The sequence below is a fragment of the Bombina bombina genome, chromosome 1 (assembly GCF_027579735.1).
Source record: "Bombina bombina isolate aBomBom1 chromosome 1, aBomBom1.pri, whole genome shotgun sequence".
Lineage (NCBI taxonomy): Eukaryota > Metazoa > Chordata > Amphibia > Anura > Bombinatoridae > Bombina > Bombina bombina.
This window is the reverse complement of record NC_069499.1, coordinates 461658569-461802747: the sequence shown is the minus strand read 5'-3', so window position 1 is coordinate 461802747 and position 144179 is coordinate 461658569. Positions and strand designations below refer to the sequence as shown.

The following is a 144179-nucleotide window of genomic DNA, read 5'->3' as shown; positions in this document are numbered from 1 at the left end:
CCCCCACTGCGGGAGTATGGCAGAGTGGCATCAGGAGGACATACTGGAACACAGAGAGCTGAGGCTGAACCTTACAGAAGTACCCAGACTGAGACATGATCTTTATTACCTAGCTGCCCACGAGTGGGAGCTAGAAAAGGCATATAAAAGGCTCTTAGATGTCGTTCAGCAGCATGCCTCAGAGCCTGAAGAGGGCTATGGTGCAGCAATCAGGGATTTATTGGACCTTTCCTCAGAGGAGTTGCAACAGGTAATGAGCTACCATGAGCTTCTAGACCACGATCAGCAGCCTGGCCCTGAGCTTGCCACACCAGTAGAAGCATTGGCAACAGGGCGGGGCACCAATGGCTTCTGTCCAGCACCTTTGAGTATCTCTGGAGTCCCAGGGAGAGGAGGTAGTCGATTTCTCTACACAGCCACATGATCCAGAGATTGATAATTTAATACACTTTTCCTCTGAGGAGGGATAGACAGGTGAGCCTCCAGCAGAAGAGATGGCCACAGGGCAGAGCACCCCTGGCCTCTGCCCAGCACCTGTAGCAGCTCCGGGAAGCCAGGGAGAAGAGGTAGCTGACCTCTCTCCACAGCAGCAGAGTCAGTTCCAGGGAGAGAAGGTAGCTGACCTATCTCCCCAGCAGCAGAGCGGTTTCCAGGGAGAGGAGGTAGCCGACCTCTCTCCACAGTGGCAGAGCGGTTTTCAGGGAGAGGAGGTAGCCGACCTCTCTCCCCAGTGGCAGAACCAGTTCCAGGGAGAGGAGGTAGCCAACCTCTCTCCACAGCAGCAGAGTCAGTTCCAGGGAGAGGAGGTAGCCGACCTCTCTCCACAGCAGCAGAGTCAGTTCCAGGGAGAGGAGGTAGCTGACCTATCTCCCCAGCAGCAGAGTCAGTTCCAGGGAGAGGAGGTAGCCGACCTCTCTTCACAGTGGCAGAGTGATTTTCAGGGAGAGAATGTAGCTGACCTCTCTCCACAGCAGCAGAGTCGGTTCTAGGAAGAGGAGGTAGCTGACCTATCTCCCCAGTGGCAGAGCGGTTTCCAGGGAGAGGAGGTAGCCGACCTCTCTCCACAGTGGCAGAGCGGTTTTCAGGGAGAGGAGGTAGCCAACCTCTCTCCCCAGTGGCAGAACCCGTTCCAAGGAGAGGAGGTAGTCGACCTCTTGCCCCAGCGGCAGAGTGGTTTCCAGGGAGATAAGGTTGCTGACCTCTTTCCCCAGCAACAGAGCAGTTTCCAGGGAGAGGAGGTAGTCAACCTCTCTCCCCATTGGCAGAAACAGTTCCAGGGAGAGGAGGTAGCCGACCTCTCTCCCCAGTGGCAGAGTGGTTTCCAGGGAGAAGAGGTAGCCTTCCTTTCTCCCCAGAGGCAGAGCAGTCTCCAGGGAGAGGAGGTAGCCAGCCTCTCTACCCAGCAACAAAGCAGGTCTCAGGGAAAGGAGGTAGCTGACCTCTCTCCCCAGCAGCTTAGCATGTTCCAGGAAGAGGAGGTCAGCATTCTCACTCCCCAGTGGCAGTGGCCAAAAACAAAAATGGAAGAAAGTTTTGGGCTGGGCCATCCAACTAACTCAGGTCCAAACCAGTGGGAGGTCTGGTACCTGGTTAGTCTATCCCAGGGGGGAAGGGAGAAAAGTAACGGAAGCTTCTGTTACTTTTGTACTTGGAGAGGACTGCAGGCCAGCCTCCTCCCCACCGACTATGGACCCAGGAACTTGAGGGGATTCTATGATTTGGGAGGTGGTTTCCCAGGGTACATTTGGAGTACTTTTACCCTGGATTCAGATTTACACAGTTTCCATGAATTCCCAGAGACTATGAGGACTGGAGGGAACTGATACAGAGTTGGTATTCCTGTGTTTTGTTGGAGTATACGGTGACAGTCCAACTCAGTATTGCCTGCTCCAACCCCCCCCCCAGACTCAGAATGTTTGAGCTTATTGCAACCTCCTGATGTTATGTTTCTGCATATCTAGTCTTGGTGTAAAGTATCTGTTATTGTGTGAATCATCTATTGTCCTTTTGTAAGTCAGGATGTGATTAGAATCTTGTTTAACTAACCATTGTCTGAGTGTCTCATTGTATAATATTTGTTTCTATTGATTATGTGGTGACTACCCCCTTTTGTTGGAAATGTATAAAAGCTGTGTTTTCTGTGCAATAAAGCAGTTCCTATTTTGACCCTCAAGCATTCAGTCTTGGCTAATGTTATTGGGGATAGCTATAACAACTTGCAGCAGCCTTTATTCTAATAGCGGCAGGTATCCAGTGGAGGTTCATGGGTTGGCGATTGGTGGGAGGAAGCTGACTTTAGTGGGTATACCCAGTCTGGGGTACCAAGACCCGCTACAATTGGCTGGCAGTGGTGGGATCTGCTTTCTCCTTACGGAGCAGTTCCAAACTACCAGTGGGACCTTGATGGAAATGGAGGCTGAATTCCAGTGGAGATTGCATGCAGTGCTGGCCCAGTTTGATGGCCCTGTCTTGGCAGAGGGCAAACTGGCTTGGAAGAATATAGTTTAATGGAAACTCTGGCACAAGGCTCTCCAGTTCAAACAAGACTACCAGGGGAAGTCCCTTCCTACTCCAGAGCAGCAATACTGGCTCCAGATGGATTTACGAATGCCGTTCCTGGGAAAGCAGCCCCGGGAGGAATGGATGGCCAAATTGGACAGATTGGTCCAGACAGAGATGGAGGTGGATGAAGGGTACCGGGTACTGCGGTGGTATGTGGCCCAGGTGTGTTCGGAGATGGAGACGGATGATCCTACAGAGGTCTATAACTACGGCAGCCCAGGATTGCTATTTGAAAGTCTCACACAGGACCCCCACTGCGGGAGTATGGCAGAGTGGCATCAGGAGGACATACTGGAACACAGAGAGCTGAGGCTGAACCTTACAGAAGTACCCAGACTGAGACATGATCTTTATTACCTAGCTGCCCACGAGTGGGAGCTAGAAAAGGCATATAAAAGGCTCTTAGATGTCGTTCAGCAGCATGCCTCAGAGCCTGAAGAGGGCTATGGTGCAGCAATCAGGGATTTATTGGACTTTTCCTCAGAGGAGTTGCAACAGGTAATGAGCTACCATGAGCTTCTAGACCACAATCAGCAGCCTGGCCCTGAGCTTGCCACACCAGTAGAAGCACTGGCAACAGGGCGGGGCACCAATGGCTTCTGTCCAGCACCTTTGAGTATCTCTGGAGTCCCAGGGAGAGGAGGTAGTCGATTTCTCTACACAGCCACAGGCTCCAGAGATTGATAATTTAATACACTTTTCCTCTGAGGAGGGATAGACAGGTGAGCCTCCAGCAGAAGAGATGGCCACAGGGCAGAGCACCCCTGGCCTCTGCCCAGCACCTGCAGCAGCTCCGGGAAGCCAGGGAGAAGAGGTAGCTGACCTCTCTCCACAGCAGCAGAGTCAGTTCCAGGGAGAGAAGGTAGCTGACCTATCTTCCCAGCAGCAGAGCGGTTTCCAGGGAGAGGAGGTAGCCGACCTCTCTCCCCAGTGGCAGAACCAGTTCCAGGGAGAGGAGGTAGCCAACCTCTCTCCACAGCAGCAGAGTCAGTTCCAGGGAGAGGAGGTAGCCGACCTCTCTCTACAGCAGCAGAGTCAGTTCCAGGGAGAGGAGGTAGCTGACCTATCTCCCCAGCAGCAGAGCGATTTCCAGGGAGAGGAGGTAGCCGACCTCTCTTCACAGTGGCAGAGTGGTTTTCAGGGAGAGAATGTAGCTGACCTCTCTCCACAGCAGCAGAGTCGGTTCTAGGAAGAGGAGGTAGCTGACCTATCTCCCCAGTGGCAGAGCGGTTTCCAGGGAGAGGAGGTAGCCAACCTCTCTCCACAGTGGCAGAGCGGTTTTCAGGGAGAGGAGTTAGCCAACCTCTCTCCCCAGTGGCAGAACCCGTTCCAAGGAGAGGAGGTAGTCGACCTCTTGCCCCAGCGGCAGAGTGGTTTCCAGGGAGATAACAACGCCTGATGTGCATTTCGCCGCTAGCACGGCTTTCTCAGAGGCTCTGAGAAAGCCGTGCTTGTGGCAAAATGCTTATCAGGCGTTGTCTATGCGTGTGAGACCGTTAATTTGCATTTCCCTGGGATAGTATAATTGGAAACTTTTTTAGGCACTTGCCTGTCAATATTTGAGCACTTTAGGCATCCAGCTCAGTTCTAACTTACATTGCCAGTATTGCATAGCACAGTTAATGTTGTTGGGGTCAATCCCCTTTTCTAGATAGTTTCAATGCAATCCATGCATCTTTGTTGGTTTTGAGCTGGACTGTATGTGCAATATTTATCCCGGGATATAATTGAACCCCCGAGTCTCACACAATAAGTGCATATCTTTTTTACTCTAAGTTTTAAATGTTTGCCCTAACAAATTCTTTATGTAGTACATTTCTTGGTACATTCCTACATTTTTATCTGTGAAAAGTAAAAGTTACGTTTTAATCATACAATCAGTCTCAGGCATCAACCCGGTCCCTGATATTGTGGTTGTCGTATGGTAACTATGTGAGTGCTGGGTATTGTCAACTTTTCTCTTGCTTATGCTTATATAAATAAAGTTGGTGAAAAGCCGAATAGACGCGAGACTGCTAGTAACAACAAATATGGAGATCGTATTGAGATCCGTGGTCGTGATGTTAGCCGATGTTAGGCAAGCGTATTGGTGCCGGCAAATACAGCATAGTTGAGGCTTTTATAAATATCCCCCATTGTGTAAATATACCTGCTTCTTTATCTTATATCTGTCCATAAACGAATCACCAATACTTGGAGAGAACAATGGAAAATTAACATTGTATTACCTTATCTCTTCCATAACCCACTGGGAGTGCAATTTCTTCTACTGGCTGTGTTAACACAGCTTGGCCTCAAGGCCAAAAACTTTCAGGATGGTTGGGGATACCACAGGCTAAATTAACTATTTCAAATGCCAATATAAGGCTAATGGAAATACTTGTAAACAATTTAATACACTCCAGCAGGTAAAGTGTATCATTGGGAACAAATTAAAGGAGAGAAAAATTTTGAGTAAACTGTTCCTTTAAGCTGATAGCTCAAAAGGATAGCCCACCTAACATTAAACTGTCATGATTCAGATACAGCAGAAATTAAAATCACCTCTTTACTGTCATGATATTTTCAGTGTTTTTCTTCCTTCTCTTGAATTTATTTTTCATTCATAAATGTCATCTTATATGCCAGCTCATTTTATAACACCTGTGTAGGGGTGGTTTTTGAAACTAGATTGCAATCAGGAGGGGTTACACAGGTACAGAGAGAAAACTGGCCCAGCTCTTAAAATATCCATTGATTGCAAATAAATACATATGATAAAATGTTATGTTCGCAATTATTCCTGCTCAGAATAATAATAAATTTACACTATATACATATAGTGGTATAAATAAACACAGAGATATGACAGACAACATTGTTTAGAACAAAAAAAAGGAATTTAGGGACATATGTTTGCAAAAGATTTCTAACATAACACACACACACACATATATATATGTGCAAAGATATATGTACAAATTCTAGCATTAATAATCATTTATAAAAAAAAACATGAGATAAAATCATATCATGACTTCTAGAAATACAAAGACACATTAATTTATGTGAAAGTATCATATAACAGATTTTTTTGCATAACAAATAAATATAAACATATATACAAATAAATATAAAAATAACTTTCTATGAGATATTGTTTGTTGAGGTATAAATCTAGCTATTTCTTGGACATTAACAGATGAAAAATAAAAGATTAGCTTTAGAGAAATGTGCTTGTTCATGGACATTAATGAAATGGCATAAAGTTGGGAAAAACCCGAACATCCACGGCATCAATGACTGTTAGTTAACAACAGTCTGATGCTCATCGCGCCATACTTGACGCAAGTGTTTTTGGAGTTTTTTTAATAATTAAGGGCATCATATGTCGATCCGCGGTAGCGATCTGGTGAGCGTATTGACGCCGGCGAATGCACTGAGATTGACGCTTTGATAAATATCCCCCATAATATGAGTAGTAAACTCGGTGAGCGCAAACAACCACTATAAACCCGTTATCGCTCGGACGCCACTCATAATCTGGCAGAATATGTTTTATAAACATAAACATTTATGTTTACTGTCCCTTAATGTTTACTGTCTTCTTTTGAAGAAATGTACTTTATGGGAAGCATTTTAATTTGAGAGTGAGTGCAAGAAGTGATGTCACTGATTGTCTGGGCATCTTCCACAAATATAAAATATACTAATTTGTTGTTTTAATGTGGAAAATAAGGGCCCATGGTGACCTCTGGGTTCACCACTGTCACAGTAATGGTAAAAGAAGGGTTGTAGGTATTTCTCTGTCAGTGGTGGTACTAGTAACTTAAATATTTGGGGAGGGCTAACAAAGGTGGTGCCACAGTGTGGGTATTGGAGTGAGCGCCAAAGGCAGAGGAGAATCTAAACACTTATCTTAAAATATATATATATAAAAATATTTTGCTAAAAATATTTAAAACAAAGTCTATTAGACAAAATATCATGGATCCATGAATACATTAAACATAACAATAAAAACAGTAATATATATTAAAAAAATGGATAGATAAGAACAAGACATATGTAGTGTCAAATAAAATGAATAGTCGTATCTGATAGAGCTGTATAAACAGTATAAACAAAGTAAATGTTGACAAAAAATAAAAAATAAAAATAAACGTCCAAATGTGAAACAGTCCAGTGAAAATATCCAAAACAATGTGTATAATTTAAGAATCCAATAAAAAAGTCAATTGTGTAAAATGATGTATCCTAAGTGGTTATAAGTTCAGTGTGCTCTAAACAATCCTTGTGGTGTAGAACAAGGAAAGTAATAAATATTTTTATCACTCAATAGGTTAAACAGTCTTGAAAAAGGCCTGTTATCAGGCCGAAACGCGTCGACATATAAATGGTGAGATAATTTCTGATACTCTAAGCAAGTATTCTTCATATTGTTCTTAGTATTGTTTTTGTTTTTTTCCACAGGTTTTTTATTGTATCTTTATGGGATTTTAAGTGAGGTATCACTCAGGAATCCCTTCCTGTTTAAACACCCTACATTTCCACTGTATTTGATCAAGGGATATATTTTTTTTCACATATTTTTTCATTTTTTCCCTTTTTTCCCTTTTTTTCAAATTTTCCAATTTTTTATATTTTGCACATTTTTGCAACACTTTTGGATTCACATTGGATTTGTTTTTTATTTGGAATCTACACCACAAGGATTGTTTAGAGCACACTGAACTTATAACCACTCAGGACACATCATTTTACACAATTGACTTTTTTATTGGATTCTTAAATTATACACATTGTTTTGGATATTTTCACTGGACTGTTTCACATTTGGACGTTTATTTTTTTTTTTATTTTTTTTGTCAACATTTACTTTGTTTATACTGTTTATACAGCCGTATCAGATACGACTATTCATTTTATTTGACACTACATATGTCTTGTTCTTATCTATCCAGTTTTTAACATATATTACTGTGTTTATTGTTATGTTTAATGTATTCATGGATCCATGATATTTTGTCTAATAGACTTTGTTTTAAATATTAAAAATATTTTTAGCAAAATATATATTTTTTATATATATATATATATATATATATATATATATATATATATATATATATATATATATATATATATATATTAAGATAAGTGTTTAGATTCACCTCTGCCTTTGGCGCTCACTCCAATACCCACACTGTGTTACTATTCCAAGGTTGACTAGGCACCCTTTCTGGAGAGAGCTGTAGGTGCATATACTAGCGCCAGACCCACGCACTTCTTTTCCTACACTGTTTTCTCCTAGTAGGTAGGTCCGGCAGAAGTATCCCTATATTTCATTTTCATTTTTATTTTCACTTCATTGTATTTCATTCACATGTCCTACATTTCCTTTCTTATATGATTTTAATTTCAGATATACATTAGAAATTTTTTATTCTCACTCCAGATATTTTTATCCTCACTCCATATATTGTACATCGCATTAATCATGGAAGATCTACTATCATTGAGGAGAGACATTACCTTAGATATCTTCACAAGTATGACAAACTCTCATCAAGACGACCCAGACAGTCTAGATATTATGTCTATTTTTAAAAGTTTAGAAAGATCACTTGTTTCTAAGGTCAAATATAAAGCTGAAATTTCTTTTTTTACGTAAATGTCTAGACCTAGACCTAATTCCAAAGAGACTTAGAATTAATAAAGACTGTGCATTTCAAACAGATGACTCGACCTTTACAGATAAATGGATAAGCATTCTCTTAGAGACCTCTAGGCAACTCATTAAATTGATTATTGAATACAGAACATCAATTATCAACAAATTAGACCTAGAGATCAAGGATGATGAAACAATGTTGAACAACATTGATTTGACAGAAGTAGAACATAAAGAAATGTTAGAAAGAAAAGAAAATATGATCAGAAGGGTCACAAGGGTTAGGGAAGATATCATCCAGAAAAAAACTAAGAAGCTAAATAGAGAATTGGAAAACCGCAAGAATACGGCCCAAGAGGCACAACAAGAAAACCAATTACCCACTACAAGTCCTTCAGGACCAGATACCCAGGTCTCGCATGTTGCGAGTCCTCGGAACACTAAGGGAGGAGATAACTGGACAGAGGTACGCCATAATAGGAGATATACTAATCAACATAAAAATATGAAACGGAATCAATATGGAGGCCATTACCACTACAATCAACCACAAAGAAGAGTCCCATTCCAACGAGGCCCATATAGAGGAAACAACTCTAGAAACAATAGCGAATGGAACAACACATATGTGAGAACTCCAAGGAATTATGGCAAAGACAATTATGGATACCATAACCAAAGGAGAGACAATGATGGTTTCTACCAAAACTACGAGGTTAGGCCATACGACTCCGACAGAGACCATAGACCATATAGGAGCTACAATTCTGAATCCCATTATGATAATCATAATTACTCAGGATATGCTTACGACCAACCGAGGACTCCTAATAGAAGACAGACATATGGGAGGAAAATATCCTTCTCTGATGATGTGGAAGATATGCCGAGACATGGGGGCAGAGACCATAATCACAGGATACCACCACAACAAGAAAATGTCTACATAGACTCCTATCATAGATCCACTTGGAGAGAGAAACATCGTACTAATGCTAATAGATCGTCTCATAACCAACACGACTACCAACAAACCCATGAAAGGAAACATCATCCGACTTCTACATCACAGTAAATCTCCAAAAATCACAAGGAGACTGATGCAGCCCCTTTGTCTGACCCTTCCTCTCCTTCTTCCTCTTTTTTAGGGGTGAATCCCCTACCTTTCAGGGAGAAATGCAAAGAGAGAACAGCAGCAAAAAGAAAGAACACAGATTTAGAAGAACCACTAAGTCCATTCCTAAAAAGAAGACCCATAGAGGGAAAAGAGGAGGTGTCAGAGTAAATGGATGCAAGAAACACCAACACGACAAGAATATCTCTAACCCAATCCAACAAGCATCAAGCTCATACACATCAGAACATAAAGGTCATGAACAGGGCATATATATCCTTAGTTCAACACAATTATCCAAGAAGGAAATATCCGTATTAACATATGGTTTAAGCTTTGCACCCACAAAATGTCTGGATAAATTCTAGACATTTATCAGTATAAAAGAGTTTGTCAGAAAATTAACGCTCAAACGGCACTTTCTGAAGTCACCTATTGAACGAAATTACAGCTCTTTGGGGACTGATACCAACAATGAGTTTGCACACACAAACCTAAAACCACGGTCCTCTTTTTATCCCGTTTATAGCAAAGGTAGTGCCATTGAGACCTTTGAGATGAATGTATGCCAAGACCTAAAAAAAAAACCTCAGTCAAAACTCTCTAAAGAAGGTTAAATAGAGGCGGAGCTAGCCTGAGAGGAGTACAGACGTGGAGTGAATGAGCTCCTGCATACTTTTGATAATTTTACATTAAAAAGGGGACTATAGTTGGATTATTGATGCTGGTTATCTAAACTGAGACACTGGTTCTTCGGTGGCACTAAAGGATTGGGGACTATATACTCTGTTCTACTTATTTGGAGAACTAGCACAGACGAATCAGTAACCGCTCATCTGCAGCAGCGGAACCCGGAGTTCAAACAGACAGACCGACTCCTGCCGACTACAGAAGAGGGGACCGCCTGAAAGTACCGGTGAGTCGGAAGATCACTGAGGGATAAATACCCTAATAGTAGTCACTGCTGGCGATACGGGGCAAAAGAGCGCGAAACAGCGCCATTGCTCTGTGACGTCACAGCAGCATACCCGGAAGAGACGGAGAGAGCTGGCTCCAACAAGAGACACAGAAAGTAAAAACACACAGCTCAGCTGCTCTCTTAGAGACTGAGAAACTCCCGGTGCACACATAATATAAATAACCTGCTGACACTGAGTAAGAGCAAGAGAGTGGGAACATTATAACCGCAAGTTACAAATTATAACACAGGATCTGATCGCTACGACAGCCTTAAGACCAATCTGAACACTGTATCATACTGTATTGCCTTAGACTAACAGCAGCAATCAATTTTTGAACAAACTCCTATAAAGTAACATCGTACTGTCTGACAAACAAAGGAGATTAATAATTAGAGTTGGGAGAGGGAAAGTCTCTGTGTGCTGTTGTGGCGGTTTGACCTATACTGAAAAAAGAAAACAAACACTGCAGGTGATCCACAATCTGACTGATTCCCAAACAACAGTGTGTTATATAATATAGACAGACTACCCTACTGAACTGCAGGCTGATATTTGCGTAGCCCAGGTGATCTGGACCCCAGCTGATAACCGGGATATATTACAATATAGGTTCCGGCTAGCGAAGGGGGAATCCCCAAATCCTTACTCTCTAACCTCTGCAGTGACTTTATACACCTTAGCACTCTAAACACAAGACAGAGGTATACATTCAACTGCCACTACAAAAGAGTCCTCAAAGTAACGTTCTACAGGCACATCAGAATCACCTTATCCACTCCTTATCCACATTCTAACGTCTGCTCCTATCACTAAGTGGACATTTAAAAGCTCCCTCCAACAATCAGCTATAGCATAGCAGCAGTGCTATAGGAGGACTTCCTGTCACCTTCCTCTCCTCCCCCCTTTCCTGCCAGCCCAAAGTGGTGGCAGGTCATACCCCTTGAACCTTTTCCCGAGATCATCCTGTGAGGATACCTACCCTGAGGAGAGGGAGATCACTAATTTATAATATTCTATAACTAACCTTGAAGTCACCCTACAACTGAGAAAAGTAACCTACAGCAGACACATCGGGTGCTGAAACACATACTTCTCAGCACTCCCCAGAGTCCGACTACCCTTAACCTACCTCCTGATATACTCCTGGGATAATATAACATAGGAGTACAAGTGTAATAAAATGTAAACTACATCCTAAGAAGAAAAAATTTCTAATGGGGGAACCGAAGGAGATCTAAAATAATAAACATAACACTGATATGAGTCATACCATGTTTTAAAGATTGATAAACATACCTCTTGTTATCCTAAATGAGCTGCCTCCCCGAGACAAACAATTAAAACTGAATCTGGGTTACCACAATCAAAATACAAGTACATACACTGTAAGGCTTTTGAACTGGCAAAAAACAGCTACTCCAGAAGATAGCAGATTCATCCCTAGCAGTAAACAATACCACTCTTTTGGCTATATCTGTGATACGACAAGATGTCCACTAAAAGACTCACTAAGGGAGACAAAACAACCAAAACAACAGCTGTGTCCACATTCTTCAAGCCATCTCAGACAGCTAAACACTTGACAGACACAGAAGCAGAGGAGGAGCTGGATGCTGACCATCAACAATCACCACAAGACAAAAGCCCTTTAACAAAAGCTGACCTCAGAAATTTAGTATCTAAACAGGACATTGCAGAGAATTTTGACAGGCTATGGGAGAAAATTGACACTATTCACTCATCTGTGACCAGCAGCCTATCCGAAATCAAATCCGACCTACAAGAGATGGGCAATAGAATTGAAACACTAGAAGATCAAAAAGACTCCATGGTGGAACAAATGGACGAAATGTCCCAAACCATGTCCTCACAACAACAACTATTGGAGGAATTCCAGGATAAAATGGAATATCTGGAGAACAGGAGCAGGAGGAATAACATTCGACTTAAAGGAGTTCCTGAGGAGGTGGGCCCCACAGAAATCCCACGCTATCTTGCCCAACTCTTCACCCAAATCACAAACTCCCCAGCTGACTATGTTTTCTACTTAGAAAGAGCACACAGGGCACTAAAAGCCAAACCCAAACCAGGCCTGCCCCCAAGGGACATAATAATTAAACTAACTTTCTTCCCAGACAAAGAAAAAATCCTACAAGCAGCAAGAAAAAACCCAACTTATAAACACCAGGGCAACGTCATACAATTTTATCAAGACCTCAGTGTCAGAACACTGCAGAGAAGAGGATCCCTGCGCCCTCTTACTACAATACTCAGAAAACACCAGATACCATATAGATGGGGGTTCCCGTTTGCCCTACAGATTATTAAAGACTCCAAAACAATCACACTAAAAGACCCTGAGGATATTCCTGAGATCTGCAACATCCTATCACTGGAGACACCCAGTATCCCAAACACAACACCAAATCAAGAGAAAAACAAAGGCCAAGACAAACACCCAGATTCTCTAAAATGGCAGAATATCATTTATAAAAAACAAAAAATAAATGAAACAAGAGGGAAAATCTCCTAGATAGTATCCTGTTTGTGGCATGGATACAGGAACTCAAACTATACTTCTTTAGGAGCCTGAGAGTCAGAAAGATTGACTGAGGGAAAAATATCCAGAGATAGCCTTCGTTCACCTTGAAAGCATCTGCAACTACAAATCTTTGGACCTTTCCCACCTATCACTCAGAGACTCCTGTTAAGTTTTACTACTAGAAAAGTTATCAGTTGTTATGGAAATTTAATTTCCCCCAGGACAATTTAGTATCATACTAGTTTATGTTTACTCTTAGAATGCATAATAGTTTTACTCCTAGGAATCCTTCTGTTGAGGATTCCACAGCACTGTTTGCTATGTTATTAACATTGTATTTCTTTCCTAGCTTCCCTCCCATCCCCAGTGACGACACAACACTTCCTATCAATTACATTTCAGATCGACTACAACCGGTAATGTCAGGTTTACAGCCCGGAGATCCTCAGGTAATAAAAATCTCACTACACCAATCCAAAACAAACACACTAACATGATCCCCAAAATAAAACTAATATCCCATAATGTTAGGGGACTAAATACTAATATAAAAAGACGGATGGCGATGACACAGTACACCTCTTTACATGCCAACAATTTATTTATCCAGGAGACCCACCTACTTAAAGATAATATCCCAAAGTATTGGGCAAAAAATTTTAATACCCATTTTCACTCAACCGCCACATCTAAAAAGCGGGGCACATCCATCCTCATTCATTCTTCACTCAATTTCAAACAGGAAGACACTATCGCAGATACTGAAGGGAGGTACATAATAGTGAAAGGTAGAATTTCAGATACCGAAATTACCCTATGCAATGTTTATGCTCCAAATGAGAATCAGCACAGCTTCTTCCAACAAATTTCAAACTTACTAACACAATGGTCCCACACCAAAATATTTATAGCAGGGGATTTTAACATTACCATGAGACCTATTAACCCGACCGAATCCAAACCCTTAACCAACAAACAAAACAGACAAAATCGCATTGTCAAATCAATCCAGGAACACCTACTACCTCATTCCCTCATAGAAACTTGGACAACACTATATGGCTCGACCAACGACACTACATTTTACTCCACTGCACATAAATCCTACATCAGATTAGATTACATTTATGTAAGTCAGATATTACAACCCTTATTACACAACTCCCAGATACACACTTGCGTATGGTCGGACCACTCGATCCTCACTCTTCAGGTAGAGGGTTTGTGTGACCCAAACAGAAGTAAAACTTGGACCTTTGACAAATCATACATTAGAGACCCCCAAACACATGACAAGGTACTGAGATTACTAACTGAATACTGGCATATAAATATAGATACAGCAACTGATCCAGGGATCACGTGGGCGGCTCATAAAGCGGTCCTAAGGGGGATACTTATTATGGAAAAAGCGCAGCAGATTAGAAAATATAGACAACAACTAGAACAGTTCTACTCAGAAATTGAGGAATTGGAAAAACGACATAAGCTCACTAAGACAAAAGCCAATGCAAATGCTCTCCACTTAAAAAAAACAGCATTAGCTACACTGCTTCATTCGCAAGCCACCAGAACAATACAACGCCAACAATCACAATATTTTATATTTGCTAATAAGCCTGACAGATTCATGGCACATAAAATCCAGAAACGCTGTAGAGCCTCAGTAATCTCCGCGATTGAAACACCTCATAACACAGTAACCTCACACCCACAAGAAATTGTAGACACCTTCGCAACATATTACAGTGCCCTATACGATGGGGAAAAAGTCCTACACAACACAGACACTGAAAAACTTACCTCAACCTTCTTCAACCACGACTTACTACGGACTATATCTAAGGAACAGTTAGAATCCCTGAATTCCCCCATATCCACTGTAGAAGTACTAGGGGCTATCAAAGATCTCAAACCGGGAAAAGCGGCGGGCCCAGATGGCTTCCCAGGCGACTATTATAAATTGTTTAAAGTAACACTGATTCCACACCTTGTCAAACTATGTAATCATCTCATGGAAGGGGGGGCCATCCCACCTGAGCTCCTGGCAGCAAAAATAGTTGTAATTCCCAAACCGGGGAGAGATCACAAGAAATGCCAAAATTACCGCCCAATATCCCTGATTAACCAAGATCTTAAAATATTTACAAAGATATTGGCAAACAGATTAAAACATGTTATACCACACCTAGTCCACCCAGATCAGGTGGGCTTTGTCAAAGGTAGGGAAGCTCCAGACAATATCCGCAAAGTCACCAACTTAATTCAGACCTTAAATGAAACACAAACGCCTTCTCTGCTCTTATCATTAGACGCGGAGAAGGCGTTTCATAGAATTGACTGGAATTATATGTTTGTAGTAATGCATAAAATGGGGTTTGATGGGGCATTCATTAAGGCATTAAAAGCTATCTATTCCATGCCGGGAGCTCAGGTTTCATCTGCAGGATACAAATCACAACCCTTCCCAATTCGTAATGGGACTAGACAAGGTTGCCCTTTGTCTCTATTACTTTTCGCTCTTTGCATTGAACCTCTGGCCGCCAAAATCCGCTCTCAAGTAGACATCTCGGGAGTTAAGTTAGCTAAGGTGGAACATAAATTGGCTTTGTTTGCGGACGATATTTTATTGACTGTGACTAACCCCTTAGTATCATTACCCAACCTTTACCAAACATTAGCAACCTTCTCTGCCATATCGGGATTCAAAATAAACACAGAAAAATGTGAAGCCCTACCCATTGCACTACCACAAATGACTCAGACGCTTTTAGAAACTAATTTCAACTTTAAATGGATGAAACATTCATTAAAGTACCTTGGAGTTCACCTTCCTTCCTGCCCTTCACATCTATACAAAGTAAATTATATCCCATTGTTCAAACAAATTAAAAAAGATTTATCAAAGTGGAAAACCTATAAATTTTCATGGCTAGGCAGAGTGGCCGCGGTTAAGATGACAATCTTGCCAAGGATCTTGTATCTCTTTAGAACACTCCCTATCCAAATTGTCAAAACAGATATAGACTCATTGCAAAAAGAGATACTAATTTATATAAGAGGAGACAAAACGAACAGGATTGCTAAATCAATCCTGACTAGACACAGGACTCTGGGAGGTATTGGGGTCCCCAATTTAATGGAATATTACCACGCCGCCAGATTAGCACAAGATAGTCTATTACTAAAAAGAAATAAAGAAATTATCTGGCCTACTCTAGAAACAACGCTGGGTGGTTGGGGGGAAATGGATACCATTATTTGGGATCCTGAGAAAACACAATCCAAACAAGAATCACATAGACCTTACACTTCAAACACCACAATAACTACCTGGAAGAAAGCAAAAACCAAATACAATCTTATTCCACAATATTCCTTATATATCCCGATAAAATATATTTTGCCCAGAGAACTCTGGGATCAACTGCAGAAATGGGAAAATAAGGGTCTCTATAGAGTAGCAGACTTTATAGAGGGAGGAACTACACTTACATTTAACCAACTTCAAGAAAAATTATCCCCCTTGAAATTGAGATGGTATTTATACCTACAGATTCATTCAGCCACCCAGATATATCTGAAACACCCAAGAGAAAGGTACACTGCGCCACTAGAACATCTTTGTAAATCGCAAGAACGAGATAAACATACTATTTCTATCCTCTATACAAATATTCAAATATCACAGAATAAAATCAAAACCCCTACTATGATAGCTTGGGAAAGGGATCTCCACATTTCTAAAGAAACTAAAGAATGGGAAACGATATTTCTAAAGGCTGAGAAGGGACTTATAAGTGTAGATCTTAAGGAGAACATAATCAAGACTATACACCGATGGTATCTAACACCCATTAGAACGGCTCATATGCACACACAGGGAAGTCCCTTATGTTACAGAGGGTGCGGAGAGGCAGGAACATACAAACATATGTGGTGGGACTGCAAAGAAATTACAGGGATATGGCAACAGCTATCCTCCTTCCTTAGTCACATACTAAACGAAAATATAGATCTTACCATCCAACAGGCCCTTCTACACATAAATATTAGTACACTTAATAAACATATCAACACATTTATTAGGATATTGTGTACAATCACAAGGACATGCATAGCCAGATATTGGAAGACAGGCAGCCCAACCTGGACAGAAATTTATAATAAAATCCAATACACATATACTATGTATGAGCTGGCATCTCACACCCTAGACAATAGAGAAACTTTCCTAGCGATATGGTATTACTGGATAGCTAAATAAAACACTGAAACACAAAAATAGCGAGTGATCTTACCTACTGCGAAATCACTCCCCAATAATCACATCAGGTTGTGTCGTCACTCCCCTCCCCCCCCTTCCCCTTTTTATACCCTATTTATATAATTTTACCTCCTAAGGAGGATATACCTCTTTAAAGTTAATTTATGTAGAGTTAATTCAGGTGACCTCAGATACTGTGAAACTGCTATCGTAACTCAACAACAGGTTAATATGGAAGTTAAATTAGATATTTGTTCTACCCCTTAAGAGAGATTCCCTAACACCACGGAAGATACTCAAATAAATCATCACGTGAAAAAGATGACCTACGAATATTACCACCTATCTTTCATCCTAGAATCCAAAAGGACATTCAAATATCATTGGGAATGAGTAGAGCACGGTAAACCTTACCACATTAGCTATATTGTTTGCTACATAAATGATGTTATACTGATTGTCTTCTTCCTAACCTTCATGTAGAGGGAATTACATGGAGGGGAAGGTATGTCTGTAATTGTTTTCAAAGTTTCAAAATAATGACAATAAAAAATATTTAAACATAAAGAAGGTTAAATATCACAATTTGAGACCATCAGGAAACTTGAAGACAACAAAAGTCTGACGATAAAGCCGGCAGACAAGGGAGGAGGCATAGTTGTCATGAATAGCAGTGACTATGATGAGGAATGTAGAAGGATTTTAAAAGATATTAAGACATACCAAAAGTTACCAAATAATCCAGTGACGAAATATAACAAAGAGTTGGAAGACCTGATCATGGAAGCAAAAACACGGGGAATCTTAAATGATAAGGAATATAATTACCTATCAGTAACACATCCTATCACCCCAGTGTTTTACCAGCTCCTGAAAATACATAAATCACTGCTCAAACCCCCTGGAAGACCCATAATTTTGGGAATAGGGTCCATATCGAGTAATCTTTTGGAGTACATCGACATAAACCTTCAGAAATACATCACCAGCCTCCCATCGTATCTAAGAGATTCTACTCAACTCTTGAACAAACTGGATGAGATACAGTGGGAGGATCATTTTATTATGACGACATGCGATGTATCATCGTTATATACAAGTATCCCCCACGAAGGAGGGATTGAGGCAGTGGATTTTTTCCTCAGAAAAGACACAAACTTAAGAGAAGCACAACGCACTTTTATCCTTGATGGTATAAATTATATTTTATCACATAATTATTTTAACTACGGAAACTAATTTTATAAACAATTATGTGGTACGGCCATGGGGACCAGGTTCGCGCCGAGCTATTTGAATCTCTACATGGGCAAGTGGGAACAAGTATTTTGGGACTCTTGCCCAGCCAGCGCGGACCTGGTCCTATATGTCAGATATATTGATGACATTTTTATAATCTGGAGAGGAACTGCTGACGATCTCCTTCATATGATTAATGTAATGAACATGAACATTATGAACTTACTCTTCACTCATGAACTCAGCAGAAATAAGATCAACTTTCTAGATCTGAAAATAGAGATCCACAATGGGCGTATTGAGACATCAACCTTCTTTAAGGAGGTTGATTGCAACAATTATATACATAATTTAAGCTGTCAACACACATTGTGGAAATTGAACATTCCTAAAGGCCAACTACTTTGAATAAGGAAAAACTGCTCGAATCATGACAAGTGGGAGGAACAAGCTAAAGTTCTGAAGCAACGTTTCCTGGATAGAGGATATGAAGAAGATACCTTAGATGGTAAGATTGAAGAAGTTAGGAAAGTGGACCACAAAGACCTTATGAAATACAAAACTAAACACATCAGAAGAAACTCAGATGACATCATAGACGTCCCAATGATCCCTGAGTATTGTGAAAATAAGTATATTATAGAGAAAATAATTAAACGGCATTGGTCACTACTAAAAGAGGATGACACAATTGGTGAAAAACTAATTTCCTATCCAAAATTCATATAAAGGAAGACAAAGAATCTGAAGAATATGATAGCCCCCAGTATCCCGGGTCAAAAAAGGCACAACATGACAGATGTATTTGGCAAAGACATCAGAGGTTTCTTTCCGTGTCTAAGTTGCAAGGCCTGTAAGAATGGTCTGAAAACTAACCACTTCTTTTCAAGTTCAAAAAAAGAGAAACACAACATCCACAACCTAATTAGATGTGGAGATAGAGGTGTCATCTATATAATTCAATGCCCCTGCAGCCTACAGTATATAGGGCAGACCTCTAGAATGCTAAGGGATAGAGTTAGAGAACACATACTGTGCATAGAAAAAAGAATATGGACACTGCACTCTATAGGCACTTTACACAGAAACACGGTGGGAATGTTAAAGATTTTAATTTTTTTGGGATACAAAAAGTCAATAAAAATTGGAGAGGTGGAAACTACGAGCAAAAGCTACTCTATTCAGAATCAAAATGGATATTCACGTTAGACAGCCTGTACCCTAAAGGGCTTAACAACAAAGAAGACTTATCACATCTCTTACAACTTAGAAGATAATTTAAGAGGATATATACTTTTAATTGATATTTTTAATGATACTTTTAATTGACACTTGGTTTTAGATAAATTTTGAGTTATCCATAGGTTTTTAGATTTTTAGACATCTTTTAAATACATTATAGTTATATCTGTAGATACACCCCTTGATGAGGTCACACAGATACTCCAAACTGACAGCATCATAACACTGCTGTCACAAGCACATGCACTGATAGAATTTTTACCCTTTTTATCCATTTTATAGTGAGTTTTATTATGTATATATATCACCCCTATGGTGTACAGTCTTAAAACTACAAAGCACCTTTTTATGTATGTATTATTTTTTATTTCTATTTTTTTAATACAATGATGAATTTTAAGATATTGGGTACCAACCTCTCTTCATTTTTATCCCGGAAGTAAGTCCATATCTTATCACACTATTATTTCTTTTAAGGAAGTGCTACGGTTTTAGGGACCGCTCTAGGTCCTTTTTATCCTTCCTTCTATATGTTTACTCTACTTTTCAGATATGCCTCCACATTATTTCATACTTTTACAGTACAATATGTACTTTATGTATTTCATATTTTTATACATCTTTTATATATTTGATACATTTGTTCGACATGAGTGCCTTTTATATATATCTGCGTCTCTTGCATGTACATGTTTTTATAATGTTTTTTTTATATGGATTTTCTATACAGATTTTTTAGATAGATTTTTTATAATTTTTACTATTTTTACTTTTATGTATCAATTCTGAGTTTTGTATACAGTTAATTGCCTGTATTCCATCCGTTTATAAGTTTTCTATGCTTTGATCAGCTCACTCCCAAAACCTTCTGAAAACCTCCATTATATACCATATAACTTGTATAGTGACTAATATATAATGTTCTTAGAGGATATCAACTTAAACTCTGTTACCACCTATTGTGGAATTATACATGAATATCATTAGACCATGTAACAAAAATGTATCATTCCTCTAGTTCAAATTACGACACAACAAGAAGTTTTTTATCACAACAAGATCGACCGTTTTATTGCATACAATATAGCCATTTATTTCTATTCACATAAACCCACTAGTACGCATTATATGTATATACATCATTTGGTCCCCATACACAATCATAAATCTTGTACCAGTCCTGCTATTCTGATCGCTACAGGACTATTATAATCATCCGGCGAAACCGAAACCGGAAGCCGGAAATTACGTCACTAAGCCGAAACCGGAAGTGACATTTGTTTAGAAAATCCGGCGGCGATAAAACTCCCAACGAACACATATGGATTATGACACAACAGTAACATATATCAGTTAGGCGAGCAGATTATTATTAGTAGAAGTTTGAAAGCCAATTTATCAACCACAATAGGGTTTACTAACCAAGAAATACGGTGTATCAATTCAAAGGTTGCCCATACACATAATGCATTAGCATAGGGGCTGTCCCCACAAATGAGGGAATTTTTGGCGCCCAAACAGGCAATTGATTGGAGGAATACCCCTATAAATATTTTTATCACTCACCAGTTTATACAGTCTTGAAAAAGGCCTGTTATCAGGCCGAAACGCGTCAACATATAAATGGTGAGATAACTTCTGATACTCTAAGCAAGTATTCTTCATATTGTTCTTAGTATTGTTTTTGTTTTTTTCCACAGGTTTTTTATTGTATCTTTATGGGATTTTAAGTGAGATATCACTCAGGAATCCCTTCCTGTTTAAACACCCTACATTTCCACTGTATTTGATCACAGGATATATTTTTTTCACATATTTTTTCATTTTTTCCATTTTTTCATATTTTCCAATTTTTTATTTTTTATATTTTGCACATTTTTGCAACACTTTTGGATTCACATTGGATTTGTTTTTTATTTGGAATCTACACCACAAGGATTGTTTAGAGCACACTGAACTTATAACACTCAGGACACATCATTTTACATAATTTACTTTTTTATTGGATTCTTAAATTATACACATTGTTTTGGATATTTTCAATGGACTGTTACGACTATTCATTTTATTTGACACTATATATGTCTTGCTCTTATATATCCAGTTTTTAATGTATATTACTGTGTTTATTGTTATGTTTAATGTATTCATGGATCCATGATATTTTGTCTAATAGACTTTGTTTTAAATATTAAATATTTTTAGCAAAATATTTATATATATATATTTTAAGATAAGTGTTTAGATTCACCTCTGCCTTTGGCGCTCACTCCAATACCCACACTGTGTTACTATTCCAAGGTTGACTAGGCACCCTTTCTGGAGAGAGCTGTAGGTGCATATACTAGCGCCAGACCCACGCACTTATTTTCCTAACAAAGGGGTGAAAAGGTTGAAAGCCAGAGCACACATAATATATGTGTTTTGAGTATCCACAGGGACAGCACTATTCATATTCCTCCCTGCACACCCTGCAGCATGTGTAACTTATAAGTGTTCTGTATTTTAAGGGACGGGTGGCAACCCTAGGTAAGGTGCTGGCGTGGAGGCTATTTCAAGCCCTGTAAGATATCCTGTGATCCGTTTCACTGCTTGGTACTTCTTCACAGTATTGCAGTGCTATTCCAAAAGCAAAACTTCTTTACATCTGTCTTGTTAGCCTGTTTTTAACTCCTTAATCCCACAGAATTGATATGAAAAAGGCGGATGGGTAGGGGTCACTCACTGGAAATCCAGGGATCAGCTCTGGTAACCAGGCCAGGGCCAATGATTAACTCCAACCTCTATATTTTATGTGTGATATATATATAGATAGATATATACAGTATGTATATATATATATATATATATATATATATATATATATACACACACACAGTTACTGATTGCACTTTGATAAATCTAGAGTTTACTTTTAATGCTCAGTCAAGACAGAGTTAGCGTGACCATAGCAGGAATCTAAAAAAAAAACTCTCACATTGTTTCTAAGCCAATATTTTAACTCTAAATTTCCAACGTCTTATTCTTTTTTACTCTTTCCTATGGTAATTCTGTTCTTTGATGGATATAAGCATATATAAACAAACTGAGCATAACATATTCTTTACATATTTAGTTCTGTTTTTAGTTCAGTTTTTACTAGATATCGAGGCCTCACAGAGAGACATGTTATCAGATGAGGCATTATTTCTTGTAAATGTCAATGACACAAATTCTAGTAACTGCGATTAAATGTTTAGGTCATCTGCATTCAAATTATAATGTTTAACCAGATTATTTTCACCTGTGACATTTGGAATATTATTTCACTTCTTCATCAACCTTTCATTAAAATCACATTATCTTACAATACTTCTAAGCTTTTTAAATTGCTCTATAAATTCAAAGAACTTTCACCATTATGTTCTCAGGTTTCTCCTTCTTTGAAATGTGCTTGTTTCTTGTATTTTGCCTAATCTCTAGGACCAGAGTACAAGTGGTGTGCTGACTGTTTTGTGCAAGCGATATTGGGATTATTGCGACTGTTCACGTGCGTCGGAAGGAGAACGTGTATTACAAGTTGAAAGTAAATGCGAATGTGTGAGCTCAATTGCGATTTATGGTTGTTGGGTCAGCGCATCTTTAGAGCTCTGGTTACACAAGACAAAAAAGTGGAGAAAAAAATACTTCGAAGATACATTTAAAAGTACAGTTACAATCATAATAACACTGTCTGATAAAAAGTATTATTAAAAAATATTGCACAAAAAAGTTATATGGGCTCAAAGATATGAAGGCCCCTATTTATCAAAGGTCTTGCGGACCTGATCCGACAGTGTGGTTCAGGTCCGCAAGACCTCGCTAAATGCGGAGAGCAATATGCTCTCTGCATTTAACATTGCACCAGCAGCTCACAAGAGCTGCTGGTGCAACGCCGCCCCCTGCTGACTCGCGGCCAATCGACCGCCAGCAGGGGGCTGTCAATCAACCCGATCATACTCGATCAGGTTGATTTCCGGCAATTCCTGTCCGCCTGCCATAGCACTAAGTGCAGCTCGCTCCTGTCACAGGAGCGAGCTGCACTTAGTCTTATGGCGCGGCCGGGCTGTGACTATACAGCTGGCCCGATGCGCTGACTAAAAATAACAGACCCGCTCAGCAGAGAGCAGAGAGCGGGTCTGTAAAAGCGCCATATTTGTAGCAAATTAAAAGGTAAAAAAGGCGTTTATGGCTATAGCACCTAAATAATGTTATATAATTCTGCACTATGTGCAGAATTATATAACATTATTTTTAAGGTTTACTGACCCTTTAAGCTCCAGGGACCAGCTGTAATGTATAAGTATTCCTGTACCTTTAATTCTGGCATAATCACCTTTCTTGACTCTGGCTGGGTATATAAGTCTGACACTCCCCTAAGTAAGTGCTTGGATATTGTCTTGCCACCATACAGACTAAGCTAAGCTGTGTACAGTTACCTCTCTGATTGCTGCAAGACTGATTGTATTTCTCCTGTGTTCTGTGCCTCTCAGTGTGTGGGGAAATTCCATGTCCTTTCAAGTACCATTTCTGCTGTTAAATTGTTTCCCTAAGGTAAAATCAGCACTACCTATTTGGTACACTGGCCGGATCTACTTCCTCAAGGTGATCTATATATACTCCTCAGCTGTTCCTCCAGTCTCAAACACAGACCTTAACAGACTCAAACAGCTGGAAGATGCTCTGCAGTAGTTTGTAAGCTTCAGCTGTTATTCCTCTTTCTGCTGTTCAACTGCTCATGTTGTATAGACTTAAACTAACCTTAATATTCTTTAGGAAAATAGGAACATCTATATTAATTGTAAGATTAGTTTGGAGTAATATACCTTATATGCTATATCCATTAATCCTACATACACTCTAAACTTAAAGGGACATTAAATCCAAACATTTTCTTTCATGATTCAGACAGATAATACAATTTCAAACAACATTCCAATTTACTTCTATTATCTAATTTGCTTTATTGCTTTTAATATCATTTGTTAAAGAAATAGCAATGCACATGGGTTAGCCAATCACATGAGGCATCTATGTGCAGCCACCAATCAGAAGCTACTGAGCCTATAGGCGTTTCAGGAAAGAATATCAAGAGAATATAGCAAATTAGATAATAGAAGTAAATTAGAAAGTTATTTAAAATGGTATTCTCTATTTGACTATGAAAGAAAAAATGTGGGTTTAATTTCCCTTTAATTAGATAGCTAGGTTTATACAGATAACTGATAAGTGTAACACCAGCCTAGCGTGATCACAACTCTGATCTTTGGTTTTAGAACATATTAAGGGCAAGATTTATCAAAGTGAGAATAAGAAAATTCTCACATTTGTCATAAAAAAAAACCCTCACAAATGATATCACCATATTTATGAAAGGTTATGCGCCAATAAAGTCGCAACTTTTCATATGTGCGAACAAATTGACTCATAACCATTCGCAAGTCTTAAGTATATGCGAATAAGTTGTCTGGAAATGCCTAATTCTTGTATTAATCTCTATTGGCATTTTAAAATGCCTGTATATATTCGCAGTTCTCATATATTTATGAAAAGGGGTGCATGCAATATTCACTGCTTTTAATCTCGCCAATTTGTAGGTTGCGAGGAGTGAAAAATAAAGAGCGATATTGTTTGTCTGGAGGGAAAATAGAAATATGTCTTTTTCTTGCTGTATCTAGGGTTAGAAATTGCCCACAACAAGGCGCAGAACCTGAATAATAATATATAATATATTATAAAAAAGTAAAATAATTTAAGTGCAATTGAAATACGTGTATTAAAAAGAACGAAGATGAGCTCCAAAAAACGGGCAACCTTCCCTAATGAAATAGAGTCAAAGAAGGGGCAAAATAAAAATAACTTTAATATATAAGAAATAGCATTCTTTTAAACAATCACTTGATTAAAACAATAAACCATTTACCGGTGTCTAAAATTAAGATTGATAAATAAAGTGAAAATGACATTTTCGCAAGAAAACTAGGATCAGCCATTCGCTTGACATCGCAAAAAAGTTTTACATTTAGTAACCAATCAGCAAGAGCTACCTAGGTGCTGAAATAAAAATGGGCCGGCTCTTAAGCTTACATTCTTGCGTGTTCAAATAAAAATAGCATGAGAATAAAGAAAAATTAACAATAGGCGTAAATTAGAAAGTTGTTTAAAATTGCATGCTCTATCTGAATCATGAAAGAAAAAAATTGGGTTTAGTATCCCTTTAAGTAACATTTCATCAAATTTGAGACTCGAGTCCAAGTCATGTAACTCGAGACCACAACCCTGGGTATTCTTTCATGGAAAGAAGATGTTTCAACAAAGCATATTAAGAGAAAAAATAATAAAAATGAAATTAGCTTGTTTTTTTTTTTTATAAATTAACATAAAAAATTAAATTTAAATATTGGATATTGGAAATAATGCAAGCATCAATTATATAGTCATATATATAATTTTACATTATGGATTTGTTTATCATTATAAAGTTTCAGATCAAGGTTGATTTTTACGTGCACTGCTTACTCTCATCATTTTAACAATGCACCTTTATAATCTTGGTATTCCAATAGCAACAGATGCAGGAAAAGATCCAGTACTGCAAATATTCCAAACATAATGCCACAAAATCCCTAATGCAATAATAGCAATATTACATGCATTAAAATAGTATCTGTATTTATTCTATTTAATTTTCACCTGAAACAGATTTTTTTAGCAGATCTTTTAAAAAGTGGGTAGGCAGAATACTTGGAGGCGGAGATAATACTTTTATAAAGAGGCATGACATAGCTAGATAGCACTTCAGATCATACAAGGAAGGAAAATACTTTAGCCAGCTTGGAAATAGGTAAGTAGATTTTGTGATTTTCATAAAGGAAGTTATTTCAGCTGCTTAAAGGGACAGTCAACCATAGAATTGTTATTGTTTTAAAAGATAGATAATCCCTTTATTACCCATTCCCCAGTTTTGCATAACCAACACAGTTATATTAATACACTTTTTACCTCTGTGATTACCTTGTATCTAGGAACCTTCTTATCACATGACTGTGACTGTTTATTATCTATTGTCTTGCATTTAGCATTGTGTTGTGCTAGATCTTAAATAACTTTCTGTGCCTGAGCACAGTGTTATCTATATAGCCCATGTGTACTTTCTGTCTCTTTGTGTTGAAAAGAGATTTAAAAAGAATGTGATAAGAGGCAGCCCTCAAAGGCTTAGAAATTAGCATATGAGCCTACCTATGTTTAGTTTAAACTAAGAATACCAAGAGAAAAAAGCAAATTTGATGATAAAAGTAAATTGGAAAGTCAATCAAAATTGAAAGTCCTATCTGAATAATGAAAGTTTAATTTATACTTGACTGTCCCTTTAACATTTTGTGCACATGTGCTTCAGTGGGATGGAAAATATTAATTCCAGAGGTATAAGATCTAGATTGTACTCTAGCCTTAAAAAAATGGAAGAACCCAAAAGAAGAAAATAATTGAACTGATTAATTATACACAGAATCAATTAAAAGAAAAGATAACATAAGATCCTAGCATGTTAATGAACATTACTTTATATTACTTTGTACATTGCATTTTAATTCACAATATATCCATGTTGTGAATATCCTTTTGTATTTAAATGAGATCACTGTAAAACCTCAGTATAATGTAGACTTTTTCTGCAGATCTGAAGATTCTGAAGATGTATGTTCTATACAGTTTTATGCTGCTGGCGCTGCTTTCCCACAGAGGCTGTGAATCACAAAGTGAGTCATTCATTTGAGCAAATATGAATAACATCAACATGTAATATGTTATGTTCTGAAGACTAATACTGGACTTCTGGTCAATTAAATGTGAGCAAGATATTAGCTTAGCTGCACAAGTAAGTCAGCTTTAAAATTAGAGAAAGCAATAGGGATTCATATTTTGCTACTGCAGAGGTGACCTTACACCTCATAGAGGGTTAGTCTGGGTATTTTTTTTTTTAGATCAGAGAAAGGGGTGGAGAAAAAAAAAAAAGGAGGGGGGGATAAGGAGAGAACAAAGGGGAAGATGTGGGAAAGGTGTATATGGGGGCTGGGAACTGAGTAGTTGGAGTGTAGGTCACCTGCTGCAAAGAAAAGAAAAATTAACGAACTGTTATTACAATGGTTGCATTCACAAATAATTGGTTGCGGTATACACAAGAAAAAGCGCTTAGGTAGACCCCCTTCAGAGGGGGGTATTTTATACAGATGAAAGTAACAGTAGCGGGGGGGGGGAGGGAGATGTGGGGTGTAAGCCAAAGTATTAAGTATTTCAGAGGGAGTTGCAATATGAAGGTTATAACACCAACAACAGCAACAGGGAGTTGGAGCTAGCTTTGGTCAAATTTGGGGCTTGCTATGGGTGGGAAGGCCTAGTCGCCTGCCAGGAATTGTAGACTGTAGGAGCACGGGCATTTGGTCAGTGTATCAAAAGGTGGTAAATTTAAAGTAATATGGGGATGGAGTGAAACTGCTTCAGGAGGGAAGGGAGAAGTCGAGAGGAAGGTGGGCAGGAGTGATAAGAGGAACTCAGAGATAACATAACAGTAAAACATATTTCAAGAGATAGTCAGCATAACAGTATTTCAACAAGAACTTCAAACAGTGTATGAATTGCGTACATTGCCCACCCTGGTTCTAAATTTGCTGGTCTATTGAAGTATGTTTGCTTACCTAGGGGGATAGTGGCGAGTGTGGTACGACGTTACTCATGAGATAGTGGGAATGGTAGTGTAGATTAGTAGTAGTAACTAGGATGATGAGGTGTAGGAGTATGTGTGTGTGTCAGGGATCTGCGGGCCAATATCACTTAGTGAGGGACTGTTTGGGTGTTGTGGTTAGACAGACGTATCTGTCTACTTTGTCAAACTGCATATGAATGAACCAGGACCCGGGTTACCTGGTCTTGTTCAAGTAGTTTAAGGTGATAATAGTGGTTGATGGCCTAAGTGGGAAAACGCTGTATTAGGCTATATGAATAGACGTTATGGGATAACATCAGTGGAGTGTACTGAGCTCTGTGAAAGCCTAACCTATGTGTCCTAACAGGCATCATCATCACCCCCGATCAACCAATAAGAGTAGCAATTACATGAGAAGCCCTTTTTTTTTTTTTCCCTTTTTTACACCAACAGCATAATTGACAATACATATAGTCCAAGAGAAAAAGTCCAGAATATTGGTCTGCTGGCTACAAGGAGAGAAACATGGGTTATATAAGGTGTGTGGCCCTTATAGGGGACACCTCATTAGAGTTATAAACAATACAGTACTAGCCATGTAGGTGTCCTGACAGTTGTAGTATAACCAGGGATAGCCGGCCATATTGAACAGGTGGAGCCTGTGTTTAGATAGCCTGATAAGAGTAAGGAGGAAGTCCAAGGTCCAAATATGGTGTTAATATGGTGTTAAAATGGATATAAGGGGGTTAGTCTATATTGACTAAATTATGTGACCAAAATTATAGGGTGATTTGGTTATAAAAGATAGAGGGCCATAGTTAAACCTGTAGGGGGACACAACATAACAGCAATACACTCGGCAGATAAAAACAATATGAGAAGAAAAACAGTTAGCATATACTTATCGGCACAGGAATGAGGTCAAACAGTAACAGGTAGTTGAAGTTCTCTGAAACAGGAGGTCAAATTTGTTTGTGTCAGCTGACAATCTTTAGGTGAATTGGCCATCTTAAGAGGAGGAGGAGCCAGATCTGTGTCTCTGTGGAAGGGCTGACCATTGTTTGGGTTCTAATTGAGTACGGTGAGAAGAATTTTGAAGTACTTCAGCCGCCCACTCTGGGTCGGTGGCTCTGTTGGCTCTTGGGGAAGATTGACGGTGCTGTGAGTTAGTTGGAGCCGTCCATTCTTCTGCAGAGGCTCGTAGATGACTGTGTTGTGGTTTTGGATTGCCTTTGCTAGTCGGGAGTAAATTCCACTGTTGAAGGTATTCATAGCCTCTAGTTGGTTGTAGGATGGTGAATACTTGATTGTCCTTAAAGACCAGAAGCTTGATGGGGTACCCCCATCTATATCTGATATTGTTCCTCCTAAGTGTAGTTGTGATATCAGTAAAAGTTTTTCTCTTCTGGAGGGTTCGCACGGACAAGTCGGGAAATATTTGCAAATTTTTGAACTTGTCCGGCAACACCGGCTTTTGGAAGTGGGCTCTTTGTATACGCTCCTTGTAGGTGAAGAAATGGAGGCGTACTATTACGTCCCTAGGTTGATCATCTGGTAAACCTTTGGGTTTAAGGGAGCGGTGTGCTCGGTCTATTTGATCTTCTGACCTTGAAGCTGGAGGGGCCAGAGCGTGGAACAGCTCTAGTAGAAATGGCTGTAAGTCAGTGGTGGAGACAGTCTCGGGCACACCTCGGATCCTGAGATTATTGCGCCGAGATCTGTCTTCTAAGTCCGCAATTTTGTCTTCCACAACATCAAAGTGATCTGACAAGCGCTGAGCAAAGCTGAGGAGGTTAGATTGCTCCGTGGATAGATCCTCTTGCCTCCTTTCCAAGGAGTCCATTCGCTCGTTTGTTGAGGAGATTTCCTTTTTTAATTCAGCAGTAGAAGCTGCCAATTTGGCAGTGAATGAGGCGTGATGTTGGTCCAGTAGGGTTTTAAGAGAGTCCATGATAAAAGTGGGAGTAACCTCCTCAGATGAAGATTGCTGAATATTTTGCATGGCAGCAGAGGTTAACTCAGAAATATCAGACCTAGGTGAGTCAGGTGGTTCAAACATGTTCATAGGTGTTGTATTTGTGACCCCAAAGTGATCAATTACTGTCTTTTTAAGTGGGAGTGTATGTTTATTTTTCTTTCTGGCAGATTGTGACATTGTAAATGTGGAGTAGGGGGACTGGAGGATAGGTTGGTCTTAGTAGGCAAAACAATGTCCAGGGTGAATGATTGAAGCAGATGTGTTGGTAGATTGGCTCTTGACACCGAGTGGTAGGCAGGCGGGGATGGCCTAAGAGGGCTTACTCCATGCTCAGTAGTGGTGACAGTCCAAAAAGAAGGGAAAGCAAAGTAGTAGAGGGTTTAATATATTAGATTGCCAGCAAGGTCTCCCTTGGCGATCAGGTATGTAACTTCAGAAGTTGCTGGTGTAAGGGGATCAGTTCCCTGGATGAACCCCTAAAACAGGTATGTGAGTCGGGTGCTTCAGAGGAGATTAGCACAGATGTCGCACAGTATGGGGTACCACAGCAGGTGATATATGAGGGAGCCTCAAAGTTACTTAGTATCGTGGTTTACTGTGTAATTTCTTTTTTATTGAGTTTGCAGGAAGTATATACAGATAACCACAGGGGTAGTGCTGCAAGACAATAATAATGGCAGAAGGGCAGAATCAAATTGCAGGCTCCTATAAATGTATGGCTCAAGCTGAGATGCAAAAAGGGGCAGCCTACAGATGTTGGGCTTTATATTAATGAGAACAAAAGCGCACCAGTCCAGCCTCAGTGAGTTTTATTGGTCCTGCTGTCTTATTTATAAGTGTGAGGGAGACTGTAATCTCTTTGCAGGCCTTGTTAGTGTATCGTGAGTTAACCCTTCTTCACAAGTGTGCCCTGTAGTTTGCACAGCTGATATGGGCCAATGTTCATAAAATTACGAGCTTCTGGAAGCTCCCACAAGTGTGCTCTAAATATAGGAGCACCCTGCAATGTGGTAGGGCTATCTCGTGCACGGAGCAGTCTCCACGTGGGGAGAACAATCAAAAGCTAAGTCCAGGCTAGCGGTAATGTGTGCTGCTGAGGACAATGGATAATTCCTTAGTGTGCCCCTGTTAGTGCTGCTGCCGTGGAGTATAACTGCTCTGGGCTGTGAGGGATTAGCTGTTGCAGAGAGCGGGGTAAACATGCAAAATGGCGCTTCCAGCCTTAACCGGGACCTAGTGAAACTGTGGTGGTCAGCTTGGGTCAGGTTTTGATCTGTCCTGGACTGTGGGAGCTCTGTGTGCGTTGTGCGGCAGTGACAGTAAGTGGCTATTTAGTAAGTGGCTATTCAGAATGTACTCACTGTTGCTTTCTAGCCATTCCGGTATGCGAACACTCTGATCCCCTGAAGTTCAGTATTGGAACAGGTCCTGTTAGGCTCCGGAGCGGATCCCCGACCCTCCGGAGCTGAATAGCAATCTTAGTTGAACTTTGCTTAGTTTGTAGAGGCAGGACCGCTATCGCGGGTTAGAGAGGTTGCGCCTGATAGAGTAAGATGTCCGGATCTCCCGTAAGAGAGGCGATTCTTTATGTCAGTGAGAGGAGTAGTCCCCAAGTAGCTGGGTATCAGAGGGAGTGAAAATGGGTGTAAAAAAATCCCCAAATTGTACTTTAATAATCCAAAAGTACACTGTATGTGGAGGAGCTCTTTGATATGGCTTCTGATCAGTGCGGTAGTTGGCTCCGCTCCCCGTTAGTCTGGGTATTAACCAGATGATGGCCTTACTTTGGGTGTTGGCCTTACTTTGGGTGTTCAGTTGCATTTTAGGATGAATAAAAGTTTATGGATCCAGGGTGCTAAAGATAAATTAGTTAACAGTGCAATGGAAAAATAACATTTGCAAATCTTACTGTAATGTATGTTTGGTGTCTATTAGTCAGCTATTTTTATTATATTTTGTGTCTTTGTTTTGGTCACAATGAACCTTAATTGACAGTGACAGAATTAGTTATTAAAGGGACAGTTTACTCAAAAATGTTCTCCCCTTTAATTTGTTCCCAATGATCCACTTTACCTGCTGGAGTGTATTAAATTGTTTAGAAGTATTTCCATTGCCCTTATATTGGCATTTGAAATAGTTTATGTAGTCTGTGGTATCCACACCTATCCTTAAAGTTTTTGGCCTCAAGGCCAAGCTGTGTTAACACAGCCAGTAGAAGAAATTACACTCCCAGTGGGTTATAGAAGAGAAAAGGTAATAAAATGTTAATTTTCCCCAAGTATTGGTGATTGGTTTACGGACAGATATAAGATAAAGAAGCAGGTATATGTACACAATGTGATAAAGTAATGAGATCTGATTATACCTAGAAGCTCAACCCATTTTATTAGGTTGTGGCTTCAAAACACAAAATCAGCTTTTAATATACACAAATAAGCCTTAAAAAAGCAAATCTCGTAAATTTTATACTCTGCAGCTGGTAAAAAAAGTAATTGGAAACACATTAAGGGAAAACTATTTTGTAGTGTACTGTCCCTTTAAGTGTCCATATCACTAAAAGTTGCTGATTGATTAGGACTCTTGTCTTCCTAAATGCATGGGGGGATATGGCAAGAAGTGACCACCTCTAGAATTTCAGTCCCTGCAGCTAAGCATAGGCAACCACTTGAGGCATTGCTTGATGCCATTTAGCAAAACACATTTAAAGTGATGTGCAGGTCATGAGTATAACAAGCAACTGTGTCTGTCCCTACACATTTTGCCTGTTGCACTGCTATTACTATATTTGGAACACTTAATTCCCCCTAAAAAAAAAGTCCTGTGGATGACCTGGCTAATATGTTGTGCATTTTTATCTTTAGTCATCACAACAGAACTAAAGTGCATTAATGTACAGTATTTTTAAGTATTTATGATACTTTAAAGAATTTGCTACAAATCTAAAGTTTATGATTTAAACCAGATAATCAATAGCTTTTGTGGCAGTTTGGTGTCATTATCCCTAACTATGGTGACCATATTGCCGCTTTAAATAGGTACACATATGAAAAATACATATGTCAAGGTTTTTTTTAGTGCTATTTAAACAACTGTTTGAATAAGAACCCTGACATATGTATTTTTCATATGTGTCCCTTTTTAAAGCGGCAATATGGTCACCCTATCCCTAACTCAAACAAGGACCTACAATATTTACAAAAGTGTGGGAAAGCCAACCCCCCCACCCCATTCTAACAGAATTCTTTGAACAGATAAGATGAAACAATAATTGCCTGTTCTCCTGGAAGAAATTAATATTACCAGAGTTTAGACCCCTTTAGTGTATAATGATAGTACGTGTAGTTCATCCTCTTTGTTGCACGTGCATTTCCTGCATTTCCTGAGTTTCCACTTCCACTGCCCTTTTTCACCTTTTTATTCCCTTCATCAATTTCTTTCACCCTTTTTTTTTAACATTTTATTATATATTTTTTTATTATTTCTGAAAATTCAGCAACTCTTTTTCTTCTGTCCATCCATACTCTAATCTGTCTAATCTTTAGCGGTGGATATGCACCATCTGTATTATATAAATAAAACTAAGAAAGAAAATAAGAAGGCCAGCAGCAAGAATAAAGCAAAATTAAATACACTATCTACACTAGCGATAGCGATTACTTAAATCGTAATAGGAGCGGTAAGCGCGACAAGTGCAAACCCCCACGATAAACCCCTTATCGCTTGTGCCCAAATGTTTGCTTTCTACTCGTAATCTGGTCCTTTAGTATGATAATGTCTACTGTTGAGTTGAATTGCAGTGAGCACCAGGTTTGCTTCAGGAAATCCAGTTTTCAGGGAGAATTTCTATGTATTTGCAGATCATGAATAAACACAAAACTTCATTGCAAGTTTATAGATGACCTGTTCTTTTTAAAAGGACATGAAAGACAAAATTTAGCTTCATGGTTAGGACAGAGTATGTAGTTTTAATATAATTTTTCAGTTTACTTTAATTATCAGATTTAATTTATTCTCTTGGTATCCTTTTTTGAAAACCACCATTACACTATTGGGAGCTAGCCTGTGATTGGTGGCTATACACATGTGGCTCTTGTCACTGGCTCACCAGATGTGCTCAGCTAGGTCCCAGTAATACATTGTTGTTCTGGAACTAAAGTTGGAAGCAATAGGTGCAATAATGAAATGCTGTAACATATTAAAGCATTTTTCTTAATGTCCCTTTAAGGGCAGGAAATAAAGATGACTTTTTAGACTAAACAGTGAGTTTCATGACTTAATTAGAGGTAACTTTATTGGGCAAATCTATAAAAAAAATATTATGGAGGATTCAAAGAGCCCCAAGTTAAAAAAAAAGTTTCAGTCATTTTACACGACATAATCAACTTGTTAGAGAATTTGGGTTTTCTGAATTAAAATAATTGGAACATCCAACTAAAATGTATATTGAAAATAAAGATATCAAAACAAAACTTCTTGTGAAGAAAGTGGATATTTACTTTGGAACTCACAAAGACTGGTATCTTTGAAGCATGCTTCTGGAACACACAGGGACATATATCTCAGGAGCAGGCCTCAGGAACTTACTGAGACTGGAATCACCGAAACAGGCCTCTGGAACAGACTGAGACTGGTACCTCTGGAGGAGGCAGGTCAGACAGCCAGGGGTCAGAACCAAACAACCAGGAAGTGCCAATTCAAGAGGCAAAAGAGTGGTTAGAAGTAAAGGCAAATGGTGACACCAGGCTGACATCAAAGGTACAAGACAGCAAAAATAAAGAGCCCAAGTCAGACGAAAGAAAATCAGGAGCACCAGGCTCAGCCAGAGCTAACACACAATGTCCAAGCAAAGATTAATAGCTGGGCTTGGTAGTGAAAGGTGGTTAATTAGTAACAAGAAACACCAGTGACTATATGGGATTGAAAGAGGCAATACAGATCTGGGAAGGATCTAAGTAAGACTAGTTAGAACCCAACCAAAGCTAACATATAGCACAGCAAGTGAGAAACAGGTCTGGGAATCAGCAGATCTGAGATTGATTTCTAATAGGAGCATAACAATGTTTCTGCCTAAGATAAACAATATCCAAGAAAAATCCTTGGCATCTGCAATCCTCAGAGTTTCATATAAGCATGCAGCACTGATCATGTTCTATAACAGAATGATATTTATTGAAAATACTCTGTAGAAAGCATAACAAATGTGTATAAAACAGTGGTACCCAGTAACCCTATGCATATGCATTTTGTGTGGATCACTGTACATAATAACAATCAAGTGATAATAATAGCATAATCACATAATAATGTACATAATCACAATCAAGTGGGGTGATCCACACAAATGTGTATGCACCTCCATCTTCTTAGTTGACTTCCCTAAGCAGGTGCTTCATTCTTAGTTCAATGTGTAAAGTGGACAGAACTAAGGATTCTCCATTTTGGTTTCTCACAGATGGCTCATTAACAGGGGATTGTTGGCCAAATTTACTGGCATTCTTTAATTGAATGGTTTGTGGACTGTCACTGGGGATTGATTATATACTTCTGATTGTCCTTTATTTGTGTACAGGAAGTGATAAGACTGATGTGCATAAATAATTTAGCAGGTTCTAAAAAAAAAGTCCAGGTTTCCTAAGGGGCCTATCTATCAAGCTCCATTCGGAGCTTGATAGATAGGCCCCTTAGACACATGTTTATGACCTCATTGTGCGAGAGCATACATGCTTATCAGATAGGCCTCACAACAGAGAACACAGAACGTGCATGCACTCTGCGTTACACAGTATAGGAAGGAAGAAGGAAGATACCTGGTGACCAGTCTTGGATCTCAGGTCTTCACACAAACCTCTGCATATAAGAAAGTCATCTTTTGGATATGGCAAGTCATCCCTTTATAAGGGCTAGATGATGTGTGGAGCGGTATTTAGTGCTCTCGCTTGTGAGTTAACTGTGCTAGAAGTAAGCTTTTTGTATGCGTCGGGTAGCGCGTGTGTTACAAGTTATACGTAAAAAGTTTTCACTAGAGCAGTAACCCCACATGCAAAAAAGCAAAAACATCTAGATCACATTAATGTATTCCCCCATAGAAATCAATGGAGCAAGAAAAGTGGAAAAAAACACCCTACTCGCACGCAAACCCATTTTCTCATGTGCGCTAACCGGACCTGAAAATATTAATATTTCACATTCTAATGTTCTTAGCATTGTAGAATATGTTCTAATTATTCATAAATACATATTTCTATATATATGATGTTTTTTTGGTTAAAAAAATAAAAAATTATATATATATATATATATATATATATATATATACAGATATATATAGGAATATCTATGCTTTTTTTTCTAACACCTGAGACCTCATATCTTTGAGCCCTTATAACTTTTTTGTGCAATATTTTTTTTAATATTTTTTATCAGATAGTGTTATTATGAGTGTAAGTGTACTTTTAAATGTATTTTTTAAGTGTTCTGTGACATTTTTTGTCTCAAGTAACAGTTAACTAGAGCTATGAGGTAATAATTCTAGGGTAAATCGCAATTGCGCTGAAACCTTCGTATTTACTTTCAACATGTAATACAAGTGCTCCTTCCGATGCCCACAAACAGCTGCAATAAACCCGATATCAGCCGTTTGTTTATATATGCGCAGAAAGAAAGTTTACCATGTCTTGGTTCTGTTTGGTGGTTCTTCTAATCAGCATGAAACAATTGTCCTTGACCTTTCCTTGCGGCAGTTTCAGATCCGCAATATATATATTGAATTTATAATATCGGCTTCACCAGCACAAAAGGTTACACTACTTTTCACAGCTCAATGTTTTATTTACGTGTAGGAGACATAGAAAAGTCATCCAACATGTTTCCCACTGGTGCTTGCTGAGAGACTAAAAACCTTGTGATACAAGACATGTTTAAAATTATTGACCAATCAATAAACTCCAACAATTTCATAATTTATATCAAATCAGTAATCAAATTGTCATATTTCACTTATGTGTTTATACAGGGAGTGCAGAATTATTAGGCAAGTTGTATTTTTGAGGATTAATTTTATTATTGAACAACAACCATGTTCTCAATGAACCCAAAAAACTCATTAATATCAAAGCTGAATAGTTTTGGAAGTAGTTTTTAGTTTGTTTTTAGTTATAGCTATTTTAGGGGGATATCTGTGTGTGCAGGTGACTATTACTGTGCATAATTATTAGGCAACTTAACAAAAAACAAATATATACCCATTTCAATTATTTATTTTTACCAGTGAAACCAATATAACATCTCAACATTCACAAATATACATTTCTGACATTCAAAAACAAAACAAAAACAAATCAGTGACCAATATAGCCACCTTTCTTTGCAAGGACACTCAAAAGCCTGCCATCCATGGATTCTGTCAGTGTTTTGATCTGTTCACCATCAACATTGCGTGCAGCAGCAACCACAGCCTCCCAGACACTGTTCAGAGAGGTGTACTGTTTTCCCTCCTTGTAAATCTCACATTTGATGATGGACCACAGGTTCTCAATGGGGTTCAGATCAGGTGAACAAGGAGGCCATGTCATTAGATTTTCTTCTTTTATACCCTTTCTTGCCAGCCACGCTGTGGAGTACTTGGACGCGTGTGATGGAGCATTGTCCTGCATGAAAATCATGTTTTTCTTGAAGGATGCAGACTTCTTCCTGTACCACTGCTTGAAGAAGGTGTCTTCCAGAAACTGGCAGTAGGACTGGGAGTTGAGCTTGACTCCATCCTCAACCCAAAAAGGCCCCACAAGCTCATCTTTGATGATACCAGCCCAAACCAGTACTCCACCTCCACCTTGCTGGCGTCTGAGTCAGACTGGAGCTCTCTGCCCTTTACCAATCCAGCCACGGGCCCATCCATCTGGCCCATCAAGACTCACTCTCATTTCATCAGTCCATAAAACCTTAGAAAAATCAGTCTTGAGATATTTCTTGGCCCAGTCTTGACGTTTCAGCTTGTGTGTCTTGTTCAGTGGTGGTCGTCTTTCAGCCTTTCTTACCTTGGCCATGTCTCTGAGTATTGCACACCTTGTGCTTTTGGGCACTCCAGTGATGTTGCAGCTCTGAAATATGGCCAAACTGGTGGCAAGTGGCATCTTGGCAGCTGCACGCTTGACTTTTCTCAGTTCATGGGCAGTTATTTTGCGCCTTGGTTCTTACACACGCTTCTTGCGACCCTGTTGACTATTTTGAATGAAACGCTTGATTGTTCGATGATCACGCTTCAGAAGCTTTGCAATTTTAAGAGTGCTGCATCCCTCTGCAAGATATCTCACTATTTTTGACTTTTCTGAGCCTGTCAAGTCCTTCTTTTGACCCATTTTGCCAAAGGAAAGAAAGTTGCCTAATAATTATGCACACCTGATATAGGGTGTTGATGTCATTAGACCACACCCCTTCTCATTACAGAGATGCACATCACCTAATATGCTTAATTGGTAGTAGGCTTTCGAGCCTATACAGCTTGGAGTAAGACAACATGCATAAAGAGGATGATGTGGTCAAAATACTCATTTGCCTAATAATTCTGCACTCACTGTACATAGTCAAGGTTTATATCATTTATATACATTACCACAACTGAGATTTGTACAGTCACTGTTTTTATTTAGGAGCATTGTACACATTTTCTTTCTTCAAGATATATGATGGCTTTTTAACAATCAATCAGCTAGATTACGAGTTTTGCGTTATGAGGGAAAAAGCATTGTTATGCTTCATAACGATGCTTTTTCACTAACGCCGCTATTACAAGTCTTGTCAGAATAGGTGTACCGCACACCTTTTTAGGCCATCATGCGACGTCAGTACCGCACTTGAAGAAAAGTCCTTTTTCAATATGACTCCCATAGCGCCGGTATTACAAGTTTTGCTGTGAGGTCAAAAAAGTGAGCGATACAGCCTAAAATGACAAGATCCATACCGCCATCTAAAGTCAGTAGTTATGAGTTTTATGCTACAAAGCTGTAGCATAAAACTCATAACTAAACTGTCACAAAGTACACTAACACCCATAAACTACCTATTAACCCCTAAACCGAGGCCCTCCCGCATCGCAAACACTAAAATAAAATGATTAACCCCCTAATCACCGCCACTTCAAAAATGTATTAACCCCTATTCCGCCGCTTCCCGACATCATCACCACTATAATAAAATTATTAACCCCTAAACTGTCGCCCTCCCATTTTGCAAACACTATTTAAATATTATTAACCCCTAATCTGCCGTCCGCCCACACCGCCGCTATAATAAACCTATTAACCCCTAACCCTAATGTAACCCTAACCCTAAGCATAACCCTAACCCTAACGTAACCCTAACACCCCCTAACTTAAATATAATTAAAATAAATCTAAATACAACTTACCATTATTACCTAAATAATTCCTATTTAAAACTAAATACTTACTTGTAAAATAAAACCTAAGATAGCTACAATATAACTAATAGTTATATTGTGGCTATCTTAGGTTTTATTTTTATTTCACAGGTAAGTTTGTATTTATTTCAACTAGGTAGACTAGTTAGTAAATAGTTATTAACTATTTACTAGCTACCTAGTTCAAATAAATACAAGCTAACCTGTGAAATAAAACCTAACCTGCCTTACGCTGAAAAATAACATTACAATAAAGTAAAATAAATTAATAAATAAAAACAAATTACTCCTTATCTAATAGCCCTATCAAAATAAAAAAGCCCCCCCAAAATAAAAAAAACAAAACTAGCCTACACTAAACTGCCGATGTCGGCATAGGGGTTAATAGTTGGAACTTTCAGTGGGTATGTGGTGGTTTAGAGGTTAATAGTTAGCGGTTTAGATGTTTATTAGTTTATTAGATGTTTATTAGTTTAGTGTTAGTGTTCGACCAATAGCGTGTATAGTAAACGCCTCTCATCGATGCAGATATTTTGAGAGCTTGGAATATTCGGACAAGCTCGATCAACATAGTGGCGAATCGCTTGGAATATTGCGCTGCCTTGTAGCACTTTCGAACATCGAGACCTTAGTGAGAATAAATATTGCATTTTTCAATGAAGTTCTGGTTTGTGGAGTCAATATGATCCAGAATGGAATTTCTGCTACCCATGAGGCATCAGGGATAGTCATAAATGCCTGGAAGAAAGTGTGGCAGACTTGGCGTTTGGGTCAGGATGGTTTAGGAGTGTGGCTCGGCAGTACCTACATTCACTTTGTGAAACTGGGGCATTTATAAGGAAGGAAAAGAACAGACTGAGCTATTGAACTTTGATTACTGGATGCAACAGGCTACCTACAAATTTCTACTTAAAGGAACATAAGAGTGGAAAATCCTTTAATGTTTTACAGGATTTTATTATTGTACTGTTGCATATAACGGCATGTTTAACCCATGCAAAGAAATTAAACATATAGTTAAAGTCAGCTCCAAAGCAGTGATGCACTACTGGTGCCTAGCTGAACACATCATGTGAACCAATGACAAGAGGAATAAGTGAACAACCACCAATCACCAGCTTGTTCCCAGTAGTGCACTCCTGCGTCTACCTGGTTATGTTTTTTCAACAAATTATACTAACAGAATGAAGAAAATTTGATAATAGAAGTTAATTGTAAAGTCTCAATTGCATGCTCTGGATGAATCTTGAACATTTAACGCTGCCTTTTATGTCCCTTTAAATTTAAACCAGTTTATCATAAGCTTTTCATATAAAAATATGGTGGTAAAACAATCCATCTAGGTGGATTCTTTCACCACCCCTTTTGCTCCCTCTTCCCCTTCTCTTTTGCTCTCTTTCCCCCCTCTCATTTGCTCTCTCTCCCCCCTCTCTTTTGCTCTCTCCCCCCTCTCTTTTGCTCTCTCTCCCCCTCTCTTACTCTCTCTCTCCCCCCTCTTTTTTGCTCTCCCTTTCCCCCTCTCTTTTGCTCTCTCTCTTCCCTCTCTTTTGCTCTCTCTCACCTCTATTTTGCTCTCTCTCCCCCCTCTCTTTTGCTCTCTCTCCTTCTCTCTTTTGCTCTCTCTCCCCCCTCTTTTACTCTTCCCCCCTTCTCTTTTGCTCTCTCTCCCCCTCTCTTTTGCTCTCTCCCCCTCTCTTTTGCTCTCTCTCCCCCTGTCATTTGCTCTCTCTCTCCCCCTCTCTTTTCCTGTCCCTCTCCCTCTCTCTTTTGCTCTCTCCCCCTCTCTTTTACTCTTTCCCCCCTCTCTCTTTTACTCTCTATCCCCACTCTCTTTTGCTCTCTCTCTCCCCTCTCTTTTGCTCTCTCTCCTTCTCTCTTTTGCTCTCTCTCCCCCCTCTTTTACTCTTCCCCCCTTCTCTTTTGCTCTCTCTCCCCCTCTCTTTTGCTCTCTCCCCCTCTCTTTTGCTCTCTCTCCCCCCTCTCGTTTGCTCTCTCTCCCCCTCTCTTTTCCTGTCCCTCTCCCTCTCTCTTTTGCTCTCTCCCCCTCTCTTTTACTCTTTCCCCCCTCTCTCTTTTACTCTCTATCCCCACTCTCTTTTGCTCTCTCTCCCCCCTCTCTTTTGCTCTCTCTCCCCCTCTCTTTTGCGCTTTCTCCCCCTCTTTTTGAGCTCCCTCTCCCCCTCTCTCTTGCTCTCTCTCTCCCCTCTCCTTTGCTCTCTCTCCCCCTCTCTTTTGCTCTCTCTCCCCTTTCTTTTGCTCTCCCTCTCCCCCTCTCTTTTGCTCTCCCTCTCTCTCCCCTCTCTCTTTTGCTCTCTCTCCCCTCTCTCTCTTTTGCTCTCTCTCCCCCTCTCTTTTGCTCTCTCTCCCCCTCTCTTTTGCTCTCTCCCCCTCTCTTTTGCTCTTTCTCCCCCTCTTTTTGAGCTCCCTCTCCCCCTCTCTCTTGCTCTCTCTCTCCCCCTCTCTTTTGCTCTCTCTCTTCCTTCTCTCTTTTGCTCTCCCTCTTCCCCCTCTCTTTTGCTCTCCTTCTCCCATCTCTTTTGCTCTCTCTCCCCCCTCTGATTTGCTCTCTCTCTCCCCTCTAATTTGCTCTCTCTCCCCCTCTCTTTTGCTCTCTCTCCCCCTCTCTTTTGCTCTCTCTCTCCCATCTCTTTTGCTCTCTCTCTCTCTCTACTCTCTTTTTCTCTCTCCTCTCTTTTGCTCTCTCTCTCTCCCCTCTCTTTTGCTCTCTCTCCTCCATCTCATTTGCTCTCTCTCCCCTGTCTCTTTTGCTCTCTCTCCCCCCTCTCTTTTGCTCTCTCTCCCCCTCTCTTATGCTCTCTCTCCCCCCTCTTTTTTGCTCTCCCTTTCCTCCTCTCTTTTGCTCTCTCTCTTCCCTCTCTTTTGCTCTCTCTCACCTCTATTTTGCTCTCTCTCCCCCCTCTCTTTTGTTCTCTCTCCTTCTCTCTTTTGCTCTCTCTCCCCCCTCTCTTTTGCTCTCTCTCCCCCCTCTCTTTTGCTCTCTCCCCCTCTCTTTTACTCTTCCCCCTTCTCTTTTGCTCTCTCTCCCCCTCTCTTTTGCTCTCTCCCCCTCTCTTTTGCTCTCTCTCCCCCCTCTCTTTTGCTCTCTCCCCCTCTCTTTTACTCTTTCCCCCCCTCTCTTTTACTCTCTATCCCCACTCTCTTTTGCTCTCTCTCCCCCCTCTCTTTTGCTCTCTCTCCCCCTCTCTTTTGCGCTTTCTCCCCCCTCTTTTTAAGCTCCCTCTCCCCCTCTCTCTTGCTCTCTCCCCCCCTCTCTTTTACTCTCTCCCCCTCTCTTTTGCTCTCCCTCTCCCCCTCTCTTTTGCTCTCCCTTTCCCCCCCTTCTTTTGCTCTCCCTTTCCCCCTTTCTTTTGCTCTCTATCTCCCATCTCTTTAACGCTCTCTCCCCCTCTCATTTGCTCTCTCCCTTCTCTTTTACTCTCTTTCTCCCCTCTCTTTTGCTCTCTCTTCCCCTCTCTTTTGCTCTCTCTTCCCCTCTCTTTTGCTCTCTCTCTCCCTCTCTTATACTCTTTCCCCCTTCTCTTTTGCTCTCTCTCCCCTCTTTTGCTCTCTCTCTCCCCTCTCTTATTTGCTCTCTCTCCCCCTCTCATTTGCTCTCTCTCCCCTCTCATTTGCTCTCTCTCCCCCTCTCATTTTCTCTCTCTCCCCTCTCATTTGCTCTCTCTCTCCCCTCTCTTTTGCTCTCTCTCTCCCCTCTCTTTTGCTCTCTCTCTCCCTCTCTTCTCTTTTGCTCTCTCTCTCCCTCTCTTCTCTTTTGCTCTCTCTCTCCCCTCTCTTTTGCTCTCCCTCTCCCCTCTCTTTTGCTCTCCCTCTCCCCCTCTCTTTTGTTCTCCCTCTCCCCTCTCTTTTGCTCTCCCTCTCCCCCCCTCTTTTGCTCTCTCTCTCCTCCCTCTCTTTTGCTATCTCTCTCCCCCTCTCTTTTGCTCTCCCTCTCCCCTCTCTTTTGCTCTCCCTCTCCCCCTCTATTTTGTTCTCCCTCTCCCCCTCTCTTTTTCTCTCCCTCTCCCCCCCTCTTTTGCTCTCTCTTCCCCCTCTCTTTTGCTCTCTCTCTCCCCCCTCTCTTTTGCTATCTCTCTCCCCCTCTTTTTTGCTCTCTCTCTCCCCCCTCTCATTTGCTCTCTCTCTCCCCTCTCTTTTGCTCTCTATCTCCCTCTCTCTTTTGCTCTCTCTCTCCCCTCTCTTTTGCTCTCTCTCCCCCCTCTCTTTTGCTCTCTCTCCCCCTCTCTTTTGCGCTTTCTCCCCCTCTTTTTGAGCTCCCTCTCCCCCTCTCTCTTGCTCTCTCTCTCCCCTCTCTTTTGCTCGCTCTCTCCCCCTCTTTTGCTCTCTCTCCCCCTCTCTTTTGCTCTCTCTCCCCTCTCTTTTGCTCTCCCCCCCCCCCTCTCTTTTGCTCTCCCTCTCCCCCCTCTCTTTTGCTCTCTTTCCCCTCTCTCTTTTGCTCTCTCTCCCCTCTCTTTTGCTCTCTCTCTCTCCCCTCTCTTTTGCTCTCTCTCTCTCCCCTCTCTTTTGCTCTCTCTCTCCCCCTCTCTTTTGCTCTCTCTCTCCCTTCTCTCATTTGCTCTCTCTCTTCCCTCTCTTTTGCTCTCTATCTCCCCTCTCTTTTGCTCTCTCTCTCCCCTCTCTTTTGCTCTCTCTCCTCCCTCTCTTTTGCTCTCTCTCTCCCCTCTCTTTTGCTCTCTCTCTCTCCCCTCTCTTTTGCTCTCTCTCTCCCTCCACTTTTGCTCTCTCTCTCCCCCCTCTTTTGCTCTCTCTCCCCCCTCTCTTTTGCTCTCCCTCTCCCCCTCTTTTTTTTTCTCCCTCCCCTCTCTTTTGCTCTCCCTCTCCTCTCTTTTGCTTTCTTTATCCCCTCTCTTTTGCTCTCTCCCCTCTCTTTTGCTCTCTCCCCCTGTCCTTTTTTTTGTATTATGGCACTCTCACTCCCTCCCTGCTGAGCCGCCCACCCGCCCACACCTTCCGCCGGTACCAGCAGAAGATCGTTACAGACAGTGGCACACACAGTGTCACCGTCTGTAGCGATCAGGCATCTGGTCTCATATGGAGGCGGAGCACCGATCGCGCTCTGGCTCCATATGCGGCAGATGCCTGAAGCTTCAGAAGCTCCAGCTCTCATCTGTTATGTTACAGCTGAGAGTTGGAGCTCCTGAAGCTGTCTCGCGCTGAGGTGGCTGCGCACGCATCCAACATTCCTTTGAGGATGTGTGCGCAACTGCCGACGGCAATGGACACGTTACAAACGCGATTATAGTTTAGATATATAACACAAAATCTTTTATTACAGAGAAATACAAATCACTGTGAATTTGTATGGTATAATATTCATTTATGTTTTATTTTCTCAGGTGATAATGGGAAAATTAAGAAATATCGGAGCTGCCTTGAAATAAAACAGTTTGATTACAGTGCTCCTGGTAAGTAAATATCACTGACAAATTTGGGCGCAAAACGCATTCGTTTGGCTGTCACTGGGTGATGTGGTGCTTATTTGTCAGTTTTTTACTACTAATTAATTGATTTGCACATTTGAATAGTCTCCACCTTGGACAACAGCTTTTTATATTCTGTCAATAAATGTTCTCTTATGACTCACCTTGCAATGATAAATACATATTAAACTGCAGGTTTTGTTTTTATGATTTTTTAAAAATATATATATATATATATATATAAACCTTCATCTTTCAGAGAAATTAACTTGCATTGCTATGCAGTGTGTCTATGCACTCTCTGGCACCCAACAAATTAAATCAAGTTAGCAGAGTGTATTATAAAAAAAGCTTGGATATAAAAATTTCAAAAATTCTTCATTTGCTGACTTTCAGTGTTTCTCTGTTACATACAGGGTATATTTGAGGGTACTTAGATATCTTTCTAGTAGACCATAAGTACCCTTTTGGGGACGTGATCTTTATTAAGCCACAGTAATTATTTTTTTAAATCATCTGCTGTTATCACAGATGGAATTTATATTTTAACAACCAAAGATGGAGTGTCTTACCAGACCTTCTGTGACATGACTACAAATGGTGGAGGATGGACCTTGGTGGCCAGTGTCCATGAGAACTCCATGGCCGGGAAATGCACAGTGGGTGATCGCTGGTCAAGTCAGCAGGGAAACAATATGTTCATTCCTCAAGGAGATGATAACTGGGCAAACTATGCCACATTTGGAACACCTGATGGAGCAACCAGTGATGACTATAAGGTACCAATTCCATACAAAGCTGGGACTGTACATCAAAGCAAACACCTTTGTAATCACTAGTTACAAGTGCATAAGTTAAACAAAGCTGAGACTGCACACCAAAGCAAACACTTTTGTAATCACTAGTTACAAGTGCATAAGGAAACAATAGCTAAATGAACAAACAGTGCCTTCTTGAGCATTTTCTTGACAGGTATATGAAACAGGAAAAATGTATAAAACAGAAATAGTAAGAAAAATAATGTATTCATTTTCAGGAATGCAAAGCATTCATGAGATATTCTACAATGTGTCTAAAAATCAAATGATCAGAACTTTGTAGAAATATATACCATCTGAAATCCATTTCTTGTAGTCCTCATCCATTTGAACAGGCAAACCAAGCAGGGCCGACCCAAGATATTGTGCTGCCTGGGTCCAAGAATGAAATGATGCCCCCCCAGTAGTAACATTACTGATAAGCATATCAACCTACTAGCCTGTCCACTTACCTTACTTAATCCGCCTGCCTACCTGCATGTAACTAATGCTTATGCACAATTGCGCAATAAGTGGGAAGGTAGTTAGGGAAGAGATGCACTTGTCCCACGTTGAATGTCACGCCTGACCAGTTCTGTGTGCATGAGGAGGTTATGCTGCTGGGAACCTTCAACTTCCCCCACAGAGACACAGAAGTAGTCTGGGTCTGAGAGTGACTGACTCAATCACTGAAGTGCTGCTCCTTGTCAAGTGCTGCCTGAGTCCATAGGACCCACTTGGTCCCATGGTTGAGCTGGCCCTGAAACCAAGGATCTTCAGATTCCTTGCTTCTCCATAAGTACCTAAGTCCTTCAGGCTTTAAGTTTCTATCTGGTTAGAGATAGTAGCAGAAACTGGAGATCAGGTCTATCATAGTGCATATAAGAAAAAAACACAAAATTCTCCTAGTGACTCCCTTTTTACTAGTTACACTAGAATTTTATGGGCCACAGTCACATGAAGCAGATGATTTTCAGACACACTGTGTGGTTAAATACAAATGGTAACTATAAAAAACATCAAATCCTTTTTAAGCAAGTTGTAAAATGTATATTCCTAATGCCTAGATACTCCTTCCTATTAAGGCAGAGGCACTGTATATGTGCACACATATTAGAGTTTAAGGTTTCTATGCTTTCCATAAGCCAGCTGAGTTTATTTTGTATTACAAATGACTTGGGGGGGGGGGGGAGATCCTTATATCCCCATATACATGTTTTTTCCCTATGGTATTACTATGTTTTGAAATATAAATGTAGTATTCAATACTTTAGTTTTAATCCTGATTCCTTCTACAACCAATACTTATTTTATGCTCAGGTTTTCTCAAAATAAAACGACGCAAAAAAGTACGTTTTATAAATACTTATGTCACAATTATCTAAAATTAGTCAGCATGGAGTGAAATATCGCACCAACCCTTGCATGGGCAGTCCTCACTTAATTCTCTAGTACTGTTTGTGCTTCTGCCCATAGAAACTAATGAAGCTTTTTGAAATGCAGATTCTCACAAAGGGAGAGCAAATGTGAGGGAGCACCAGAAATAATATTTTTTACCGCACATACAAATTTATATTATATGGTTTTCAGTGTATTTTACTTTGCATTTACTTTGCATCTTTTTCAATCAGTGCACTAAGTGGATTACATATTTTGAGACAAACTTGCCAGCTTTTATTTTGCAAGATAAAACAGTGAGACATACAGGAGTAATGTTCTTAGAAAATATAAGACCTATGAGAAAACTTACCCAAGGAATGCCTCTGTCCAGTACTATTGCCCCAGCTGTCTGATTCATTTTACAAAAAGCAAATAAAGTATGCTTTTCATTTTGCTCTTTTGAGTATAATTATAATGTTGTGTTTTGAAACTGCATTGCACAATAAGTATGATTTTTACTGTGTTACTTAGATTTTCCCTGTGTACTGTGTAATTATAATTTTATGTAGTAAATTCAAATTTTGATACATATTTTTAATATGAATTGAAATGGGCACTATTCATAAGATTTATTTTCTATAATTATATTGTTCTGTTAATTGACTTTTTAAAGTGCCTTTTTATTGACCACTATACACAACATACAATGTAAAATTTGCCTTTAGTGAATCCCTGGAAGGACCTTGTACTGATAAATCTTTTTAAAGAATTTCACCTAAGCAGAGAAACTTGGAGAATGTGAACCTAGTCTGGATGTAAGAAAGTGATGCATTCTTTGATAATATATATATATTCGCTCAGCCATATTTATAGTCTATAAGCACTAACAATAGTCTTCATCTTTTACAGGTAGAATATAAATCTAGTGGAAATTATCTTTAACCCTCAACTTCTTGCAGCAAATCTTAACCATGTGCTGTTTTGATAGAATAAGAGAGAAAACAAGACTTTTACTTAAAGGGCCATAATACCCAAATGTTTAAACACTTGAAAGTGATGCAGCATAGCTGTAAAAAGCTGACTAGAAAATATCACCTGAACATCTCTATGTAAAAAGAAAGATATTTTACCTCAAAAGTTCCTCAGTAGCCACCTCCCATTGTAAAGGATTTCTAAGCAGCATTTTAGTGTGTTTGTCCTGGACTAGCATCGTGCACTCTCATATTATTTCACCAATCAGGTAAAGGAAGCTTACTATGAAATCTCATGAGAGTTAAGTCAAATCTCATGAGATCACAGTAAGAGTTCATGACCTCAGCACTGCTGATGCTGATTGGCTGCTGTTCATTTCTTCATTTTTTTTATTTTTACCTGCAGCTGGGAGCAGGTGAAGTATAACTTTTTACACAGAACTTACTCTGCTGAGCTGAGGAAATTGTGAGGTAAAATATCTTCCTTTTTTACATAGAGATACTCAGGTGATATTTTCCTGTCAGCTTTTTACAGTTATACTGCATCAGTTTCAAGTGATTTAGCATATGAGTATTATGTCCCTTTAAATCTTTCTTCATATTTAGAGTACTAGGCCATGAAGGCTTAAAAAGAAATATCTCTGGATTGAAGTGCCTAGCTGTTTTAATTTTAAAATGGCTACCCTGTTTCTTTATTTATTTGAATCATTTGACATGAAAATGAACATAAAGACATTTGCTAAGTAGAAGTCTTGTTCCATATTAATTATTATAATACGTATTTGTTCTTTATTTTTGTACGGTTCTAGAATCCCGGTTATTACGACATATCTGCCAAAAACCTGGGCTTGTGGCATGTGCCAAACAAAACTCCAACACCCCTATGGAAAACCTCTTCCCTTTTAAGATATCGCACAGAGAATGGGTTCTTAAAGAATGAGGGAGGGAACCTCTTTGAGCTGTACAAGGTAATTATCTTTAAAAGACTCTACCAACTTTAAAACAAATTATTATTTTTCATATCAGTACCATTCAATTCATTTTGACACGTTTAAAGGGATATAAAACTCCATATTTTTCTTACATTATTCAGATACAACATACAATTTTAAACGACTTTCCAATGTTTTTTTATTTTCATATTTTCTTTGAATTTCTTGTCTGTTGAAAAGGAAGAGGGGTAAGTTGCAGAGTGCGCACGTGTCTGCAGCACTATATAGCAGCAGTTTTGCAACATTGTTACACATTAGCAAGAACACTAGATGGCAGCATTATTTTCTGTCATGTAGTGCTCAAGAAATGTGCAGGCTACCTATCTAGATATCTCTTCAACAAAGAATAACATAAGAACAAAACAAATTTGAAATAGAAGTAAATTTGAAGCTTTTTTTAAAAATGAATTTGCGCGCTACTTGTAATCTAGCCCATGGTGATTGAGAAGAAATGCAGGAAAGCATTTGTTTTTATGCTACCATTATTGTTTCATACACATCAATGCATTTGTAGGCATCTCCTGTTATTCAGTTTTAAAATGTTATGTTTCCTTTGAGAATAGTGGTTACTGATACCTTTGTTAATCTTTCCCTGCATATTTTGTTTTACCTGACTTTATTAATATAGTTCTAGGTTATACCGTCATTCTCATTCTCTTCTGAGAGTATGACCATCACCTTTGAGAGAAGTCTTTTTTCTTCTTCCCTGATTTATCCTCTACTCATTACTATTTATTACAGTTATGTTTCAGTCTGTAGTCATGTTCAAGTAGACAATTTGCTGATGCAGCCTATAAGCCCTTGATCATTGGGAAGAGGTTAGTGGCCGTTAGCACTGTTGACATGTTATGTTGGGCTATTAAATGGTCGAAAACAGATGAGAGTAGTTGTTCTTGGTTTAAGAGATAGTAACACTCTTTTCCTTTTTAATGGAGCCATTTCCAGACTAATTTAGGGCAAGATTACGAGTGGCGCACTAACTGTTTTGCGCTAGCAATATCAGGGTTTATCGTGGCTGTCTGTGTGCATCGGAAGGAGCGCTCATATTACTATTTAAATTGAAAGTAAATGCAAAGATATGAGGTCTCAGGTGTTAGAAAAAAAAGGCAGGTAAAGGGTTTTAACATAGATATACATACTAATGCATGTCTAAACATGTATATGTATGTGTGTGTGTTTGTGTACATATGTATTTATGTAACTATATGTGTATTTATGTATTTACATACATACATACACATTTAAACACATAAATACATATGTATACATATATATAGATATATATACAGTGGGGCAAAAAAGTATTTAGTCAGCCACCAATTGTGCAAGTTCTCCCACTTAAGAAGATGAGAGAGGCCTGTAATTTTCATCATAGGTATACCTCAACTATGAGAGACAACATGTGGAAACAAATCCAGACAATCACATTGTCTGATTTGGAAAGAATTTATTTGCATATTATGGTGGAAAATAAGTATTTGGTCACCTACAAACAAGCAAGATTTCTGGCTCTCACAGACATGTATCTTCTTCTTTAAGAGGCTCCTCTGTCCTCCACTCATTACCTGTATTAATGGCACCTGTTTGAACTTGTTATCAGTATAAAAGACACCTGTCCACAACCTCAAACAGTCACACTCCAAACTCCACTATGGTGAAGACCAAAAAGCTGTCGAAGGACACCAGAAACAAAATTGTAGACCTGCACTAGGCTGGGAAGACTGAATCTGCAATAGGCAAGCAGCTTGGTGTGAAGAAATCAACTGTGGGAGCAATAATTAGAAAATGGGAAACATACAAGACCACTGATAATCTCCCTCAATCTGGGGCTCCATGCAAGATCTCACCCCGTGGGGTCAAAATGATCACAAGAACGGTGAGCAAACATCCCAGAACCACACGGGGGGACCTAGTGAATGACCTGCAGAGAACTAGGACCAACGTAACAAAGGCTACAATCAGTAGCACACTACGCCGCCATGGACTCAGATCCTGCAGTGCCAGGCGTGTTCCCCTGCTTAAGCCAGTACATGTCCGGTCCCATCTGAAGTATGCTAGAGTGCATTTGGATGATCCAGAAGCGGATTGGGAGAATGTCATATGGTCAGATGAAACCAAAGTAGAACTGTTTGGTAGAAACACAACTCGTCGTGTTTGGAGGCGAGAGAATGCTGAGTTGCAACCAAAGAACACCATACCTACTGTGAAGCATGGGGGTGGCAACATCATGCTTTAGGGCTCTTTCTCTGCAAAGGGAACAGGACGACTGATCCGTGTACATGAAAGAATGAATGGGGCCATGTATCGTGAGATTTTGAGTGCAAACCTCCTTCCATCAGCAAGGGCATTGAAGATGAAACGTGGCTGGGTCTTTCAGCATGACAATGATCCCAAACACACCGCCTGGGCAACAAAGGAGTGGCTTCGTAAGAAGCATTTCAAGGTCCTGGAGTGGCCTAGCCAGTCTCCAGATCTCAACCCCATAGAAAACCTTTGGAGGGAGTTGAAAGTCCGTGTTGCCCAGTGACAGCCCCAAAACATCACTGCTCTAGAGGAGATCTGCATGCAGGAATGGGCCAACATACCAGCAACAGTGTGTGACAACCTTGTGAAGACTTACAGAAAACGTTTGACCTCTGTCATTGCCAACAAAGGATATATAACAAGGTATTGAGATGAACTTTTAATATTGACCAAATACTTATTTTCCACCATAATTTGCAAATAAATTCTTTCCAAATCAGACAATGTGATTGTCTGGATTTGTTTCCACATTTTGTCTATCATAGTTGAGGTATATCTATGATGAAAATTATAGGCCTCTCTCATCTTCTTAAGTGGGAGAACTTGCACAATTGGTGGCTGACTAAATACTTTTTTGCCCCACTGTAAGTGCATTGAAGTCTTTTGCAGTAGCTGAAAACATATAAAATCATATTCAGGCAATTTTCATATTTAATTAGTAATTTACTGTAAATATTTCACATTCCAATGTTATGCACATAGGGGAATACGTTCTACATATTTATAAACAGATATTCATATATAAATCTTTGTGTATATGTATACGTGTGTTTGTATATATATATATATATATATATATATATATATATTTATTTATTTTTTATTTTTATTATTTACCAAACAATAATCAGATATTTATAGAAATATAAATAAAACAGAGAAGCGCTCAACCTAGGAATGAACAATAGCAGAATAGCTTGTTCTATGGCTAGTTAACACCCAAGAAGCAGCCTCTTTTTGCTCAACATGTGCCTTTCACAGAGAAAAACTTTCCTGTATATCAGTCTGATCCTGACTAAATAGTGCAGTCCAATCCTGAAATACCAGGCAATCTTTCTCTGAACAAGAGAAACAGCAAAATCACAGACGTACGTTCCGGTCTATAGTGGGCCTTGTCAGTGAGGTGCAGCCATATCCATCTAGGCACACTGAGCAAAGGGACAAATAGAGGCTGTTTGGGGAACTTCCGGGTGGTGGCCATGATTGATTGCATTGTTGTTAGCTGCTCCAGCTTTTCTATCAAATCAGCACAATGTCTCTAGTTCCAGCTAAAATCCGGATGCCAAACTAGCATATATTTACTTATGGACAAGTCTATTATATTGAATTGTACCTTTATTTTTGAAATTGCTGACTGCTACTACGATCCGGAGCTAACTTTGAGGTTGAGGCCTCACATATACTCCCCCAGCGGTGTACCCTTGGGTTGCCGCTGTTGTTCAGTGCCTAAGTGCGCTGCTTTTCTAATCATAGCCATCAACACCTATCTCGTAGTACTAACTACTTGCCATAATGGAGAAGACGGTGGAAGAGGCATTGCTAGTGCTGCTGGACGAACACTTCCGAAAATTACACCAGCTACTCGACAACTGCTTTCATGGGAGCTTGCAAATGCAAGAGGAAAATATAGAGAAGCTTTGTGAGCTGGCAAAACCTATGGTACCTCCCGTTGGTTTTACGGTAATCTCTACTGAAGCTCAGTGCTGTGAAGGAGCGCATCCATCTTCAAACTTGAGCCCTGAAGTAAACGCTGATTATGTGCGGTCGGTGGTGACGATCGCCTGCAGTGACGAGAACATGTGCTACTCCGTGGAACCCCAATTGCCTTTACTAACCTGCTCGTTGAAAAGGATGTCTTTTGCAAAAGACTTGTGGGTTATGCCGCCTCACATGTGGGCCTCATTGAATCTGTTGCGGTCCACTTTCTGTATGCAACAACAGCCACTGGGCTAAGTTAAAGCGGCCTACACTCAGTCCACGAAGATAGGAGTTGGGTAACGAGTTTTCCACTGCAAGCAGATATTCACAGTATGCATAATGTGGCAACTAATTGAACTCTACTGCGGACTTCTGAAACAAACTGCTACCTATTAAACTACCATTCGGCTACCTGATATGCTACCTCGCTCTTTGAGTGCAATTTACCCCTCCTAAAATCCTTATTTATAGACTCTAACTATACCCTTATGATGGCAATAGAGCCTGATGCTAGGGGGACTGCCATACTACCACTTCAAAAGTTAGACCTCCAGATACATGTATTGTTTACACCATTTTAGGTATGTCTAAGAGTATTATTAGCCTCCAGATAGTGTGCAGTAATTTATGTATTATAATCCAGATGGATTATATTTATCCCTATAGCATATTTTCCAGTATAGTGACAGTTAACAGTTTAGAGGATTTCAGTAATTATAATCAACTGGACCTATAAATGTGTACTGAGTATTTCTTCCATATTACTGTGACCCCCCTTCTTGTTCCTCTTTGCTGTGCTGCTGGCGGCCGAGGTAGCATGGCAATCATATATTATGCATAAGGAGTTCTATCTTATATACTAATAAAACCTAGATAAGTTCCGTTGAGATACCAGTTAATCGTATTTTTTATAAATATTATACATATTTTTACTCTGTAGAAAGTCACCACCTATGTTTTGTGCAAACAACTTTATCCTCATCCACAACAAGTTTGCTAAATAGAAGAAAAGGTCTTGTTAACACCATGGGGCCGATTTATCAATGTCTGTCCAACATGATACGCTATAGCGTATCATGTCCGACAGACATCTATGAATGCCGACAGCATATGCTGTCTGCATTTACCATTGCACAAGCAGTTCTGGTGAACTGCTTGTGCAACGCCGCCACCTGCAGATTCCTGGCCAATCGGCCGCTAGCAGGGGGTGTCAATCAGCCCATTCCTATAGGATCGGGTGGATTGCAGACCCCTCAGAGGCAGCGGACCAGCTTCATAACTGCTGTTTCCGGCGAGCCTGAAGGCTTGTGCGGAAACAGGGGCATCAGGGGCCATTCGGCCCTTGATAAATCGGCCCCTATAAATTATAGTTAGACCTTACTTCCTCTTAGCAATACCTCTATTCTATAGTCATATCCCCATAACTACAACTGGATATAGCTTGTATAGTACAGAGCAGTAACCTACATACTCACATATAGGCAATAATACTCTCACATAATGGCAAATACATGGGCTTGCTATAAATGTTGTGACAATCAACATAATACCCCTGAATCATCCTTTTTTTTTTGTGGGGGGGGGGCAATATCTGAGCCCACACTCTTTATATATTCAGATATAGAGATAATAACTATATGCAGATCTAGCACACTAGTAGGCCCAACGGCTGTCAGTTTTACTTTACAATAATCTCCAAAAATAAACAAATGTTCTGTATTTTTCTCCTCTAAAACAGAAAATGACATACAAGATCCAAAAGTGGTCTCCTTTTTTCAGGATAACCCCCTGTAAGTTTGCTATATGGTTACAAGGTCCAAAAGTTGCCTTTTGTGTCATTTAGGGGGTTTGTGCATTATTTGGCATACTGCCTGTAAAATATTTTCTTTGAATGTAACTCTGTGCTATGCGATGCTTATGTTGTACTATTTTTGTACCTTACTGTCTTTTGATATTTGTATGCCCTAATTTGAACCTCAAATAAAAAAGAGGCTGCTCCTTGGGTGGTAACTAGCCATAGAACAAGCTATTATGCTATTGTTCGTTCCCAAGTGCTTCTCTCTTTTTATTTATGCAAATTATGACCCTGAGGGAAGTTTCCCTAAGGGTGATGCAGGAAGCCAGACGTGGACCTGTTGCTCAGTGTGACTAGAGGGATATGGCTGCACCTCACTAACGAGGCCAACCATAGGCCGAAATGTACGTCTGGGGTTTTGCAGTTCAGAGAGGGATTGCCTGGTATTTCGGGACTGGACTGCACTGTTTAGTCAGGATCAGACTGATATACTACAGGAAAGTTCTTCTCTGTGATAGGCACATGTTGAGCAAAAAGAGGCTGCTTCTTGGGTGGTAACTAGCCATAGAACAAGCTATTATGCTATTGTTCATTCCCAGGTTGAGCGCTTCTCTCTTTTTATGTATTTATAGAAATATGGATTTATGAATAAATAGAACATATTTTGCTATGTGAAGAACATTGGGATGCGAAATATTCATATTTTCATGTCGGTTTAGTGAACTTGAGAAAACGAGATCAGGTTTGTGTTCATCTTGTTGCCCGTGTCGGGTTAGTGCGCGAGTGAACACTTTTTACTTTCAACTTGTAATGTGAACGCTACCTGACGCGTTTTAAAAGCTTACTTCTACTGGAGTTAATGTCTGTGTGGTAGCGATAAATAGCACTCCACTCGCAATCTAGCCCTTAGTAGGGCTATTACAGTGTGGGGCTGAGGTTAGGATCCATTTGGGGCGGGTGGAAAAAGTCTAACACAGATATTCAGACGTTACAAGGCTCCAATGTAAACTAAATATGACAAATCATCATTTACATTTTGATCTGTCTACACTAAACTAAAACATGCTTTATGGCTGGTGCTAAAACTTAACCCCAGGTGAACGAAAAAGAAAAAAGGAAGTTTGCTTTTGGGTATAGACAGCTTTCATAAAATGTCAGGTGGGTTGCACTTCCCATAGAAAGTCATGGCAAACACACTTGCTGATTGGCAATATATATTTTCTTTTTTGCTCCAGGATTTTTATTGCTTTTTAGCCGCTTATTGGTACTGGTATGAGGCTTAGTTTGAATTAATTGTGAAGTAACTATGATTTTGTCAATAGTTTTTCTACATCCAATTTAGAAACAACATCTATTTTATTGCTGGTCCCTAAAGGGACACTGAACCCACATTTTTTCTTTCATGATTCAGACAGAGCATGCAATTTTAAGCAACTTTCTAATTTACTCCTATTAATTTTTCTTTGTTCTCTTGCTATCGTTATTTGAAAAAGAAGGCATCTAAGCTTTTTTTGGTTCAGACTCTGGACAGCACTTTTTATTGGTGGATGCATTTATCCACCAATCAGCAAGGATAACCCAGGTTATTCACCAAATATGGGCCGGCATCTAAACTTACATTCTTGCATTTTAAATAAAGATACCAAGAGAATTAAGAAAATTTGATAATAGGAGAAAATTAGAAAGTTGCTTAAAATGTCATGCACTATCTGAATCACGAAAGAAAAACATTGGGTTCAGTGTCCCTTTAAGTTATATTTAAAGTTCAAGAGTGTTTGTCTCCTTTTAAATGTTTTATTTTATAACAAAAAAATCTCTTAATTTACCTTGCTTAGTATCTGAGTAATTTCCAGAACAAATATTCATTGTAATAAAGAAAGGAAAAACACAATTTACAAGCTTAAAAATAAAGTATACAAAAATAAAATATTCAGTAGCATGCACCCAAATAGATAAGATTTTCCAATGGAAATATGAAAATTTGCTAAGATGTTCTTGAGGTATAAAGTCTAGTTTGTTTTTGATAGCAATAATCAAAATATGTCTTTCTATTTATCCTTCTGTAAATTGAAAAATAGATTGTCATGAGGACATTTTCACTTAATAATACATTACAGCTTTGAGGTTGCCTGTTAAAGGGACACTAAATTTAAAATTGAACGTTCATGATTCAGACAGAGCATACAATTTTAAAGGGACAGTCAACACCAGAATTTTTGTTGTTTTAAAAGATAGATAATCCCTTAATTACCAATTCCCCAGTTCTACATAACCAGCACAGTTATAATTATACACGTTTTACCTCTGTAATTACTTTGTATCTAGGCCTCAGCAGACTGCCCCCTTATTTCTGTTCTTTTGACAGACTTGCATTTTAGCCAATCAGAGCTGTCTCCATGGTAAATTCACGTGCATGAGCTCAAAGTTATTTATATGAAACACATGAACTAATGCCGTCTAGTGGTGAAAAACTATCAAAATGCATTTAGATTAGAGATGGCCTTCAAGGTCTAAGAAATTAGCATATGAACCTCTTAGGTTTAGTTTTCAACTAAGAATACCAAGGCCTAGATTTGGAGTTTGGCGTTAGCCGTGAAAACCAGCGTTAGAGGCTCCTAACGCTGGTTTTAGGCTAACTCCGGTATTTGGAGTCACTCAAAATAGGGTCTAACGCTCACTTTTCAGCCGCGACTTTTCCATACCGCAGATCCCCTTACGTCAATTGCGTATCCTATCTTTTCAATGGGATCTTTCTAACTCCGGTATTTAGAGTCGTGTCTGAAGTGAGCGTTAGACATCTAACGACAAAATTCCAGCCGCAGGAAAAAAGTCAGTAGTTAAGAGCTTTCTGGGCTAACGCCGGTTCATAAAGCTCTTAACTACTGTACTCTAAAGTACACTAACACCCATAAACTACCTATGTACCCCTAAACTGAGGCCCCCCCACATCGCCGCCACTCGATTAAATTTTTTTAACCCCTAATCTGCCGACCGCCACCTACGTTATACTTATGTACCCCTAATCTGCTGCCCCTAACACCGCCGACCCCTGTATTATATTTATTAACCCCTAATCTGCCCCCCACAACGTCGCCGCCAGCTACCTACAATAATTAACCCCTAATCTGCCGACCGCAAAGCGCCGCCACCTACATTATAGCTATGTACCCCTAATCTGCTGCCCCTAACACCGCCGACCCCTATATTATATTTATTAACCCCTAATCTGCCCCCCACAACGTCGCCTCCACCTGCCTACACTTATTAACCCCTAATCTGCCGAGCGGACCGCACCGCTACTATAATAAAGTTATTAACCCCTAATCCGCCTCACTAACCCTATAATAAATAGTATTAACCCCTAATCTGCCCTCCCTAACATCGCCAACACCTAACTTCAATTATTAACCCCTAATCTGCCGACCGGAGCTCACCGCTATTCTAATAAATGTATTAACCCCTAAAGCTAAGTCTAACCCTAACACTAACACCCCCCTAAATTAAATATAATTTTAATCTAACGAAATTAACTAACTCTTATTAAATAAATTATTCCTATTTAAAGCTAAATACTTACCTGTAAAATAAACCCTAATATAGCTACAATATAACGAATAATTACATTGTAGCTATTTTAGGATTAATATTTATTTTACAGGCAACTTTGTAATTATTTTAACCAGGTACAATAGCTATTTAATAGTTAAGAACTATTTAATAGCTAAAATAGTTAAAATAATTACAAATTTACCTGTAAAATAAATCCTAACCTAAGTTACAATTAAACCTAACACTACACTATCAATAAATAAATTAAATAAAATACCTATAATTATCTACAATTAAACCTACCACTACACTATCAATAAATAAATTAAATACAATACCTGCAAATAACTACAATGAAATAAACTATCTAAAGTACAAAAAATAAAAAAGAACTAAGTTACAAAAAATAAAAAAATATTTACAAACATAAGAAAAATATTACAACAATTTTAAACTAATTACCCCTACTCTAAGCCCCCTAATAAAATAACAAAGACCCCCAAAATAACAAAATGCCCTACCCTATTCTAAATTACTACATTTCAAAGCTCTTTTACCTTACCAGCCCTGAACAGGGCCCTTTGCGGGGCATGCCCCAAGAAATTCAGCTCTTTTGCCTGTAAAAAAAAACATACAATACCCCCCCCAACATTACAACCCACCACCCACATACCCCTAATCTAACCCAAACCCCCCTTAAATAAACCTAACACTAAGCCCCTGAAGATCTTCCTACCTTGTCTTCACCCTACCAGGTTCACCGATCCGTCCTGAAGAGCTCCTCCGATCAGCCAATCAGAATCAAGATCAATCCGATTGGCTGATCCAATCAGCCAATCAGATTGAGCTCGCATTCTATTGGCTGATCGGAACAGCCAATAGAATGCAAGCTCCATCTGATTGGCTGATCGAATCAGCCAATCGGATTGAACTTGATTCTGAAGCCAATCAGAATATTCCTACCTTAATTCCGATTGGCTGATAGAATCCTATCAGCCAATCGGAATTCGAGGGACGCCATCTTGGATGACGTCCCTTAAAGGAACCGTCATTCGGCTAGTAGGCGTCGGGAGAAGAGGATGTTCCGCGTCGGAGGTCTGCAAGATGGATCCGGAAGAAAGAAGATTGAAGATGCCGTTGATAGAAGACTTCATCCGGATCATGGACCTCTTCAGCTCCCGCTTGGATGAAGACTTCAGCCGGATCATGGACCTCTTCAGCCCCCCGCTTGGGCTTGGATCAGGACATCGGAGGAGCTCTTCAGGACGGATCGGTGAACCTGGTAGGGTGAAGACAAGGTAGGAAGATCTTCAGGGGCTTAGTGTTAGGTTTATTTAAGGGGGGTTTGGGTTAGATTAGGGGTATGTGGGTGGTGGGTTGTAATGTTGGGGGGGGTATTGTATGTTTTTTTTTACAGGCAAAAGAGCTGAATTTCTTGGGGCATGCCCCGCAAAGGGCCCTGTTCAGGGCTGGTAAGGTAAAAGAGCTTTGAAATGTAGTAATTTAGAATAGGGTAGGGCATTTTGTTATTTTGGGGGTCTTTGTTATTTTATTAGGGGGCTTAGAGTAGGTGTAATTAGTTTAAAATTGTTGTAATATTTTTCTTATGTTTGTAAATATTTTTTTATTTTTTGTAACTTAGTTCTTTTTTATTTTTTGTACTTTAGATAGTTTATTTCATTGTAGTTATTTGTAGGTATTGTATTTAATTTATTTATTGATAGTGTAGTGGTAGGTTTAATTGTAGATAATTATAGGTATTTTATTTAATTTATTTATTGATAGTGTAGTGTTAGGTTTAATTGTAACTTAGGTTAGGATTTATTTTACAGGTAATTTTGTTATTATTTTAACTAGGTAACTATTAAATAGTTCTTAACTATTTAATAGCTATTGTACCTGGTTAAAATAATTACAAAGTTGCTTGTAAAATAAATATTAATCCTAAAATAGCTACAATATAATTATAATTTATATTGTAGCTATATTAGGATTTATTTTACAGGTAAGTATTTAGCTTTAAATAGGAATAATTTATTTAATAAGAGTCAATTAATTTCGTTAGATTAAAATTATATTTAATTTAGGGGGGTGTTAGTGTTAGGGTTAGACTTAGCTTTAGGGGTTAATACATTTATTATAGTAGCGGTGAGCTCCGGTCGGCAGATTAGGGGTTAATGTTTGAAGTTAGGTGTCGGCGATGTTAGGGAGGGCAGATTAGGGGTTAATACTATTTATTATAGGGTTAGTGATGCGGATTAGGGGTTAATAACTTTATTATAGTAGCGCTCAGGTCCGCTCGGCAGATTAGGGGTTAATAAGTGTAGGCAGGTGGAGGCGACGTTGAGGGGGGCAGATTAGGGGTTAATAAATATAATATAGGGGTCGGCGGTGTTAGGGGCAGCAGATTAGGGGTACATAAGGATAATGTAAGTAGCGGCGGTTTACGGAGCGGCAGATTAGGGGTTAAAAATAATATGATGGGGTCAGCGATAGCGGGGGCGGCAGATTAGGGGTTAATAAGTGTAAGGCTAGGGGTGTTTAGACTCGGGGTACATGTTAGGGTGTTAGGTGCAGACGTAGGAAGTGTTTCCCCATAGCAAACAATGGGGCTGCGTTAGGAGCTGAACGCGGCTTTTTTGCAGGTGTTAGGTTTTTTTTCAGCTCAAACAGCCCCATTGTTTCCTATGGGGGAATCGTGCACGAGCACGTTTTTGAGGCTGGCCGCTTGCGTAAGCAACTCTGGTATCGAGAGTTGAAGCTGCGTTAAAAATGCTCTACGCTCCTTTTTTGGAGCCTAACGCAGCCTTTTTGTGGACTCTCAATACCAGAGTTATTTTTATGGTGCAGCCAGAAAAAAGCCGGCGTTAGCTACGCGGGCCGACAAAACTCTAAATCTAGGCCCAAGAGAACAAAGCAAAATTGGTGATAAAAGTATATTGGAAAGTTGTTTAAAATTACATGCTCTATTTGAAACATGAAAGTTTTTTTTTGGACTTGACTGTCCCTTTAATAGACTTTCCAATTTACTTCTATTGTGCACAGTCTTTTTATATGTACACTTTCTGAGGCACCAGCTACTACTGAGAATGTTCACAGTGTATGTGAGTCTATAATTGACTGATGGCTGTCATATGATACAGTAGGTTGGCAAATTGAAGTAAATTTTTAAATCTGAATTTTTAATGAGCAGTAGATTTTTTTTCTGACAAAGTGCTATTGCATTTCCTTTAAACCTGTAAATGATTTTCTTACTTTAGAAATACCCAGTGATCTATAATGTTGGAACCTGCCCAAATGACAATGGACCTGCTGTCCCAGTTGTGTATGATTTTGGAGACGCTGACAAAACAGCTAGTTACTACTCACCAAATGGAAGAAGTAAGTGTGTAATGTATTTTAAATTGTTTAATTATGTTCTGGTAGAGTGTTTCTGCCTTCCCTAGGTCTCAACACATCTTAAAAACCTTATTAGGGGAGTTTTCTAAAACGTGCAATAAAATTATGTTTTAATTATTCTGTCTGTGTGAATAAGGATTAGTCTAGAAATGTATTAGTCTGCTACTATTCCACCTGCAAACATGATCATATTCAGCCAACTAAAAAAATAAACCAATCAAAGGGGAATAATATAATTAAGAACATTTGTTAAACACAAAAATCTAATAAGGGCTCTTATCAGCTAAAACTTTCGGCTAGATTACGAGTTTTGCGTTATGAGTAAAAAAGCAACGTTAAGGCTCATAACGCTACTTTTTCACTACCGCTGCTATTATGAGTCTCGTAGGTACAGCTGTCCCGCACACTTTTTTGGCCGTACCGCAAATTAACTTATGCAATTTTCGTAAAGTCTTTTTTTCAATGGGACTTCCATAGTGCCGGTATTACAAGCTTTTTTTTGGAGGCCAAAAAGTGAGCGGTACAGCCTATCCCGCAAGATTCGTAACGCATTCTAAAGTCAGTAGTTATGAGTTTTACACTACAAAGCTGTAGGATAAAACTCATAACTAAAGTGCTAAAAAGTACACTAAAACCCATAAACTACCTATTAACCCCTAAACCGATGCCCTCCCGCATCGCAAACACTAAAATAAAATTATTAACCCCTAATCTGCCGCGCCAGACATCGCCGCCACTAGAATAAACATATTAACCCCTAAACCGCCGCCCTCCCGCATCGTAAACACTAGTTAAATATTATTAACCCCTAATCTGCTGTCCCTAACATCGCCGCCACCTACCTAAATTTATTAACCCCTAATCTGCCGCCCCCAATGTTGCCGCCACTATACTAAATGTATTAACCCCTAAACTTAAGTCTAACCCTAACCCCCCCTAACTTAAATATAATTCAAATAAATCTAAATAAATTGCAATAAAATCCCAGGAGGGGAATAAAGAGGAGAGCTAGAAATAACAATATTAATATTAAAGATGCAGTCGATTAAAGGATTTTAGAAAAACAATGTCCAATTTGTAACCAATATTGCAAATAGTTACGATAAAGAGTCTTGAATAGTATTATGACAGATGAGAGACAAGGCAGCTCCTCTTGATCCCGAGTTGTAAGGAGTAACTGTTAGAAGACAAAAGCAGAAAGAGGGCGCCTCATAGTGTAATCCTATTACGATAACACAAGTGTACAGGTGATAATTGTGCTTACCGCAAGTGTAGGCACCGTACTGTGACCGGTGCAAATCAGAAGGCTAGCACTTAACAGTAGCTAGTACACTGAAGCCGGTTCTCCTGGTGATGGATATCGTTGGGTCTTTGTTACCAAACGGCTGTTATATGATATGATAATGGAGTCTTTTCTTGCCAACTATATGGTGATACAAAATCACAGACAACTTCCAAAGTTTAAAATAGCAAAAAACGCTTTATTGTAACGCGTTTCTCCACCGATACTGGTCGTTTCTTCAGACAATAAAAAAAGCAGAAGACAAATCAGTGTAAATGGTAACATTATATACACATTGTAATTAGTAAAAAACGGAAGTTGTCACTTGTATGAAAGAACCAATAGATGGCAAGCGAATCTTATTTTAAAAAATACAAGTTAAAAAAGGAAAATAAGGAGCTTGTACCAACAATCTAAACAAACCTTTTGCATAGTAGCTCTTACATTTTCCCAAATATAGTTCACAAAACATGTATGTTAAGCATGTTGTTTCATAAGTGCTGATCAAAAGTTGTTTGCAAAAAACATTGATGTCAACATTATTATCGTTACATAAAGCAATATAGCGTTGTATCAATATAATTCTATATGCTTATTCTTTGGAATCGACACTGCAGAAAAGTTTTAAAAGGAACTTGTGTATAAAAATATGTATAGTAAATATTCAGTTTTCGGTGGGAGATAGCTGTAACATAATTAAAACTGTGTTGTCCGTTTCACTTTAAAATCGTATCACACACATATAATCTCCTATCATAATATAAAGTGAATACTTGAATTATTAATTCATGGGATCTGAAAAAAATTCATTTAAAATCGAAGTTGAAAAATAATAAGGAAGAGAGCATATATATTCCAAAACATTGTTTTTGAATATATATGTACAATCAATATTCGATTTTTTAGTGGGAGCTAGCTGAAATGTGACTAAAATAAATTACCCATTTTCCTCTCAAATCTTGTTACGCTTGTGTACTCTCCTATCGTAATAGGAGATATATACTTAAACTATACGGTCATCGGATCTAATTAGAATCAATAATAATGTTATGATCTGAGTAAAACAGTCACATATTGGAAGATATTGAAAAATATGTATATGATCTACAAACTATATACGATAATCTATTTGTGTATATGTTAGACAAAAAAATATTCATAATTTTAAATTGTGTTTTATTTTGATACTGATGGATTTTTATATAAGCTATATGTGATACTCAATTTGATGGTGTGTTACACACAAGGAATATTTTGAATCTGCTTGGTAATGTTGTTATGAAGTTGATAATCATATTTGTGTATGATGTAATGAAAATATAAATTTTGAAAGAGACCAGAAATTATGATGTACAGTGTCCGCTTTTTTTTTTATTGTCTGAAGAAACAACCAGTATCGGTCGAGAAACGCGTTACAATAAAGCGTTTTTTGCTATTTTAAACTTTGGAAGTTGTCTGTGATTTTGTATCACCATATAGTTGGCAAGAAAAGACTCCATTATCATATAACAGTCGTTTGGTAACAAAGACCCAAACGATATCCATCACCAGGAGAACTGGCTTCAGTGTACTAGCCACTGTTAAGTGCTAGCCTGCTGATTTGTACCGGTCACAGTACGGTGCCTACACTTGCGGTAAGCACAATTATCACCTGTACACTTGTGTTATCGTAATTGGATTACACTATGAGGTGCCCTCTTTCTGCTTTTGAAATCTAAATAAAACCTACTATCATTACCTAAATAATTATTATTTAAAACTAAATACTTACCTATAAAATATACCCTAAACTAGCTACAATATAACTAATCGTTACATTGTAGCTAGCTTAGGGTTTATTTTTATTTTACAGGCAAGTTTGTATTTATTTTAACTAGGTAGAATAGTTACTAAATTGTTATTAACTATTTACTAACTACCTAGCTAAAATAAATACAAATTTGCCTGTAAAATAAAACCTTACCTTAAAAGGGCCTTTGCAGGGCATTGCCCCAAAGAAATCAGCTCTTTTACCTGTAAAAAAATACAAACAACCCCCCCAACAGTAATACCCAACACCCACAAAACCAACCCCCAAAATAAAACCCTAACTAAAAAAAGCTAATCTCCCCATTGCCCTGAAAAGGGCATTTGGATGGGCATTGACCTAAAAGGGTATTTAGCTCTATTGCTGCCCAAAGTCCCTAATCTAAAACTAAAACCCACCCAATAAACCCTTAAAAAAACCTAACACCAACCCCTGAAGATCCACTTACAGTTTTGAAGACCGGACATCCATCGTCAACGAAGCCGGGAGAAGTCCTCAACGTAGTGGCAAGAAGTGGTCCTCCAGACAGGCAGAAGTCTTCATCCAGACGGCATCTTCTATCTTCATCCATCCGGCGCGGATCGGCTCCATCTTCAAGACATCCGGCGCGGAGCATCCTCTTCTTACGACGACTCCCGACGAATGAAGGTTCCTTTAAAGGGACAGTCTACACCAGAATTTTTATTGTTTTAAAAGATAGATAATCCATTTATTACCCATTCCCCAGTTTTGCATAACAAACACAGTTATATAAATTAGCATATGAACCTCATTGGTTAAGCTTTCAACTAAGAATACCAAGAGAACAAAGCAAAATTGGTGGTAAAAGTAAATTGGAAAATTGTTTAAAATTACATGCTCTATCTAAATCATGAAAGTTTATTTTGGCCAAGACTGTCCCTTTAAGTGACGTCATCCAAGATGATGTCCCTTAGATTCCGATTGGTTGATAGAATCAGCCAATCGAAATTAAGGTTGAAAAAATCCTATCCAATCAGCCAATAGGATTAAGCACGCATTCTATTGGGTGATTGGAACAGCCAATAGGATTTTTTCTACCTTAATTCCGATTGGCTGATAGAAATCTATCAGCCAATCGGAATCTAAGGGACGCCATCTTGGATGACGTCACTTAAAGGAACCTTCATTCGTCGGGAGTCGTTGTAAGAAGAGGATGCTCCACGCCGGATGTCTTGAAGATGGACCCGCTCCGTGCCGGATGGATGAAGATAGAAGATGCCATCTGGATGAAAACTTCTGCCCATCTGGAGGACCACTTCTCCCGGCTTGGATGAAGACTTCTCCCAGCTTTGTTGAGGACTTCTCCCGGCTTCTTGACGATGGATGTCCGGTCTTCAAAACTTTAAGTGGATCTTCGGGGGTTAGTGTTAGGTTTTTTAAAGGGTTTATTAGGTGGGTTTTAGTTTTAGATTAGGAACTTTGGGCAGCAATAGAGCTAAATGCCCTTTTAAGGGCAATGTCCATCCAAAAGCCCTTTTTAGGGCAATGGGGAGCTTAGGTTTTTTAGTTAGGGTTTTATTTGGGGGGTTGGTTGTGTGGGTGGTGGGTTTTACTGTTGTGGGGTTGTTTGTTTGTTTTTTTAGGTAAAAGAGCTGATTTCTATGGGGCAATGCCCTGCAAAAGGCTATTGGTAGTTTAGTTTAGGCTAGGGTTTTTTTTATTTATTTTGAGGGGGCTTTTTTATTTTGATAGGGCTATTAGATTAGGTGTAATTAGTTTAAGTATCTTGTAATTTGTTTTTATTTTGTGTAATTTAGTGTTTGTTTGTTTTTTGTAATTTAGGTAATTGTATTTAATTTAGTTAATTGTATTTAATTTAGGTAATTTATTTAATTGTAGTGTAAGGTTAGGTGTTAGTGTAAGACAAGTTAGGTTTTATTTTACAGGTAAATTTGTATTTATTTTAGCTAGGTACTTAGTAAATAGTTAATAACTATTTAGTAACTATTCTACCTACTTAAAATAAATACAAACTTGCCTGTGAAATAAAAATAAAACCTAAGATAGATACAATGTAACTATTAGTTATATTGTAGCTAGCTTAGGGTTTATTTTACAGGTAAGTATTTAGTTTTAAATAGGAATTATTTAGTTAATAATAGTAGGTTTTCTTTAGATTTATTTTAATTATATTTAAGTTACGGGGTGTTAGGGTTAGGGTTAGACTTAGGTTTAGGGGTTAATAACTTTAGTATAGTGGCGGCGACGTTGGGGGCGGCAGATTAGGGGTTAATAAATGTAGGTAGGTGGCGGCAATGTTAGGGGCGGCAGATTAGGGGTTAATAATATTTAACTAATGTTTGCGCTGCGGGAGTATGGCGGTTTAGGTGTTAATATGTTTATTGTAGTGGCGGCGATGTCCGGAATGGCAGATTAGGGGTTAATAGGTATAATGTAGGTGTCGGTGATGTCGGAGGCGGCAGATTAGGGGTTAATAAGTGTAAGATTAGGGGTGTTTAGATTCGGGGTTCATGTTAGGGTGTTAGGTGTAAACATAAATTTTGTTTCCCCATAGGAATCAATGGTGCTGTGTTACTGAGCTTTACACTGCTTTATTGCAGGTGTTAGGCTTTTTTTCAGCCGGCTCTCCCCATTGATGTCTATGGGGAAATCGTGCACGTACAACCAGCTCACCGCTGACTTAAGCAACGCTGGTATTGGAGTGCGGTATGGAGCACAAGTTTTCTCTACGCTCACTTCTTGCCTAATAACGCCGGGTTTATAAAAACCTGTAATACCAGCTCTGTAGGTAAGTGAGCGATGACAATAACGTGCAAATTAGCACCGCACCCCTCATAACGCAAAACTCGTAATCTAGCCGCATGTTTTGTGTCATAGATGAAAAAAAGGATTAAATAGCACTCAAATGAATATAGTCTAACTGAAGTAATTTCTCATTCAAATAACACAAATGATGCGGTGATCAGAGAGATTGTATCAGATATCTCCAATAAAAATACAAATCTCACCTTATGTTAATATAAAAACATATGAAAAGTTGTGGGAGAAGATACATAGGGCGCCATGTATTAAGGCGTCAATTTTTTCGCACAGACCGTATCGAAATAACCCTCCGGCATTCGCACCATGCGGATGGCACTTTGTTACATTAATGTACTAAAAACCAAGCCGTAAAATTTCGCGTCTATTGTGTGACGAAGACAATCGGATTATTGCTAACTTTGAAGCTTCGTTCGGCGCGAAAGAGCAAAGTTAAGAAGCAGTCTGCGACCTGATTGGTTTAGTTCTTTACCCACGTGACTATCTAGGTGTCATAATCGTCAGACAAGCGGCAACGTCTGGCTGCTGACATGTATAGCTTCTCTGTCCAAACGGAATCTCTGGATAATCTCTCGATCAGAAATGCTTTCCAAACCCATACGTGGAAGGAAAACTCTAGGGACTCTGATTCTTCAACCTCTCCTTCTTTGCAAGTTTTCAACCGGTGCCTGTATAGCCCTTCTTCCTCGTAATTGAATTAATCGGAAAAGAAACATGTGTAAAAGTGTCTCCATCTTCATTCAGTGATCCAAAAACCAATAATAATACAATAGTAGTCTAGTCCTTTCACTTAAGTACTTCTACCTGGCGTCAGGTTGATACGCCCTATAGTTTTCTATTGTATTCGCTACCTAAATGTTCGCAAAGCAAATCACGCGAAGTTACAGTGAAAGTTGGAGCGGACGGATTAGTTGTAACATTCATAATTTCCGATTACAGCGAATTTACGTGCGATCGAACATGTAGTAAGTGGAAAAAGGCATCGGAACGATCAGTTGCGTAAAATTACGATCGCTGATGAAAATAGTGGAGAAGCAGATCGTGAGCGAATTTTGACGCGGAAATACAGACGGACGGTCACTTCGAAGCTTAGTACATGGCACCCACACTGTATATTACAGCTGATTAAACCACTTCAATTACACAGTAATATAATCCATTATAAAGGTTCAAGTGCCATGCAATTAATGAAAATGATGAGTGTAGGTCAACCTTTTAGTGTGATATGGTGACCACCACACTTATCCCAAGATTAATGTAGCACACTTAAAGGGATATGAAACCCAAAAGATTTATTTTATGATTTAGAGAGAGCATAGAATTAGAAAAAAAAAATCCAATTTACTTCTGTTATTAAATTTGCTTCCTTCCCATGGTATTCTTTGTTGAAGAGATACCTAGGTGTTTAGAGCACTGGATGACAGGAACAAGTGCTGCCATCTAGTGCTCTTGCAAATAGATAACATTCTTGCAAAACTGCTGCCATATAGTGCACGCTCCTGAGCTTATGTCCTTACTTTTCAACAAAAGATGCCAAGAGAACAAAGATAATGTGATAATAGAAGTCAATTAGAACGCTGTTTAAAATTGAATGCTCTATCTGAATTGCATCATGAAAGAAACATGTTTTTGATAATAGTTATACTGATTAATATTGTATTCAGTGACTGGATGAGCAGATGCTATAGAATCATTACATGACACCAGAAGAGAGGACTTATGTTCTATTAAAAGCATCTTTCAGGCTTCTCTGTGCATTGCCATAAAGTAAGCTGTGTACTGATCGGCAGCGCCTTTCTAGACTAGAGGACTATAATGCCTTATGCAGACAGATGTTTGCATTATTACAGAGGCTTGTGACAACGTCAGCTCTGAATGATATTAGGAGTCAGTATGCTAGTGAGATAGAACGGAGGGAAATACAGTATCCCCGTGGGAAGGTTCCCAGCAGGATGCATTTTGTTGAATAAGTTGGTTAATATAGTGGCTAGCTTGTAGGTATGCACAATACTGCTCTTTAGGTACCAAACTTTTCTAGCAGTTGTTTAAAAGTTTAGATGCATTTGTCATGACAGTCGGCCATTTGACTCACCGTCATTAAGCCTTAAAGGGACACTTAACACCTGCTGAAAATCTTCTAAACTTTTTCTGAGGAATCAAAATAAACTAATACACTTTTCTCAATGCTGTATGTTCTTCTTACTACACACTCTTCATGAAAACTCTTCATATTTTCTATGCATATAGACAGCTTGTGTTTTCCTATGTAGGGTGCCATCTTGTAACATGTGTGCACCCAAGTCATGTGATGCGCATGGCAGCTTCTCACTGATGTTATAGAAGGCAGGCAAATTGTCAATGCTAATTCCCTGTAATGCAAAGCCTGCCTTACAGTGTATGAGGACAAAGATCTATTTTATATTTGTAATACAGTAATTGCATCTTCTTTTATCAAACATATTTTATACATTCTATGTACTGAACATACCCACAGTCTGTGTGTTTCACTGTTCAGTGTTCACTGCTATAACTAAGTTCAGTTTCCAGCCCGATGTTCAGAGGCAGAGGGGAGGGGGAGAGTCTAGAAGCCGTTTTTGTAACTCCCTGTTATTCAGTTCTCTGCAATATCTAAGGAGAAATTTCTCTCTTTGTGTTCCAGGAATTTACTTTTGTTTTCACCATCATATTATTTTAATTATCAAACAGCATCACACTTTTTATGCTATATAAAAAGTGTGATGCTGTTTGATAATTAAAATAATATGATTATGAAAACAAAAGTAAATTCCTGGAACATACAGAGAGAAATTTCTCCTCAGATATTGCAGAGAACTGAATAACAGGGAGTTACAAAAACGGCTTCTAGACTCTCCCCCTCCCTCCTCTCTCCTCCCCTCTGCCTCTGAACATCGGGCGATTGAAAGTTGAAACTGAACTTAGTGAACAGTAAAACACACAGACTGTGGGTATGCTCAGTACATAAAACGTTTAAAATATGCTTGATAAAAGAAGATGCAATTACTGTATTACAAATATAAAATAGATCTTTGTCCTCATACACTGTAATGCAGGCTTTGCATTACAGTGAATTAGCATTGACAATTTGACTGCCTTCTATAACATCAATGAGAGAAGCTGCCGTGCACACATGTCATGTGACTGCAGTGCCTGAAATGAACGTGCGTTACAAGATGGCACCCTGCATAGGAAAACACAAGCTTTCTATATGCATAGAAAATATGAAGAGTTTTCATGAAGAGTTTTATAGTAAGATGAACATACAGCATTGAGAACAGTGTATTGGTTTATTATGATTCCTCAGCAACAGTTAGTTCAGAAAATCTTAAGCAGGTGTTAAGTGTCCCTTTAAGAAGCCCATTGTTTGAAAAGGTTCGAGCTGAGTCCTGGGATGAAATCTACATTCCCATATAATGGAAGTAATTTAAAGTGAGACCCACTTGTCCGCCAAATGTAGACTTTTTCCATGCAATGATGGAGCCTTTAAATACCCAGTTATCTTTGATACAACCAGGGAATCTAGATATATTTGCAAAGGGTAAATATCTTAGTGAAAGTGGAGCAGCCCAAGTTTCTTCTACCTCCCTAATCATATAGTGACCAGGATTAGTGACCTAGTCCAGTGCTATTTTAGCCAATGCCACACAATTGTACCACTGAACATTTGGCAACTTAAACCCTCCTTTTGTTAATGGACTAACCAATTTAGCAAGCCCTATTCTACTCTTTTTTGATGCCAAAGGAATGTAGCATATGCTGTATGTAATTTCGGAATATCTTGTTTAGTTAAAGGGACACTGAACCCAATTTTTTTCTTTCGTGATTCAGATAGAGCATGCAATTTTAAATAACTTTCTAATTTACTCCTATTATCAAATTTTCTTTATTCTCTTGGTATCTTTATTTGAAATGCAAGAATGTAAGTTTGGATGCCGGCCCATTTTTGGTGAACAACCTGGGTTGTTCTTGATGATTGGTGGATAAATTCATCCACCAATAAACAAGTGCTGTCCATGGTCCTGAACCAACAAAATAGCTTAGATGACTTATTTTTCAAATAAAGATAGCAAGAGAACGAAGAAAAATTGATAATAGGAGTAAATTAGAAAGTTGCTTAAAATGTCATGCTCTATCTTAATCACGAAAGAAAAAATTTGGGTTCAGTGTCCCTTTAATAACAGGGGAAGTTCCTGCAGCACATACAATAGCTTTGGAAAGAGTGACTTTTTGATGAGGCCTATTCTTCCCAACATGAGGAAGGTGCATCCAATTCTTTAGGGTTGTACATACACACACACACACATACATGCATAAATACACATTCTGTCACATAGATACATACACACATATACACACACATAAACACCAATGGGTAAAACAGAACACTAACCCCTGTAGTCAGAGACACTAGTGAAGCATCATGTCACACTCACATGATATCAGTGCAGGCAGTGACAGGTCAAAATTTTTTATTGAATTTTTTTTTTAAGCTGGGCCCCCACCCTCAGGGGCCCAGTCGCAGTTGTGTCCTCTGCACCCCCTATAGTTCCGTCCCTGTACACACATGAGAACAAACTTCAATTAAAACAAAAAAACAATCAGTGCAATAAGTGCCTAATAAATATTGATAAGGCTTATAGAATAGAATAAGAATAGAATAAGCGTCGTACAAAGTGTATTTCGTACTAATACAGAAAAAAGCATCTATGCAAATATAAATACAAAATATAAATACAAGTGAATTTACCTATACAGGTAAGTGGCAAGTCTTTTATATATATCTTACACAACCTTAGCACTCCCTGTAAGGTAACAATGGCCGGTGCAGAGTCTCCAAACACACTCCAAAGAAATAACTTGCACCCGGTTTCTTCAATAAGGATGTTACCACTTTATTCACATATTGTGGAACACTTCACATACAAAATACCACAATATGTGAATAAAGTGGTAACATCCTTATTGAAGAAACCGGTTGCAAGTTATTTCTTTGGAGTATATATATATATATATACAGAGTCAGACAATCACCTAGTGATTCTTATATAACAAAAAGAGATATGTGTTCACATAAGAAGTGTAATGCAGTGATGATTAGTATATGGATCCAGAAAGTGAAAATATAGCATAAATAAGTCAAATACAAAAGTTGGTACAAATCATGGCGGACTAGATAGCACAACCTCAAGAGCGGTAACAAAAATCTGTGTTTAGTTCCAAGCACTAGACATAAAAAGTAACAATGAGCGAGGCCCAAATCTTAGCATTCCAAGTAGTTATACATGCAAACTTAAAGTGACAGTCAACACCAGATTTTTTGTTTTAAAAGATAGATAATCCCTTTATTACCCATTCCCCAGTTTTGCATAACCAACACAGTTATAATAATATGCGTTTTACCTCTGTAATTACCTTGTATCTAAGCCTCTGCAGACTGCCCCCTTATTTCAGTTATTTTGACAGACTTGCATTTTAGCCAATCAGTGCTCACTCCTCTGTAAATTCACGTGCATAAGCTCAATGTTATCTATATGAAACACATGAACTAACGCCCTCTAGTGGTGAAAAACTGTCAAAATGCATTTAGATTAGTGGCGGCCTTCAAGGTCTAAGAAATTAGCATATGAACCTCCTAGGTTTAGCTTTCAACTTAGAATACCAAGAGAACAAAGCAAAACGTGATAAAAGTAAATTGGAAAGTTGTTTGAAATTACATGCCCTCTTTGAATCATGACAGTTTTTTTGGACTTGACTTTTCCTTTTAAAAGGATACTGAACACAAATTTTTTCTTTAATGGTTCAAATAGACTCTAGAGCATGCAATTTTAAGCAACTTTCAAAATTACTTCTATTATCAATTTTTCTTAGTTCTCTTGGTATCTTTATTTGAAAAAGCAGAAATGTAAGCTTACAAGCCGGCCTGTTTTTGGTTGAACACCATCAATAGCGCTTGCTGATTGGTGGGTACATTTAGCCACCAAACAGCAAGTTGTACCCAGGTGCTGAACCAAAGATGGGCCGGCTTGTAAGCTTACATTCCTGCTTTTTAAAATAAAGATACTGAGAGAACGAAGAAAAATTGATAACAGGAGTAAATTAGAAAGTTGCTTAAAATTGCATGCTGTATCTGAATCATGAAAGAAAAAACAAATTGAGGTCAGTGTCCCTTTAAGCTACAGAGAAAGAAGAAGAGATCCTCAGTTTGAACCAGTTAAAGTGTCAGTAAACCTAAAAAATAATGTTATATAATTCTGCACATAGTGCAGAATTATATAACATTATATTAGTGTTATCGTTATAAAACTTAATATTCCCTTTGAATTTTTTATAAATATGACTGTTTCTCAGCCCCGCTCTCTGTGCTCTTCTGAGCGGGTCTGTGTTTATTACACAGCGCATCGGGCCAGCTGTATAGTTACAGTCCGGCCCGACCGCGCCATAACACTAAGTGCAGCTCGCTCCTGCTGTCAGACAGAGCTGCAAATAGCCTCCTGCACCCCTTTCTATATCATGCAGCAGGAACGGTAAAAAAGTTATTTTAAAAATAATATAATTTCTGCCCACTTTGAAATGGCTGCCAAACTCCGCCCACTGATAAAATCATGATGTGAGCAGCATGTGGCGTCAATCAAAAGCCTCACTAGTTGGATTCATCAGACTGTCAATGCTATTCAGCAGAGTGCCCAGATGCAGCTCAGATTATAATGTCATCAGTGGGAGGAGTTTTGCAGCAATTTCAAAGTGGCTTGAAACTATTTAAAAAAAAAAAAAAAACTTTTTCTGTTTACTATATTGTTACTGTTGCATGACATAGAAAGCCCTCAGCCGAGTAGGGAAACAAAATAGCTCATGAGTACAGAACAATATTGATGATACAGACAATGCTAGGCAAACTCATGTTTTGAAGAAAGTGTTTGGACTGTAGTAATCTTCATGCTCCTGTTCCAAAAAAATGCTCCCTCCCCGTAGGCAAGTCAGATATAAGTAGGTCTTCCCCACAAACAACCTGGCTTCAAGCCTGCAACAGGGACTGCAGTCTCAAACTTTAGCTTGGTAGCAGAAATCACTCACTGTTTCAGGATACTATTGCTGTCATCCCTCCGTATAATACTCAAGCTTAAGGGACACTGTACCCAAAAATTTTCTTTTGTGATTCAGATTGAGCATGAAATTTTAAGCAACTTTCTAATTTACTCCTATTATCAAATTTTCTTCATTCTCTTGGTATCTTTATTTAAAATGCAAGAATGTAAGTTTAGATGCCGGCCCATTTTTGGTGAACAACCTGGGTTGTCCTTGCTGATTGGTGGATAAATTAATCCACCAATAAAAAAGTGCTGTCCAGAGTACTGAAACCAAAAAAAAAGCTTAGATGCCTTCTTTTTCAAATAATGATAGCAAGAGAACGAAAAAAAATGATAATAGGAGTAAATTAGAAAGTTGCTTAAAATTGCATGCTCTATCTGAATTACAAAAGAAAAAAATTGGGTTCAGTGTCCCTTTAGCTTATAAATCTTGGCTGCTTGTAGCAGTTTAGATATGAAGAAGTAACCACGCTAGATGACTCTTCCTTGTAGCAGCCCCTTCACCAATGCAGTTCCAGCTTAGACCGGACAGAATACACACTGCCTAGAGAATGGGATCTTGTCATTGGTGCTGGCTTTTTTGTGTGCTTCACCTTGTTAATTGTTAATATAAATTGAAATGTGCTATTATGTTAAACTGATACGTCCATATTATTATTATCCCTCAGTGTTCAATTTTCTGGCCAGATCCTAATACAAAAATGTAATAGTTAAGGATGTTGATAAAAAAAAAGTCTTTAAAAAAATAATTCATTTTATTATACTGTATATATTTCACTTTTGTTATTGCAGCACATATTCAATTCAATAGCTTCACTTTATAGTCCTGAGTGATGTTAAATGATTAATATTCATCTGGGCTTAAACATAAACCCTGTAATTATTTTATTAATTCATACCCTTTGAGTGTACAGCATGCAGTAAGTAGATCCATCTTGTGTATTTGAAAGATTCCATGTTGCTTCCATGCTTTTTAAAAAAATGTTTCTCTAGTGAGGTAATTTTATTAAATTGTTTTCAAGATCCTTCTTGGCTTTTTCTATATTGAACACATGTTCATTTATTCTAGTACCTAGATTTCTAGTGTTATTCCAACATAATAAATATCACAATCACATCTAATACAATAGATAACCTTTCTGGGCTTACAATTAATATAATTCTTTAACTTGACCTTTTCCCTAAATCTGTTCTTAATTTCCACAGTTCTTTTTTTCATGTGGGGACATATTTTACAGATCCCACATGCTACAGAACCTTTAAATATTAAAGATTTGTTAGCGTTCCTGTCAATATGATTGCTTACTAAGATGTCTGTTAAATTTGGAGAGGAATGCCCTCTCTTTAATAATATAGACCTAATATCATCTGCTGCTTTCTTAAAATAATTAAATGTAGTGCCGTTTCTCTTGAGTCTTAGAAATTCACCTACCGGTAAATTCTTTACTGTTGTGGGTAATGTGCACTTGTCACGTGTATTATATTATTAGTTGCTGTTGGGTTCTGATAAGACTCAGTCCCTAATAAACAAAAATTCTGATTTCTTAATACAAAATCAAGAAATTCAACCTTCTTCATATCTGTATTACAGGTCAAAAACAAATGGGTTATAATTGAGTTTGATAAAAATCCCCCCCCCCCCAATTTAGACTTATTACCATCCCAAATAATAAACAAATCATCAATGTATCTGGACCAGTGGAGAATACAATCATTGAAATCCTTTATTCATCTCTAAATATCACTGTTTTCATCCTAGATACAAATTTGCTTAAGTATGAGTGCAGGTAGTACCCATGGCAGTTCCACATGTTTCCTCATAATAATGAAAGTGGAGTTTAGACCAAATGCTCAGCCCTAGGGCCCACTATTTGCAGATGGATTGGTTAGAACTGTTAGATCATCATTATATGAATGTTCTGATTAACGTCTGCTATTTTAGTTATCAATAACAGTACGATATATTGTATTCTTATTATTTCTTTTTGGCCCTACACTTTCCTACTTTAATACTATTGGCTTAAATGAAATTATGTATTTGTAGCTAGTATATTCTTACATTAATATTTTTGTATCCCACATTGGTGAAGCACATCTGGGTGTCAAATCTCTTTCAAGTAAAGAGTGATTATTTACTACAATCTATGGTTTAAATAACTTACTGGTGCTCTGTCCATTACTAGTGACCTTCACTGGATATCCCACAAGAAGTTGTGTACCTTTTAAAATAGTAAGTGATTGCTCTATTAGATAAACAAGTAGAACCCTTAGATTTATAAACACTGGAATTATTTAAATGTTATTAAATTGACAACTGCACGTATCTACAATTAATACACATGAGTCAGATCTGAAATGTTACACGCCTATAACTTATATTAGGAGAGTATGTTATGAAGTAAATGTAATCTAGGTAGGTGTTTTCTTTTACACTATTTACTTTATACATGTTAGTCTTTTTCCGCGGCCTTTAAGTTTACACATTTCTGAAGCATTTACACTAAACATTGGGTAATTTATTTGTTCTTTATTGCTGTTTTCATAAAGGTTCCCACACTTTTTTATAAAGAACATTGGAGGAGAAAAACTACTTTCATCAACCCATATGCAGCTATCATAGAGAACAAAAGGCCTCATAGAATAAAATATCCGTTGTTAGATTTAGACTCAAACCAATGATACCATATCATGCAACCATATGAAAGCTATCGCCTAATATATTATTATGCTGCGTATTACAAGTTTGAAGGTTAACTTATACCAATTGAACAAATGGTAGGGTTCCCCTTTTTTATGTAATTATGTATATACCAACTGTGTATTCTGTTGTAATTCTCAACTCCGTTTAATCTCAATGGTAAAAATGCTATATTCATCAATAAGAATTAAATAGTAGTAAATAATTTCACTACTATATTTTTGTCTTCTATGTAATGTAACAAAGGTTGCCACCGTGTATGTCTTATTTTTGCAAAACGTCCATTGAAGTGTCAGTATATTCATAAGAATTTTCAGTAGTGCTCTCCAAATAATATATCAGTCTATGGCAGGGTTATAACACAATATATTTAAATAATTATCCTTTAAAATAAACCCTCAATCAATATGCATCTACTAGAAACCATAAAATTAATATAAATACCTGAATTCTTTTATTTGGTTAATATCTATGAGCATATTGGAATATATTTGTAATACCAGAACATGAAACAATATTATATGCGTTCAAAAACTATTAAGATATGCTATACTTCTTACAAAACTCATAAAAGTTTACCTTTGAAAACCAGCCTTATTTACAAATAGCCTTTCATTCAATTAACACAAAGGGATTCTAAGTAAAATACTCAGCTATTTACCCACACTTCACTCTAAAACAATTCTACTTTAAAATATCAAAATTTTCACAGATAATTTACTTAGCATAAATTATATATGTTTAACAATACACAGGCTTATGAAATACTAACTTGAAATACAAACTACTTCTTTAAATCTGCTACATGCAGCAATAATAAATGTTTACTTTAAATATTTACATACAAACAGGCAAGCTAAGAGCTATTAAAGGCTATGCAATACAGTTTAAATGGTATCTCACGCCCAGCACACCTGTTACAAGTTAGCTTAGCACAATCTGTCCTTCTTCTCTCTCTTGCTCTTACTTATCCATAGTTTTACATCATAGGTGATGAATATGGGTGGCCCTTTTGCTTGTCCCTTCTGATTGGGTATCTGGAATATCTAATCAGATTGGCCCTTAACGGAGCTTAACATGTTCACCATGGAAACGCATCTTTTGAACAGTTAATTTCCTTAACTGTCCTACTGGATTCTGGCCACTCGGGGGCAGCAGACGAACACAAAACAGATTCACCTAACCGACATTTTTAAAACAATTCAGTATTTCTATGAAATGGCTATTCATTTGATCATAACTTCCTGCATCAATCACTCAAAAATAAGTACATTGTTAATTTAATTTTTCCTATTAAATATATTTAATTTATTGCATTAGTAAATTTCTCTTGTTAGCATTTATATTTCATTTAGCCTAACAGAGAATTTATACTTTGATATCAGATTGTCAATATTTTATAGTCATATCACATCAAGGTGACTTCCATATATCCATCTCAGTATATTTCAAAAGATGTATTTAAAATTTTATAAACATCTATGAACCTAACCCCCCTGTGTGTCAAGCTATGCAGCCTGATGAATAGCTGGAGATCCCTCCCTGTATCCCTGTCGGGTAGAGTCAGCTTGGTGAAAATGGTCATTCTCCCACGCCTCTTATACCCGCTACTCATGCTACCCTTGCTACTGACCAAGGCGGATGTAAAAATGTTAAATGCGGCAACCAGACGCTTTGTCTGGAAAGGGGGTAAACCCCGTATATCTGCAGACAAGCTATCCATGCCTTACCTCAAGGGGGGTCTCTCTCTCCCTGACTTTAAGCTCTATAACTGGGCGGCACTGATCCGGCTGGTGGTAGACTGGCAGGTTGGTACTCAACATTTTTATAAACCCAGTCTGGAGAATGCGACCTTGGAGAAAGTCTCCCTGGCGTATTTGCCTCATATGACCAAGACTGGAGCGGCCAAATTGGTAGGTTTGAACCTCCTGTATCGAGACCCCCTAAGAGCCTGGCAACAGGCTCATAAGTTCCTGAAGAAAAGCTGTCATGGCTCTGTCTTCCTCCCATTGCATAACAACCCAGAGTTCCCAGCTGGGATTGATCTGAAACCCTTTGACCTCTGGGATAAGTTGGGCCTCCGTTCTGTAGGGGCTTTACTGGAACCCCTGACACGATCTATTAAATCCTTCCCTGCACTACAAAGGGAGTTTCAACTTCCGAAAGCCCACTTTTATGCCTATCTCCAGGCACGTCACTATGTAAACAACCTGCTTAAAAACAACCCAAATTTTTGGGATGGCTCGCCCTTTCGATTAACACAATCGCTCTTTAAGATGGGTAATTTCTCCCTCTCGGGAATCTATCAAGTCTTCTTACAGGACAGAATGCTAAAGGTGCAATCCCTGGCTATTGACGGATGGGAAAGAGAGGGAATTGGTGGGATCACGGTGGAGGGAGCTCGGGGAGCACTGGAAAAAGTCAGAAAGGCTACTCTTTCCGCAGCCCTTAGAGAAACCCAGATAAAATTCCTGCACAGAGCCTACTTGACCCCTGACAGACTGGCTAAATGGGTACTGGATCACCCTAACAAATGCTCTAAATGTTCAGCTGGAGCCCCTGGCCTGATACATTGTATATGGGAATGCACGGTGATAAGACAATTTTGGCACCAAATACAATATTGGATCAAAAGAAAACTGAAAGTTTCAATCTCTCTAGAACCCACTAATGTCCTGTTCCTTACCTGGGACACCCAACATAGACAGTGTGACTCAGAGCTGACAATGAATGTTTTACTTGCACGAAAATGCATTCTTCAACATTGGACTAAGAGGACAAAACCGACTATAGCACACTTTCGTAACCTTCTTCAAACGCAACTATTTATAGAACAAATAGACACGAGAGTTGACATAGGCAACAGACTTAACCTGTTCCTAAAGAAATGGCGCAGATTAATACTAACCTTCGAATTGCAAATTCCGAGGCAGATATTGTTGCCTTTTCGCCACACTGAAATATTCCTAGAAAGCTCCCTGAGGGGGGAGTGGACACACATATTCCCCGTAACGGACTCATAAAGTAGAGAGAAAGACTGAGAAAGACGAATGTGATCTTTGCTCCATAGGGAGCCCCTGATGGAGAGAGAGGAAGGACCTTTTTTTTTTTTTTTTTTTCTCTTCACACTGAGCACTAACCAGAGGCACAACAGACTATTGTGATGAACTTTAAGTTCTAGATTGAGAGGGGTGGGAGGGTGTGGGATTTGGTTAGTTCTAGTTGGGAAGGTTAGGAGGGAGGTTCGGGAGGGGTTTATCAAATTCAAAAACTAGAGTTAACTATTGGTGAACACTGTTGAATTTTCATGTGTGTTACAAACATCTAAATTGCTGTTTTGATGAGAAATGCTTAATGACTTTGTGCCCAACTGCGATTGGGCTTGACTTGTATTTAATAGATGTGAATTCTGTTCTTCACCTATGTTGCTCTTAATAAAAAGAATTTAAAAAAATTTTTTTTTTATAAACATTTAGTGCACAATCATATGATAAAACTTATTTCAATCCATGTATCCATCCCGCATGCGTCATCCCTTGGTTCCATCTGGAAAAACAGGAAAGCATGTTATAGATATATTTTAATCATGGTATTATTAAAATTGTTATTTAATCTATAATTATTCTGAATTTATCTCATATATATATATCTTCCTTTGAAGTCACAAAGATTTAGGTGACAAATTCCAGAGGGCCCTTGAGCACATCCTCCACTCAAAATACAGACTATTTATTCTAAATAATCAAGGGGTTTCCTGTAATTTCAGTACTATGCTTATCCAGCTATTTAGATTTTATCTTCTTTCTCATCACCAAATGTCTTAGAGCCATAAGACTCTGCACATAGTCAAAATGAACATGGTCACTGAGTTACAATTCCTTTAGTAAAATGTTTGTGTGTTTGACACAGCAGGAGGGTGTGCTTCAAAGTTATGCTAACTTTCAATCATGATAAACGTGCATTCACCCAGCTAATACCATCTGGTAGGGGGTTGGGACCCACAGTGGACTAGAAGCTGTTGTCCACAACCTCACATCTAATTAATCCTGTGGTCTCACATATATATATATATATATATATATATATATATATATATATATATATATATATATATATACATATATATATACATATATAATTTCCATCATAATATTCATATACTCTGACATAAATCCCCCTTCCAACTTTAAATAGATGTAGGACACATGTATTTAAATTGGCTTAAGGTCAAGGGTATTTGGTGAGGATGTTGACTGTACGCATCATAGACAGTCTTCTATGTAGAAAGTCTGTCATTATTGAGCCTTCATGTTCATCAACTAGGCATCTTTAAACTACAGTATGTCTTTAGTGCATTTGGGGATACAACACTTGATTCCCCCTCTATGACTTGTAGTTGGGCCTAGGATGGCATGCTTGCAGCTGACTGATATGGACCCATTTATCTATGAAACTTTCATTTTTGGGGATCCGTATTTTATAGGCCACTGGAGATATTTTGTCAGTAATGACAAAAGGAATTTTCCATGAGGGAATAAATTTCTTCTCCCTAACCTGATCTCTTCCAAAGTTATAAAGATAAACTTTATCATTTATTTCATATTCCTTTTTGGACGTTTTGAGATCATAATAGGTTTTAGTGGCAGTTGCGGTTCTTTCTAAATTCCTTTGAGCAAATGCAAAGGCATATTGCAGGTGCTTTCTTAGGTTCTCCACATATTGATGTGTATTGGCAGCGTTTATCAAGTTTTGGTCTGATGTACGGTATAGCAGATGCTGAGGTAGAAAGATTCTTCTACGAGTCATCAGTTCAAAAGGTGACATCTTGGTAGCACTACTTGGAGTTGCTCTTAATGCCATTAGGACTAGGGGTAGTTTTACATCCCAGTCTTTACCCGTTTCACTCACAAACTTTTTGAGGATTTTAACAATGAACTGGTTGTAATGCTCTACATCACCACTTGAGGCAGCTCTATAAGCAATATGGAGCTTTCTTTTTACCCCTAGTATTTTCCACATTTTGGTCATCACTTCGCTAGTGAAGTGGGTTCCCCGATCTGACTCAATTCTTTGGGGTAAACCAAATCTGGAAAACACGTGGTTGATGAGCAATGCTGCACATGTTTCAGCACTATTGTTAGGTGCATTGATGCACTCTACCCATTTAGTGAACAGGCATGTCACTGTTAACATATATTTGTTACATCTTGAGGACCTTGTTACTGGACCAATAAAATCAATTTGTATATCTGACCATGGCATTACCATCCCCCTTTTCTGTAATGGCGCTCTATGTGTTGGCGCAGTGGGTTTGAACTGTGGGCAGATTAAACACCCTTCACAGTAGGTTTGAACATCTTTCAACATGTGTGGCCAAAAAGCGTAATCACGCAATATTTAATACGTGAGTTTGCCACCACGAGGACCGGATGTGGGAGCATCATGGGCATGTTGAAGCATTAGACCTCTGAACTTGGTGGGTACTACCCATTGCTGAATGCCAGTTTTGGAGGTCCTAATTAACAAACCATCCTGTAACTTGAATTGTGTTCTGGATTTCATTAAGATTCTAAGATCTTCTTTGCCAATACAGTCATCTTTGATATGGGGTTGCTTTCAGGATCTTCTATGTGTTTATAGAAGATGCCTACAATGGGGTCTTCTTTTTGACTAGTGATCAGGTCCTCAGTAGGAGAATCCTGACTCCATTGTACCAGGTTAGGCTCACTTTGTTGTTTTGCCTGGTTTCTGGTAATGGCTTCTACCTGAATTGTACCCATTAAGTGGTCAATATTTAGGAGTTTTCCAGTTATGGCTCCCTGTTTGGCTAATGAATCTGCTAGATCATTGCCTTCCTTATCTGGGCCTAGAACCCTGGAATGACCCTTGGTCTTTTTCCAGTGTATGGTTAAATCATTAGATACCACCAGATTATCAATCTTGCAGAACAACTTGCCATGCTTGATTGGTTTGTTATTGCTTTTCTGCATGCCATTTCGTTTCCAAGTTGGCAGATATTCAACAAAACTGTCACGCACATGATTTGAGTCAGTTATGATCACAAATTCGTGAATACCATGTTCAATAGCCATTTCAATGGTTTTTAGAACAGCAGTGAGTTCTGCAACTTGACTGGATCTTGGTCCAATGTTAAAACCTATAGATATATTTGAGAATTAATTTGCCCAAGTTATACCAATGCCAGCGACCAATCTGTGCTCATTATCAATAGTACGCTAAAATGTGATCTGACCGACGGCGCTAACTCCAAGACCAAAGCTTCTATAACAATTGGGTCTCTAGATACCCAAGAATAAGGACAGAAAGAATGGGATGTGTTAGGAGCGCCTAATAAAAGGCCAGGTCTAAGTTAAGAGTGTGGACTAGAAATGCTGGTATTGTACAACAAGATGATCCTACAATTACACAATAATGGGATCCTTAAATTACACAAATTAACAAGTTTAATAACACATATAATAACAGCAGGTAATCATAGGTTAAAAAAGCATAAAAGTATATGGATCCATGATACTTATTAAAAACAATCGCAGTAAAAATGATCTAACAATGGCAGTAATAAAATGATACTGTTACAACAATGATGATGATAAAAGGGCAAAAATAAAAGAATAAAAACAATGGAACAATACAAATAAAATACGGGAATAAGTGGTTGTATGCGATGTCTAGTGAGAATCAATGAAATAAGCAGTGGAAAATATATATAAACATGTAAAAATAAACCAAGGATAAATATAAATAGATTGGAAGTCCTGTGAAAAATCAGTGAAAAAGATGGTCGTGAAACCGGTGAAAAATGAAGTATATATGGTAATACCAGTGAAAGAGTATATATATGTGTTGAAAATCCAATAAAAATGATGTATAAAAATATATAAGTAAGTCAGAAAATCCTTGTAATCCAAATATCAATCCAAAAGCATGTAGGTGAATCCAATTGTATGATGATAATAAAATGAGGTCCAACAGTGAAAAATCAAATATAAAAACGAAGCAAAAATGTGATATATTCAGAAAGTCAATAAACAGTGAGCGCTGGTTATCAAAAATATATACAAACAAACTTCATAAAAAATCAAAAAAATCAAAAAATCAAATCCTGTGAAAAAATATATAAAAGAAGAAGATCCAATCCCTGTGAAAAAAGAAAAAATACAACATAGAGCAGTATTGTTTAAAATAAGCTTACAGTTATAGGAATAAAACTCACCATATATGCCAACGCGTTTCGGCCCACCAATAGGGCCTTTTTCAAGACTGGTGGGCCGAAACGCGTTGGCATATATGGTGAGTTTTATTCCTATAACTGTAAGCTTATTTTAAACAATACTGCTCTATGTTGTATTTTTTCTTCTTTCTTCTTTTTTCACAGGGATTGGATCTTCTTCTTTTATATATTTTTTCACAGGATTTGATTTTTTGATTTTTTTGATTTTTTATGAAGTTTGTTTGTATATATTTTTGATAACCAGCGCTCACTGTTTATTGACTTTCTGAATATATCACATTTTTGCTTCGTTTTTATATTTGATTTTTCACTCTTGGACTTCATTTAATTATCATCATACAATTGGATGCACCTACATGCTTTTGGATTGATATTTGGATTACAAGGATTTTCTGACTTACTTATATATTTTTATACATCATTTTTATTGGATTTTCAACACATATATATACTCTTTCACTGGTATTACCATATATACTTCATTTTTCACCGGTTTCATGACCATCTTTTTCACTGATTTTTCACAGGACTTCCAATCTATTTATATTTATCCTTGGTTTATTTTTACATGTTTATATATATTTTCCACTGCTTATTTCATTGATTCTCACTAGACATCGCATACAACCACTTATTCCCGTATTTTATTTGTATTGTTCCATTGTTTTTATTATTTTATTTTTGCCCTTTTATCATCATCATTGTTGTAACAGTATCATTTTATTACTCCCATTGTTAGATCATTTTTACTGCGATTGTTTTTAATAAGTATCATGGATCCATATACTTTTATGCTTTTTTAACCTGTGATTACCTGCTGTTATTATATGTGTTATTAAACTTGTTAATTTGTGTAATTTAAGGATCCCATTATTGTGTAATTGTAGGATCCTCTTATTGTACAATACCAGCATTTCTAGTCCACACTCTTAACTTAGACCTGGCCTTTTATTAGGCGCTCCTAACACATCCCATTCTCTCATTATCAATAGTGGCATGGTAAGAACAACCATCAACATATACCCAAGGTAATGTTTGACACTGGTCCTCATTGTACATTTTATATGGGGAAAGCAACTGTTCCTCCAGGAAATCATCTTCGGATAATTCTTCCCCAGGATCTCTAGCAGTACAGTCATGGAGCTCAGCAAGCCCCTGTGTGACTGGATTCTTTTTATTCTGCTTGTAGCAAATTTCTAAAGGCCAGCCTTGTAAGGAAAGAGTCCACGCTGTTATGCGGCTATTTGACAAATTCCCATTTCTTATTCTCTCACTTTGCAAATACAGCAAAGGTTAGTGGGCAGTTTCTACAATAATTTTCTCGCCCTGTATATAGCTGCAGAAATTTTGTAGAGCCCATACAGTAGATAAGAGGGCTTTTTCGCAATCGCAAAATTTTATTTCTACTGGGGATAGAGTTTTGCTCGCATAAGCTATGGCTTTGCTTAAATTATCATGCTTTTGGTGTAACACAGCATGAGCACTCATGCTTACATCTGTGTAACCTGTCTCTAAGAAGAAAGGTTTACCTCCTTCAGGGTATGCTAAGCAAGGTGGCTCTTTTATGGCTGTCTCTTGAGACTCACTCCAGTGCCATTTCACATCCTTCTTTAGAAGAAGTAGTAATAGTTTAGCTAACTCTGCATAATTATCAATGAATTTGCGAGAATAATTTGTCATACCCAGGAATGATCTCAATTCCTTTAAGTTGGTTGGATTTTTAGAATTTACTATAGCTTCCACCTTTTTCTTCTGAGGATTTAGTCCTTCAGAAGTAACTTCATGTCCCAAGAAGTTTACACGAGTGCGGCACCATTGAGCTTTTTGTAGGGATAATTTGACACCTGCCCTTTTAAGTTGGCTGAGGACGTGTTTAAGCTCTGTAATGTGTTTTTCAAAGTCTGTGCTTTTGATTAAAACATCATCAACATAAGATAAGGTCCCCCTTTCCAGTGCATCAGGCATAGCCTTATGCATGAATACAGCAAATTCATGTCCAGAATTTATGTATCCAAAAGGAAGTCTCTGAAATGCATACTGGACCTTTTGGAATGAGAATGCCAGCTTATACCAGTCCTCCTCATGTACTTTTATGGTCCAATTTCCCTGTGCACAATCAATGGCAGTGAATATTTTGGATCCCTGCATCTGCGCTAGGCATTGGTCAATGTATGGTACAGGCCAGCCAGACATGTACACTCGTTTGTTTAGCTGTCTTAAATCAGCACACAAACGCCATTGTCCATTGGGCTTAAGAACACCTAGAATAGGATTATTATAAGAGCTGTGCACCTGTCGTATGATACCCGTTTCTTCCAAGTTCCTTATGATTTCTGCAAGAGAATCATATGAGGCTAAAAAATGTCTGTATTGTTTAACAAATACAGGTGGAGCATTGGGATCTGTTTGTATTCTTGCAATGTGCAAGTCTGTAGTACCACAGTCATAAGAATCCCTAGCAAAAATATCCTTGTACTCCATCAGGAGTTCTCGCAGCTGTTGGCGTTCATCATCGCTGGAACAGCCATTAGCTAAGGATATTTGCTCTTCGACTATTTGCTGAAATCCTGGAAAGATTTCAGGCTGTCCTCTTTCATAGGCGTCTTCCAACCTAAAGGTGAGATCCCCTTGATTATAATTTATATTGCCCCCATGATTCTGGGTATTGGGGTAATCTTGCTGTTTGATCGGCTGATCAAATACTAGAGAGGCTTCTTCAATTTTACAGATGCCTTCCTCTGAGCTGAAGGGATAAATAGACTGAATATTAAATAGACCCTCTGCCATAGATGTAAAGGATTGTTCTATTAATTGTTCTTCAGTTAAGTATCCTTCAGGGATCAACCCAATTACATTATTCTGGAATCCGAAAGTGTAATAACTTGATTCCAGTGCATATCCTATGGTAGTTCCCTTGGATAATGTTATATCCTGTGGGCTCATGGTATGCACAATAACATGTATTGGAATAGTTCCAATATTCACCAAAGAAGTGTGGGCCATAGTAACACCCAGATTCTGTATTCTATGGGAGAGGCAAATTAGTCATTCAGAAGTTTTTAATTTATGACCTCTCTTTACCTGTAAGGGTAAAAGAAATTTATCAGCCCCTGCAGGAATTACAACATCGTTAGACACCTGCATATTCACAGCATATGGCAATTGCTGGTTTGATTTCAGGGCTGCACTTCCATCCTGAAATACTTCAGGGTCCCCCTTTAACCTGCTCCAGAGGCAAGAGTTAATCAAATCTATTTGTATGGCATATCTATGTAAGATATCATTGCCAATGTATATTTGATTATGGGGAGTATTTAAAACTAAAAACAGGTGCTTCACTGACTTATTACCCATAGATATAGATAATAAACACTTAGCTGTGATGTTATAGATTTCAAACCTGTCATCCAGGCCGTTGACCCAGTGGTCTTGGGGAGAAAGATATTTAATCACTTTAGGTTCAGCTATCTGCGCTAATAAGCCTTCGCTTATATAGCTAGCTTCCTGTTTTAAACTCAACATGGCATATTTTGTTGTACCAAGGTCATGCATTTGTATAGGGATAAATAGATCCTCTTTAACTCTCTCAATACCTGTGAGGGAATGGGCGTGGCCTCCCCCTTAGGGATTTTATGATCCCCCTTGTGCAGAGATATGGTTAATACATCGCCGTCTAGGGAAATATTCGCTATCTTTCCAGGCGAAATTTTAAAAGTATTACCATCAAAGTCACTTAAAGGAGTCTGATCATCTATTTGTAAAATAGTGATTTCAGGTACAGAGTTATTCCTGAAATGAATCTCCACAGCATCTGGTTTCTCTTCCACCACGTGACAGTTATGTCGGGGATGAGATATACCAGATTTCTCATAATTGATAGGCCTCTTAACTTGTGACCAAATTACATTATTTATGCAATCAATTATGGTGCTTAATCGCTTCAGGAGATCACTACCAATAATTAAACGATCAGTAGGCAGATCCACTATAATGACAGGGTGTCTTATGACCCTGTTCCCCAATTAAAATTTTAACCAGGCAATACCGTAAACTTTTAGGGAGTCACCCCCAACTCCTATTAGAGAACCATCAAATTCTTTTATTTTAGGTTTGTGGGGTGTTAGCTCATTTAGCTGTGTGTAGTACCTGTGGGATAAAATAGTTGCCTGAGATCCAGTATCAATTAATCCCATGATAGGGTTGGAGACTGAATCTTGCAGCTCAGCTAATACATAATATCTCCCTGCAGTTTCTACCATTTCACACATAAAATTTGCGTTATCATACATCTGTGGGCTTTGCCACGTGTTACCTCAATCCGCCATGTTCTCCCGTGCAGAAGGAACTTCGTACCTACTGGTTCCCTCTATGAAAGGGTTGACTGGATTCTTGTGTACCGCATCTGTGGAAATAAGGTTAAGAGAGTGCTGCAAAAGAAGAGATTTGTTAATTTTTCCCGGATGAGGTTGCTTGTCATCACGGCTAAATCGTCCGTTTCCAGTCTGTGGGGAGAGAGCATGATTAGTATCATTGATATTTATTATTACATTTTGTATATCTCTCCCCTCCCTCTCAGGTGATGCTGCAGTATTTATGACTGTGCCTGTGGTCCACTGCTGACCACTGGCTGTACCCCTAAAAAAGTATTGTTCGGTTGCTGAGCTGTAATATATGAAATATGAAAACATTTATATTTTTATGAATTTTGAAATATGAAAAAAAATATATTTTTATGAATTTTGAAATATGAAAATTAATATTTTTGATTAATTTTGAAATATGAAAAGTTAATATTTTTTATTTATTTTGAAATATGAAAAATTAATATTTTTATCTATTTTTCAAAAATTAATCTTTAACAATATTTCAAAATATCAATATCAATCTCAAAATATGAACATCAATATTTCAATCTTCAACAAAAAAAACTTTCTCTTTTTTTTCAAAATAGTAATTTCGAAATATTTTTTTTTCTCTTTTATAATAATTTCTATTTCCTACAAATATATGATATCAATATGATAAATATTAATGAATCTCATGCAAGTGCCTCCATACAATGGCCTCTAGTTATTAAGCTCCGTAATTTTCTTGCATTCGCCGGCCCAATACGCTCGCCTAAGCTCGCCTCACATCACCGCCGCAGACCTGAATACGTTCGCCAAAGTGATCAAAAAAGCTATCAAAAAGCCGCGCACCAAGTACGGGGTGATGAGCAGCGGACTGTGATAGTTATCACTCATCCGATCTCGCTGCTCTTCGGGTTTTTTACAGCTTTATTGATAAGCTGTCACTAAGCACTCACACTATACTATACTGTTCTACCCCCTATACCGCCACCCCCGGAGCCCCCCACAACTAAATAAAGTTATTAACCCCTAAACCGCTGCTCCTAGACCCCGCCGCAACTATAATAAATGTATTAACCCCTAAACCGCCGCTCCTAGACCCTGCCGCAACTATAATAAATGTATTGTCAGTATATTTATTAAAAATCTTCAGTAGTGCTCTCCAAATAATATATTAGTCTATGGCAGGGTTAGAACACAATATATTTAAATAATTATCCTTTAAAATAAACCCTCAATCAATATGCATCTACTAGAAACCATAAAATTAATATAAATATCTGAATTCTTTTATTTAGTTAATATCTATGAGCATATTGGAATATATTTGTAATACCAGAACATGAAACAATATTATATGCGTTCAAAAACTATTAAGATATGCTATACTTCTTACAAAACTCATAAAAGTTTACCTTTAAAAACCAGCCTTATTTACAAATAGCCTTTCATTCAATTAACACAAAGGGATTCTAAATAAAATACTCAGCTATTTACCCACACTTCACTCTAACACAATTCTACTTTAAAATATCAAAATTTTCACAGATAATTTACTTAGCATCAATGATATATGTTTAACAATACACAGGCTTATGAAATACTAACTTGAAATACAAACTACTTCTTTAAATCTGCTACATACAGCAATAATAAATGTTTACTTTAAATATTTGCATACAAACAGGCAAGCTGAGAGCTATTAAAGGCTATGCAATACAGTTTAAAACACAATTTGCTCTTTTCAATCTACCCACACAATCTTTCAATACGTTACCTGGATAAATGCCAATCGATATCCAGTATTCCTTAATAGGAATTATCTCACCTCAGAATCACCAATAAGTATATATTGCAATCAATGAGAAAAGGGTAGATTAGCTTTGCCAGAGTAAATGGTATCTCACGCCCAGCACACCAGTTACAGGTTAACTTAGCACAATCTGTCCTTCTTCTCTCTCTTGCTCTTACTTATCCATAGTTTTCCATCATAGGTGATGAATATGGGTGGCCCTTTTGCTTGTCCCTTCTGATTGGGTATCTGGAATATCTAATCGGATTGGCCCTTAACGGAGCTGAACATATTAAGATATGCTATACTTCTTACAAAGCCCAGCAAAGTTTATCTTTAAAAAACAGCCTTATTTACAAATAGCCTTTCATTCAGTTAACACAATGAGATTCTAAGATATTTAGCTGCTAACATTCAAGCAATACACTCAGTTATTTAACCACAATTTACTCTAACACAATTCTAATTAGGATACTAAAAATGCATATATTCTTACTGTGAACAATTGCTTTAAATGAATTTCTTAGCATACAAAAGATAAACTTGATCCTACACAGGGCTATGAATATAAGCAAAATATAGACTGTTCTCTTTAAATCTATTTATTAGAACTGGACTATGTTCTTACCAATAATCTTTTATATATATATATATATATATATATATATATATATATATATATATATATATATATATATATATATATATATATATATATATACTTTACCAGATGATATTCAGCTTCAAGACTTGTCCCACCTCATATAAAATAAGTGTAATTGCAATGGATAAGGAGAAGTATGGCCCACTTTGTTTTATAGTTTGAGTGTCTCCCATGCAACAGTTCAGTCAGTTACAAAATCAGCAGCCAGTGTTCTCTCCCCTATCCTGCATACAATCTTATATTCTTAATCATAGGTGTGGAATATGGGCGGCCCTTTGAAAACTTGTCCCTGCTATTGGGTATCTGGAATATCTAATCGGATTGGCCCTTAACGGAGCTGAACATGTTCACCATGGAAACGCATCTTTTGAACAGTTAATTCCCTTAACTGTCCTACTGGATTTTGGCCACTCGGGGGCAGTAGATATACAACACAGCAATACATTTAACCAGCATTTTTAACAACTTAATTATTTCTATGAAGTGGTTATTCATTAGACTATAACTCTCTACAACAATAATTCACAATATTTGTTTTAGATAGGGTAGTATCTTATGAATTTTCTGATCATTTTGATATGAAACATCAATATATTAATTTAATACTGCTAATTACTTTGAAATTAATGGCATTTAAAATCCTGATTCGGCATGTTTTACATCTCCAACCAGTTCTGCCTGCATTAATTCCTCTATGGTCCATCTGAAAAATAGAAAAATGATGTTATATATATGCACACACATGTATTAATTTCTATGCTGTCTTTTAACAATGGGTTTATTGTAATTTCCATTTAATATAATATGTTACAGTTCCAAATATATATATATATATATATATATATATATATATATATATATATATATATATATATATATATATGGGCCATCTGAATCATTCCAAACACACATGAACCATTGGCATTATTTCTTTTTTTTCAAAATGTATTTAGTTTTACTTATGTCATACATGGACTGTAAATGCTAATCTGTCTGCTCTTTCTAGTATATGGAGACTTCATAAACAGCATAGGTCATTTTACGAGTAGTTGTAAAAGTCACAATACAACATATTTTCTGTTTAGCTAGCAATACAGACGTGTATTTGATGTTTAGGGGCAATTAACACCTCTATGCTAATCACTGTGTATTCAGTATTTTACCTGTTTATCCAGTTCATAGATCCAGAATGTGTCTCCCTGCACAGCACGAATCATTTTACAAATCTGTGTTAATTTTCAGTTCCTTTGAAAAATGTTTGTAGCTTCATCTAGGGAGCAAATGCTTCCCTTTTGTTTCTTGGGACATCCTGTCTGCAATTTTAGTCTTGAGATGTTTATTCAACTTGTGGGGGTTTTGTGAATCAAATCCTGACATCAGGATTTCAACCCTATTTCAGTAATATCTGATAAAAATATGGTTTCATACATAAACACATTTCCCTGTCCTATTGACATATATATATATATATATATATATATATATATATATATATATATATATATATATATATATATATATATATACAGGGAGTGCAGAATTATTAGGCAAGTTGTATTTTTGAGGATTAATTTTATTATTGAACAACAACCATGTTCTCAATGAACCCAAAAAACTCATTAATATCAAAGCTGAATATTTTTGGAAGTAGTTTTTAGTTTGTTTTTAGTTTTAGCAATTTTAGGGGGATATCTGTGTGTGCAGGTGACTATTACTGTGCATAATTATTAGGCAACTTAACAAAAAACAAATATATACCCATTTCAATTATTTATTTTTACCAGTGAAACCAATATAACATCTCAACATTCACAAATATACATTTCTTCTGTTAAGTGTGATCAGTCCACGGGTCATCATTACTTGTGGGATATTAACTGCTCCCCTACAGGAAGTGCAAGAGGATTCACCCAGCAGAGTTGCTATATAGCTCCTCCCCTCTACGTCACCTCCAGTCATTCTCTTGCACCCAACGACTAGATAGGATGTGTGAGAGGACTATGGTGATATATTTAGTTTTTATATCTTCAATCAAAAGTTTGTTATTTTATAATAGCACCGGAGTGTGTTATTCCTTCTCTGGTAGAATTTGAAGAAGAATCTACCTGAGTTTTTCTATGATTTTAGCCGGAGTAGTTAAGATCATATTGCTGTTTCTCGGCCATCTGAGGAGTGAGGTAAACTTCAGATCAGATGACAGCAGGCAGATTAATCTGCAAAGAGGTATGTAGCAGTTTATTATTTTCTGACATGGAATTGATGAGAAAATCCTGCCATACCGTTATAATGTAAACTCAGCCTTGAATGCAGTAGATGTAGCTGATATCAGGCTGTCATGTATGTATATTTTACACTTCAGTTTTCTGGGAAATGGTACTTCTCTGGCTTTTAAACTGTATACATAGACTTAACCTATTTTGCAGGGACTTGCAATAGGTTTTAAATGACAATTAATTATTGAGGTAAAATGTTTTTTTGCTGGCATGTAAAAACGTTTTTTTCTCTGAGGTACTGGGTGAAAAAATGTTTTGGGCACTTTTTTTCCACTTGGCAATAGTTTTGATTTAAATTAGAGCAGTTCACTGATCCCTCTCACTGTTATGTGTGTGGGGGAGGGGCCATTTTGGTGCTTTCACTATGCATCAGAAAAACTCAGTCAGAGGTTCATTTTCTTCCTGCATGATCCGGTTCATCTCTACAGAGTTCAGGGATCTCAAGAGTCTTTTTTGAGGGAAGTAATCATACAGCAGAGCTGTGCTGATTGTATTGACTGTGATATAAAAAACGTTTATTTGTGTATTTTTTTTCTGCTGCCTGGGTTAGTTATCATTTGCTGAGGGGAACAATCCTTTGCTAAAACTGTATATTCTGACAAAGATTGATGCTATAACTTAATTATTTTATCTGTTATAATATTTTTCTGTGCTTCTTAAAGGCACAGTTCGTTTTCATATTATTTGTAAATTACTTTGAAAAGTATTTCCAAGTTGCTGTTTATTTGCTAGTGTGTTAAACATGTCTGATTCAGAGGAAGATATCTGTGCTATATGTGTTAATGCCAAAGTGGAGCCCAATAGAAATTTATGTACTAAATGTATTGATGCTACTTTAAAAAATAGTCAATCTGTACAAATTGAACATATTTCACCAAACAACGAGGGGAGAGTTATGCCGACTAACTCGCCTCACGTGTCAGTACCTGCATCTCCCGCTCAGGAGGTGCGTGATATTGTAGCGCCGAGTGCATCTGGGCGGCCATTACAAATCACATTACAAGATATGGCTACTGTTATGACTGAAGTTTTGGCTAAACTACCAGAACTAAGAGGTAAACGTGATCACTCTGGGATGAGAACAGAGTGCGCTGATAATGCAAGGGCCATGTCTGATACTGCGTCACAGTTTGCAGAACATGAAGACGGAGAGCTTCATTCTGTGGGTGACGGTTCTGATCCAAATAAACTGGACTCAGACATTTCAAATTTTAAATTTAAGCTTGAGAACCTCCGTGTGTTAGGTATTAGCGGCTCTGAATGATTGTAACACAGTTGCAATCCCAGAAAAAATGTGTAGGTTGGATAAATATTTTGCGGTACCGACGAGTACTGACGTTTTTCCTATACCTAAGAGACTTACTGACATTGTTACTAAGGAGTGGGATAGACCCGGTGTGCCTTTCTCACCCCCTCCTATATTCAGAAAAATGTTTCCAATAGACGCCGCCACACGGGACTTATGGCAAATGGTCCCTAAGGTGGAGGGAGCAGTTTCTACTTTAGCTAAGCGTACCACTATCCCAGTGGAGGATAGCTGTGCTTTTTCAGATCCAATGGATAAAAAATTAGAGGGTTACCTTAAGAAAATGTTTGTTCAACAAGGGTTTATATTGCAACCTCTTGCATGTATTGCGCCTGTCACGGCTGCAGCAGCATTTTGGTTTGAGTCTCTGGAAGAGACACTTCAATCATCCACACTAGATGACATCACACACAAACTTAAATTCCTTAAGTTAGCTAATTCATTTATTTCAGATGCCGTAGTACATTTAACTAAACTTGCGGCTAAAAATTCAGGATTCGCCATTCAGGCACGCAGAGCTCTGTGGCTAAAATCCTGGTCAGCTGATGTTACGTCTAAATCTAAATTGCTTAATATTCCTTTCAAAGGGCAGACCTTATTCGGGCCCGGCTTGAAAGAGATTATTGATGACATTACAGGAGGTAAAGGTCATGCCCTGCCTCAGGACAAGGCCAAAGCCAAGGCTAGACAGTCCAATTTTCGTTCCTTTCGTAATTTCAAAGCAGGAGCAGCATCAACTTCCTCTGCACCAAAACAGGAAGGAGCTGTTGCTCGCTACAGACAAGGCTGGAAACCTAACCAGTCCTGGAACAGGGGCAAACAGGCCAGAAAACCTGCTGCTGCCCCTAAGACAGCATGAATTGAGGGCCCCCGATCCGGGACCGGATCTAGTGGGGGGCAGACTTTCCCTCTTCGCCCAGGCTTGGGCAAGAGATGTTCAGGATCCCTGGGCGTTAGAGATCATATCTCAGGGATACCTTCTGGACTTCAAATCCCCTCCCCCAAGAGGGAGATTTCATCTGTCAAGGTTGTCAACAAACCTAACAAAGAAGGAAGCGTTTCTACGCTGCGTACAAGATCTTTTATTAATGGGAGTGATCCATCCAGTTCCGCGGTTGGAACAAGGACAAGGGTTTTACTCAAATCTGTTTGTAGTTCCCAAAAAAGAGGGAACCTTCAGGCCAATCTTGGATTTAAAGATCCTAAACAAATTCCTAAGAGTTCCATCGTTCAAGATGGAAACTATTCGAACAATTTTGCCCATGATCCAAGAGGGTCAGTACTTGACCACAGTGGATTTAAAGGATGCTTACCTTCACATACCGATTCACAGAAGTCATTACCGGTATCTAAGGTTTGCCTTTTTAGACAGGCATTACCAGTTTGTAGCTCTTCCATTCGGACTGGCTACGGCTCCAAGAATCTTCACAAAGGTTCTGGGCACTCTTCTGGCGGTACTAAGACCGCGAGGAATTTCAGTAGCTCCGTACTTAGACGACATACTGATACAAGCTTCAAGCTTTCAAACTGCCAAATCTCATACAGAGATAGTACTGGCATTTCTAAGGTCGCATGGATGGAAAGTGAACGAAGAGAAAAGTTCTCTCTTTCCACTCACAAGAGTTCCCTTCCTGGGGACTCTGATAGATTCTGTAGAAATGAAGATTTACCTGACAGAGGACAGGTTAACAAAACTTCAAAGTGCATGCCGTGTCCTTCATTCCATTCAAGAGACCAGAAATTCTCTTCTATGGTGGCTTTATCGGCCACATCTGTCCAGGGGAATGCCATTCAGCAGGCCAGACTGGTCAATTGTAACAACAGACGCCAGCCTACTAGGTTGGGGCGCTGTCTGGAATTCTCTGAAGGCTCAGGGACTATGGAATCAGGAGGAGAGTCTTCTTCCAATAAACATTCTGGAATTGAGAGCAGTCCTCAATGCTCTTCTGGCTTGGCCCCAGTTAGCAACTCGGGGGTTCATCAGGTTCCAGTCGGACAACATCACGACTGTAGCTTATATCAACCATCAGGGAGGGACAAGAAGCTCCCTAGCAATGATGGAAGTATCGAAGATAATTCGCTGGGCAGAGTCTCACTCTTGCCACCTGTCTGCAATCCACATCCCGGGAGTGGAGAACTGGGAGGCGGATTTCTTAAGTCGTCAGACTTTTCATCCGGGGGAGTGGGAACTTCATCCAGAGGTCTTTGCCCAAATACTTCGACGTTGGGGCAAACCAGAGATAGATCTCATGGCGTCTCGACAGAACGCCAAGCTTCCGCGCTACGGGTCCAGATCCAGGGATCCGGGAGCGGTCCTGATAGATGCCTTGACAGCACCATGGACCTTCAGGATGGCTCATGTGTTTCCACCTTTCCCGATGCTTCCTCGATTGATTGCCAGAATCAAACAGGAGAAAGCATCAGTGATTCTAATAGCGCCTGCATGGCCACGCAGGACTTGGTATACAGATCTGGTGGACATGTCATTCTGTCCACCTTGGTCGTTACCTCTGAAACAGGACCTTCTGATTCAGGGTCCTTTCAAACATCAAAATCTAACTTCTCTGAAGCTGACTGCTTGGAAATTGAACGCTTGATCTTATCAAAGCATGGTTTTTCTGAGTCAGTTATTGATACCTTAATACAGGCTAGGAAGCCTGTTACCAGAAAGATTTACCATAAAATATGGCGTAAATACCTATATTGGTGCGAATCCAAAGGTTACTCTTGGAGTAAGGTTAGGATTCCTAGGATATTGTCTTTTCTACAAGAAGGTTTAGAAAAGGGGTTATCCGCTAGTTCCTTAAAGGGACAGATCTCAGCTCTGTCCATTCTGTTACACAAGCGTCTGTCAGAAGTTCCAGACGTTCAGGCTTTTTGTCAGGCTTTGGCCAGGATTAAACCTGTGTTTAAAGCTGTGGCTCCACCATGGAGTTTAAACCTTGTTCTTAACGTTCTACAGGGTGTTCCGTTTGAACCCCTTCATTCCATTGATATAAAGTTGTTATCTTGGAAAGTTCTATTTTTAATGGCTATTTCCTCGGCTCGAAGAGTCTCTGAGTTATCAGCCTTACATTGTGATTCTCCTTATTTGATTTTTCACTCGGATAAGGTAGTTCTGCGTACTAAGCCTGGGTTCTTACCTAAGGTAGTCACTAACAGGAATATCAATCAGGAGATTGTTGTTCCATCCTTGTGCCCAAATCCTTCTTCGAGGAAGGAACGTCTTTTGCACAATCTGGATGTAGTTCGTGCCCTTAAATTTTATTTACAGGCAACTAAAGATTTTCGACAAACGTCTTCCCTGTTTGTCGTTTACTCTGGTCAGAGGAGAGGTCAAAAAGCTTCTGCTACCTCTCTCTCTTTTTGGCTTCGTAGCATAATTCGTTTAGCTTATGAGACTGCTGGACAGCAGCCTCCTGAAAGAATTACAGCTCATTCCACTAGAGCTGTGGCTTCCACTTGGGCCTTTAAGAATGAGGCCTCTGTTGAACAGATTTGCAAGGCTGCAACTTGGTCTTCGCTTCATACTTTTTCCAAATTTTACAAATTTGACACTTTTGCTTCCTCGGAGGCTATTTTTGGGAGAAAGGTTCTTCAGGCAGTGGTTCCTTCTGTATAAAGAGCCTGCCTATCCCTCCCGTCATCCGTGTACTTTTGCTTTGGTATTGGTATCCCACAAGTAATGATGACCCGTGGACTGATCACACTTAACAGAAGAAAACATAATTTATGCTTACCTGATAAATTCCTTTCTTCTGTAGTGTGATCAGTCCACGGCCCGCCCTGTTTTTTAAGGCAGGTAAATATTTTTTAAATTATACTCCAGTCACCACTACACCCTTGGCTTCTCCTTTCTCGTTGGTCCTTGGTCGAATGACTGGAGGTGACGTAGAGGGGAGGAGCTATATAGCAACTCTGCTGGGTGAATCCTCTTGCACTTCCTGTAGGGGAGCAGTTAATATCCCACAAGTAATGATGACCCGTGGACTGATCACACTACAGAAGAAAGGAATTTATCAGGTAAGCATAAATTATGTTTTCTGACATTCAAAAACAAAACAAAAACAAATCAGTGACCAATATAGCCACCTTTCTTTGCAAGGACACTCAAAAGCCTGCCATCCATGGATTCTGTCAGTGTTTTGATCTGTTCACCATCAACATTGCGTGCAGCAGCAACCACAGCCTCCCAGACACTGTTCAGAGAGGTGTACTGTTTTCCCTCCTTGTAAATCTCACATTTGATGATGGACCACAGGTTCTCAATGGGGTTCAGATCAGGGGAACAAGGAGGCCATGTCATTAGATTTTCTTCTTTTATACCCTTTCTTGCCAGCCACGCTGTGGAGTACTTGGACGCGTGTGATGGAGCATTGTCCTGCATGAAAATCATGTTTTTCTTGAAGGATGCAGACCTCTTCCTGTACCACTGCTTGAAGAAGGTGTCTTCCAGAAACTGGCAGTAGGACTGGGAGTTGAGCTTGACTCCATCCTCAACCCAAAAAGGCCCCACAAGCTCATCTTTGATGATACCAGCCCAAACCAGTACTCCACCTCCACCTTGCTGGCGTCTGAGTCAGACTGGAGCTCTCTGCCCTTTACCAATCCAGCCACGGGCCCATCCATCTGGCCCATCAAGACTCACTCTCATTTCATCAGTCCATAAAACCTTAGAAAAATCAGTCTTGAGATATTTCTTGGCCCAGTCTTGACGTTTCAGCTTGTGTGTCTTGTTCAGTGGTGGTCGTCTTTCAGCCTTTCTTACCTTGGCCATGTCTCTGAGTATTGCACACCTTGTGCTTTTGGGCACTCCAGTGATGTTGCAGCTCTGAAATATGGCCAAACTGGTGGCAAGTGGCATCTTGGCAGCTGCACGCTTGACTTTTCTCAGTTCATGGGCAGTTATTTTGCACCTTGGTTTTTACACACGCTTCTTGCGACCCTGTTGACTATTTTGAATGAAACGCTTGATTGTTCGATGATCACGCTTCAGAAGCTTTGCAATTTTAAGAGTGCTGCATCCCTCTGCAAGATATCTCACTATTTTTGACTTTTCTGAGCCTGTCAAGTCCTTCTTTTGACCCATTTTGCCAAAGGAAAGAAAGTTGCCTAATAATTATGCACACCTGATATAGGGTGTTGATGTCATTAGACCACACCCCTTCTCATTACAGAGATGCACATCACCTAATATGCTTAATTGGTAGTAGGCTTTCGAGCCTATACAGCTTGGAGTAAGACAACATGCATAAAGAGGATGATGTGGTCAAAATACTCATTTGCCTAATAATTCTGCACTCCCTGTATATATATATATATATATATATATATATATATATATATATATATATATATATATGTCATTTACCTCTACCCTGACAGTATTAACCCCTAAACCGCCGCTCCCGGACCCCTCCGCCACCTACATAATACCTATTAACCCCTCTCCTGCCCCCCCTATACCGGCACCACCTATAATAAAGTTATTAACCCCTATCCTGCGGATCCCGGACCCCGCCGCAACTAAATAAATTGTTTAACCCCTAAACCGCAGCTCCCGGCCCCCGCCACCACCTATATTAAACTTATTAACCCCTAATCTGCCCCCCTACACCGTTGCCACCTATAATAAATGTATTAACCCCTATCCTGTCCCCCCTATACCGCCGCCATCTATATTAAACTAATTAACCCCTATCCTGCCCCCCCTATACTGCCGCAACATATAATAACATTATTAAGCCCTAAGTCTAACACTAACCCTAACACCCCCCTAACTTAAATATTAATTAAATAAATCTAAATAATATTACTCTTATTAAATTAATTTTTCCTATTTAAAACTAAATACCTATAAAATAAACCCTAATATAGCTACAATGTAATTAATAATTACATTGTAGCTATTTTAGGATTTATATTTATTTTACAGGCAACTTTGTATTTATTTTAACTAGGTACAATAGTTATTAAATAGTTGTTAACTATTTAATAACTACCTAGCTAAAAGAAATACAAAATTAACTGTAAAATAAATCCTAACCTAAGTTACAATTAAACCTAACACTACACTATCATTAAATTAATTAAATAAATTAGCTACCAATACCTACAATTAAATACAATTAAATAAACTAAACTAAATAAAAAAAAAACCCCACTAAATTACAGAAAATAAAAAAATATTACAAGAATGTTAAACTAATTACACCTAATCTAAGCCCCCTAATAAAATTAAAAAAAAAACAAAATAATAAAAGTCCCTACCCTATTCTACATTACAAAGCAATCAGCTCTTTTACCAGCCCTTAAAATGGCTTTTTGCGGGGCATGCCCCAAAGTAATCAGCTCTTTTGCCTGTAAAAAAACCTACAACCCCCCCAACATTAAAACCCACATACCCCTACTCTAACCCACCCAAACCCCCCTTAAATAAATCTAACACTACCCCCCTGAAGATCTCCCTACCTTGAGTCGTGTTCACCCAGCTGGGCTGAAGTCATCATCCAAGGGGCGCTGAAGAGGTCTTCCATCCGATAGAAGTCTTCATCCAAGGGGCGCTGAAGAGATCTTCCATCCGATAGAAGTCTTCATCCAAGCGGCGTCTTCAATCTTCATCCATCGAACAGCCAATAGAATGCGAGCTCAATCTGATTGGCTGATTGGATCAGCCAATCGGATTGAACTTGAATCTGATTGGCTGATTGAATCAGCCAATCAGATTTTCCTACCTTAATTCCGATTGGTATTAAAGGAATATTCATTCGTCGGGTAGTCGCCGGTTGAAGAGGATGGCTCTGCATCGGCTCGTTTGAAGATGGCTCCACTCCGCATGGATGAAGATTGAAGACGCCGCCTGGATGAAGACTTCTATCGGATGGAAGACCTGTTCAGCGCCCCTTGGATGAAGACTTCTATCGGATGGAAGACCTCTTCAGCGCCCCTTGGAAGAAGTCTTCTATCGGATGGAAGACCTCTTCAGCGCCCCTTGGATGATGACTTCGGCCCGGCTGGGTGAACACGACTCAAGGTAGGGAGATCTTCAGGGGGTAGTGTTAGGTTTATTTAAGGGGGGTTTGGGTGGGTTAGAGTAGGGGTATGTGGGTGGTGGGTTTTAATGTTGGGGGGTTGTATTTTTTTTTTACAGGCAAAAGAGCTGATTACTTTGTAATGTAGACTAGGGTAGGGACTTTATTATTTTGGTGTTTTTTATTTTATTAGGGGGCTTAGATTAGGTGTAATTAGTTTAACATTCTTATAATATTTTTTTATTTTCTGTAATTTAGTGTTTGTTTGTTTTTTGTAATTTAGTTTAGTTTATTTAATTGTATTTAATTGTAGGTATTGGTAGCTAATTTATTTAATTAATTTAATGATAGTGTAGTGTTAGGTTTAATTGTAACTTAGGTTAGGATTTATTTTACAGGTAATTTTGTATTTCTTTTAGCTAGGTAGTTATTAAATAGTTAATAACTATTTAATAGCTATTGTACCTAGTTAAAATAAATTTAAATTTGCCTGTAAAATAAAAATAAATCCTAAAATAGCTAGAATATAATTATTAGTAATATTGTAGCTATCTAAGGGTTTATTTTATAGGTAAGTATTTAGTTTTAAATAGGATTAATTTAGTTAATAAGAGTAATTTTTATTTAGATTTATTAAAATAATATTTAAGTTAGGGGGGTGTTAGGGTTAGTGTTAGACTTAGGTTTAGAGGTTAATTAGATGGCGGCGCTATAGGGGGGGCAGGATAGGTGTAGGGGGGCAGATTAGGGGTTAATAAGTTTAATATAGGTGGCGGCGGGGTCCGGGAGTGGCGGTTTAGGAGTTAAACAAATTTTTTAGTTGCAGCGGGGTACGGGATCGGCAGGATAGGGGTTAATAAATTTATTATAGTTGCGGCGGGGTCCAGGAGCAACGGTTTAGGGGTTAATAAGTTTATTAGAGTGGCGGTGGGCTCCGGGAGTGGCGGTTTTGGGGTTAACATGTTTAATATAGGTGGCGGCGGTGTAGGGGGGCAGATTAGGTGTGTTTAAACTCGGGGTACATGTTAGGGTGTTAGGTGCAGATGTTTCCCATAGGAATCAATGGGATGTCGGGAAGCAGCGAACATGAACTTTCGCTATGGTCAGACTCCCATTGATTCCTATGGGATCCGCCGCCTCCAGGGCGGCGGATTGAAAACCAGGTATGCTGGGCCGGAAAAGTGCCGAGCGTACCTGCTAGGAATTTGATAACTTTCAAAAGTAGACAGATTGTGCCGAACTTGCGTTCGGCTCATCTGGAGTGACGTAAGAATCGATCTGTGTCGGACTGAGTCCGGCGGATCGTAGCTTACGTCACAAAATTCTACTTTTGCCAGTGTGTAGGGCTTGATAACTTAGGCGAATCAGCCTCACCCCAAATACGCTGTGGAATTCCAGTGTATTTGAGGTTGACGGCTTGATAACTAGAGGCCAATATGTCAGTATATTCATAAGAATTTTCAGTAGTGCTCTCCAAATAATATATCAGTCTATGGCAGGGTTATAACACAATATATTTAAATAATTATCCTTTAAAATAAACCCTCAATCAATATGCATCTACTAGAAACCATAAAATTAATATAAATACCTGAATTATTTTATTTAGTTAATATCTATGAGCATATTGGAATATATTTGTAATACCAGAACATGAAACAATATTATATGCGTTCAAAAACTATTAAGATATGCTATACTTCTTACAAAACTCATAAAAGTTTACCTTTAAAAACCAGCCTTATTTACAAATAGCCTTTCATTCAATTAACACAAAGGGATTCTAAATAAAATACTCAGCTATTTACCCACACTTCACTCTAACACAATTCTACTTTAAAATATCAAAATTTTCACAGATAATTTACTTAGCATCAATGATATATGTTTAACAATACACAGGCTTATGAAATACTAACTTGAAATACAAACTACTTCTTTAAATCTGCTACATACAGCAATAATAAATGTTTACTTTAAATATTTGCATACAAACAGGCAAGCTGAGAGCTATTAAAGGCTATGCAATACAGTTTAAAACACAATTTGCTCTTTTCAATCTACCCACACAATCTTTCAATACGTTACCTGGATAAATGCCAATCGATATCCAGTATTCCTTAATAGGAATTATCTCACCTCAGAATCACCAATAAGTATATATTGCAATCAATGAGAAAAGGGTAGATTAGCTTTGCCAGAGTAAATGGTATCTCACGCCCAGCACACCAGTTACAGGTTAACTTAGCACAATCTGTCCTTCTTCTCTCTCTTGCTCTTACTTATCCATAGTTTTCCATCATAGGTGATGAATATGGGTGGCCCTTTTGCTTGTCCCTTCTGATTGGGTATCTGGAATATCTAATCGGATTGGCCCTTAACGGAGCTGAACATGTTCACCATGGAAACGCATCTTTTGAACAGTTAATTCCCTTAACTGTCCTACTGGATTCTGGCCACTCGGGGGCAGCAGACGAACACAAAACAGATTCACCTAACCAACATTTTTAAAACAATTCAGTATTTCTATGAAATGGCTATTCATTTGATCATAACTTCCTGCATCAATCACTCACAATATTAATTTTAGATAGGGTAGTATCTTATGAATTTTCTGATCATTTCTATACCAAACACCATTATATTATATCAAAAATAAGTACATTGTTAATTTAATTTTCCCTATTAAATATATATAATTTATTGCATTAGTAAATTTCTCTTGTTAGCATTTATATTTCATTTAGCCTAACAGAGAATTTATACTTTGATATCAGATTGTCAATATTTTATAGTCATATCACATCAAGGTGACTTCCATATATCCATCTCCCTATATTTCAAAAGATGTATTTAAAATTTTATAAACATTTAGTGCACAATCATATGATATGACTTATTTCAATCCATGTATCCATCCCGCATACGCCATCCCTTGGTTCCATCTGTAAAAACAGAAAAGCATGTTATAGATATATTTTAATCATGGTATTATTAAAATTGTTATTTAATCTATAATTATTCTGAATGTATCTCCTATATATATATATATATATATTCAATGCAGCAATTATTTATTTAATATAATGTGTTCCAGTTCAACATATATATATATATATATATATATATATATATATATATATATATATATATATATATATATATATATATATATATATATATATATATATATATATATATACATATATGGGTTATTTGAATTATTTTAAACATATATGGAAAACTGGCACTGTTCCCTTTGTAAAAAAAAAAAAAATTATTTATTTTTATTTGTGTCATCTTCCCCCCCAGCCGTATGTCTGCAATACGTCTTCAAATGTCAGAGATTCAGTGAGATAGAACTGTTGTTATCACACGTCTTCCTTTGAAATCACAAAGATTTAGGTGACAAATTCCAGAGGGCCTTGAGCACATCCTCCACTCAAAATACAGACTATTTATTCTAAATAATCAAGGGGTTCCTGTAATTTCAGTACTATGCTTATCCAGCTATTTAGATTGTATCTTCTTTCTCATCACCAAATGTCTTAGAGCCATAAGACTCTGCACATAGTCAAAATGAACATGGTCACTGAGTTACAATTCCTTTAGGAAAATGTTTGTGTGTTTTATGCTAACTTTCAATCATGATAAATGTGCATTCACCTCGCTAATACCATCTGGTAGGGGGTTGGGACCCACAGTGGACTAGAAGCTGTTGTCCACTACCTCACATCTAATTAATCCTTTGGTCTCATATATATACATATATATATATATATATATATATATATATATATATATATATATATATCCATTTATAATTTCCATCATAATATTCATATACTCTGACAGAAGTCTACAATTCAAGATTTTGGATTACTTTGCATGTATTTAAATATCTGAATATTTTTAAGGCTAGTACCCTCTGATTTGGAGAAATTAAATATAAACAATTACATTTAATGATAATTTAAAATGGCAGCCTTAAAGGTTTCCCAACATATTTTGCCCACTTTTGGACATAATAGACATCTAAACCTTTATAATCTTTTTGTCAATGTGATCAGGTCTCCAAAAGAAAAAGAAAGTAAAAGGTTTTGAAAATTGCACAACTGTTTTTGGAATAGGCAGAGCAAAATAAAACAAACATAGGTGACCAGACTATCAAACCACTGCAACTTTCTCTACATGTCAATCAAGGGTTCACTTCTAGAATTAATTATAAAGTAAAAATATTTACTAAGTGCTAGAGAATGATATGGATACGGTTTGAAGTTATAGAATAACCAAATTCTGCTGTAAATGGCTATCGTAAAATCACAATGCTTTATTTTTAAATGATAAGTTTGGCAATGTATCTGCAGACAAATATGAGGGCTATATTACAAGTGGAGCGGCAGTTTGTGCTCGTGTTCAAGCGTTAAAACAGCTAGAATTATTTTTTGCGCTCGTATTACATGTTGAAAGTAAAAAGTTTGTGCTCTTGCGTTAGTAAAATTGCTGTAACAAATAGACATTTTAGAGTAAATTGCGATTGCGCTCAAGCGATCACTTTTACTTTCAACTTGTAATATGGGTGGAATTTAACTTGTGCCTTGAAAACCCGATATCGCTTACATGCAAACTATAATGCTCCACTTGTAATTCAGCACAAAATAATCTCACTGCACATCGCACATCTGTATTTGAAACACACTTGTATAGAAAACATTTTTGTGTTGTTTATTAACTATATATCATCCTTCTCTATAGAGGAATTTATTGCTGGTTATGTCCAGTTTCGAGTGTTCAATTATGAAAATGCTGCTCTTGCTTTGTGCCCTGGAATGAAGGTGGTTCAATGTAATACAGAACATGTAAGTACTAATAAATTTTATACAGAACATGTAAGTGCTAATAAATCTTATACAGAACATGTAAGTGCTAATAAATCTTATACAGAACATGTAAGTGCTAATAAATCTTATACAGAACATGTAAGTACAAACAGGGCCGGATTTACATCTCAGGTGCCTGTAGGCACAAAAACCTGAAGCGCCCCCCCCCCCCAAAAAAAAGTGAAAAAACAGAGGAATTATTTTTATGATTATGGATAATAAGTATTTTGTTAGATATGCAAATGTTAGACAAATAGTATACAACACAGTACATTATAGAACAGAGTATGCTGCTTGTTGTATGGGACCCACACAACATGCAGCATAATCTGTTCTATGCACTAATAGTTTTTTTTCCTTTTTGCCCCCCACCGCCCCCGATCATTAGTTAGGGCACCCCAAACCCCCAAAACCTTTTAATTTTAAATTCACTAAAAAGTATCACCAGTCTGTTTTATTTTGTGCTGTGGATTTACTAAAGCTCATTCTCATATCTTCCTTTTTTTGTGTGAATTAGTTTCATAGAATAACAAAGAGATTAGTGAAATAGGAGGCTGGAGAGACTTCTTAGTTAATTTTGCCCAAAGAGCATGTAAATGTGTGCAGCTTGGCTGTGATTTATACAATTTCCTGCTTCTTTTAATGTATTACACTCATCTAAAATATCTCTCTAGTACCGAACCTACTAGTAATCCCATTACTGATTGACATTTGCCAGATGTCAGTACTATGTGTTTCATTATATTCACCAACCAGTGTAGTATTTATCTTACACATAAGAGTATAATAAAATTATGTGCACTAATATAACTATTATATTTGCAACCAGCAAAACTACTGCATTATTATTAAGAGAAGAGGGAGAGAGACGGAGAGGGGAGAGAGAGAGACAGAGAGGGGAGAGAGAGAGAGAGACAGAGAGGGGAAAGAGAGAGAGAGAGAGAGACAGGTGGGGGGGAGAGAGAGACATGAGGGGAGAGAGAATGCGAGATAGGGGGAGAGATAGAGAGACAGGGGGGAGAGAGAGAGACAGGGGGGGAGAGAGAGAGAGAGAGAGAGACAGGGGGAGAGTGAGAGAGACAGGGGGGAGAGAGAGAGACAGGGGGGAGAGAGAGAGAGATGGGGGGGAGAGAGAGAGAGAAAGGGGGGGAGAGAGAGAGAGATGGGGGGAGAGAGAGAGAGAAAGGGGGGAGAGAGAGAGAGAGAGAGAGAGAGAGAGGGGGGGGGGAGAGAGAGAGAGAGAGAACGAGAGAGAGACGGGGGGAGAGAGAGAGAGACGGGGGGAGAGAGAGAGACGGGGGGAAGAGAGAGAGACGAGGGGAGAGAGAGACAGAGAGAGACAGGGGAAAGACAGACAGAGTGGGGAGAGAGAGACAGAGGGGAGAGAGAGAGACAGAGAGAGACAGGGGAAAGACAGACAGAGGGGGGGAGAGAGACAGAGGGGGGAGAGAGAGACAGATGGGAGGAGAGAGAGAGACAGAGGGGAGGGAGAGAGAGACAGAGGGGAGGGAGAGAGAGACAGAGGGGATGGAGAGAGAGACAGAGGGGAGGGAGAGAGAGACAGAGGGGATGGAGAGAGAGACAGAGGGGAGGGAGAGAGAGACAGAGGGGAGGGAGAGAGAGACAAAGGGGAGGGAGAGAGAGACAGAGGGGAGGGAGAGAGAGACAGAGGGGAGGGATAGAGAGACAGAGGGGAGGGAGAGAGAGACAGAGGGGAGGGAGATAGAGACAGAGGGGGGGAGAGAGACACAGAGAAGGGGAGAGAGAAAGGAGGACTTGAGAGAGAGACAGAGGGGAGAGACAGAGGGGGGGGAGATAGACAGAGGGGAGGGAGAGAGACAGAGGGGAGGGAGAGAGAAAGGTGGACTTGAAAGAGAGACAGAGGGGAGAGACAGACAGACAGAGGTAGGAGCAAGAGACAGTTATATTGCTTATAGAATTAAACATTGGACTGTTGATTTTAAAATACATTCCAGGAATATCATTCAAACAGGGGCTCCAATGCTGCACGCCACCTCCTAAAAGATTGCCACTTCACCTCTTGAGTCCCTCCCTGGCTTTATTTATCATGGGAATCAGGAGGCAATCCAACTGGCAAATGACATTTAAAATGAAAAAGACATTCCACCCCAATACCCACAGCAGCTGACTTAAAGGAGGAGCATTTAACACTAACTGTGCCCAGCTTACCCTATACATCTCATACATACCACATATAGACACCCTTATAACATACTGAGACACACTCTATGTTACCCTATACATTTCATACATACCACATACAGTATATTCACACTCTAGTTTACCATATCCAGTTAAAGCTGTGTCACACTGTGGCACTCTTATGTACCCTATATATTGTATACATATCACATGTGTGTCCTATATATCTCATACCACATATAGTCACCCCACATATAGCCACACACTCTAGTAGTTTACCATATTCAGTTAAACCTATGTCACCCTGTGGCACTCTAGTATACACTATATTATATATTGTATACTTATAACCCTATAATACAATGCAGGCTCTCCAGGGTACCTTAAAAACTCATATACATCACACTATATTAGACCATATACCGCACTGTCCGCATACCATCTCACCAGCCTAGGGCTCACTTACCTGACAGCTCATCAGGTTCCAGACCACTGTCAGCGTCAGTCCCGCAGATCACAAGGTAATGAGCAAGGCGGCATTAGCTGAGCCGGCTGCCGTGCAGCTCACCCCCCTCATCTTGCCTAGCAGAGAATGACCTGAGGAAGCAGATGATGGAGGATACAGGCTGGGAAGAATGCACGAGGGTACAGCAGTAGGCTTAACTCCAGTCTCCCACAAGACACTCCACGGCGACGGCGTGCACTGGGCAGGCGGGCGGCTCTGGCGACAGCAGCAATGAGCACACTCAGCTCACTTCACTTTCCCGCCGCGAGTCTGAGGGCGGCAGCCAGAATCATGTGATGTGGGCATGACACCGCCTGCCCTAAACCCGCTCCAAACCTGCAATCTGCAAACCACGGCACTGACTGGAGAGTGAGTGACTGTGACTGGAGTCAGGGTGGGAGGGACGAGACAAGGGATGGGGCGTAAAAAAAGTTTAAAAGTAAAAAATGTTTTTTTTTTGGTTTTTTTTTAAATACACTGACTCCAGTGCCGTGGCGCCCCTCTCTGCAATGAGCCTGTAGGCACATGCCTACTGTGCCTAATGGCAAATCCGGCCCTGAGTACAAATAAATCTTGATGCACACCTAGACAAATCTTTATTTCAGAAGAGACAATAGTCAGTCAGCATGAGAAGTATTTATTGGCTTTCACTGTTATTTTTACAGTTGAGTTTAAGGTAACCCCTTTAAAAAGCAAAAACAAAACAACCATAAATAAAATCCTACTAAGTTAACAAATAACCTGTCTGCTTTTGTGGTGCACACTATTTATAGTTCACACTATCTATTATGAAATGTAGACTACAGCAGCCTGCTCTCCTATCCCAGATGAGACATCCCCTGTTCTCTGCAGGGAGGTTTTTAAATCATGCAATATGCTTTAGAATTAACCCCTTTGCACTAGGAACATATTATTATTTAGTCTCCTGCAAACATAGCGCTTATTTATGGGTTTTGTTCAATTTACTAGCAGTTTTACCTAATTTCACAAAATTACTGATTAGCCTATAAGAGAACTATATAAAAGCTAGTTCAGAATCTTCAAAGCATCTCTTCTGCAGAATCGTTTAATTCCTGTCCTTAGCCTGGTGGATAGAACTCTCTACTTAAAGGGCCATAATAGTCAAAAAATGGCATGCTGTAATTTGTTAGAACATGTTATTTTAAGACTATTGACCCTAAACACTACTGGTCCTGACTAGCTCAGGACCAGTAGTGTTCCGTGAGAACAAAGTGCAATTCAACTGTGTGTTTAACCCCTTTGTGGGCGTTAAAAACAGTAGTGTAGGGTCAATAGTCTTCAAAGTACATACTCTAAGAAACTAACAGCTAGATTACGAGTTTTGAGCACTATAGGGATTTTAACGACCACCACAAAAGCGGCGTTATTTCACCTCCCTATAGCGCTCGTATTATGAGTTTTAAAAAAGCAGGCTTGTGCGGGTGAAATGGTTGCGTTGAGCTCCATACCGCGCCGAAAACAAGCACTGTTTTGACATGCTCATTGCATGATTTCCCCATAGACATTAATGGGGGGAGCCGGCAAAAAAAAAAAGCCTAACACCTGCGATCGCAGAATGAAAAGCTTCGTAACACAGGCCCATTGATGTCTATGGGGAAATAAAAAGTTAGGATTAGAGCTCAATCCTATTGGCTGATTGGAACAGCCAATAGGATTTTAGCAGCTCTAATCCTATTGGCTGATTGAAATCTTTCAGCCAATAGTAATTCAAGGGACGCCATCTTGGATGACGTCACTTGCACTGAAGTTCCAGTGTACGGCGGAGACCGTATAAACAGGATGCTCTTCGCCAGATGTCTTCAGGATGGACCCGCTCCATGCCGGATGGATGAAGATAGAAGATGCCGCCTGGATGAAGACTTCTTGCCGCCTGGATAAGGACTTTGATGGCTGGATGAAGATCGAAGAGGCCGTCTGGATTAAGACTTCTTGCCGCATGGATGATGACTTCGCCGGCTGGATGGATCCTTCAAATGGGACTTCAAGAACTGTAAGTGGATCGTCGGAGGTAAGTGATTAGGGTTTTTTTTAAGGTTTTTTTGGGTGGGTTTTATTTTTAGTTTAGGGTCTGCACATTTAAAAGAGCTAAATGCCCTTTAAGGGCAATGCCCATACAAATGCCCTTTTCAGGGCAATGGGGAGCTTAGGTTTTTTTTAGATAGTTATTTTATTTGGGGGGGTTGGTTGTGGGGAGGTGGTGGGTTTTACTGTTGGGGGGTGTTTGTATTTTTTTTACAGGTAAAAGAGCTGTTATCTTTGGGGCAATGCCCCACAAAAGGCCCTTTTAAGGGCCATTGGTAGTTTATTGTAGGCTAGGGGGGTTTTTATTTTGGGGGGCTTTTTTATTTTGATAGGGCTATTAGATTAGGTGTAATTCTTTTTTATTTTTTATAATTTGTTTCTTATTTTTCGTAATTTAGTTGTTTTTTTGTAATTATATACTTTTTGTAATTTTTAGAGTAGTGTTAGGATTTTTTAATGTAGTAGTTAGTTTAATTGTAGTTTAATAATCTTAGTTTAATTGTTAGTTTAAAATTAATTTATTTAATTTGACAGGTAAGTTTTAAATTAATTTAAGATAGGGAAATTGTAATTTTAATATAAAGTTAGGGGGTGTTAGGTTTAGGGGTTAATAGTTTAATTTAGTATATTTCGTTGTGGGGGCTTTCGGTTTAGGGGTTAATAGTTTATTTAAGTATATTTCATTGTGGGGGGCTTGCGGTTTAGGGGTTAATAGGTTTATTATAGCGGCGGGGTGGGGGGATGGCAGATTAAATAGTGTTTGCGATGCGGGAGGGGAGCGGTTTAGGGGTTAATAGGTTTATTATAGTAGTGACAATGTCGGGGAGCGGTTTAGGGGTTAATAGGTTTATTATAGTAGCGACAATGTCGGGGAGCGGCGGAATAGGGGTTAATACATTTTTTTAATGGCGGCGATGTCCGGAGAGGCAGATTAGGGGTTAATAAATATATTAGTGTTTGCGATGCGGAAGGGCCACGGTTTAGGGGTTAATAGGTAGTTTATGGGTGTTAGTGTACTTTTTAACACTTTAGTTATGAGTTTTATGGTGCAGCTTTGTAACGTAAAACTCATAACTACTGACTTTAGATGGCGGTACGGATCTTGTCGGTATAGGGTGTACCGCTCACTTTTTGGCCTCCCAGGCAAACTCGTAATACCGGCGCTATGAGAGATCCAATGAAAAAGTGCGGTACTGACGTTGCGTGACTGGCTAAAAGGTGTGCGGTACACCTATACCGACAAGACTTGTAATAGCAGCGTTAGGGAAAATGAAGCGTTATGGGCAATAACACTACTTTTTCACTCATAACGCCAAACTCGTAATCTATCTGTAAATCATGTAATTTTTACTATTATGACCCTTTAAGGTGCCTTTGTCTATCCCTTATTTTTTCTTTACTTTCAGGGTAAATGCTATTTGCCTTTTTAGAAACACTTCTTATACTTATATAACAAACACAATATTGGTCTTCAATTTGTCAAAATGGTGCCATTCGATTGCATTTTATATCACACATTTTAAGCTTGCAGAATAAGGAATAAGACAGATGTCAAATAAGGAGCTAATAATGCAAGATCTTAAGGTGACACATGCATTAATATTCTCTTTATAAGATGAAAATTTATAACCCATTCACCAGTTTTGCATAACTCACAGATTAAGCATGGTTCAGCTTCATTCACTTTTTAACTACTAAATAGGGAAGGGCAAATGTTTTGCAGCATTCGAAAAATGAAACAAATTTTAACATGTTTGTTCGTTGTGAATTTTGAATGTTTGTACAATATTTTAACATTTGTTTAATTTAATAGTATTTCTAATGCTTTCTTTAAATGTAATATTCGAATTATGCAATATTCAAAATAGAAATATTAAAATTGATATTTGTATCTATTATGTATCAATTTACTAAATTCCCTACCACATGAACTATTGAACTTCTGAATAGTATTTGTTAAATCGAATGTTACATTCCAAATTAAAATGTGGATATTTGATCTAATTATTAACATTCGGAAAAAAACGGAAATAACATTTGATTTCCAAATTTTAATGGATTTTCATTTTTATCAACATTCAAAAACGAATGTCCACAGGACATTTTGTTCTACCAAACGAATTACACTTTTAGTACATTTGCCCATCCCTACTGCTAAACCACATCCCTCTGGAACAAATAACACTCCCTCCAGTGTCAGGATATAGGAACTGCAACATTGGCAACAGAAATGGAACAGGGAGAGAAACCTTAGTTATTTACTAAATCTCCCTCTTTATTAAAAAACAACTAAAAATATAAATAAATAAATATATATATATATATATATATATATATATATATATATATATATATGTGTGTGAGTGTAAATATAATGTAACTTGCACTGAGTCTGTTATGTTAGGAAGAATCTTTAATTAGAACTCTGTGCCGTTGGTGTTGTACTTGGTAATTTTTTGAATCAGGTAGACTAGTTGAACTTTTCAACTTTGTATTTTATTAGTGTAACTCAGAGCTTTCCAAACTTTTCATGTTGGTGACACACTTTTTAGACCTACATCATTTTGTGACACAGTAATTCAGTTGTACTAGCAAACAGGAGGTTAAACTAACTTGTTTTAAGAGATATGGACACATACATAAATTATATAATAACGTAATGTGTTTACAAGTAACAGTAAGTATGTGCAAGAATTAAAAAAAAGTAACACCAATACCTACTTATTATTTTAATGGGATGTATGAGGTTGATGGGATGAACACAGTTTTTGAATATTTAGTGGAATATTAGATAAAGACACTCACATTTCATTATCAAGCATTTTTAAAGGATTACTTTCTGTTATAATTTTTAAGCTAAACAACTAACATATTAAAGTTAATAAACATTAATTAAAACCTACTGACCTATATTTTCTCCAAAACGAAGTTTCATAACGTTCTAAAAGTTATATCTTTTATTCGCCGATGATGTCACGTTATCCTGCCCACTATTTTCAGCACTGCATGTTCAAAATACTTAAACCAATAACTTTGTGTTTAAAGCGCCATTTTGAAACCTAGGTACTGTAAACGGATTGGTACAGAGCAAAGGATACCAACGGAGTGGGTGTGGAAAACAATTAAATTTGCAGACAAGATTTCTGATATACGGTAGAGATGTGTTAATGAAATGCTATTGATAAAAAGCGTATTTTGGGTAGTTAGTTAGTAGCAGGCATAGAAAATATTTACTTACAGTGGCCCTTTAAGCTTCCACTTCCTATCCATATATCAAGCAGGAGGAGCATAAATGCACTACTAAAAAAAACACTTTGAGTTCTGACTTCAGCTCAGTGTTTAAGCTGCCGCCCTCTGCAAGTCCGACTGACTACTGCCCGCGCTGCAAACATACTTCTGTCCCACTCACTAATTACACATACAGTCACGAGCCGATTGAGGAGTCTACAAGTGCAGTCAGAAGCCAATGTGCCGCCAATGAGAAATGTTTTAGTTCCCGCTAAACTGCGCCATAGGTTAACATGATCTGTGACCCACTAGGTAGCAATCACGTGTCAACCACGTGGTAAGCGTAGTAGGCAGGCAGAAAGTCGGAAACCAAAAAAAAAATGTAAAAATAATTTTAAATTCAAAAACATTTATGCTGAAGCAGGGACACCCCTACACACTGCCACCGACACACTAATGTGTCATGACACACAGTTTGGAAAGCACTGGTGTAACTGCATAACATCTTTTTCTAGTTTTGTATCTTGGACATTTATGTGTTCTACATTTGTGCTTTTGTAACACTGTAGATGTATTCTGTTGTGCCTGTATTGTAATTCCGGTTGTGCACAATGCGCATGCATCATGTTTTACTTTAGTAAGCTATACCTTCAGAGTTTTGCACCATAACCAAATATCCATCTAAACAAGGTTTTGGCGATCTAATGCTTGGTCATGGTAACTTTTTATGTCTTTAATTCTCTCAACTGCTCCTTCACTATAGGAATCTGTTCATTGGAAGTCAGATGTGCAGGTGTTGGGGATAAACTGATTTAAATTGTCTTCTCATTAGTAGTTGTTTTGGTGATGTAAATTCATCTAATAGAGAGTTCTGCAGTAGTTTAGAATGCACATGTATGGATCTTGATTGGCTTGAACTGCTTTTTTTAAAAAACAAAGTTGCAGCAAAACCTTTTGATTGTGTGTAACAAGAGATACTCAGTGTGTGTTTAAACCTCATACTTTTAAGAAATTTAAGTTTCTATTGACTATTGCTGATGCCCATTATCTGAGATCAACTCATAACAAATCCCTTATCTTGCCACATTAAATGTTATTGTATTCTCCACTGCAAAGGCCTTAGTATCTCTTAGATAAACTATTTCAAAATAACAGTGATATTACTAAATTATACTTGTGGTCCTGTTTTAATAGGTTTCAAAATTTACAAATCTTACTTGCTGTAACAAAGGCTGCCTTGCCAGGTTAAAGGGACAGTCTACTCAATTTTTTGTATTTTTAAAAAAAAGATAGATAACACCTTTACTACTCATTCTCCAGCTTTGCATAACCAACATTGTTGTATTAATATACTTTATAACTTCTAACATTGCCTGTTTCTAAGCCCCTGCCTTTTATCTCAGTTTTTTTTCTTTTTTTTTTAGTCTTGCACTACAGCCAGACAGTGCTAGTTCATGTGTGTCATATAGATAACAATGGGCTCACTCCTGTGGAAAATGATATTGGGTTCACATGAACCAGCATTACTTGGCTAAAATGTAAGATTGTAAAAAGCTAATAAAAAGAACTGAGATAAGGGGACAATTTACAGAGACCTAGATACAAGATAATCACAGTGGTAAAAAGTATATTAATATAACCATGTTGATTATGCAAAACTGGTTAATGGGTTATAAAGGGGTTAGCTATCTTTTTAAACAAAAACAATTTTCAAGTAAACTGTCCCTTTAAGGCAATATTTAGCTAAAATCGTGATAACTATAATGTATGAAATGTAGGAAACTGAACAGATTTATTCATTCCTAATCTAAATAAAGCAGAGATATTTTAGGAGAAAACAGATTTTTTTTATTGAAGTACAAAGCTGCCAAAGCAAATATTCAAGATATATATACTCCAAATGCTAATTCCTGCTAACATGCAAGCCAGTGGATTAAAAAAAAAAAATACAATTGTACTTTGTTCAGAGTAAATTGTCATATTCATTCTTTTGTCAATTATTTTTATTTTATTTTTTTAAAGGGACTTGAAACACTTTAAAATTATAATATAAAATGTTCAAACTTTGCATTATTATTATTTTGTATCATTATTTTGCCTCCTTGTCCTGTAATTAAACCCTGAAAATGAAGGGTTTTCCAATTCTGACGATTGGAAGTGCAAAAGTAAAATAAAACTTACCGTGCCACAAATCTGTCTGTAATTGGTCTCATCAGATGTTTGCTGACACAAGGATAGTGGTCAGCCTTGTCTTTTCTAGTAACAAGTCCAGATAAGCTCCTCCAAATACAGCAAGTAGTAGGTGGAATTTGTCTATTGTAAAACAAAAGCAGCAAACAGGTTGTTAATGCATTAACAAATCACAATCACTTTGTATGTTTAATGCAAGACTACAGAAAAATATTTTTTTGCCACTAGTTTACACAGTTTACCAAAGTAATGGAAACAAGGCTAAAGTGTTTTACGTGAATTTAAATTAAAAAATGTACAAAATGTATAATGATCTATGCAAACGTTTTATTTCTTATATATCATTTTTTCAGCACTGTATAGGAGGAGGTGGCTTCTTTCCGGCATTTTCCCCATATCAGTGTGGAGACTTCCCATCTTATGATGGAAGTGGTTACGGAACACATATAGAATGGAGCAGCAGCAGGGAAATTACAGAGGCTGCTGTATTACTTTTCTACCACTGAATACAGGTTCTTAGGTATATTATTACTCACAGTAATATGTTAATGCATTCATTTTGCTTTTCTTTTTTTTTATTTATTTTAAAATATTCTTTACTAATATACATTTTAATGCAGATCTCTCAAAAATGTTTTTTCAAGAAAATATTTACATTTGAAATCTAAAGATTAGCCAATCAATTATATTTGAACATGACTCATTACTATATTGACACATAACTATTATTTACCAAAAAGACAGATTTAAAGAATAAGGCTGAGGATTGAGGACATGACTATCAAAAATGATCTGGCTTGTAGAGAAATAATAGTTGAGATTTTACATGGGCTGAACACACTGAATTATCTAAGAAAAAGAGCAGAACTTGCAAGTACCAGAGAGATGAGAGCTGCCTTCTATAGACAGTAATGACGCTTTCTTGGATAAATATTTGCACATAAATTCTCAGTTTGCAGCAAATACAAATTAAAATGGACAAAATAAATCAGTGAGACTTGCATGTGTAAAATTATTAGAGAATATAAGGAAATAAATTAAAAGTTATGAAAGATCTTCAGACACACCCAAGGAACTCCCCTGTTCAGCCCAGGGAACTAACCTACCCCTCCCACTTTCTTAAACAGGCTTATTTTAAATTATAAAAAATACAAAGTGCAATGAGGTTTGTAAAAGAAATACAGAAATATACAAAAAATGATCATAAGAAACACAGAAACTTTCAAAGCATAATCAGATTTTGTAAAATCACAATCTTAAATCTGCTGTTGTGTATGGAATCTAAATGCATTAAAATAGAAAGTGCAAAGCTTAAATGTAATACAACTTAAAGGACACAATCTGAGGTCTAAAGTCATATAAAATACAAAACACAAAGTGCAAATGTAACAAAACTTTAATGTTGTTCAGTGCTATATTGTACTGGGCTTTTCTCTCCTTCACACAAAGTAATGCAGGAAGTGCTCCTTACAGAAATATAGCAGAAGCTGCCTTTTTAGAAACTTGTGAGGTATCTCAAAGTGCTGGAAGATCATTTTATATCATCTCATCTGAGCAGAGAGCTTTAGATCATTGGATCCTTGAGAAAAGCTCAGAACAAGGATCCTAAATCTAGGTTAGGCCGGCAAAGCTAATCCGGATAAATAGCCAAAAGAAGCAGTATAAGCCTGGTCTGATGGCCAAGGCAAGCATAGGCAAGAGTATACAGCAAACAGCTAAAGTCAGGAATGAGGTATCCAGTTCAAATGAATTCAATGGTGAGAACCAGGATAAACCCACAAGAAAGCATCTGAGAGCACCATGGCGACATGGGCACCATAAGCTTCAACTTGTGGCTATTTATAGTAAGCAGAAGATGCAGGAGATAAGCAGATTAGGCTGCAGCAGTTCATCTGACAGTGTGCTTAGGTAAGGAGTACAACAGTACCGCCACAGTCCAGCAAACAACAGCGTTGAAAAATGCAGCATAATATCACCTGCATATGCTGATTTTCTACATTATAAATGCCTCCTTCCCGTTAGACTTCTCATAACAAGTCTGTTTCTTCACCCTTGTATCTACTGTTTCATCAAACTCCAGAAAACTCTTTTTAACTCTTTTCCTTACTCTGCTCTCCTGACTCACTACCAAAATGCTTGCAGCCCACTTTAGCAATAAGAGCAACATAAATAGAAACAAAATGTCCCCACTACCTACCATTTCACCTACTGAAACACTATGGGCCAAATTACAAGTGGAGCGCTAAATATCGCTTTCATAAAAGCAATATTTGAGTTCCGCTGTTTAATACAAGTGCACGCTAATGTGCGCTGGTATTACAAGTTTTCAGCAGTTTTTTTTCAGAAACGACATCAGAACTTTAGTGCAGCAAAGAGGGTAAGTCAAGCAGCGATGGCAGAAATCTTATATATATATATATGTATATGCTCATTTACATACATATTTTTGTGTTAATATATGTATATGTATTTACATATACAATTCTCATAGACCGCAATGTAAAGGCACTTTTTTTTCTAACACCCCACTCCCACCAACTTTAGCCCCAAAATACTGCCTAGTGCAGTTATTTTATTAAAAAATAAAGATGCTTTATCTGACACTAGTCAGTGCTGATACGGGACTGCCGAGAATTTATTGCCAGACACCACTCCACCCAACTGAGTAAAACTCCTCCTCCTTTCTCCTTTAACAGTTAGTGCTGTAACGGAAGAATCGACTTTGCCTGAACCGCACCAAGTATCTCATTATAACTTCTCCTACTCGCATACACTAATCAGTCAGTACTGTAAACTGAACTACAGGAGGAATCATTGATCTAAACTGTCACTTATCAACGCATGCTGCTTACCCAGTGTATTGATCTGGAATACTGATCTGGTACCCTCCACTGCAGTTTTACTTCACTCTTATGATCTCTCTATAACGTTCTAACCACTTAGTAACAAGTTTATACATCGTTGCTATACTGTCATATGTAACCACTGGCTACATCTGTATCAAATTCACTACAGGCAAAACCGATTAATTTCTTAAAGATTAATCTTTTGCCAAGTGATACAATCCATTATATTAAACAGGAATCAGCAGTTGTGGTCCTAATAGGGACAAATAGGATACAATATCCAGTGCATTACATAATCACTAAGCCATTATGGACCCAGCTGATCTCATTAAAAATGAGAAGTCTAAAACAAGGGAATAGACCTGTGGAGTCATATATAACTGACTTTAAGCAGTACGCAACTGATTCTCAATGGAATGCTGTGGCTCTTAGGAATCAGTTTAGACTCTGTCTATCTGATTCATTGAAAGACGAATTAGCCCACACCGAACTCCCAGATACTCTAGAAGCCTTAATGAAGTTAACCATGCAGATCGACAGAAAGCTTAGGGAGAGAAAGAGTGAACGACAACATACTGAACCAGTCTACAGGAAGTATAGCAGCTCAGTCCAACCATCAGTTTCTTCATCAACCAACCCCGAACCTATGGATATAGGAATGATCAGAGGACCTCTAATTCCAGAGGAAAGGCTGAGGAGAAGAACAAAACTCCTGTGTATGTACTGTGAAGGAATGTCCAATTCTACAAAGGAATAAAAACTGTAAGTTCTATTCATCATTAACTACTGTGAAAACTAATGACAAACCTACTTACTGTACTTTATCTCTATGTTTGCAGTAGGATCAAAACTGATTGTTAACTGAAGCTATCATCGACACTGGGGCCTATGGGAATTACATAGATAAAACTCTTGTTAAGAAGAATAAAATTCCTCTTTTGCTGAAACAGAATCCTGTGTCTATTTGTGTAGTCGATGGTTCTCAAATATCCACACTGTACCCTTTTCAAGTAACCACTCCTGAGTCTCATCAGGAATACTTAACCTTTGATGTTTTACCTTCACCATTATTTCCCATTGTTTTAGGCTTACAGTGGTTGCAACTTCATCAACCCATGGTCGATTGGAAAGAGCTGGAAATTTCACTACAGTCTGCATACTGTCGAAAAACTTGTTACTCTCATTCTCTCTTGTTACAGAAAACAAATGAGAATAACCATATACCCAGCGAATATACAGAATTTTCTGATGTATTTTGTAAACAAGAAGCCGAGAATTTGCCTCCACACTGTCCATACGACTGTCCCATGGATTTGAAACCTGGTACGACAGTTCCATATGGACATCTCTACCCATTAAGCCGACCAGAACTCGCTCATCTAAACATATACTTAGATGAGAACCTAAAGAAAGGATTTATTAGGCCCTCTGTATCACCAGCTGGAGCTGGAATGTTTTTCGTTAGAAACAAAGACGATACTCTCCAACCAATTATTGATTACAGGGAGCTTAACAAGATTACGATTAAAAACAGATATCCGGGGGACGTGTCAGAACAGCGATTCTGAGCGGTCTCATCTCCCAGAGCTCCAACGGAATCTCTGATAAACTGCTGATTATTAGGGAAAACTTACAGCAAAGCCGTATATATTCTACACTAATATACTCTCATCTACTGTGGGAAATATATCTCAACGGATCAAGCTGTATTTGTGATATTGGAGTTCGGGATCGGACATAAGAGACCTGGAGTGGCGGCTCTTAACAGGCAGCGCTTTCCCCTCGGTTCTCCGAGGTAATTAGCCTCAACTGCTCAAAACAGAATACAGTTCACTTTCAGCATTCCTATTCTAAGAACGAAAAGCTCTATAGTGGATAATGGCTACCATAGGAGAAACTGGACTACAAGAATGTCTCGATCGCCATTTTGAGAAGTTGGAAGGCCTCATGCGCTCCTTAATGGATAGAGCCCCGTTTGACAATCTGACCCTCCTCTTTTCCACCGCAGGCAGAACCACTGATAGGGCTTGCGGTGTTATGCGCATACTGCCCGCTGATCGACTGGGTGGGCAGAAGTGGTCTCCTTCTACAGATCCTGCTCCCAGTTACACACTATCCCCGCAGACTGCACTAGACTCCACTGCTACTCAGGTATACTCCCAGATCCAAGGGCTCAATAAAACACAGTGGAGTGGCAAAGCCAGCATGGAAAAGACCTTGCGGAAATGCTCAATAGATAGCAAGAATGATCATGCGGCGTTAGATAAGGTACAGGCCCGAAACCTTCTCCTTACACCTCCGCAAGTCCCATTCAGCATTTGGCAAAATGCTGCAACATCACAAATAAGCAAGTCAGATAAGCCGCTCCAGACTGACAACCCATTCAAAAACCCCACAGCGATACATGACAAAACCACATACGCCAGCATGCAGGCTTTGATACGCAAGGGCATAGACACCTTAAACAGCACTGGGCCTCTGCTTGGGGATTTCAATGCTATGGAGCCTTGGATCAATGATCTGGACAATGCCGAGCACATGACTAAGCTGATAAGACATAGCGATTCTGCAGTCATAACGAATAGTGTCCATACTTTGAAGGTGCAACCATTGCTGGACAAAGAGGACTCACTTTCAGTAGCACATGGAGCTTGCATCTATACAGCAGAATACTGGACAGTTTCCCAGCACCATTGTGAACAAATTCTTTCAGCATACCCAGACTATGCTGACATAAAAGACATTGTCTCATATTTTGGGGAGATTGAACCCGGTCTGTAAAGGTTTGATATATAAAAATCCTGTCACGAGCTAGTTAATGTGTAATGCCCACTTGTAAGTAGATCAGATCCCACTTTTATTAAGATTATCAGTACCTGTTATTCAGTTTTTAATTCTATTTTTTTTTTTTAAATCCACCCACATGTGCCAGGGAACTAGAGCACACATAACTCTTTAATGACAAAGATATGGGATTAAGAAACAGAGAAGCAGTAAGAAGCATATATTTTGTCTACACAGGAGTTTAATCTTTTAAGCAGCAGAGTTAATGCAGCTTACTTTAAAACAGTTACATATATACTCCTTCAATTTCTACTAGACAGAGTATAATTCAAATATATAAACACTATAGAGGCTATTCTTTACGAGCACCTGATGCTGCTGCCTGCGGCCGAGACAGCGGCCAGGAACTAACATACTAACATGCCTACTAGAAGATAGCATTTCTTCGCTAATATGTCCACTCCTACTCACCATCCATCTTATATACAGTACACTGATACCGAATAACCAGATGTAGACGCATATTATTCTCTTGACAGTTTACTTCTAACTACACGCGCACTTTAGAGTATCTAACCACTCCCGTGACTGACCCCCATTGTCGTTTAACTGGCACACACTAACTTGGGGCATAGAGGAAGAACAAACGTTATAAATATTGTGATAGCATAGTTAACTCTCCACATTAAAGGGCTTATACCAAGTTGATTATATCTTTGTTATACTATTTGTTCCCACTTAGAACTCACATAAGTTTATCTAATTGATGTGACTGTACAAGCACTGTTTTATATAATAATGTTGTACGCAGTTTTTGCTCATTGCATCTCAACCTGTTTCGGATTCTTATTGGCCCTGCCGATATACCTTCATACATCTGTTTTCTATTTTTTACAAGAGATGCTATTTTTCTTTATGTTATTGTTATGTTTACTATGTTTATTAATAATCCCTAATCATGGACATATACAATACCACAGGTCCAAGAGTGACCTCTTCAATTAAAAGGGATGAAAAAAGAGGACTATCACTATGTCTACTACAAACCACCAAGTATGATGTGAATATTTGATGTCTATGACAATTATGTTCTTATTATGTTTTCTTATACTGTCCTCAATAAAACAAAAAAACAAAACAGATATCCACTTCCCCTCATCCCCGAATTGATTGAACGACTACACCAGGCTAAAGTATTTACCAAGTTGGATTTGAGAGGAGCATACAATCTGGTACGAATAAGAGAGGGAGACGAGTGGCTCACAGCCTTCAGAACTAGATATGGTCTTTACGAATACCTAGTGATGCTGCTTGGATTATGCAACGCTCCAGCCACTTTCCAGCATTTCATCAATAACATTTTCAAGGATCTCCTCGATGTCTGTGTAGTTGTATATCTGGATGACATCTTAATCTACTCACATACCATAGAAGAACACATCAAACATGTTAGGTGGGTTCTCACCAGATTACGTGTCCATCGGCTGTATGCCAAGGCAAAAGAGTGTGTGTTCCATTCCAATAATGTTTTCTTCCTTGGTTATTCCATCAGCCCTACTGGTATTCAAATGCAGGAGAGTAAGGTAGAAGCCGTGAAAGATTGGCCAAGACCCGCCAACAGGAAGGACTTACAGCGATTCCTAGGTTTCTCTAATTATTATAGGAAGTTCATTAACCCCTTAATGACAACTGACGTACCAGGTACGTCATGCATTAACTTACAGTTAATGACAATAGACGTACCTGGTACGTCAGTTGTCTAAGAGAGTGCTGGAAGCGATCGCAATCGCTTCCAGCAGCTCTCAGGGTATTGCAGTGATGCCTCCATATGGAGGCATCCTGCAATACCCTTTCAGAAGACTCCGATGCAGAGAGAGCCACTCTGTGGCCCTCTCTGCACCGGTAGCGATGGTGCCGGTTCGTTGGTGGGTGGGAGCGCAACAGGGAGGCGGGTGGGTGGCCCATCGCTACCCGGCATCCGGCTCCTGTAAGTGCAATGTGCACGCCGGGAGCATGCGGGGGTGCGCGTGCGCGTGCGTGCGCGGGTGCGCGCGCGATTAGCTACCCACACTGACACCAATGAGGAGGGAAGAGGGGGGAAAAATAAATATATAAGGATCTGGGAGGGGGAGGGGGTTGGGGTATTGTGGGGGGCTGCTACACTACAGAAAACATTTAAAATGGCAATAAAAGATAAAAAAAACACTTTTTTGGGGGGCAAATTGGGTACTGGCAGACAGCTGCCAGTACCCAAGATGGCGGCAATTAGGTAGGGGAGAGGGTTAGAGAGCTGGGGGGGGGGGGGATCATGGAGGTTGGGGCTAAGGCAGGAGTCCATCACAGCTAAAACATTTTATTTTTTTTTATTAAAAAAAAGAAAAACTCCTTTTATTTAGTACTGGCAGACTTTCTGCCAGTACTTAAGATGGCGGGGACAATTGTGGGGTGGGGGAGGGAAGAGAACTGTTTGGGAGGGATCAGGGGGTGGGATGTGTCAGGTGGGAGGCTGATCTCTACCCTAAAGCTAAAATTAACCCTGCAAGCTCCCTACAACCTACCTAATTAACCCCTTAACTGCTGGGCATAATTTACGTGTGGTGCGCAGCAGCATTTAGCGGCCTTCTACTTACCAAAAAGCAACCCCAAAGCCATATAAGTCTGCTATTTCTGAACAAAGGGGATCCCAAAGAAGCATTTACAACCATTTGTGCCTTAATTGCAGAAGCTGTTTGTAAATAATTTCAGTGGGAAACCTAAAGTTTGTGACAAAATTTGTGAAAAAGTGAACTATTTTTTTTATTTGATGACATTTGGCGGTGAAATGGTGGCATGAAATATACCAAAATGGGCCTAGATCAATACTTTGGGTTGTCTTCTAAAAAAAAATATATACATGTCAAGGGATATTCAGGTATTCCTGACAGATATCAGGGTTCCAATGTAACTAGCGCTAATTTTGAAAAAAAGTTGTTTGGAAATAGCAAAGTGCTACTTGTATTTATGGCCCTATAACTTGCAAAAAAAGTAAAGAACATGTAAACATTGGGTATTTCTAAACTCAGGACAAAATTTAGAAACTATTTAGCATGGGTGTTTTTTGGTGGTTGTAGATGTGTAACAGATTTTGGGGGTCAAAGTTAGAAAAAGTGTGTTTTTTTCAATTTTTTCCTCATATTTTATATTTTTTTTATAGGAAATTATAAGATATGATGAAAATAATGGTATCCTTAGAAAGTCCATTTAATGGCGAGAAAAACGGTATTTCTTCTGTTATGTGTGATCAGTCCACGGGTCATCATTACTTCTGGGATATAACTCCTCCCCAACAGGAAATGCAAGAGGATTCACCCAGCAGAGCTGCATATAGCTCCTCCCCTCTACGTCAGTCCCAGTCATTCTCTTGCACCCAACGACTAGATAGGATGTGTGAGAGGACTATGGTGATTATACTTAGTTTTTATGACTTCAATCAAAAGTTTGTTATTTTACAATAGCACCGGAGCGTGTTATTACTTCTCTGGCAGAGTTTGAGGAAGAATCTACCAGAGTTTTTTACTATGATTTTAACCGGAGTAGTTAAGATCATATTGCTGTTCTCGGCCATCTGAGGGAGGTAAAAGCTTCAGATCAGGGGACAGCGGGCAGATGAATCTGCATTGAGGTATGTAGCAGTTTTTATTTTCTGAATGGAATTGATGAGAAAATCCTGCCATACCGTTATAATGACATGTATGTATACACTTCAGTATTCTGGGGATGGTATTTCACCGGAACTACTCTGTTAAAAGTCACTAATCCTTTTAATAAGTATTTATCATGTTAAACGTTTTTGCTGGAATGTAGAATCGTTTACATTTCTGAGGTACTGAGTGAATAAATATTTGGGCATTATTTTCCACTTGGCAGTTGTTTGGTTTTAATTGTGACAGTTTCGTTTCTCTTCACTGCTGTGTGTGAGGGGGAGGGGCCGTTTTTGGCGCTCTTTGCTACGCATCAAAAATTTCCAGTCAGTTACTCTTATATTTCCTGCATGATTCGGTTCATCTCCGACAGATCTCAGGGGTCTTCAAACTTCTTTAGAGGGAGGTAGATTCTCTCAGCAGAGCTGTGAGAATTTTATATTGACTGTGAATAAAAACGTTGCTCTGTAATTTTTATGTCAAATTTAATTATTGTTATGTTGCTAATGGGAACAAACCTTTGCTAAAAGTTGTGTTGTTTTAAAGTTTGATGCTATAACTGTTTTTCAGTTCATTATTTCAAATGTCATTTAATCGTTTAGTACCTCTTTGAGGCACAGTACGTTTTTGCTAAAAGAGATTATAACCAAGTTGCAAGTTTATTGCTAGTGTGTTAAACATGTCTGACTCAGAGGAAGATATCTGTGTCATTTGTTCCAATGCCAAGGTGGAGCCCAATAGAAATTTATGTACTAACTGTATTGATGCTACTTTAAATAAAAGTCAATCTGTACAATTTGAACAAATTTCACCAAACAGCGAGGGGAGAGTTATGCCGACTAACTCGCCTCACGCGGCAGTACCTGCATCTCCCGCCCGGGAGGTGCGTGATATTATGGCACCTAGTACATCTGGGCGGCCATTACAGATAACATTACAAGATATGGCTACTGTTATGACTGAAGTTTTGTCTAAATTACCAGAACTAAGAGGCAAGCGTGATCACTCTGGGGTGAGAACAGAGTGCGCTGACAATACTAGGGCCATGTCTGATACTGCGTCACAGCTTGCAGAGCATGAGGACGGAGAGCTTCATTCTGTGGGTGACGGTTCTGATCCAAACAGATTGGATTCAGATATTTCAAATTTTAAATTTAAATTGGAGAACCTCCGTGTATTACTAGGGGAGGTTTTAGCAGCTCTCAATGATTGTAACACCGTTGCAATACCAGAGAAACTGTGTAGGTTGGATAAATACTTTGCGGTACCGGCGAGTACTGACGTTTTTCCTATACCTAAGAGACTAACTGAAATTGTTACTAAGGAGTGGGATAGACCCGGTGTGCCGTTCTCACCCCCTCCAATATTTAGAAAGATGTTTCCAATAGACGCCACCACTCGGGACTTATGGCAAACGGTCCCTAAGGTGGAGGGAGCAGTTTCTACTTTAGCTAAGCGTACCACTATCCCGGTGGAGGATAGCTGTGCTTTTTCAGATCCAATGGATAAAAAATTAGAGGGTTACCTTAAGAAAATGTTTGTTCAACAAGGTTTTATATTGCAACCCCTTGCAAGTATCGCGCCGATTACGGCTGCGGCAGCATTTTGGATTGAGTCTCTGGAAGAGAACCTTAGTTCATCTACGCTAGACGACATTACGGACAGGCTTAGAGTCCTTAAACTAGCTAATTCATTCATTTCGGAGGCCGTAGTACATTTAACCAAACTTACGGCTAAGAACTCAGGATTCGCCATCCAAGCACGTAGGGCGCTGTGGCTAAAATCCTGGTCAGCTGATGTTACTTCTAAGTCCAAATTACTTAATATACCTTTCAAGGGGCAGTCTTTATTTGGGCCCGGTTTGAAAGAAATTATCGCTGACATTACAGGAGGTAAGGGCCACGCCCTACCTCAAGACAAAGCCAAAGCTAAGGCTAGACAGTCTAATTTTCGTCCCTTTCGGAATTTCAAAACAGGAGCAGCATCAACCTCCACTGCACCAAAACAGGAGGGAGCTGTTGCTCGTTACAGGCAAGGCTGGAAGCCTAACCAGTCCTGGAACAAGGGCAAGCAGGCCAGGAAACCTGCTGCTGCCCCAAAGACAGCATGAACCGAGAGCCCCCGATCCGGGACCGGATCTAGTGGGGGGCAGACTTTCTCTCTTCGCCCAGGCCTGGGCAAGAGATGTTCAGGATCCCTGGGCGCTAGAGATCATATCTCAGGGATACCTTCTAGACTTCAAATTATCTCCCCCAAGAGGGAGATTTCATCTGTCAAGGTTGTCAACAAACCAGATAAAGAAAGAAGCGTTTCTACGCTGTGTACAAGATCTGTTATTAATGGGAGTGATCCATCCGGTTCCGCGGTCGGAACAAGGACAAGGGTTCTACTCAAACCTGTTTGTGGTTCCCAAAAAAGAGGGAACTTTCAGGCCAATCTTAGATTTAAAGATTCTAAACAAATTCCTAAGAGTTCCATCGTTCAAAATGGAAACTATTCGGACAATCTTACCCATGATCCAAAAGGGTCAGTACATGACCACAGTGGATTTAAAAGATGCTTACCTTCACATACCGATTCACAAAGATCATCACCGGTATCTAAGGTTTGCCTTCCTAGACAGGCACTACCAGTTTGTAGCTCTTCCATTCGGATTGGCTACGGCTCCAAGAATCTTCACAAAGGTTCTGGGTGCCCTTCTGGCGGTACTAAGACCGCGCGGGATTTCGGTAGCTCCGTACCTAGACGACATTCTAATACAAGCTTCAAGCTTTCAAACTGCCAAGTCTCATACAGAGTTAGTTCTGGCATTTCTAAGGTCGCATGGATGGAAAGTGAACGAAAAGAAGAGTTCTCTTTTTCCTCTCACAAGAGTTCCATTCTTGGGGACTCTTATAGATTCTGTAGAAATGAAGATTTACCTGACAGAAGACAGGTTAACAAAGCTTCAAAATGCATGCCGTGTCCTTCATTCCATTCAACACCCGTCAGTAGCTCAATGCATGGAGGTGATCGGCTTAATGGTAGCGGCAATGGACATAGTACCTTTTGCACGCCTACACCTCAGACCGCTGCAATTGTGCATGCTAAGTCAGTGGAATGGGGATTACTCAGATTTGTCCCCTACTCTGAATCTGAATCAAGAGACCAGAAATTCTCTTCTATGGTGGCTTTATCGGCCACACCTGTCCAGGGGGATGCCATTCAGCAGGCCAGACTGGACAATTGTAACAACAGACGCCAGCCTACTAGGTTGGGGCGCTGTCTGGAATTCTCTGAAGGCTCAGGGACTATGGAACCAGGAGGAGAGTCTCCTTCCAATAAACATTCTGGAATTGAGAGCAGTTCTCAATGCCCTTCTGGCTTGGCCCCAATTAACAACTCGGGGGTTCATCAGGTTTCAGTCGGACAACATCACGACTGTAGCTTACATCAACCATCAGGGAGGGACAAGAAGCTCCCTAGCAATGATGGAAGTATCAAAGATAATTCGCTGGGCAGAGTCTCACTCTTGCCACCTGTCAGCAATCCACATCCCGGGAGTGGAGAACTGGGAGGCGGATTTCTTGAGTCGCCAGACTTTTCATCCGGGGGAGTGGGAACTTCATCCGGAGGTCTTTGCCCAAATACTTCGACGTTGGGGCAAACCAGAGATAGATCTCATGGCGTCTCGCCAGAACGCCAAACTTCCTCACTACGGGTCCAGATCCAGGGATCCGGGAGCGGTTCTGATAGATGCTTTGACAGCACCTTGGAACTTCGGGATGGCTTATGTGTTTCCACCCTTCCCGCTGCTTCCTCGATTGATTGCCAAAATCAAACAGGAGAGAGCATCAGTGATTCTAATAGCGCCTGCATGGCCACGCAGGACTTGGTATGCAGATCTAGTGGACATGTCATCCTGTCCGCCTTGGTCTCTACCTCTAAGACAGGACCTTCTGATACAGGGTCCATTCAAACATCAAAATCTAACTTCTCTGAAGCTGACTGCTTGGAAATTGAACGCTTGATTTTATCAAAACGTGGTTTTTCTGAGTCGGTTATTGATACCCTGATACAGGCTAGGAAGCCTGTTACCAGAAGGATTTACCATAAAATATGGCGTAAATACCTATACTGGTGCGAATCCAAAGGTTACTCCTGGAGTAAGGTTAGGATCCCTAGGATATTGTCCTTTCTACAAGAAGGTTTAGAAAAGGGTTTATCAGCTAGTTCATTAAAGGGACAGATTTCAGCTCTGTCCATCTTGTTACACAGGCGTCTGTCAGAAAATCCAGACGTCCAGGCTTTTTGTCAGGCTTTAGCTAGGATCAAGCCTGTGTTTAAAGCTGTTGCTCCGCCATGGAGTTTAAACTTAGTTCTTAACGTTTTACAGGGTGTTCCGTTTGAACCCCTTCATTCCATTGATATAAAATTGTTATCTTGGAAAGTTCTGTTTTTAATGGCTATTGCCTCGGCTCGAAGAGTCTCTGAGTTATCAGCCTTACATTGTGATTCTCCTTATCTGATTTTTCACTCAGACAAGGTAGTTCTGCGTACTAAACCTGGGTTCTTACCTAAGGTAGTCACTAACAGGAATATCAATCAAGAGATCGTTGTTCCATCCTTGTGTCCAAATCCTTCTTCAAAGAAGGAACGTCTTCTACACAATCTGGATGTAGTTCGTGCCCTCAAGTTCTACTTGCAGGCAACTAAAGATTTTCGCCAAACTTCTTCCCTGTTTGTCGTTTATTCTGGACAGAGGAGAGGTCAAAAAGCTTCTGCTACCTCTCTCTCTTTTTGGCTTCGTAGCATAATACGTTTAGCCTATGAGACTGCTGGACAGCAGCCTCCTGAAAGAATTACAGCTCACTCCACTAGAGCTGTGGCTTCCACTTGGGCCTTTAAGAATGAGGCCTCTGTTGAACAGATTTGCAAGGCTGCAACTTGGTCTTCGCTTCATACTTTTTCCAAATTTTACAAATTTGACACTTTTGCTTCTTCGGAGGCTATTTTTGGGAGAAAGGTTCTTCAGGCAGTGGTTCCTTCTGTATAATGAGCCTGCCTATCCCTCCCGTCATCCGTGTACTTTTGCTTTGGTATTGGTATCCCAGAAGTAATGATGACCCGTGGACTGATCACACATAACAGAAGAAAACATAATTTATGCTTACCTGATAAATTCCTTTCTTCTGTTGTGTGATCAGTCCACGGCCCGCCCTTTTTTAAGGCAGCTAAATATCTTTTAAATTATACTCCAGTCACCACTTCACCCTTGGTTACTCCTTTCTCGTTGATTCTTGGTCGAATGACTGGGACTGACGTAGAGGGGAGGAGCTATATGCAGCTCTGCTGGGTGAATCCTCTTGCATTTCCTGTTGGGGAGGAGTTATATCCCAGAAGTAATGATGACCCGTGGACTGATCACACAACAGAAGAAAGGAATTTATCAGGTAAGCATAAATTATGTTATAATATGTGTGGGTACAGTAAATGAGTAAGAGGGAAATTACAGCTAAACACAAACACTGCAGAAATGTAAAAATAGCCATTGTCATTAAGGGTAAGAAAATTGAAAAATGGTCCGGTCATTAAGGGGTTAAAGATTTCTCAAAGATCGCAAAACCCCTTACCCGATTAACTAGTACCAACACACCTTTCAGATGGAGTACAGAAACTTCTGAAGCATTTAACTACTTAAAACAGTGTTTTACTACTGCACCAATACTCCGTTTTCCATATCCCGCACTACAGTACATATTGAAAGTGGACTCCTCAGATTTTGCTTTAGGAGCTGTATTGTCACAGAGGTCAAGTTTCAACGAACCCATCCATCCTGTAGCATACATTTCTAAGTGACTTCACCTGAAATCAACTATTCCATCGGAGAGAAAGAATTACTGGTAATCAAACGGTCTTTCGAACATTGGAGACACTTGTTAGAAGGTACTATATTGCCTATCATCATTTATACCGACCACAAAAACCTGGAATATCTTCAGAAGAATAAAACACTATCTTCAAGACAAGTATGCTGGAGTCTCTATTTCAGTAGGTTCAATTACCAAATCATTTACAGACCTGGTTCCGAAAATGGTAAGGCTGATGCCCTCTCACGTAAGGACCTGAAACCTTCATCTAACAACCTACCTGGCAGCATCATTCGTCAGGAGAAGTTCTTTGGCCTAATGCCAGAATTCAATAACCGGTTACAAACAGCTTTACTGGGTGATAAACAACTACCACTTCTAAACCTTGAGAAAATAAAATTATACTACTACTGAACAAGACTTTATATACCAGAAACACTCAGAGAGGCTCTCTTACATCATTACCATGATCCCCCCCTATCCGGCCATCCAGGAATGAAAAGAACCAAGGAACTCATTCAAAGGGAATACTGGTGGCCCAAGATGAGCCAATCTATACAAGACTACGTTCATGGGTGTACCATCTGTATAACATCAAAACCAGAGAAAAAAACCTCCTTACGGCTTACTCATGCCCATCCAATCACCCGAGCGACCCTGGTGCCACCTAGGAATGGACTTTATTATTGATCTCCCTTTGTCTTCAGGAAAAAAATACAATTTTAGTAGTCACAGACCTATTGACTAAAATGGCACACTTCATTCCATTCCATAAACTCCCAACATCAGCTCAGACCGCTCAGCTTTTTCTGGACAATGTTGTAAAATATCATGGCATTCCAAGCATACTCACCACAGATAGAGGTAGTAAGTTCACCTCCCATTTTTTGAAGAATCTATGTAAAACCTTACAATTGTACCATCGACTCACTACCTCCTATCATCCGCAGACTAACGGACAGATGGAATGCCTGAACCAATGGCTTGAGCAATATCTCAGATGTTATTGTGCCTATTAACAAACGGATTTGATGACTTATCTCTCTATGGCGGAATTCGCCTATAATAACACTTTAAACTCCTCTACTAATATGACACCATTCTATGCCAACTTTGCATATCATCCCAAATTTTCTCTACATTCCATAGAAGGTTCTCCGTGCCCTAGTATAGATGACCTGACCTGCAATCCCTCCGAAAACCACAAGTCACTGAAACAGAATATACAACTAGCTCAAGCCAACTAGAAGAAAACTATGACCTACGAAGAAGGTCCCCCCCGCAGTACTCAATCAGAGATCTAGTTTGGTTATCAACGAAGAATCTGAAAATTCAAGTACCTAGCAAGAAATTGGCAGGGTTGTTTATTGGACCTTTCCCTATCACACGGATAATCAATCCTAATGCAGTCACCTTACAGTTACCTCCATCTCTTAAAATACAACCTACTTTTCATGTCTCCTTGCTAAAACCAGCGGAATCAAGAAGATCCTCTACCACAGTACTGCCTCCCGCTCCTGCAGTTCTGGACTCTGATGTTTACGAAGTACAAGACCTACTTGATTCCAGATTTTACAAGGGCGACTTACAGTATCTGGTCTGGTGGAAGGGTTATTCCCCTCAGGATGACACTTGGGAGCCGTATACTCACATCAATGCCCCGAGACTCATCTCGCTCTTACATAGGCATTATCCTTCATGGCCTCGATTACAAGCCGTGGAATGGCTTGCTTGAAGAGGGGGTCATGTCAGGACCTCTTGTTTCTCCTGTTCATACCTCTTTCTGATGTATACTATCCACTAGCCCATCCCACACTTTCTTCATATCCTGCATGCTGACGTTCACAGGTGCTTAGTGATTTTGTTAGCAACAAGCAGCTGAGCCATGGACTATCTATTTGTCCATTATTTAAGTGAATTTCTACTTGGAAATTACCTGTAACAACAAGCAGATCATCCTCTTCTACTTCCTCTGCTGGCTATGCAGGAATCTATCCATTTTGTGCCAGTCACTCGTATCCCTGGAACAGTACAACCCACTGGCATCCACATCCCGCAAATGAAGAAGTACTCCTGTCGCAGATAAGCGATCTTCCCAGATTGATTACTTGCTAAACACTTCCGCTACCTTACAAACTTTAGTCAATCTCCTCTCTGTGTAACGGAGTAAATCTCCTCCTATTTGAACAACTAGCCAGTGCTGATACGGGACTGCTGAGAATTCATTGCCCGACACCGCTCCACGCAACTGAGTAAAACTCCTCCTCCTTTCTCCTTTAACAGTTAGTGCTGTAACGGAAGAATCGACTTTGCCTGAACCGCACCAAGTACCTCATTATTATTTCTTCTACTCGCACACTCCTACACTAATCAGTCAGTACTGTAAACTGAACTACAGGAGGAATCATTGATCTAAACTGTCACTTATCAATGCATGCTGCTTACCAGTGTATTGATCTGGAATACTGATCTGGTACCCTCCACTGCAGTATTACTTCACTCTGATGATCTCACTATAACGTTCAAACCACTTAGTAACAAGTTTATACTTCGTTGCTATACTGTCTACTGTCATATGTAACCACTGGTTACATCTGTATCAAATTCACTACAGGCAAAACCGATTAATTTCTTAAAGATTAATCTTTTGCCAAGTGATACAATCCATTATATTAAACAGGAATCAGCAGTTGTGGTCCTAATATGGACAAATAGGATACAATATCCAGTGCATTACAAAACCTAAGCTACCCATTGCTCCTAAAGGGGCATTTGTATGGGCATTTCCCTTAAAAGGGCATTCACCTCTTTTTCATTGCTCTAAAAAGGGTATTCAGCTCTTTTAAAAAAAGCCCAAAGCCCTAATCTAAAAAAAAAACACCCCCCAAAAAAAAAAATCCTAACACTAACCCCAGAATATCTACTCATGGTTCCTGAAGTCCGGACATCCATCTCCATACAGGTGGCGATATCTTCATCCATCCCGGGGGCATCTGCAATCTTCATTCCGGAGGAGTGGAGCCATCCTGGAAGCCGAAGACATTCTGCAGGGAGCATCCGCTTCATACGGTCACCGCCGTACACTGAAGTTGAATGTAAGGTAGCCGTTTCAAAATGGCGTACCTTGCATTCCTATTGGCTAATTTGATCCTTCAAATTCAAATCAGCCAATAGGATGAGAGCTTCTGAAATCCTATTCACATCAATGGGGTTGCGTTACGGAGATTCTTCATTCCGCACATCAGGTGTTAGTTTTTTTTTATAACACTCTCTCCCCATTGATGTCTATGAGGGAAAGCGTGCATGAGCACGTCAAAGCAGCCCTTGGATTTTGTGCGGTATGGAGCTTAACGCCACCATATTGCAAGCACAAGGAGGCTTTTCAGCAACTCGTAATGGCAGCGATATGGAGAGTGAAATAACGCAATTCTTTTGGCGTTCGTTTTGCACCCTGTGTGCAAAACTCATAATCTAGGTGATAGTAAGCAAACTTCTTCTGTAAAATAGATCCTGGGTATCCTCAATCAGCAATACCTAAGATGAGAAACAACCAACATAGTGCAGTACAATTGACCAAGGGGACACACTAAATGGAAAATACTCACAAGCAGGTGTGTAGAAAATGCACCTTTATTAAAAGACAGCTGGAATCTTCTTCATGTAAAAAGACTTCCAGTTTAATAAAAAATTCGCAAAATTGCTGAATACAATAAAAACACTCAACCGGTTTCAGTGGACAAATCACCTTTCTCGAGAGTGAATAAAATACAATTTGAACAAGTCATGGCTATCCATCAATTCATACAGGGTCTCCTTCAATAGCGCATAGTCTGTTCTACCATACAGATATCTGTGGGATTATGAAAAAGGTCAGACTTGAGTCCCCTGCTTTTCTCTATCTACACATTTTATTGGCAATCATTAAAGTTCCTCTTGATTCTAATACCAGAACTACTGTATGTGGATGACACCTAAATCTATCACTACTCCCCAGACATCACACTCTCCTTATTCCTTTAACAAACTATCACCTAGATTACGAGTCTTGCGTTAGCCTTAAAAAGCAGCGTTGAGAGGTCCCAACGCTGCTTTTTAACGCCCCCTGGTATTACGAGTCCTGCAGGTACAGGTGTACCGCTCACTTTTTGTCCGCGACTCGAGCATACCGCAAATCCCCTTATGTCAATTGTGTATCCTATCTTTTCAATGGGATTTCCCTAATGCCGGTATTACGAGTCTTGGACAAAGTGAGCGGTACACCCTCTCCTGTCAAGACTCCTACCGCATTTAAAAGTCAGTAGTTAAGAGTTTTATGGGCTAACGCCGTAACATAAAACTCTTAACTAAAGTGCTAAAAAGTACACTAACACCCATAAACTACGTATTAACCCCTAAACCGAGCCCCCCCCCCCCACATTGCAAACACTTAAATAAAAATTTTAACCCCTAATCTGCCGACCGGACATCGCCACCACTTAAATAAATATATTAACCCCTAAACCGCCGCACTCCCGCATCACAAACACTAGTTAAATATTAACCCCTAATCTGCCGTCCCTAACATCGCCGCCACCTACCTACATTTATTAACCCCTAATCTGCCGCCCCCAACGTCGCCGCCACTATATTAAATTTATTAACCCCTAAATCTAAGTCTAGCCCTAACACCCCCCTAACTTAAATATAATTTAAATAAAATAAAATTACTACAATTAACTAAATTATTCCTATTTAAAACTAAATACTTACATATATAAACCCTAAGCTAGCTACAATATAACTAATAGTAACATTGTAGCTAGCTTAGGGTTTATTTTTATTTTACAGGCAACTTTGTATTTATTTTAACTAGGTAGAATAGTTACTAAATAGTTATTAATTATTTAATAACTACCTAGCTAAAATAAATACAAATATACCTGTAAACTAAAACCTAACCTAAGTTACAATTACACCTAACACTACACTATAATTAAATTAATTACATAAACTAACTACAATTAATTGCAATAAAATTAAATAAACTAAAGTATGGAAAAAAACACACACTAAATTACAGAAAAAAATAAAATAATTACAAAAATTTTAAACTAATTACATCTAATCCCCCTAATAAAATAAAAAAGCCCCCCCAAAATAATAAAAATCCCTACCCTATACTAAATTACAAATAGCCCTTAAAAGGGCTATTTGCAGGGCATTGTCCCAAAGTAATCAGCTCTATTACCTTTAAAAAAAAAAATACAATACCACCCAACATTACAACCCACCACCCACACACCCAACCCTACTCTAAAACCCACCCAATCCCCACTTAATAGAACCTAACACTAACCCCTTGAAGATCAGCCTACCTTGAGACGTCTTCACCCAGCCGGGCACAATTGGTCCTCCAGAGGGGCAGAAGTCTTCATCCGATCCGAGCAGAAGAGGACCTCCAGACGGGCAGAAGTCTTCATCCAGGCAGCATCTTCTATCTTCATCCATCCAGAGCGGAGCGGGTCCATCTTGAAGCCAGCCGAAGCAGAGCATCCATCCAGACCGACAACTAGCCGAAGAATGACGGTTCCTTTAAATTACGTCATCCAAGATGGCGTCCCTTGAATTCCGATTGGCTGATAGGGTTCTATCAGCCAATCGGAATTAAGGTAGGAAAAATCCTATTGGCTGATGCAATCAGCCAATAGGATTGAGCTGGCATTCTATTGGCTGATGCATCAGCCAATAGGATTTTTCCTACCTTAATTCCGATTGGCTGATAGAACCCTATCAGCCAATCGGAATTCAAGGGACGCCATCTTGGATGACGTCATTTAAAGGAACCGTCATTCATCGGATAGTCGTCGGTCTGGATGGATGCTCCGCGTTGGCTGGCTTCAAGATGGACCCACTATGCTCTGGATGGATGAAGATAGAAGATGCCGCCTGGATGAAGACTTCTGCCCATCTGGAGGTCCTCTTCTGCCCGGATCGGATGAAGACTTCTGCCCCTCTGGAGGACCACTTGTGCCTGGCTGGGTGAAGACGTCTCTAGGTAGGCTGATCTTCAAGGGGTTAGTGTTAGGTTTTATTAAGGGGGGATTGGGTGGGTTTTAGAGTAGGGTTGGATGTGTGGGTGGTGGGTTGTAATGTTGGGGGGGATTGTATTTTTTTTTACAGGAAATAGAGCTGATTACTTTGGGGCAATGCCCTGCAAAAAGCCCTTTTAAGGGCTATTTGTAATTTAGTATAGGGTAGGGATTTTTATTATTTTGGGGGGCTTTTTTATTTTATTAGGGGGATTAGATTAGGTGTAATTAGTTTAAAATTCTTGTAATTATTTTATTTTTTTCTGTAATTTAGTGTTTGTTTTTTTCGTTCTTTAGTTTATTTAATTTAGTTAGTTTAGTTAATTAATTTAATTATAGTGTAGTGTTAGGTGTAATTGTAACTTAGGTTAGGTTTTATTTTACAGGTACTTTTGTATTTATTTTAACTAGGAAGTTATTAAATAGTTAATAACTATTTAATAACTATTGTACCTAGTTAAAATAAATACAAAGTTGCCTGTAAAATAAAAATAAACCCTGAGATAGCTACAATGTAACTATTAGTTATATTGTAGCTAGCTTAGGGTTTATTTTATTGGTAAGTTTTTCATTTTAAATAGGAATAATTTAGTTATTTGTAGTTATTTTATTTAGATTAATTTAAATTATATTTAAGTTAGGGGGGGTTAGGGTTAGCGTTAGACTTAGGTTTAGGGGTTAATATGTTTATTATAGTGGCGGCGACATTGGCGGCAGCAGATTAGGGGTTAATAAGTGTAGTTAGGTGGCGGCGACATTGGGGGCGGCAGAGTAGGGGTTAATATATGAAAAGTAGATGTCAGCGATGTTGGGGCAGCAGATTAGGGGTTAATAAGTATTATGTAGTTGGCGGCGGTGTCCGGATCGGCAGATTAGGGGTTACTAATATAATGTAGGTGTCGGCGATGTCGGGGGCGGCAGATTAGGGGTTAATAAGTGTAAGATTAGGGGTGTTTAGACTCGGGGTTCATGTTAGGGTGTTAGGTGTAGACATAACTTTTATTTCCCCATAGGAATCAATGGGCCTGTGTTAGGAGCTGAATACTGCTTTTTTGCAGGTGTTAGGTTTTTTTTCAGCCGGCTCAGCCCCATTGATTCCTATGGGGAAATCGTGCACAAGCACATTTAGCCAGCTCACCGCGCTGGTATTGAGGTGAGATGTGGAGCTAAATTTTGCTCTCTGCACACTTTTTTGCGGCTAACGCCGGGTTGAAAAAAACCTGTAATACCAGCGTTGTCTTAAGTGAGCGGTGAGAAAAAAATTCTTGTTAGCACCGCAAGCCTTACCGACAAAAACTCGTAATCTAGCCGTATCTTTCTGCAATATCCTTCTAAAAATGTTCACACTACTTACAGATTGATATCTCAGCTTCCCCTTTTTTACTTCTCACACCTGAATTCTCACTCGTAGAATACTCAGTAATCACCACTTCTACCCAGGTCCTCAGTCTCTAAGTCAGATTTGACTCATTATTTCCAAGAACTCATTGGATTGTGCTGTTTTCACTCATTTATACTACCTTGTATTGTTTACAGCAACATTCTTCATAGGAGCCTTCCCAGCACCCATTTGTCCCCTCTCCAATCCATCATGAATGCCAGTGCCAGAATAAGTTGCATCCTTCTGAAATAATCATCTGCCATTCCTCTTTGTTAGGTGCACACTTGCTTTCTATAAGCTAATGAATCAAATTCACAATACTTACACTAATAAATTATACAGATATTACTCTAAATGATCGACCTATGACCTCCTCTCTCTACCTTCTCTCATGCTACACCTACTATATAGAATGCTTTTATTATTTTCGTTTTAAATCTGAAATAATTAACTAACATGATACTGAATAAAACGGACACAAAAGTAAACACATTTTACTAAAATAATTGTTTTTCCTTTTTCCAAACTCAATAGGAGGAAGTTGCTGCTTTTCTGGATTTCATCCATGGCAGGGCAGTGGCTTCTCAGTTTATGACACAACTGGGTATGAAAACAGATGAAGGAAGGAGCAGTAAATTCTATGATTAATTACTATTAAATCCTACTAATATTTTACCTGTACTTACATGTATTTGGCTTTTGTCCTTAGTTTGTCATTAGTAAAACATAAAACAATCAATTGATCAATCAGTAAATAAATAAAGTCCTTTAAAAAAAAAACGCAAACTCTTTTTTTTCTCTTTTTGAATTTTGAAATATTTTGACATTTTCATTTTGTTGTTTTGTTTTTTACAAAGTCCAGTTTAGTTTTAAATTTGTTTTTGTAATATTCAAACAAGGTAGATCAAAGCACTTGTGTATTTTAAGAACTGATGTTCAGCATAAGTGTATGCAGGGAAAAAAGGTGTTTTGTGAGCAAAGATGGCCTGTCCAAGGGCATTACTGGGTAGTTAGGGGTGTGGCTAGGCAGTCTGTAGATTTGGCTAAATCAGAATAAACAGTGGTGAATATGTGATATTTTCTCTCTTCCCCTCAGAACAAAAGGGAGCAACCTAATTGCCCTTGTACAGCCACCACTAAACAAACCATTCCTATTATATAGTAAGCAAAAACAAACTGTGGTAACCTATTATGCATTAAAATTGGGGTCATTAAAATGATTTAAATTAAAAAAAAATTCTAATTGAAGCATTCTATTTTTACACTGGAATATACCTTATATTTTCCATAGCCTATGTCAGAACAATATGGGTGGAGGGATAAGACTCTAGGTAACGTTATCATAATTTTATGTTTTCATTCCCTTATTTCATTTGATAATAATATTTTTAGGCAATTAACCCCTTAATGACCGCAGCACTTTTCCATTTTCTGTCCGTTTGGGACCAAGGCTATTTTTACATTTCTGCGGTGTTTGTGTTTAGCTGTAATTTTCCTCTTACTCATTTACTGTACCCACACATATTATATACCGTTTTTCTCGCTATTAAGTGGACTTTCTAAAGATAACATTATTTTCATCATATCTTATAATTTACTATAAAAAAATTATATAATATGAGGAAAAAATGGAAAAAAACACACTTTTTCTAACTTTGACCCCCAAAATCTGTTACACATCTACAGCCACCAAAAAACACCCATGCTAAATAGTTTCTAAATTTTGTCCTGAGTTTAGAAATACCCAATGTTTACAGGTTCTTTGCTTTTTTTGCAAGTTATAGGGCCATAAATACAAGTAGCACTTTGCTATTTCCAAACCCCTTTTTTTCAAAATTAGCGCTAGTTACATTGGAACACTGATATCTTTCAGGAATCCCTGAATGTCCCTTGACATGTATATATTTTTTTTTAGAAGACACCCCAAAGTATTGATCTAGGCCCATTTTGGTATATTTCCTCCCACCATTTCACCGCCAAATTCAAATAAAGAAAATCGTTCACTTTTTCACAATTTTTTTCACAAACTTTAGGTTTTTCACTGAAATTATTTACAAACAACTTGTGCAATTATGGCATAAATGGTTGTAAATTCTTCTCTGGGATCCCCTTTGTTCAGAAATAGCAGACATGTATGGCTTTTGTTGTTGCTTTTTGGTAATTAGAAGGGCGCTAAATGCCACTGCGCACCACACGTGTATTATGCCCAGCAGTGAAGGGGTTAATTAGGGAGCATGTAGGGAGCTTCTAGGGTTTATTTTAGCTTTAGTGTAGTGTAGTAGACAACCCAAAGTATTGATCTAGGCCCATTTCATGCCACCATTTCACCGCCAGATGCGATCAAATAAAAAAAAAAACGTTCAATTTTTCACAATTTTAGGTTTCTCACTGAAATCATTTACAAGCAGCTTGAGTAATTATGTCACAAATGTATGTAAATGCTTCTCTGGGATCCCCTTTGTTCAGAAATAGCAGACATATATGTCTTTGGCGTTGCTTTTTGGTAATTAATAGGCCGCTAGGAGCAGGGGGCGGTCCTAGGATCTGTGGCAGTGTGCTTGACGTAGGCGCACGTGTCGAGCGCCAGGGAGAGGAATACATGGGAGAACGCTGTTAGCCAAAACCGCGGAAGAGACCAAGGATGGGAGAACAGAATTGAGGGGACGGAAAGCAGAGGTCGGAATCCACAGCCGACGAGCGGACAGTCTCATTTCCTGTTCCCCGCAAGCAGCTCAGATCTCTCGTTAGGCAGGAGGTGATGGTGAGGAGAGGCGGCTAGGAGGTAAAATAAGGTTGTGGGCACCTTTATTGTGGATGTGTTTCCCCCTTCTGACAGGCAGCGGTGAACAGTTGTTTCCTCCCAAGGATTCACCGGCTTGTCTCCTGGGGGTAGTGTGTTTGGTTAGCCGTTTCTCTCCTCATTATACACAATCTGTGCCATGAGATAGCCACCAACAGGGTGTTCTGATAGGACCAGAGCCATATAGTATATCAATGGCTGTAGTTGCCCCACGAGTTTAGGGCTGTGGTACTGCAAGGGTTGTCCCGTCCCCCCCATCACCCATAAGTTACAATTAATAAGTGCTTACTAAGCTGGTCTAAGTGTAAATAATTCAAGGCCAAGCAGTACTTCATAGATTACAAGGCATATTGGAGGAATATATACGTCACTTCTACAGAAATCAGCGTGCTGGACTGCTGTATAAGGTTCAGCCTGCTAATAAAGGCACATTGGAGTGCTGCTGCGTTTGTGAGTACCACTCAGAAGATTATATAGTGATTTATTTACTTTCTATGATAGAGTCACACATGTGCGGTCTCTTTGTTTTGTTTTTTTTCTCTCCTTATCTCCTTGATGTACTGGAGGAACACTGATTTTCTGCGGATGAGGTCAGCGTGCTAGACTGCTGTAAAAGGACTAGCTTGCAACACCTGGCACAACAGAGTGCCGCTGTCTTTGTGAGTACCCTGCAGTTATCTGTATTTGATTTTACAATTGCTCCTAGTGGATTCACACAGGGTTTTGTTTTCTTGTTTTTCTTTTCCCTCTTTTCTCTCCCCCCCTCCCCGCCACCGCTATTATCGGAGGAACGTCACCAATCTCTGGAAGGGGTCAGCATGCTAAACTGCTGCTAAAGGTTCAGCCCGCAACTATAGGCACACTTGGGTGCCGCTGGAACATGTGAGTACCCTGCATGACTTTTTGTTTTCCACACGTTTGTTTTTATGGATACACACATGTGGCATCCCTTTCTTATGTGTCCCAATAGAAGTTCTGGAGCAGAAAAGGATTAACATCTAGGACATGGAGAATGAGCCCTCCTGAACTCTTAGAATAAAGATTCATGGAAAAAGAACATTTATATACAAATGGGAACATTGGGACATTTGAGCCTGGGTTCGCTACTGGATTCAATTAAATATCATATTTCTTAAATAGTCTCTTTTGTGCACGGATTGAAGAATTTTTATGTTTTTGCTCTTCTGTATTTTATTTTTATTTATTCTTTTTTATTTCTTTTCCCCCACATCTGTTTAGAGTATTGCCCTATGCAAATAATGTATCTTGTTTATGAAAGTAGTACAGTGGGGTAAATTGAGTACCGAATTGTGTATATGTTAATCGGTTTATATAGCTCACTACGGGGGTATCGTTCACTTAGTATAATTGATTTTGAAATACAACA

At 38.8% G+C, this 144179-nt stretch overlaps 1 protein-coding gene across 2 annotated transcripts; it reads left to right on the top strand.

Annotated features, from left to right (window-relative positions):
- The first annotated feature begins 24094 nt into the window (after positions 1–24094).
- Positions 24095–140772, top strand: LOC128645455 (intelectin-1-like). Of its 2 annotated transcripts, none has more exons than XM_053698470.1 (9): positions 24095–24294; positions 27276–27356; positions 45048–45116; positions 45663–45910; positions 49089–49247; positions 61878–61998; positions 107131–107234; positions 117738–117904; positions 140527–140772. In XM_053698470.1, the coding sequence occupies exons 2-8, from the start codon at positions 27293–27295 to the stop codon at positions 117888–117890; spliced, it is 918 nt and encodes a 305-aa protein (XP_053554445.1). In that variant the 5' UTR covers positions 24095–24294; positions 27276–27292; the 3' UTR covers positions 117891–117904; positions 140527–140772. The 2 variants fall into 2 exon arrangements, with proteins under 2 accessions (XP_053554445.1, XP_053554444.1); XM_053698469.1 differs by lacking the exon at positions 24095–24294 and adding an exon at positions 26386–26443.
- The last annotated feature ends 3407 nt before the right edge of the window (positions 140773–144179 follow it).

Bases quoted from the DNA above. Each gene is read 5' to 3' on its own strand.
- LOC128645455 (XM_053698470.1), top strand. From the start codon at position 27,293: ATGTATGTTCTATACAGTTTTATGCTGCTGGCGCTGCTTTCCCACAGA. The intron at 27,357-45,047 runs GTGAGTCATTCA...TTATTTTCTCAG, and splicing joins CAGAGGCTGTGAATCACAAA to GTGATAATGGGAAAATTAAG. The intron at 45,117-45,662 runs GTAAGTAAATAT...CTGTTATCACAG, and splicing joins GTTTGATTACAGTGCTCCTG to ATGGAATTTATATTTTAACA.